Source organism: Bubalus bubalis, chromosome 6 (genome assembly GCF_019923935.1).
Source record: "Bubalus bubalis isolate 160015118507 breed Murrah chromosome 6, NDDB_SH_1, whole genome shotgun sequence".
NCBI classification, from domain to species: domain Eukaryota; kingdom Metazoa; phylum Chordata; class Mammalia; order Artiodactyla; family Bovidae; genus Bubalus; species Bubalus bubalis.
The window spans coordinates 120,149,772-120,286,239 of NC_059162.1; the positions used below are offsets into that span (position 1 = coordinate 120,149,772).

The window sequence follows — 136,468 nt, forward strand, 5'->3', positions numbered from 1 at the left end:
CCAACTCCCGGAGTTCACTCAGACTCAACGTCCATCGAGTCAGTGATGCTATCCAGCCATCTCATCCTCTGTCGTCCCCTTCTCCTGCCCCCAATCCCTCCCAGCATCAGAGTCTTTTCCAATGAGTCAACTCTTTGCATGAGGTGGCCGAAGTACTGGAGTTTCAGCTTTAGCATCATTCCTTCCAAAGAAATCCCAGGGCTGATCTCCTTCAGAATGGACTGGTTGGATCTCCTTGCAGTCCAAGGGACTCTCAAGAGTCTTCTCCAACACGACAGTTCAAAAGCATCAATTCTTCGGCGCTCAGCGTTCTTCACAGTCCAACTCTCCCATCCATACATGACCACAGGAAAAACCATAGCCTTGACTAGAAGAACCTTTGTTGGCAAAGTAACGTCTCTGCTTTTGACTATGGTATCTAGGGTGGTCATAACTTTCCTTCCAAGGAGTAAGCGTCTTTTAATTTCATGGCTGCAGTCACCATCTGCAGTGATTTTGGAGCCCAGAAAAATAAAGTCTGACACTGTTTCCACTGTTTCCCCATCTATTTCCCATGAAGTGGTGGGACCAGATGCCATGATCTTCGTTCTCTGAATGTTGAGCTTTAAGCCAACTTTTTCACTCTCCACTTTCGCTTTCATCAAGAGGCTTTTTAGTTCGTCTTCACTTTCTGCCATAAGGGTGGTGTCATCTGCATATCTGAGGTTATTGATATTTCTCCCGGCAATCTTGATTCCAGCTTGTGTTTCTTCCAGTCCAGCGTGTCTCATGATATACTCTGATAGATTCCGTTATTCCCAATTATTGGCTTTCGTCCTTCATGTTGAGCTTGTAAAGTAACCGGAGCCGACTTTCAGGAAGAAAGCTGATGTGCAGGTCACCACCCGCCTCTTCCAGTCCCCAGTCTGAGAACTGCAGTTGCACAATTATGGCTGCTTTTTCAGCCTGGATTCTGGAATGAACACAGCCAAGCTACACCAGTGCCGCTGACAGGGAGCACCAGCTAGAAATAAACAATTTTGAGCCGAGTCCACCGCGACTTTGGGGTCTTTTGTTACTGCAGTACAATCTGCAAAAGGTCGCTGATAGGCTAAGAGCACAATATTATTGCCTTAGATTAACTTGTTCTGAAACTTACATCTTGCCTTCAAAAGGATGATGGGCTTAGACACCCTCCTGAGGTTGGACAGCTTTATACCACATCAGCAGGATGAACTCACCAGGCTGACAGGCAGGAACACCGGCAGTACCTCAGCTTGTGAGAGCTCAGCCTTCCTGGTCACCCATGGAAATGGGGGCAGCCTGGCTGGTCTGCCCCTGCATGCTGGGGAGCCGTGGATGCCCTTTTAATAGCAGGAAATACTAGCAAACGTACAGTGAAATTTCTTACTTAGCTAAAAGAAGCAGCACTCAGTGGCTGAACACCCACCAACAGCTGGAATGCCAGCTTCACGGGCCTAAACCATTGGGATGTCTAGTTATCTCATGTAACACAGAGTCCAGAGTTAGGCAGCCAAGAACGCTTTCTGCTGCTAGTGATCTCGGATGCTGGGTGGGCAACTCAGCAGCTCCCTCAGCTCGCCCCTCAGCCACAGGGTGACTGCGGCACCGCCACGCATCCGGTCGTGGCCTCGTGCCCCTCACAGGAGTGAGAGAGCCTCGGCATCTGTGTGTCCAGCTCCTCTGCCCTGCTTCACTGACAGTTAAGTCTCGTGGCAGATTTTTAGCACGGTCTTCCCTGAGCAGTGCGAGTCCACCAGGGAGGCCTGACGGGTGGGCAGAGCGCATCTGCTTTGTGCAGGAGATCCTGGCTAGGGTGCTGGGCCTGCATGTGCATGGAGGCGGGTGAAGGGAAGTTGGTAATTGCTGAAACTGGCCCATGGGCACATGGAGTCTGTTAGGTTCTCTCTGCTTTTGTGGGTTTGAGACGTTCCATTAAGTAGAGGCCAGTACTCTTGCCTGGAAAAATTCCATGGACGGAGGAGCCTGGTGGGCCGCAGTCCATGGGGTCGCTAAGAGTGGGACACGACTGAGCGACTTCACTTTCACTTTTCACTTTCATGCACTGGAGAAGGACATGGCAACCCACTCCAGTGTTCTTGCCTGGAGAATCCCAGGGACGGGGGAGCCTGGTGGGCTGCCGTCTCTGGGGTCGCACAGAGTTGGACACGACTGAAAAGACTTCGCAGCAGCAGCAGCAGCAGAGGCCCTAGAGCCCTGACTGTGCCTGTTGCTTGGTGATGCGCCTTCCATCCCAGGAATCGCTCAGTCTTTACTGCTATCCATCAAAACCTCTCCCTGTCTCAGCTGGGTTGCAAGAACAAAATGCCACAAACTGGGTAGCTTAAACAGCACATTTTCCTCACAGTTCTGGAGGTCCAAGTTCAAGGTGTCAAGAGGGCTGATGTCTCCCTCTGGGTTGCATGCGGATGACCATTCTCACTGGGTCCTCACACAGCCTGCCGCTGCACAAATGTGGACAGGTCTGGTTTGTCTTCCTCAATTATCGCTCAAACACAGTCACACTGCAGGTTCAGGGATTCAGCCTGTGAATTCTGAGGGGGGATATTCAGTCTGCAGCACTCACGTACTTGCAGAAGAACGAGATGTGCTGGGCACACCACTGCCCTGTGGGACGCCACCTCCCAGCCTTGCCCGCATGTAGACATGGCCTGGTGGCTAAGTTCCTGCCCGGGAGCCGTGAGCAGCCGTGGTTGTCTCCTTCACACGGCAGACTGTGCCTCTGCCTCGCCCCCAGTCCTGTCTTCACGTTTCCAGTCTTCACTGGGGAGACAATGGCAAGGCCCTTTGGGGGCAGATGCCACACTGGGAGGAGTCCAGGTCTCCGAGTGACCCCGTGGAACATGGCTGCCCGCCTCCTGGACTGTTCCAGAAGAAGTAAAGTTCCATCTTCTCTGCGCTACTGAGTTTGGGTGGTTTTCTCTGCTAGAGTAGCTTAGCCTTACCCTCAAGCACCGGCTCTCAGCTGGGGGACATTCTGACCATCACGACTTGGGGTGCAGGTCTGACAGCATCAAGTGTGAGAGGCCCGGGGTGCTGCTGCTCGCCCTCGACAAGCACAGGAGAGCACCTCTGCCACCCCCCCGCCCCCAGCACAGGCCTACTGGGCTGAATGTCAGTAGTCCTAAGTGTGAAATCTGTTATCAAAGATTTATCCAGAGCACATAGAAATAAAAAGCAGGGATGAAAAATGCTGCCTGCCATATCAGTCAACAAAGGATGTGGCAACCGTCAAGCCAGCAGCAGCTGCAGCTGCCCCTGAGAAGCAGGATCCTGGCCCCAGAGAATTAAGGCGCACACCAGAGGAGTGAGTCCAAGGAGCCCACGCTTGCATCTTCCCATACCGAGAAAAGCGTTAAATCGACTCGCGATGTCTGGTTAATCAATAGTACTCTTTTGATGTTTTGACTACGTGGTTTTTGCTCAAAAACTCTCATATACCCTGGTTCCTTCCTTGCCTCCTCGAAGCAGTCTCTCAGTCCTCCAGATGAAACTTAATTCTTAATGTTTAGGTTGTGCAGTTTTTTTCTTCAGTCGACAATAGAGAATCACCGCTCATCTTTGCAGTTTCTAAAATGGTCTTTGGGCTTCCCTGGTGGCTTAGTGGTAAAGAATCTGCCTGCCAGTGCAGAAGATGTGGGTTTAAATTCCTGGGTTGGGAGGATCCCCTGGAGAATGAAATGGCAGCCCACTCCAGTATCCTTGCCTGGGAAATCTCACGGGCAGAGGAGCCTGGCGGGCTATAGTCCGTGGGGTCGCAAAGGAGTCAGACATGACTTAGCGACTAAACAGCAAAATGGTCTGTGTAAGAGAATTCATCAAGTCTTCTTATGTGAATGAAAGAAGACAGATTGTTTGTGTCTTTGGTATGTGAAGGCTACTACCCTTTGTTTCTCCACAGATGACGGTGAAGAACGTACCGTGAGAGAATGACTACAAACAGCCAACAAACTGTGAAAATCTGCTTAGCCGCACTTAAAGTCAGAGACACAAACACCGAGGTTCCCCCCCCCCCATATCATGTTAAGCAAAGATAACACAGCCTGGTGAAATCTAGGGCTCACTGTGCTAGACACATTCTCAGTTGAGTGTCAGTCTAACTGTCCCCTCGGCCAGTGCGTTTAGAAATACCAGCACTTACAACATGCCCTCTGAGCCAGCAACACAATTTCTGAGCATTAATCTTAAAGAACTAATAAGACGATGTGCTGATTAATACCACCACAACAGTGCTGCTCCTCCCATTGAGAGGTCCCCTCCCCTGGAGTCTGGGTTGGCCCCAGGGACTCACTTGACCAACAGAATGTGGTGAGGTGTTGTCTTGGGATGACCCAGGTGAGGTCACAGAGTCGGGCAGCTTCCACCAGGGCCTCTCAGAACTCTGTAGAAGCTCTGGGCTGGACAGGCCGCACCCTAGGTGCTCTGGTGCAGGTACCAGTTGAATGCCACCTTCTAGCCGCTCTGGAGATCTCTATCATATTGCACAGAACAAAACAATAATCCAACTGAGCCTTGCTGGGACGCCTGACTATAAAAGTTGTGAGCTCCAATAAAATGTTTCTTTTAGACGACTAAGTTTACAGGTATATTATGTAGCAGTAGATAACCAGGACAGATACAAACAACTGTATGAAAAATATTCACCAGAACATTTATGGTAATGAGAAACAGGAAACCATCAAAACAGTGTTCCTCTGTAAGGCGCCTGTTAAAGTAGGTATAGTGACCCAATGAAACATGGCTAGTAACCAGGATGACATCAAACTGAGTAAGACGTGAGATGGCTGGATGGCATCGCCGACTCAGCGCACATGAGTCTGGGTGGACTCCGGGAGTTGGTGACAGACAGGGAGGCCTGGCGCGCTGCGGTTCACGGGGTCGCAAAGAGTCAGACACAACTGAGCGACTTCAGGCCAGAATTTGCGAAGCATATTAAGTTAAAAATGTAAATGGTAGAAAAGTGGATAGTATGACTCACCAGTTAAGAAACCCAACAGCTCAATTTTAAAAACTGGGCAGAAAATCTGAACAGACGCCTCACCAGAGACATACAGGTGGCAATATGCATGTGAAAAGGTTCCCAACACCGCATGTCATTGTTCAGTCGCTAAATCATGTCCAACTCTCTGTGACCCCATGGACTGCAGCACACCAGGCTTTCCAGAATTGGAAATAAAAGGAGATACCGCTGCACGTCTTTTTCATGGCCCAAAACCAAAACACTAGTGACACAAAATGCTGGCGAAGATGTGCAGCCACAGGAACTCTCATCCATTGCTGGTAGGAATACAAAGTGGTACAGCCCTTTGTGGAAGACCGTTTGGCAGTTTCTTACAAGGCTAAACATTACAGTCTGATCCAGCAATTACAGTTCTTGGTATTTATCCAAAGGAATTGAAGTGTGTGGACCCAAAAACCTGAACATGGTTATAGGAGCTTTATTCCTAATTGGAAGTAAGATTCCCACCTGCTGTGGAACAACAAAGACTGCTTCCTGCAAGTACTGAGCCCAAGAGACACAACTAGAGTCTGTGCACCACAAGGAAAGATCCCACATGATGCAATGAAGATTCCAAGTACTGCAATACTTGACGCAGTCAAATGAATACTTTTTTTTTTTAATGGAAGAAGCTGTCGGGTCACGAAAAGGAATGGAGGAAACTTAAAATGCATGTTACTAGGTGAAAGAAGCCAATCTGAAAGGGCTACACATTCTACGATTTCAACTATATGACATTCTGAGAAAGGCAGAGCTAGAGACAGTGAAAGGATTAGTGTTTGCCAGGGGTCCCCCAGTAGGGAGAACGGAGAAGCAGCTGATTCTTAGGGCAGAGCAACTATTACATTTGACACTGTAATGGGTGCCACGTAACATAAATGTCCAACACAGAATGAAGCCTAATGTAAACCACGGACTTCTTTTTGTCGTTGTTTAGTCGCTAAGTTGCGTCCGACTCCTTCGTGACCCTATGTAGTGTAGCCGGCCAGGCTCCTCTGTCCATGGGACGTCCCATGGCAAGAATACTGGAGTGGGTTGCCATTTCCTTTTCCAGGGGATCTTCTCGACCCAGGGATCGAGGCGGAGTCTTCTGCATTTGCAGGTGGGTTCTTTACCAGAGCTAGCAGGGAAACCTTAATAATAATGTATCAATACTGTTTCATCAATTGTAATAAATGTGCCCCAGCCATGGAAAATGTTCATAAGGAAAACTGTGTATGCGTGGAAGGGGTGTATAAGAACTCTTGTATTTTCCTGTCAATTTTTCTGAGACCCAAAAACTGCTCTAAAAATAAACTCTATTAATAAAAACACTTATCTACTCGAAACAATAAAATAGGGGTGGTGTGCAACAGTGCACGGGAGCGTGCGTGTGAATTTTCACACCAAGCATTAAATGGAGCGGGGATGGTTGCACAGACACTGGTATCACTTGGATCGAAGGGTGAGCAAGACGGTCGCAGGCCCGCGCCTCCGGGAGTGGGGAAGCTGTACATTTCCCTACAGCCTGAGTTTGTATAATGCAGGTAAAGCTGGCAAACAGTGAACTCGTTCCCCCTTTTACATGTCCGCCTGGGGTTTAGAACGCCGGCCCCCGCCAGGCAGCCCGGGGAATCGCAGGCTCCGGGCCCGCGGGCCCCGGAAGTCGCCCCTCCAGGCGCTAGGCGCGCTCCCGGGCCCTCGGCCGAGCACCCGGCCCGCCCGCCCGCCAGGGCCGCCCAGCCCGCCCAGCCCCCGCGCGAGGTCGCGCGCGGCCCGGCCGGAAGCCGAGGCGGGGGCCCCGCCCGGCCGGCGCCCAATCAGCGCGCGCGGCTCATTAATAGTGACTAGACGGCCCCGCCCCCGGCCCTCGCGGCGCCACCGCCCGCGCAGACCCGGAGCGCGGCCGCGGACGAAGATGGCGACCGCCATGTACTTGGAGCACTACCTGGACAGTAAGCGCCCCGCGCACCGCCCCGGCCCGCCGCCCGCGCCCCGCCGCCCCTGCCGCGCTTCCCCGAGCGCCGGGCTCCGCGCGCGGGCCCCGGGGCACGCGGGGGCGGCGGGGCGGCCGGGTGGCGGCGGGGGCGGCGGGGGCGCGCGGGGCGGGCGGGGCGGCGAGGGAGGGGCGCGGGGCGGGCGGCGCGGGGCACCGCCGGCACTGCCGCGCCAATTCCAGGTGCGTCACGGCGGGGCGGGGCCGGCGCCGCGGGGCGGGGCCCGGGCGGCCCGGCCCTGCCTTGCCGACGGCCACGCCCACCTGCCTGCAGGCCCCGCCCTCCCCGCCCTTGAACCCGGCCTCCTGTGCGGGGCCCCGCCCCTTATCGGCTGGGCTCCGCTCACTTCCCTGTCGGGCCCGCCCCCTCTGGCCAGGCCCCGCCCCTCCGAGCCCTGCCCGCCTTGGGGGCGGGACTGGCCCACCAATGGTTGAGTCCCAATCGCCTGGGACTCTGGGTCGGGTTTGGGGGCCCCAGGGCCTCGGGGTTCTGGGTTCTGTGCCTGCTTGTGCTGTGATCTAGCTTGTGCCTCACTTCCAGACCTCAGTTCGTGCATCTGCAAGGCATGCAGGCGCAGAGGGTCACTGAGGGTACCGGTCCGTGCCCAGGGACTGGGGGCGCTACTTACTGGCCTGGGTTAAGGGGTTCAAGGCAGGGGTCATCGTCGTGGCCAGATGTCCCGACGCGTTGCACATGTTGTCCTCTCTGGAGAACTCCTGAGCAGGTGGCTTTTTTCCTCCACATTTCACAGAGCATGTGATGCTGCCTGCGGAAGCCACGGTAGCTTGTTACGGTCTCTTGCTTGAGAGCGGCGATCCCACGTTGGAGTCCTTCGTTCTGACTCCAGTCTGGCCTCCGCTGGGGCATGGCCTGTGGAGGGGGGAGCTGGTGGATGTTGGGCCCCATGGCTCTAGAGCACTGTGCTGTACTGGGGATTTTCACAGCCCCCAGACTCCCACGTGAGGTTGTTGAGAGTAGGGATTGAACCTCTGCTCTGGAGAAGACTGTGGTGATCCACAGGGATCACCCAGTCCTGGCCCAGCCTGAACACAGGTCCTGGGTGGGAGAGCACCCAGGTTCCCGGGGGGGGGGGGGCGGGGGGGCCCTGCGGCTTACCCTCCTCTTTCCTGGTGCTTTCTGGTGGGTCCCACGAGGAGAGTCCAATGAATATGATTCCTGGCCTTTGCGGGGCACCCGTGTGAAGGCTTGGGGACAGAAACCCCTGCTCACTCCCTAAGCACCTGCTGTGGACCAGGAATTTTCCTGGGACACGCCATCAGATGGGGCAGGTGGAGTTTTTAAGCGTTCACTGGAGTTTAAAGGTCATGAAGGAGCCTGGCACATCTGAGAGTGCAGGGGTACTGCTGCTGTACGAAGCCTGGGGGGGTCCCACAGAGAGGCTCTGAGGGGTCCGCTTGCTGTCTGCTGAGCCGGGGAGCCCTGGGGCTTAAGCAGCAACTTTGTTTGATGAGAGGGGCCCATCCTGGCTGCAGGAAGGGGGCGGGCTTGGCCTGGACCAGGAGCCTGGCAGTGGGGATAGCAGACCAGTGTGGTGCAGGGTTCTCACTGTGCTGTCCCTCCTGGTCTGTTTGATTTTAAATAACCTCTCGTAAAATGGGAAACTCAGTCCTTCTGTGGTACTGGCCCCATTTCAGGTGCTCAGTCGCCCCGTGTGGCCAGTGCCTCTGTGTTGGGCAGCTCCATCTTTGTATCACGTTCCCCCACGCAGCCCCGGTTGGCACTTTCCGGTGCCCCAAGTTCAGAGTCAAGTTGGAGAAGCACCCCGGGGTTTGGGCTTATTTGCTGGGACGGGGTGTCTGCAAGGGAGGAGTGGCCTGGGGTCTGGGGTGGGAAGGTCGCGTGGGCGCCCTCTGTCCTCTGTTTGACACTGACTTCTTGAGTTTCTGACCGGCGCTCAAGCACGTCAGCCTGTACCAGGGTGTGTTCAGTGTTCAGAGCACGTCCCTGGAAAAAGATACCCTGATTCGTCTTGTTTCCGAACCCTAAGAAACAGAAGCTGGAGTGGGCTTATCCCTTGTAGCCTTGAGGTGTGGAGCTTGGAAGGTGAGTTTTTGTCCTGCTGTGTCTGTATTTCAGGTATCGAGAACCTTCCCTGTGAGCTTCAGAGGAACTTCCAGCTGATGCGAGAGCTGGACCAGAGGACGGAAGGTGGGTGCAGCCAGGGTGGGGAGAGCAGCTCCCCAAGGCAGGGCCCTGGGGGTGGTGCTGCGGGCGTGGGGTCATGTCTCAGAGAGAGTGCTGGGTCTGTGCAATCAGGCGGAGTCCCTGGTGCTCCTACGTTTCTTCGTTATAACCCTCGTCCACTCCTTGCAGTTAAAGTGTGTGTTACCTTCTCTTTAAGAGACTTTCTCTTTTCACGCTCTGTGTGTATAGTTTATACAGCGCTCTTGGATCTTTTGGTATGTAACTCCGTATTTCTAAGCAGCTCATTTTTGCTGCATTTCTTACTTTATTTCCTTTTGGTTTTAGACTTTAGCTGTTCAATTATTACAGAAAGTGAAGATTGACGTCTCTGGTTGCGCCCAGCCAGCTCATGTGCGCACAGCTCCTTCCCACCATGTCCTGGGTGTTGTGGGCCAGGCTTCACATTGTACTGATGCTGTGTGCGTCAGGGCCGCTGTGTTGGTAGCGGACCATCTGCTGTGCGCATGTGCCCTGTCTGACCTGACTTTCTCTTGGCGTCCCTCCCTGCTCTGCTGCTCGGCTTGTCTCCCACATTCCCGGTGCGCTGCGCCAGGCACCTGCCAGGCCTCTGTGTGCCCCACACGGGGCCGCCGCAGCTCACCGGCGGGTCTTGCCCCAGGCCTTGCCTCAGGCCTTCTTCCATTTGCTGCTCCTCCGTGCGGAGCCCTGTTTGCTAGGTTGCTAAGCGTGCTGTGTCTTGATTTGCCCCTTTGTTTCAGGGGAGCCTTTTCTCTGGGAGCTTCTGGGAAAAGGGTAGAGAGGAAGGTGAATAATGTTGCGTGTCTGAAACTACAGCAGCGAGTACTTGGCTGGGTATAGAATCCCAGATTGACAGGCATTTCCCCCAGAGCGCAGCAGGTGCTTCTGCGTCGTCTCCCAGCTTCCGCGTGGCTACTGAGACGGCCACTGTCGTTTGCATTCCTGATGCTTTGAAGATGTGATCTTTATTTCCACTTTTCTCTTTATCTGTGAGGTTTTACATTTGATGATGTGCTTGGGCATGGACACTTTTTTCACACATCCTGTTGGGCACATACTTTGTGAGATTGGAATAACTGGTTTTTGACTGAGGTACAGCCTTTTGACTAGTGAATACAGAGACTTCTTTTATTGTGAGATAGACCACTTACATTCAGAAATAAGCGTTCATTTCAGCTCAGTCACTCAATCATGTTAAGACTCTTTGCGACCCCATGGACTGCAGCACGCCAGGCCTCCCTGTCCATCACCAACTGCCGGAATTTACTCAGACTCATGCCCATCAAGTCGGTGATGCCATCCAACCATCTCATCCTCTGTCATCCCCTTCTACTCCCACCTTCAATCTTTCGCAGCATCAGGGACTTTTCCAATGAGTCAGCTCTTCACATCAGGTGGCCAAAGTACTGGAGTTTCAGCTTCAACATCAGTCCTTCCAATGAACACTCAGGACTGATCTCCTTTAGGGTGGACTTGTTGGATCTCCTTGCAGTCCAAGGGACTCTCAAGAGTCTTCTCCAACACCACAGTTCAGAAGCATCAGTTCTTCTGTGCTCAGCTTTCTTTATAGTCCAACTCTCACATCCATACATGACCACAGAAAAAACCATAGCCTTGACTAGACGGACCTTTGTTGGCGAAGTAGTATCTCTGCTCTTTAACATGCTGTCTAGGTTGGTCATAACTTTCCTTCCAAGGAGTAAGCGTCTTTTAATTTCATGGCTGCAGTCACCATCCACAATGATTTTGCAGCCCCAAAAAATAAAGTCTGCCACTGTTTCTCCATCTATTTGCCATGAAGTGATGGGACCAGACACCATGATGTTAGTTTTCTGAATGTTGAACTTTAAGCCAACCTCTTCAGTCTCCTCTTTCACTTTCATCAAGAGGCTCTTTAGTTCTTCTTCACTTTCTGCCATAAGGGTGGTGTCATCTGCATATCTGAGGTTATTGATATTTCTCCCGGCAATCTTGATTCCAGCTTGTGCTTCATCCAGCCCAGCGTTTCTCATGATGTACTCTGCATATAAGTTAAATAAGCAGGGTGATAATATACAGCCTTGATGTACTCCTTTTCCTATTTGGAACCAGTCTGTTGTTCCAAGTCCAGTTCTAACTGTTGTTTCCTGACCTGCATATAGGTTTCTCAAGAGGCAGATCAGGTGGTCTGGTATTCCCATCTCTTTCAGAATTTTCCACAGTTTATTGTGATCCACACAGTCAAAGACTTTGGCATAGTCAGTAAAGCAGAAATAGGTGTTTTTCTGGAACTCTCTTGCTTTTTCCATGATCCAGCAGATGTTGGCAATTTGATCTCTGGTTCCTCTGTCTTTTCCAAATCCAGCTTGAACATCTGGAAGTTCATGGTTCACATATTGCTGAAGCCTGGCTTGGAGAATTCTGAGCATTACTTTACTAGTATGTGAGATGAGTGCAATTGTGCGGTAGTTTGAGCATTCTTTGGCATTGCCTTTCTTTGGGATTGGAATGAAAATGGACTTTTCCAGTCCTGTGGCCACTGCTGAGTTTTCCACATTTGCTGGCATATTGAGTGCAGCAGTTTAATGGCATCTTAGGATTTGAAATAGCTCAACTGGAATTCCATCACCTCCACTAGCTTTGTTTGTAGTGGTGCTTCCTACGGCCCACTTGACTTCACATTCCAGGATGTGTGGCTCTAGGTGAGTGATCACAGCATCATGATTATCTGGGTTGTGAAGATCTTTTTTGTACAGTTCTTCTGTGTATTCTTGCCATCTCTTAATATCTTCTGCTTCTATTAGATCCATACCATTTTTGTCCTTTATTGAGCCCATCTTTACCCTTTATTGAGCCCATCATTGCATGAAGTGTTCCCTTGGTATCTCTAATTTTCTTGAAGAGATCTCTAGTCTTTCCCATCCTGTTGTTTTCCTCTATTTCTTTGCATTGATCTCTGAGGAAGGCTTTCTTATCTCTCCTTGCCTTTCAAAGGAACTCTGCATTCAAATCTTTCCTTTTCTCCTTTATTTTTTGCTTCTCTTCTTTTCACAGCTATTTGTAAGGCCTCCTCAGACAGCCATTTTGCTTTTTTGCATTTCTTTTCCATGGGGATGGTCTTGTTTCCTGTCTGCTGTACAATGTCACAAACCTCAGTCCATAGTTCATCAGGCACTCTGTCTATCAGATCTAGGCCCTTAAATCTATTTCTCACTTCCACTGTATAATCATAAGGGATTTGATTTAGGTCATACCTGAATGGTCTAGTGGTTTTCCCCACTTTCTTCAATTTAAGTCTGAATTTTGCAGTAAGGAGTTCATGATCTGAACTGCAGTCAGCTCCCGGTCTTGTTTTTGCTGACTATACAGAGCTTCTCCATCTTTGGCGGCAAAGAATATAATTAGTCTGATTTTGGTGTTGACCATCTGGTGATGTCCATGTGTAGAGCCTTCTCTTGTGTTGTTGGAAGAGGGTGTTTGCTATGACCAGTGCGTTCTCTTGGCAAAACTCTATTAGCCTTTGCCCTGCTTCATTTCGTATTCCAAAGCCAAATTTGCCTGTTACTCCAGGTGTTTCTTGACTTTCAACTTTTGCATTCCAGTCCCCTGTAATGAAAAGGACATCTTTTTTGGGTGTTAGTTCTAGGAGGTCTTGTAGGTCTTCATAGAATCGTTCAACTTCAGCTTCTTCAGTGTTACTGGTTGGGGCATAGACTTGGATTATCATGATATTGAATGGTTTGCCTTGGAAATGAACAGAGATCATTCTGTCGTTTTTGAGATTGCATCCAAGTACTGCATTTCGGACTCTTTTGTTGACTATGATGGCTACTCCATTTCTTCTAAGGGATTCTTGCCCGCAGTAGTAGATATAATGGTCATCTGAGTTAAATTCACCCATTCCAGTCCATTTTATTTCGCTGATTCCTAGAATGTCGATACTCACTCTTGCCATCTCCTGGTTGACCACTTCCAATTTGCCTTGATTCATGGACCTAACATTCCAGGTTCCTGTGCAATATTACTCTTTACAGCATCGGACCATGCTTCCATCACCAGTCACATCCACAACTGGGTGTTATTTTTGCCTTGGCTCCATCCCTTCATTCTTTCTGGAGTTATTTTCCCACTGATCTCCAGCAGCATATTGGGCACCTACCGACCTGGGGAGTTCATCTTTCAGTGTCCTATCTTTTTGCCTTTTCCTGTTCATGGGGTTCTCAAGGCAAGAATACTGAAGTGGTTTAAACATTTATAAATTGCTTAGCAAATAATACCCAGAGACCCTTTCCCCAGATGGAGAAATAGAGCCCCTGGTGCCCACGGCCTGTGAGACTCCTGAGCAGGCCCTCTTCCCCTGAGGAGTGCACCCTGAGTTATCACCTGCAAGGATGGTCTCTACACTGAAGCATTAACGTGTGCGTCTGTCTCCACCCTTAACGACCATGGAATCATCACATTGTGTGTGTTTTCCTGCTTTTCGTGCCTTTCTTGGTTGGTGGGATTGGCCGGTGTCTTTTTACTGCTGGGCAGCGCTGAGAGTCGGGCACGACTGAGCACCTTCACTTTCACTTTTCACTTGTATGCATTGGAGAAGGAAATGGCATCCCACTCCAGTATTCTTGTCTGGAGAGTCCCAGGGACAGAGGAGCCTGGTGGGCTGCCATCTATGGGGTTGCACAGAGTCGGACACAACTGAAGCTACTTAGCAGCAGCAGCAGCGCTCTGTTCTGTGAATGGACTGCAGCTTATTAATCTGTTTTATCCTAGATTGGACGTTTGAGTTGTTTCCTGTTATCTGTAGTTATGGCCGTTTTCCCGTGTGTATCCTGGCCTCCAAATCTTTAGGGTATGTCCCTGACAGTAGCATGCTCACAGGTGAGGTGAGCACATCATTTATTCAAACAGGGACTCTTGAGAGCCCAGGGAGGCACAGTGAGCCCTTCCTGGGTAGCAGGATACACTGGGTTGTCCTGGGCACCCTGCCCTGGTCGGGGTGTCTGCCCGTGGCCCTGATCCACAGTGTCTGGGAAGGCTGTTCCCCTTGCCACCACAGGTGGCCAGTTCGAGCCAACCACTTCTTTGCTGGAACTTGTCATCGTCAGGCTTTATTGGTTGCCGGTCTGGTGAGCTTGTCCTGGATCACACGCGGGAAATAGCTCTTCAACCGTTTCTCTCTCAGACAAGAAAGCTGAGATTGACATCCTGGCTGCAGAGTACATCTCCACCGTGAAGACTCTTTCCTCCGACCAGCGAGTGGAGCACCTGCAGAAGATCCAGAGCGCCTACAACAAGTGCAAGGAGTACAGTGACGACAAGGTGCAGCTGGCCATGCAGACCTACGAGATGGTGAGTGCGGGCTGCCCCAGGCACACGCCGCGCCCCACGCGGCGGGGAACACTGCCCAGAGCGGCAGGGCAGGCAGAGGCCAGGCTGGGGCGGAGCGATGTGGCTCGCGAAGGCGCGCCGTGGAGGGGCCTCCTCCCGGGAGCGTTGGTGTAGTCTCGTGCTCTGCGACCTTTCGGCTGGTTCAGTTACGTGTGTGTGTGTATTTTTTTGCTGTTTGTTTTTATCAGCTTTAGGTGAGACCCCAGGGCTTGCTCTGGCGACCTCCCTCTCAGGTCTGCCTCACTTGAGGCTCATGAAGTGGCACACATGGGGTTCTGTCTGAGGTGCCCCATCCTCACCTCCCAATAGAAAGAAATAGTGATTTATTAAAGCCCAAATTCGGTTGTGTTTGAGAAAGAAGCCTCTCGAAGGAGAGCTTAATGCTTATGTTTGGGGTTTTGATGCTCTAAAGCAGTAAGTCCTTTGAGTAAGCAGCCTGTCTTCCTGAGAGTTAGGTGCGATCAGCATCCTTAAGGTACTCCTGTTTTCTCTCTGATGTGTAATGAAGCTGAGGACTCTGGTTCACTCTGACGGGGCCGTGTGGTTCCCGCTTGGGAAGCTGCCACAGGGGGCGATGGGTGGCCGTCACTGCCAGCAGGCTCTTTTCTTGTGATGACCCTGCAGCTGCTCAGCAGGAGTGTCCCCTCCCTTGTTATCCTGTGTGGTCACGGGTGACGGGTGATGTCCCACCTCTTTCTCCTTCCTTCCAGCTCCATCCTGAACCTAGAACTTAAGTCGTTTTCTCCTTAAGGACCTGTGCACGCTTCACATTTTACGTTAAGATTCGGTATCTAGTGTCCTCAGCCCTTACTCCACGTCTCACAGCTGTTTCTCATCCCTTCAAGGTTTTCTCCCCAGTAGGCTTTATTCTTGGAGAAGGCAATGGTACCCCACTCCAGTACTCTTGCCTGGAAAATCCCAGGGACAGGGGAGATGCAGTTCATGGTGGGCTGCAGTTCATGAGGTCTCATAGAGTCGGACACAACTGAAGCGACTTAGCAGCAGCAGGCTTTATTCTGTTGATGGGTCATATGTGGGGAAAAAAGACCTTTGCATCAACTAGGAAATAGTGGGCCTTGTTCTAGCAGAGCTTCGTTAATTCAGGACTCAGCCTAGGGCAGACAGCAGTCTCTGGCTGACGCTGGGAACGTTTGTGATTCCCAGGGCGTTTCGCCCTGAGAGCCACGCGGATTGTGAGTGTCCTTCCATGCAGGTGGACAAGCACATCCGGAGGCTGGATGCAGACCTGGCTCGCTTTGAGGCGGACCTGAAGGACAAGCTGGAGGGCAGCGACTTCGAGAGCACTGGAGGACGGGGGCTAAAAAGCAAGTCTTAATTTTTCTTCATTTTGTTACTATTAACCGTGGAGTTTTGAAGAATTTTGTCTGATAAGTATGTTAGGGATATCACGGTAAATACTTTATATGGGTAAACCTTGTCCTGCCTCAGGAATTCTGTGAACAAAGTTGGGGTCTTTCTTGTTTCAGAAGGTCGAGGTCAGAAAGAAAAGAGGGGCTCCAGGGGTCGCGGCAGGAGGACCTCAGAAGATGACACCCCAAAGAAGAAGAAGCATAAAGGAGGGTGAGAGGTGCTTTTTTTTCTTTTTCCCCAGAGAACGTTGGTGTTTGCTGAGGATGACACCACCAGTCACTGCTGAGGCTGCAGACGTGCTCACCTGAGCAGGTGTGCTGTGGCCCCTCCCCCCTCACCTGAGCAGGTGTGCTGTGGCCCCTCCCCCCTCACCTGAGCAGGTGTGCTGTGGCCCCTCACCTGAGCAGGTGTGCTGTGGCCCCTCCCCCCTCACCTGAGCAGGTGTGCTGTGGCCCCTCCCCCCTCACCTGAGCAGCTGTGCTGTGGCCCCTCCCCCTCACCTGAGCAGGTGTGCTGTGGCCCCTCCCCCCTCACCTGAGCAGGTGTGCTGTGGCCCCTCCCCCCTCACCTGAGCAGGTGTGCTGTGGCCCCTCCCCCCTCACCTGAGCAGGTGTGCTGTGGCCCCTCCCCCCTCACCTGAGCAGGTGTGCTGTGGCCCCTCCCCCCTCACCTGAGCAGGTGTGCTGTGGCCCCTCCCCCCTCACCTGAGCAGGTGTGCTGTGGCCCCTCCCCCCTCACCTGGGTCAGGTGTGCTGACCTGATATCCTTCTGAATCCGAGGTTCCACATCCAAGGGTCACATAATACTGTAGCATGTATTTACTGAAAAAAATCTACACGTAGGTGGAATCACACAGTTCAAACCCATGTTGTTCAAGGATCAGCTGTTAATTTCACATATTGTGATTTTTGTTCTAGAACATGATTTAACTCTTTTTTTTTTTACAGATTTTAGTTCTGTTTTGAAACGTCTCCATACATGAATGTCTTAGTTACGCTTCTTCCGTAACATGTATCTAAAGCCCTTCTTTGTTCATCTAAACACCTGGTCTGCTGTGCATTTGATGCTTTTTGCACACGCTCCTCCTGGTTGGTGGTGTTTAGCCTCTTACGTCGTGTCTGACTCTCTGCAACCCTGTGGACTCTGCCCACCAGGCTTTTCTGTCCATGGGATTTCCCAGGCAAGAACGTGCCGACTAGGGATCAAACCCGTGTCTGCTGCATTGGCAGGTGGCTTCTTTACCGCTGACCCAGCAGAAAAGCCCTCCTGGTGACCACTCCTGTGTTCTTGGTCCCTTGGGGCACACGGTTTTCTCCTCATCTGACCTTGCGGGCGTACGCAGGTCGTGGAGAGGGCAGCGCCTGCGCTTCCCAGAGGGCTCGCCCTCGTGCGGTGTAGGTGGACGGAGCTGGGTGGGGGCTGGTGGGAAGGTGGTGAGGCAGGGAAGCCACAGCGCCTGTCTGCCGCCTGCAGGCGAGGCTCTCTTGCTGCTGCTCCCTGGGTTGGTCACGGGGCCTGGGAAGCTGGCTGGTTGGAGTCCAGGGGCTGGGCTCTGCAGCCTCTGCGTGGCAGGGTTCGGTAGATGGACCATGGGTGTGGCTGTGGGCAGGTCCTGCAGTGTCGGAGTGGTCCTGTGGGCAGCGAGGCCTCCGCTGCACCCAGCAGGTGCTGCCTGCCCCCGCCCTCCACAGCCCTCACGTGTCTGTACCCATGACGTGGTGGTGTGCGGGCTTGCCTTCCCCCGTGGTGGCAGGGCTTCCTGCTCCTTCCTGCTCAGGAACTGGGATCAGGCGGGCATCCTCTTGTGTCCCTTTGTCTCCACGAGTCCCCTTGGAGGGACGAGACTCCGGCTCCCGAGTGCAGGGGCGCCTCCCCGGGGGGCACGTGCCTGGCTGCGCAGAGCCTGGGTGAGCCCCGTGGTCCCAGCACCCTGAGGGCCCTCAGCATTCCCTCGGCCGCTGTCCGTATCACAGCGGGTGAACTGGGGCCATTGGGGGCGACATGGCCGGAGCCCTCGGTGAGGAGGCTGGGCCCAGTGGCCCTCCTGAACCGCATCGTCCCCGTGGCCGCCTGGCCGAGCACAGGACCCCGCAGGCCAAGAGAGAGCCCCCTGGCCAGCGGGCCTGTCTGCGGCTGGGCTTGAAGCAGTTGGAAAGCCCTGGGTCGAGCTACGTCTCTCGGATGTTTACGGAGAGGAAGTCTCTTCTCAGAGATGGATACAGAGTCCTCACAGAGGAGGCCTCAGAGCATCCCTGCGGGCGTGGGCCATGTTGGGGCCAGGGTGCAGCTGACTGGGGCGTGGTGCCCGAGGAAGGGGCGAGCAGTCAGTCCCTCGGGGACCTGGATCCCTTCCGTTTACCCGGTTGGTGCATTCACGTCGCCTGGTCGGCTGCTGCCTCTTAGCTTTCCCTTTGCTGGTTCCTCGTGTGATGCTCTGTCTCTTTAGCAGATGAATATCTGAGCACGCCTGTAGTTTTTATCTGGGGGTAGGGGAGGGAGGGTTTTGCTTCTGTACTGATGGGAAAGTTCTGTTTCACTCACTGAGCCCATGGGGTTTTTTAGAAGGCTGAAACCCACGAGAGTCGATTCCCCCCGAGCCCCTTCCCTCCCCGCAGCTGCGGTGCCATGGGCAGCGGTCTTGGGGGTGGCCTGGGTGCTGTGGGGGCCTGGGAGTGGTGCGGGCAGCCCTGGTCTGGCTGGGCTGCTCGGGGGGCCCGGGGGCAGCCGCCGGGTGCAGGGTGGTGGGCTGCTTCCTGGGGCCAGCAGGTGTAGTGGCCCCGAGGATGGGGTGGCTCTGGTGCTGCTTGGTTCCCGAGGGGCAGAGCCCAGGGGAGGCTGGGGGCAAGGACGCCTGCGGTTCTGGGCTGAAGGTGCCGGTGGAGTCGGCGGCGGGCGGAGCGGCGGCGCTGCACGGACACCGGGATCCGGGTGGGCGGGGGCGCTCTCAGGTATCGCAGGGGTGGTGGTGCCGGGTGGTGGTGCCGCCGGCCTTAGGGCAGGGCTGGGGCTGGAGCAGGCCTGCTCGGTGGGGGACTGCTCTGCACACGTGGTGAACGCCTGCCCCACACCGGCCCGCGCCACTTGGCCGCGCCCTCGATGGGCGCCCTTGGGGCCAGTTTGTCCCCAGCCCCCGCCTGTCGCCCCGCAGGTCGGAGTTCACCGACACCATCCTGTCCGTGCACCCCTCCGACGTGCTGGACATGCCCGTGGACCCGAACGAGCCCACCTACTGCCTCTGCCATCAGGTGTCCTACGGGGAGATGATCGGCTGCGACAACCCGGACGTGAGCGCGGGCCGGGCTGGGCGGCGGGCGGGTGGCACTGACTGCCTCCTCTGGACTAGAGTGTGGGCTGCGGGGCGGGTGGGCAGCGGGCGGGCGGCACTGACCGCCTGCTCCCTCTCCTTGCAGTGCCCCATCGAGTGGTTTCACTTTGCCTGTGTGGACCTGACCACGAAGCCCAAAGGAAAATGGTCAGTATGGCGCCGGCCTTGCTTGTGGGCTGGGCGGGGGGCCTGCTGGCCGCGCCCGTCCTGGCGCCCGGGGCTGAGCTGCCCGCCTTACCCAGGTTGTGGCTGTCATCGCCCCTGTGTGACTGCGACCTCGAGTCACGTGGGTTTGAACCACTTCCACGGAGCTGTTTCTCAGTGGTAAACACCGCAGTACCGCGAGCTCCCTGGTGGGCGGAACCCGCGGATGCGGGACCGGGTGTGAGGAGCCGTGGGTGGGGACGGCTGCTGGCGCCCTGACCCCACCTTGTGCGAGGTGGCCTCCCTCCCACAGCAGCCGCTCTGGCTCTCGAGGGAGGCAGAGATGACTGTAAGTCTAGACGAGGCATGAAGGACTCTCCCTGGGGAAGCTCTGATGGCAGCTGAGGGCCAGGCTCGGGCTGGGCGCCCCTGGAGCCGAGGCCTCCGTCCTGGGGGAGGTGTGGGCGGCCGCAGCTCTGCTGTGTGTGAGAGCCTGGTCCTGCTGGCTGTGCCGAGCACAGGCCTGGGGATGATGCCCTCCGTGCTTCCACCGTGTGTGCACACGGAGCGTGGGCCACTCGAGGGACGTCCGCGTCGTCTGCCTGCAGTGGACGGCCGGGCAGGGGGTATGGGCGCATCTCAGAGCCACGCGTGGTGTCCACCCGGCCGGGCCCTGGCAGGCAGAGCCGGTGGAACCTGGCGGCCCGGAGCAGGCTCAGTGTGGGATGGGGTGGGGTCATGTGCTGAGCCCTTTGGGAAGAAGGGGTGTGTGGGCTGGCTCTGGGGCAGGAGGCAGGCAGGGCGACTTGGGTTTGATTTTGGACGTGGTGGGTTTGAGTTGTTTGCAGGACTTTGCTGGTAGGTGCTAGAAGATTGTTCCCTACTGTGTGGGCGCGGTTCAGGGAGCAGGACACGCTGGGCGGATGTGGGATGGGGTCCGGGTGGGGGCGGGGGTAGGGGTGGGGCCGGGGCACACCCACCAGGCGCTTGACCCTTGGCCTCCCTGTCAGAGGGGGCAGAGTACAGGCTGCTTCCCACCTGGTCTGCGTCCTGAGTTTGCATCTGAGCCTGTGCTCTGCGACCCTCGGTGCAGCGAGGCTTCTGGCCTCCAACCCCGGGGTGGGCGGGCTGCGCTCAGGCCCTGGACCAAGTGCTGGGAGCCGGGGTTTGGGAGGCCGCATTGTAGGTGCTTCAGCTGTTCCCCAGGAGGGGCCTCGGGAAGCTGTGTGCACAGGGTCATGGGGCCAGTGAGCCCCCTGGGGCAGGGCGGGGGTCTGCGCCTGCCTGGTGGGGCTGCCTGGCACCTCCAGCGTGCCCCCTCGAGTGCTCGCTTCCTGTGTGGTCCCAGTCCTCGCACAGGGAGCGCTGGTGAGCTTGGGCGACAGGAGTGCTTGTGTGTGCACGCCGCTGCGCTCGCTGACTCGGGTCTTCCCTGGCCTCAGCACAGACGTCGGGCAGACCTTCCCCCACGGCAGGGTTGCGCCATCTGCATCTGGGTCTCCGTGCCGGCACCGTGGCCACAGCGTCCCGCTGTCCCGGGAGACCGGGAGGTGGGGCCTGGCCTCCTGCCTTCCGGGGCCCCTGACGGCACCTTTCTCGTCACAGGTTCTGTCCCCGCTGTGTTCAAGAGAGGAGGAAGAAGAAGTAAGGCCGGGGAGGACACTGGACAAGACGAGCGAGTTAACATGTTCCCTCGTTCATGTTGCAATATTTTACGTTTATTTTAAAACTACCTTGTTTCCAACGATATTTAATAACTCAACGGCCAGTTGTCATTCTGGATGTTTCCTTGAACAGACGAGAAGCCACCTGAGCCCTGTTGCACAGAGAAGCAATCTTAGGGGACTTGCCACAGTGACTCCGATCTCGTGACTTTCATACAGACCCCAGGCCCTGAGCGCGGTGGTCACCCTGGTGCCCCCGGGACTCCGTGGGGTGCATGGCTGGTGTGCTGCCGTTGCGTCGCATTTGGAGCCATGAGCCCTGGCGTCTGGCTGGCTTCCTGGGGCGGCTCGCCAAGGCCCCGGTGCCACCGCGGGCATCTCTGAGCCTTGCCGGGAGCCCAGGGTGCGCCCGGAAGCGCCAGCTCTCCCCGGGGCTTCTGCCTCGCTGTGCACTGCCTTTGCGTTTGAACTGCCTGTTCCCTCCATGAGGGGTTTTCTTTCTGGAGTAAACAAGTGTCCACTAGCAAACGGGCTGTGGGTGCCGTGACCAGTACGGATAAGAGACGGTCCAGCGGAAGGGCCGATGGCCCGTTTCTCCGGGAATTCTGACTCTGTGCTGTGAAGATGAGTTATCGTGGTAGCGTGAAGACAGTGGTCTGTGTGAGTATGAAGTGAGCCCAGGCTGCCGGGAGCTGACCTGAGGCCTGCTGACTTGCACAGCAGGTCAGCCGCTTAGACTGAGCGGTGACGATTATGTGCCGTGATTCTGAGCCTCCCGTGCCGCAGGAGCAGTTCTGCATGAAGTGAGGAAGCCCGCGTGTCTCTCCTCCCCAATCAGCACATGGTCTTGGACCCGCCGTGCTGGTCGCAGCGTGGGTGGTCCAGGCGTGGACGCTCTGCGTGGCTTCTGCAGGCACCCTCTCCCCTGAGGCCGTCCAGGCGTGTGTTTGGAAGGCAGCGGGCATGGCGGCTCTGCCTCAGGCCCGGGGTCTGCGACAGACTGGAGGCCCAGCTTCCCGGCCTGGACAAAGCGTGTCCTGTCTGTGAGGAGGGCCATCGACAGGAACCCACCTGCTTCCCCCTGACGGCCGCCCGTCCTGTGCTCTTCCGAGAGAGGGGACAGTGAGCAGGAGCCGCAGAGGCTGTGTCCTGTGGGGCCACTGCCCACAGGGCAGCTACCATCCGGCAGGCGACCGGGGCCACCCTGGGTCTGCATCCGAGCGCCCTGCGTCTGACCCAGTCCTTGCCAGAGGGAGCTGGGAGGCGGCGGGCAGTCTGTGCAGCGTGTGGCCCCTGGGGCTCCCGTGGGCCGGTGCAGGGTCTGGCCACGGCTGCCCCTCGGCCCCGGGCTCGTCCCGGCCACGCGGCGTTCCTGAGGAAGGGCCCGCTGGCACCCTCAGCCTCTGCCTCGGCCGGAAACCCTGGGGGAGTTGGTGTTTAGTAACTTAGGTTTTTGTTAGCATGGATTTTAAAGATTAAGGGGAGTAAATTGTGGAAAAGTTTTTTTTTTCACTCCTTTACCAGTTTTTGTGGAGAAGATAGGTAAGTACAGTACCCTTGTGGTGATTCCTCATAAGCTCATTTCATCTTCGACCCATTCACACCACTGTTCCCACGGGACGGGGGATTTGTGGATGCAGGTGGACGGCGGTCCTGAGCCTCAGCGGGGTGCCCGCCGCCCCGGCCGTTCCCCAGGAGGGTGACTGACTTCCCTGCCGGCAGCTTTCGTTTAAAGTTGGCTGGTGTCGCCCTGCTTGTCACCGCGTAACGTGCCATCTGTGCACCTTTTTGGGAAAGTTTCTGTGCTTATATGTTTCCAGTGTTTACTTTTGCTGGTTACAGTAATATCACTGAAATAACATGCACGTAGCTTTGGAGAAAATGGAAAACACGAGCAGAAGAGAGAGGGTCCCTGGAACGTTTTTGGGCCCCGGCTGAATGCCTCCTGACCGTGCCGCCGCCCGCAAGGCGGAAGATGCTGCGGAGGCCCTGTGGTTGGGAGCGTCCCGGCCCGCGCTGCTCGCCCCTCGCCTGCCGCCCCCGTCAGGATGAGACGCTCGCTGGTCTCGGGCGCTGGCGCCGGGGGCGGGCAGGCACCGCCACAGCATCCCTGAGCCCGTGAGGGCGCGGGCCCCCAGGGTCCTCGGGGTCTGCTTGTGAGGGGAGAGGCTTCTTGTGCAGAGAAGCGGCGCCGTCCGTTTCCAGTCCTGCTCGTGTCCGTCAGCAGTGGTTGAAACATCCGCTCGTTTTCCCGCAGGAGAGCACGCGCTGCGTAGTAGGAGCAGGTGGTAAGCCGCGCCCCCGCCTCTGCGGCGGAGCTCGAGGGGCTCACGGCTGGCACACAAGGCCTGTGACTGTCCCTGCCACGGGCTGGGCCCCTGAGCAGGCGGACACGATCCTGGTGCTGGCAGGGCCACCTGAGCCGGGCGGCCCCCATCTGCCCCAAGGCGGCAGCCTCCTGGACGCAGCCCCTGGGCAGTTGCGGGGGCGCGTGGGACACTGGCCGGCCGCCTGTCAGTCCTGCCTCCTGACCCGTCGCCGGCAGCCCTCGGCCAGGACTGCTTTGAGCAGTAACACTGTCCAAGGAGCAGCTTCCCCGTGTGGCCGCAGCCAGGGACTGCCCTGTGCGGGGCTGGGACACTTGGCATTTCAGGCTTTCCTCAGCTTTTTGTGAACAGTGTGGTTGGTCTTCATTACCTGTGATGAGAGGAATTTTAAAGTGGGAAGTCTAAGAAAAGCGTTCTCATTCAGGAGAGAGTTCTGTGAAGTTTCCTCCCCGCTAGTATGTATCTGTGGTGTTCATCTTACCACATCTCATCCAAAAAGATGATGCAGCTTTAACCTGAATGTTACATTGTGTTTTCAAGGAATTATTATTGATGTTCTCTTTGTAAAAGAAAAAAATATTGTAAATCTTTTTATTAAATAATGTAAAGATGTATATCTGTATTTTTGGATCATGTTATAGATGATGGATATATTGTTTAACGAATAAAGTATTTTTTGGAACAAACATTTGAGAACGCATTGTTTCTGGAAATAAGACTTCAGTGTCCTGTGGAGAGCTGGGACCGGATGCCGTGTGGACTCTTGAAGGGGGCATGCAGTGGGCAGAGTGGGTGAGTCCTGCTGGGGCCCGGGTGGGATCCTGGGCCTCAGCTGTCTCATGGCATCAGAAGGCGGTCCCAAGCTCATGAGAAAGACGTGTTCTTAGTGAGGGCACTGGGGGTCGCTTCCTAGGGGCATAAGGCGTCTCCTCTGAAACAGAATCTTCGCCTTCTAGACCTGCTTGGGTGCCAGGGCCCTGTGGGAACTAAACCTCTCTGAGGACATTTCCTTGGCGAGTGCTAACAGTCTGCGTCCAGAAAGCCAGCTCCGTCACCACGGTGAAAGCGTGGCTGGGCACCCATTTCCAGATGACGCCCCGTTCCCAGACCTGGGTCCTTGCTGGAAGGGAGGCTGTGGCTCTGGAGGAGGCCTGTGACCTGCCTCTGCCCGCACTGTCCCCCACGTGCCCCAGGGCTGCCTGCCTGGGAGGAGGAGGAGGCCGGGTGCTTTGCTGCGGGGTTGGGGAGCTCAGGTGCATTGCTGCAGGTTCCTAGGGGCCAGGATGCCACTGGTCTGTGGTCAGAGTGAGGCCTGTGGCGATCGGGTGATATGGTGACATTGGTCTGGATGGCTGCCCAGGCCCCTCTGGTTACCTTCCCAGTGTCTATGTCATTCAAATAAATGGACTTGACCACTGGCAGGATGGCCACGCCGACCTGTGGAGTGAGGACTGTCACGGTAGGAAGGGCCAGGGGGAAGTCTCTCAAGTGTTCTCTCCCTTCCGGGGCTTAACCCAAAGGCAGGGTGCGTCCTAGCGTGCCCCCACTGACTCACTGTGAAGAGGCAGGTCCTAGGGAAGAAGGTTTACTAGAGGTGGTGAGACCCCCGCTGCAGCTGCTGTTCCTGATAAGGCATCCTTACCGGAGCAGAACACACGCTCTTGGCAGGCGGCAGGTGGCTGGTTGTTGATCCAGTCCTAGCTTGTACTCTCTGCCAATCTGCAGGGACCACCTGGATCTCTGTTCTACTTGGCAGAACCTGCAGCACGCCTTCCCAACCCGGCCTTGGGCCATGTACACACTCTGTCATGCCCTCGGCCAGGGGTCATCATCTTAGTGTCCCACAGAACGTCCCTCCTGTCTGCCGCACCGAGGACTCGAGCTGGTGAGCTGGACGTGTCCTGGAGCCGCCTCGGTAGGACATGGGGGCCAGAGGGTGGGAAGAGAACTCTGCTCTGGGTACCACTGACCATGTCAGCCAGCAAAGGGTGGAGGGAAACCACTGTGAGTACTGGAACCATTTAATGGAGGATATCCAATGGCTTTTCGCTTCTCTTCTTTTCACAGCTATTTGTAAGGCCTCCCCAGACAGCCATTTTGCTTTTTTGCATTTCTTTTCCACGGGGATGGTCTTGATCCCTGTCTCCTGTACAATGTCATGAACCTCAGTCCATAGTTAGTTCATCAGGCACTCTATCTATCAGATCTAGGCCCTTAAATCTATTTCTCACTTCCACTGTATAATCATAAGGGATTTGATTTAGGTCATACCTGAATGGTCTAGTGGTTTTCCCTACTTTCTTCAATTTAAGTCTGAATTTGGCAATAATGAGTTCATGATCTGAGCCATAGTCAGCTCCTGGTCTTGTTTCTTCTGACTGTATAGAGCTTCTCCATCTTTGGCTGCAAAGAATATAATCAATCTGATTTCGGTGTTGACCATCTGGTGATGTCCATGTGTAGAGTCTTCTCTTGTGTTGTTGGAAGAGGGTGTTTGTTATGACCAGTGCATTTTCTTGGCAAAACTCTATTAGTCTTTGCCCTGCTTCATTCCTTATTCCAAGGCCAAATTTGCCTGTTACTCCAGGTGTTTCTTGACTTTCTACTTTTGCATTCCAGTCCCCTGTAATGAAAAGGACATCATTTTTGGGTGTTAGTTCTAAAAGGTCTTGTAGATCTTCATAGAACCGTTCAGCTTCTTCAGCGTTACTGGTTGGGGCATAGACTTGGATTACTGTGATATTGAATGGTTTGCCTTGGAAATGAACAGAGATCATTCTGTCATTTTTGAGATTGCATCCAAGTACTGCATTTCGGACTCTTTTGTTGACCATGGTGGCTACTCCATTTCTTCTGAGGGATTCCTGCCTGCAGTAGTAGATATAATGGTCATCTGAGTTAAATTCACCCATTCCAGTCCATTTTAGTTTGCTGATTCCTAGAATGTCGACATTCACTCTTGCCATTTGTTTGACCACTTCTAATTTGCCTTGATTCATGGACCTGACATTCCAGGTTCCTATGCAATATTGCTCTTTACAGCATCGGACCTTGCTTCTGTCACCAGTCACATCCACAGCTGGGTATTCTTTTTGCTTTGGCTCCAACCCTTCATTCTTTCTGGAGTTATTTCTCCACTGATCTCCAGTAGCATATTGGGCACCTACTGACCTGGGGAGTTCCTCTTTTAGTATCCTATCATTTTGCCTTTTCATACTGTTCATGGGGTTCTCAAGGCAAGAATACTGAAGTGGTTTGCCATTCCCTTCTCCAGTGGACCACATTCTGTCAGAAGAGAAGCAAAAAGCAAAGGAGAAAAGGAAAGATATAAGCATCTGAATGCAGAGTTCCAAAGAATAGCAAGAAGAGATAAGAAAGCCTTCCTCAGCGATCAATGCAAAGAAATAGAGGAAAACAACAGAATGGGAAAGACTAGAGATCTCTTCAAGAAAATTAGAGATACCAATGGAACATTTCATGCAAAGATGGGCTCGATAAAGGACAGAAATGGTATGGACCTAACAGAAGCAGAAGATATTAAGAAGAGATGGCAAGAATACACAGAAGAACTGTACAAAAAAATCTTCATGACCCAGATAATCACGGTGGTGTGATCACTGACCTAGAGCCAGACATCCTGGAATATGAAGTCAAGTCGGCCTTAGAAAGCATCACTACGAACAAAGCTAGTGGAGGTGATAGAATTCCAGTTGAGCTATTTCAAATCCTGAAAGATGATGCTGTGAAAGTGCTGCACTCAATATGCCAGCAAATGTGGAAAAATCAGCAGTGGCCACAGGACTGGAAAAGGTGTTTTCATTCCAACCCCAAAGAAAGGCAATGCCAAAGAATTCTCAAACTACCGCACAATTGAACTCATCTCACATGCTAGTAAAGTAATGCTCAAAATTCTCCAAGCCAGGCTTCCGCAATATGTGAACCGTGAACTTCCTGATGTTCAAGCTGGATTTAGAAAAGGCAGAGGAACCAGAGATCAAATTGCCAACATCCGCTGGATCATGGAAAAAGCAAGAGAGTACCAGAAAAACATCTATTTCTGCTTTATTGACTATGCTAAAGCCTTTGACTGTGTGGATCACAATAAACTAGAAAATTCTGAAAGAGATGGGAATACCAGACCACCTGGTTCTGCCTCTTGAGAAATTTGTATGCAGGTCAGGAAGCAACAGTTAGAACTGGACTTGGAACAACAGACTGGTTCCAAATAAGAAAAGGAGTACGTCAAGGCTGTATATTGTCACCCTGCTTATTTAACTTATATGCCAAGTACATCATGAGAAATGCTGGGCTGGAAGAAGCACAAGCTGGAATCAAGATTGCCAGGAGAAATATCAATAACCTCAGATATGCAGATGACACCACCCTTATGGCAGAAAGTGAAGAGGAACTAAAAAGCCTCTTGATGAAAGTGAAGGTGGAGAGTGAAAAAGTTGGCTTAAAGCTCAACATTCAGAAAACGAAGATCATGGCATCTGGTCCCATCACTTCATGGGAAATAGATGGGGAAACAGTGGAAATAGTGTCAGACTTTATTTTTTTGGGCTCCAAAATCACTGCTGATGGTGACTGCAGCCATGAAATTAAAAGACGCTTACTCCTTGAAAGGAAAGTTATGACCAACCTGGATAGCATATTGAAAAGCAGAAACATTACTTTACCAACAAAGGTCCGTCTAGTCAAGGCTATGGTTTTTCCTGTGGTCATGTATGGATGTGAGAGTTGGACCGTGAAGAAGGCTGAACACCGAAGAATTGATGCTTTTGCACTGTGGTGTTGGAGAAGATTCTTGAGAGTCCCTTGGACTGCAAGGAGATCCAACCAGTCCATTCTGAAGGAGATCAGCCCTGGGATTTCTTTGGAAGGAATGATGCTAAAGCTGAAACTGCAGTACTTTGGCCACCTCATGCGAAGAGTTGACTCATTGGAAAAGACTCTGATGCTGGGAGGGATTGGGGGCAAGAGGAGAAGGGGACGACAGAGGATGAGATGGCTGGATGGCATCACTGACTTGATGGACGTGAGTCTGAGTGAACTCCGGGAGTTGGTGATGGACAGGGAGGCCTGGCGTGCTGTGATTCATGGAGTCGCAAAGAGTTGGACACGACTGAGCGACTGAACTGACTGATCCAATGGCTGAAGAAGCAAAAAGGGACATTGAGGTAGCAATAGTTGGAGGAAGCAAATTGAGTCTGTGGATTTTGACAGCTTGGAGGAGGCGTGCTGACTGGGATTCAGAGGAGGAGGAGGCTGGCTGGCTGCATGGCCACCTTTGGTACCTCAGCCCCAGGAGCCCTGGGAAGAGGAGCCCCACGGAGCTGGGGCTCAGATGTCTGCGGAGACCTGCTGCTCAGTCTCGGCAGGCACCCCCGGGGAGGGGGGGGCGGCTGGGAGCTGGCTGATTGGTGGCTGGGGCGGGGAACACCTGTCAGGCCGGGAGCCCCCCCAGCCTGATGCCCCGGATGGCAGAGCCCAACGGGCCCACAGAGCAGATACCCTGGAGCCGTGGGTGGCAAACTGGCACCGGGCGGGCACAAACTGGAGGGGCTGGAGGAGGCCGCAGTCCCGAGAGGCGGACTCTGTGTCCCCCGGGGCGTGGAGGCCGGGCGGGTCAGGGCCTTCCTGAAGTGGGATCGCCACTGGGCCCAGATCCTAGGCCCACTCACTTGAGTCACTGGGGTTCTCAAGTGCTTCGGGGCGCCCTCGGGCTCTGCCTGCAGTGCATTCCTGACCCGCAGAGATGTCTGCCCTTCTGCCAGAATCGGGGCCAGGGGACCGGGGCTCTGGGTGCCAGCGTTCCCCGAAGCTGAGAGAGTGAGTCACGGTCCTCTGGGGACCCCTTAGGAGGACAGAATTACGCTCTGGGGTCAGGCGGGATGTACACGTGGGCCAGTCCACGTGGGAGGGGTGGGAGGGTGTGCAGGGACCACGCTAGACGGTGCCAACGCGACTCAAGGCCAGCTGTCCTCGCGGGGGAAGCTGGATGAAGCCGGACATCAAGGGGAAAGGGGCGGGGCTGTTGATGGGCGGAGTCGGGCAGAGGGCGGGGCAGTGGAGGTAGACGGAGCCAACAACAGGGGCGGGGCCTGGGTGGGCGGGGGGGGGGGGTCCCCGAGGGCTTCGGGCGCAAGCGCAGTCCCGCCCGCCCCGCCCACTTTCCGCGGCGGCGCGAAGCCTGCGGCGGGGACGCGGACGTGAGTGCGTGCGCGCGGCCGCTCGGGGTCTTGGCGGAGGGGCTGAGGGCCGCGGGCTGGGGGCGGCGGAGGCGCGCGGTCGCGGGCGGGGCCCTCGGATCCCACCGCCCGGGCCTATCCGGTCACGCGGTCGCGCAGGCTGCGCGCCCCGGGCCCTCCGGACGAGCCTGGGTGACTCTTCATGCCCGGGGCGCCGGCGCTTGGTCGTCGCCCCCTGGCTGGGGCGGCCGTTCCTGGTCCCCTGTGGCCCTCGGTGGTCCCCTAACGGCCGTGACCCCAGGCGCCCGGCCCCCGGCGGGAGTCCGGCCCCGAGCTCGCTGCTTACCTGCCCTGCGCAGCCCTGAACAGGCGGGGTTGGCCTCCGCGCCTCCTTTAAGCCTCACCCCCACTGGTGCAGCGCCTCCAGGCACCCAGGGGCTCTGATCGTGTCCTCAAGGTCACTTGGAGGTGTGACCCCGCCGAGGGCGCTCGAGCCGCCCAGGTGGTCTGAGCGCCAGGTGAGCTGGAAGCAACCAGAACACCGGTGCGCCACCCCGCTCCCCTCCCCGGGGGTTGCCTGGCGAGTTGCGCACTCCCGGGATCCCAGGACGGGGGCCCAGAGGAGCTTCCCTCTGTCCCCCGCTTTTTGTGAACTTGTAGCATATCCACAAACATAAGATTTATTATTTTAACCACTTGTTCCCTGGTGGCTCTGTCGTAAAGAATCCACCTGTACATTCAGGAGACGCTGGTTCACTCCCGGGGTCAGGAAGATTCCAGGGGGAAGGAAATGGCAACCCTCTCAAGTGTTCTTGCCTGGGCAATCCTAGGGACAGAGGAGCCTGGCTGGCTACAGTCATGGGGTCGCAGGGTCGGCGCCATTGAGAGATTAAACCACGTGTGTGTGTGTGTGTGTGTGTGTGTGTGTGTGTGTGTGTGCGCGCGCGCGCGCGTGCGCGTCCGACTCTGCGACCCCAGTCCATGAGCTATATAGCCTACCGGGCTCTTCTGTCCATGGAATTCTCCAGGCAAGAATACTGGAGCCAGTTGCCATTTCCTTCTCCAAAGGGTCTTCCTGACCCAGGGATTGAACCCACGTTTTTTGCATCTCCTGCATTTGCAGGTGGGCTCTTTACTAGCTGAGCCACCAGGGGAATGGCATCTGTCCCTCATAGCACCTTAACTGCTTGTTCCTTGTGAAGGAAGAGGGGCTGAGAGGGAGACGTGGTTGTTGCAGATGTTAAAGCTAACACGGGTGGGGGTGGGGGTGGCCTCCGCCAGGGGTGTGCGTCTTGTGACTTTTCAGGGTTACTCCTGCCGGGGGCTGTGCTGCGTCAGCTGAAGGCCTCGTGTCCCTTGTGCCCACCTAGCCCGCTTCTTCCGGGTGGTCCAAACCTCACTCTGCCACCGCAGCTGTGGAAGCCACTGTGGCCTGGGGCCCTGCTGAGCTGTCTCCCCACCTTGCAGGTGCTCCCTTTGTATCAGCTCCGTGCTGTTCCAGAGTCATAGGTCCGACCACTTACTTTGTAGGGCAGGAGTGATGATGCCCCATCTGGTGCCCCGGTGGCCTGCGTGGCTCTTATGTTGGCGGGCAGCCTGCATTCAGGGAGCCTCCGTGAGACAGAGGATGTGGCCAGGGCCGTCCAGGATCCCTGGGCTGGGCGGCCCGCGATGGGCCTGGGGCACCAGCCCCCTGGTTCCACGAGGCAGCTGCTCGGCCTCCTCCCGCGCTCCTGAGGTGACGCTGACCCCGGACCGCTACCCTGTGCGGCGGCTGCCCTTCTCTGTGGTGTCTGAGGACGACCTGGCCGCCCTGGAGCGAGTCGTCCCTGGCAGGGTCATCACAGACCCGGAGGAGCTTGAGCCTCCCAACGTGGACTGGCTGAGGACAGTCCGAGGTGAGTGAGGGTCTGTTCACAGTTCATGCTTGGGGTGGGCAGGGTTGAGGAACAGCCTGGGATTCCATGTGGCCAGTGGTGAGCACTGGGTGCAGGAGCTCTGGGCAGCGTCACAGACGCTTTTCTGATGCAGGACATCTGCAAATTAAGATAAAACAGCTGACCGCCCCCCTGCCCCCCCAGCTGCTCTGAGGGGTGTGTGTGTGTGTTAACTACTACTCACTTCCTCGCAAGGCATCAGTTCAGTTCAGTTCAGTCGTGTCTGACTCTTTGTGACCCCATGGACTGCAGCACACCTGCCTCTCTGTCCATCACCAGCTCCAAGTTTACTCAGACTTATGTTCGTTGAGTCGGTGATGCCATCCAACCATCTCATCCTCTGTCGTCCCCTTCTCTTCCCGCCTTCAATCTTTCCCAGCATCAGGGTCGTTTCTAATGAGTCAGTTCTTCGCATCAGGTGGCCAGAGTATCGGAGTTTCAGCTTCAGCATCAGTCCTTCCAATGAATATTCAGGACTGATCTCCTTTAGGATGGACTGGTGGATCTCCTTGCAGTTCAAGGGACTGTCAAGAGTCTTCTCCAACACCACAGTTCAAAAGCATCAATTCTTTGGTGCTCAGCTTTCTTTATAGTTCAACTTTCATATCTGTACATGACCACTGGAAAAACCATAGCCTTGACTAGACGGACCTTTGTTGGCAAAGTAATATTTGCTTTTTAATATGCTGTCTAGGTTGGTCATAGCTTTTCTCACAAGAAGCAAACGTCATTTAATTTCATGGCTGCAGCCCAACGCCTGGACTAATATATAACAAGGAACCGCAAACTGGGCTCAATCAACTCCTCTCTGTTCTCAGGTGTGGGTAGGGCTCCCTCTAGTGGAGGGTCCCTCCTGCCTCTTCCAGCTCCTGGGGCTCCAGGTGATCTTGGCTTGTGACAACATTTTCCAGTCTTTGTCCCTCCTCACACAGCCTCTCCCTGTGTTTCCCTCTCTGTTCTCTTATGAGGTCACCTGTCCTTGGATTGGGGTACCACCCTCATCAGGATGATCTCAAGTTTAGGTCCTTAACTACATCTGTAAGGAGCCTTTCTCCAAGGAAGGTCACGTTCGTGGGTTCTGCAGGGTGGGGTGTGTACACGTCTTTTGGGGGGCCTGTTGTCCCCTCTGCAGCTCGCTTGGGCAGGATGTGGGCCCTGCAAGATGGCCTGGCTGCCCACACTCCCCACAGCAGCTTGGAGATTCTCCTTCTGGACCCAGCTTGCCTTCCTGATAGCAGGTTTCCTAAGGCCCTGTGTTGTCTTCCCTGGTGCTCAGATGGTAAAGAATCTGCCTGCAATGCAGGAAACCCAGGTTCGATCCCTGGGTCAGGAAGATCCCCTGGAGAAGGGAATGGCAACCTACTCCAGTATTCTTACTTGGAAAAGCCCATCATGGACAGAGGAGCCTGGCGGGCTACAGTCCATGGGGTCACAAAGAGTCGGACACAACTGAGCGGCTAAGACTTTCAGTTTTGTGTTGTCTCTTGAAGTGATTTCAGAGATAACATGACCTACTTAGTTACAAAAACCAACAGTGTTTTTGCTGCATGTTAAGAAGATATGCAAGAGAGTTCCATAAAAACATCTATTTCTGCTTTATTGACTATGCCAAAGCCTTTGACTGTGTGGATCACAATAAACTAGAAAATTCTGAAGGAGATGGGAATACCAGACCACCTGACCTGCCTCTTGAGAAACCTGTATGCAGGTCAGGAAGCAACAGTTAGAACTGGACATGGAACAACAGACTGGTTCCAAATAGGAAAAGGAGTACATCAAGGCTGTATATTGTCACCCTGCTTATTTAACTTATATGCCGAGTACACCATGAGAAACACTGGGCTGGAAGAAGCACAAGCTGGAACCAAGATTGCCAGGAGAAATATCAATAACCTCAGACATGCAGATGATACCACCCTTATGGCAGAAAGTGAAGAGGAACTCAAAAGCTTCTTGATGAAAGTGCAAGTGGAGAGTAAAAAATTGGCTTAAAGCTCAACATTCAGAAAACGAAGATCATGGCATCTGGTCCCATCACTTCATGGGAAATAGATGGGGAAACAGTGGAAACAGTGTCAGACTTTATTTTTTTGGGCTCCAAAATCACTGCTGATGGTGACTGCAGCCATGAAATTAAAAGACGCTTACTCCTTGAAAGGAAAGTTATGACCAACCTAGAAAGCATATTCAAAAGCAGAGACATTACTTTGCCAACAAAGGTCCGTCTAATCAAAGCTGTGGTTTTTCCAGTGGTCAAGTATGGATGTGAGAGTTGGACTGTGAAGAAAGCTGAGCGCCAAAGAATTGATGCTTTTGAACTGTGGTGTTGGAGAAGACTCTTGAGAGTCCCTTGGCCTGCAAAGAGATCCAACCAGTCCATTCTGAAGGAGATCAGTCCTGGGTATTCTTTGGAAGGAATGATGCTACCTCATGCAAAGAGTTGACTCATTGGAAAAGACTCTGATGCTGGGAGGGATTGGGGACAGGAGGAGAAGGGGACGACAGAGGATGAGATGGCTGGATGGCATCACTGACTCGATGGACGTGAGTCTGAGTGAACTTCGGGAGTTGGTGATGGACAGGGAGGCCTGGTGTGCTGCGATTCATGGGGTTGCAAAGAGTTGGACATGACTGAGCAACTGAACTGAACTGAACTGAAGAAGATATGGAAGACAAGCTGTTTACAACACGATGACATGTTTAAGCCTGAAATGCCAGACACGCTGTGTGTCCAGGTCCTCAGGCTGGGCCTGGAGCCAGCACAGTCCAGACTGAAGGTGAGCCCTGGAGGGTGTGCTGGGCTCTTGGCTCAGACACGGTGGGGGCCGTGCTGGTGGTAGGAAAGTTGAGTGAGGCTCCGGATCAGAGTGCAGCATCAGGAGCAAGTGGAATTGGGGTGTTGGCGCAGATAACTGGCCGGTCCTGACCTGTGGGGAGGGTGGAGGCAGTGGACGCCCTTCTACTGGGCATCTCTACCAGGGTGCCCTTGAGGAAGGTGCCCAGGCCTGCCCTGCCCTCAGAGGCAGCCCCACCGCGCCCTCAGGGGCAGCCCTGCCCCGCCTAGAGCCCCCTGCCGAGTGCAGGGCAACGTGGTGTCTCTGATACCGAGACAGGAGGGAGGTCCCTGAGGAATGTGGGGGCCCACAGTCCCATGGGCAATGTGGATGCTGGGCACAGCTTGTTCTGCGGGCCACTTGGCTCGAAGAGGTGACTTGAGTCCTGGAGCAGAAAGTCTCCATGGCCTGACCAGCAGGCTCCTGCCAAGGGCGGGGCAGGAGGTGTCAGCTCTGCAAGGTCCCGTGAAAGCAGACCCGAGGCCGTGTGTGTTGACCCCGAGGTGTGTGCGCTGACCCCAAGGCGGTGTGCGCTGACCCTGAATGGTGGGTGCTGACCCCAAGGTGCTGTGCGCTGACCCCGAGTGGTGTGCGCTGACCTCCAGGCAGTGTGCGCTGACCTCCAGGCAGTGTGCGCTGGCCCCGAGGCGGTGTGGGCTGACCCCGAGTGGTGTGTGCTGACCTTGAGATCTCTGGACATGGACTTGACTGGGGGACCAAGAGCCAGGAGCACTGCTGTGTTTGTGTGTGGGATGAGGGTGCCTGGATGAGGCCCTGGGGTGAGGAGGGTGCCTCCCGTTCCTCAAGCCCAGAGGCGCCTTGAGTGAGAGAGGGGGCTGCAGGGGAAGCAGAGCAGAGGCAGGAAGGCTCAGCAGCGGTGGGGGCAGCTGTTCCAGGGACAGTGGGCAGACGGCTGACAGAGAGGACAGGGGGCAGACAGCCTCCGGGAGGGCCTGCAGGGGGAGGGTCCACTGAAGTTAGGCCCTTGGAGCCCTGGGGATGCTCCTGGCAGGTGGCGGGCAGGATGAGGAGGGCTGGATCAAGGGTGGCCCGCCTGTGAGCACAGCAGGGTGTTCAGAGGGGGAGGGAGGCTGCAGTGGGGGGTGGGGTGGGGGGTGATGGTGGTGGTGGTACCCCAACCCTGTGCGGCTGGCCCTTCTGCCTGTCCCCTTGCCACCCTCTCCAGGCTGGACGTTCCTTCCCTCCCGTCCTGGGAGCTTCCCCAGAGTTGGCCTCTGATGACTTCTGCTCTGGGCTTTGCTCTCTTTGTAGCCTCCCCTTATTAACACATTGGACCATTTTCTTATCCTTTTCCCCATTAGAAAGGTAACTCCATGGGGCGGGAGAACTTTGTTTTTCTCTCTGTGCCTGTGCCTGGGCACACGGTGGGAGCTCAGATGCTGAGAAACACGAGTGAATGAAACCGAGAGGAGCCTCGCGGGCGACCAGGGTCCCTGGACTGTGCTGTCCTGAAGGGCCTGGAGGCCTGACAGCCAACCGCCTGGCAGACACAGTTCATTTGATGAAAAGCAAGTGGGAAATGGCTTTCATAATAAGAAAATAAGCTAGAGACTACAGCCCAATCTCAGAGCACCGTAAAAGTCAGTGATGCACAGCCTCCTGTCCTCCTGCAGCCTCTTAGCTGCTTAAAGCACTTTCCGCAAAACTGAGAGTGTAGAGAGAAACTTGATTGTCTTCTAGGCAGTGGTCAGGAATGCCGACAGATAAGGCCGTGACTGGGCATCAAATAACTTGTGATAACCAAGGACTGAGAGCGCACAGCCTGCGCTGCTGTGGACAGATGGCCAAGATGATAAACACACGAGGTGGGGAAGGCCCCTTCCTGGAGCAGGAGGTGGGTTCATGAGTGCGGGTGAATGGGTGCATTTGGAAGTTTCCGCCCAGAGGACAGACTCGGGTGAGGATGACCCACAGACGCTGAAGCTCATGGGTGTCGTCGGCTCGCAGGGCGCCAGATGTTCACGTGGCCTCAGGTGTCCCCACACGACACAGGTTCCTTCCCGGGGAAACCCAGTCACTTGCAGTGGAGAGGACTCCAGGCCCCTGCCGCTGAGGTCCCCGGGCCCAGCTCCAGCCCACGGGCTGCCCCGGGCGGGCCCTCCTCCTCAGGGAATCGGACTCTAGGCCTGGAGGCTGGCGGGCGAGCTTCCCCGGGAGGCGGGACACCCCTCCTGGGTGACCGTGGCTTCTGTCCCACAGGTTCCAGCAAGGTGCTGCTGAGGCCGCGGACGACCCAGGAGGTGGCACACATCCTCAGGTAGGCGCCCTGCCCGCCCCACTCCCTCGTCACCAGCGCGGGACAGAGAGCAAGAGGACCCCGCGGCCACGCAGGCGGGCCCGGGAGGGCAGGGCGACGGGAGGGAGGGCCGAGCAGGGGACGGCGGGGCCGAGCATGCTGAGCGGAGCCGCGGCCTCCAGGGGGCGCCGGGCAGCCTCGATGCCCAGGGCAGCGGTGGGCACAGGCCTTTTCTTGAAAAACGCTTGCTTTGAGGTTTTCAATCCCTGCACGCTCGTGTTTACTATAGAAAAATTGGAAAACATAGAAAGCCATAAAGAAGAAAAAATTGCAAAAGCAAAATTTCCCTCTCCAAGTGTAACCGCTGATGACATTTTGGTTTGTCAGCTCAGCGCTTTCCTGCATGTGTGTGGGTTGTTAAGCATCATCACATTATACCTCCCGCGTCACAGTCTTTCCCTTCCACGTGGCAATGCCCGCGGTCTGATTCCTATTCCACGCCACTGTCGATGCGTGGAAGGTGAGTGCCTGAGAGTGCCCTGTCCCCGCTGCCCTGTGGAGGTGTATGCAGGGCCCCAGGACACCTGGCGCTGCTCCGTTTGAGCTTTGGCTGGAGGCTGGCTGCCTGGCAGGTGGCTCACGTGACACAGGTGGGCAGCCTGCCCCTCGGGGTGGGCGCCCCAGCGTGCAGATCCTGACCCATCAGGGCCCGGTCTCTTCAGGTCCTTGCTCGGTAGGAGGCTGGCTGGGGATGAGGTGCTGCTGGCGACTCTGACCTGGCTCTGAAGGGCAATGGGCAGGGGAGGGGTGGGCAGCCCAGGATAAAGGGGAGCAGAGACGTGGGGTCGGGGCAGGAGGGGCCCTGAGTGCCCAGGGCTGCAGCTGTCGAGGTGAACAGGCAGGGCGGCAGTGGGTGCTCTGTCTGCGCTCAGAGGAGCAGCCTTGGGGTGGCCCTGGCCTCGTCCGTGACCTGGGAAGGCCATGGCCGCCTGCTCCCCCTGCGGTTTGTGGGGTCACTTGCCCTTCAGACTCCCGTCGTGTGTGGGGACGGAGGGGGCACCCCCTCGAGGCTGTGGCAGGAAGTGGCCTGGCTCAGTGGCGGGAGAGGCTGGGGTCTCACGGCCCTGATGGCGTCCCCCCAGGGTGCTGGCGTGGGAGTCGGAGAGGGCCCTGACCCTGGTCCTTGGTGTGTCCCAGGTACTGTCACGAGCGGAACCTGGCTGTGAACCCACAGGGGGGCAACACAGGCATGGTGGGCGGCAGCACACCGGTCTTCGACGAGATCATCCTGTCCACCGCCCTCATGAACCAGGTCCTCAGCTTTCATGATGTGTCGGGTAAGGCCGGCTGCCCCCGGGACTTCCCTCTTGGCCGCCAGGCTGGGCTGGGGTGAGGGGGGCCCGGGCCCGGGGTGGGGGGACGAGCAGCCACCCCTCTGCCTTAGCCAGTCGCCCAGGCCCCTTGGCCCTTGGGGTGCCTTACACCTGGATGTGAGCTGTTCTGTGGCCCCTCCCGGCCACACCGACCCTTCCCGAGGCCTGCGGGGCGTATACGGGGCTCCACGGTTGTGAAGCTCCAGGCCCCGCAGCTGTGTAGGTGCCTCTCGGGCAGGACCCCTGGGCCGAGCATGCTCTCTGTCCAGGGCGCCTGGACACTGGGGGGCTGGGCAGAGCCCCAGGCTCCACCCACTTGATGCCAGCAGCATCTCCAACCCAGATTGTCTCCAGACTTGTCACGTGTCCCCTGGGGCAGAATCCCACCTGCAGTTGAGGGCCCTAGCCTTGTAGGAACCCCTCTTCACCGCTCCCTTGAGTGAGCCTGTGTGTGTGAGCCCTGTTCCCCCGATGTGGCCTCACTGGCCTTTCCTCTTTTCTCATAAAAGCATTTTCTGGGGGAGGGATGGGGCACACCCGTTTTCCTCCTCGCCCTGGTTTCTGGGCGGACGGATGCCCCTCCTGGGCTTTTTGGCCTGCTGGGCCCCCTGGGCTGAGCCTGAGGGCCCCTACGGGGGCTCTGCTTGCTCGGCAGGGGTCCTGGTCTGCCAGGCGGGGTGTGTTTTGGAGGCCCTGAGCCAGTACGTGGAGGAGCGGGGCTTCGTCATGCCTTTGGACCTCGGGGCGAAGGGCAGCTGCCACATCGGGGGGAATGTGGCCACCAACGCAGGCGGCCTGCGGTTCCTGCGATATGGCTCCCTGCGGGGGACGGTCCTGGGCCTGGAAGTGGTGAGCTGGGGACACTTGCTGCCGGGCGCTGGCCCTGCTTCCGGGGACCTGGCTGCACCTGCTCCCGTTCCTGGGTTGGTCCTAGGGGGCTGTCCTTTCCCAGTGGTCGGCATGCAAGGTCTCTGGTGAGACCCCCTGGCTCAGGGGTCAGGTGCACCCTTGCTGCCATGCACGGGCACCCGGGGTGCTGCAGGGCCAGCTCTGGTGCCACCCTCTTGGGCCTCAGGTGGGCAAGGAGGCCACCTCGGGGTGCGGCCTGATCTCCACTGGGCCCCACCTGGGCCGTGGGGGTTACACGCAGCACCCCGCTCTCCAGCTTCCCACGAGGCGATAACGCACCTCCTGCCCCCACAAAAGGCTGCTGTGGGAGCTGTGGCCCTGAACAGGTTCCCGGACTGTGGCATTCCACCTGCCGGCTTTCCGGAGGCTCGTGCCCGGAGGAGCCTGGTCAGGCCTCCATCTCGGCTCCAGGGGTTCTCTAAAGCCCGGACCCTATGTTTACCCAAGGAGGGGCCACTTCTGTCTGATGAATCGCACGGTTCCTGTGGCTTTGTTCTCTGGCTGCGGGTTGTTTTTATTGCAAGTCTCTTGCAGGCTTTTGCGAGTTGTTTCACTAAGCTTTTGACTAAATTCACCGAACAAGAGTCAAACGGGATTAGAGAGCTTGACTGAGGTGCCTGTGGATGAGGAGTGCAGGGATGGGGGCACTGGTGCACTGCCCTTCCCTGCCTTCCTGCGCCCCGGGTGCTCCCTGCTCCACCCAGGTGCTCCGCGCTCCACCTGAGGTGCTCTGTGCTCCGCCTGGGTGCTCCCTGCTCCACCCAGGTGCTCCATGCTCCACCCTGGGTGCTGCCTGCTCCACCCAACGTGCTCTGTGCTCCGCCTGGGTGCTCCCTGCTCCAGCCAGGTGCTCTATGTTCCACCCTGGGTGCCTGGCTCCACCCCGGGTGCTCCCTGCTCTACCTGAGGTGCTCTGTGCTCTGCTCAGGTGCTCCCTGCTCTACCCGAGGTGCTCCCCGCTCCATCTGGGTGTTCCCCACTCAATCCAAAGTGCTCCCTGCTCCACCCAAGGTGCTCCCTGCTCCATCCCGGGTGCTCCCCACTCCACCCTGGGTGCTCCCTCATCCCCGTCCTCTGCCCCAGGGCTCGCTCTCAGGGTGCACAGGGTGGGTTGGCCTCCCCAGGGCAGCGTGGGGCCAGTGCTGATGCTGTCTCTAGGTGCTGGCCGACGGAACCGTCCTGAACTGCCTCACGTCTCTGCGGAAGGACAACACGGGCTATGACCTGAAGCAGCTCTTCATTGGGTCGGAGGGCACCCTGGGGGTCATCACGGCCGTGTCCGTTCTGTGTCCGCCCAAGCCCAGCGCCGTGAACGTGGCCTTCCTCGGTAGGCGCCCTCTGCCAGCCTCTGGGGGAGTCTTGGGTGGCACTGCCTGCAGCCCCGCGGGCCGCCCCTCCCGCTCCTCCCGCCTGTCCCTCTCCCCACGGCCCGGGGCCTGGCCTTGGTGCCAAGGTGGAGTCTGGGCCGGGCACGCTTTATTCTGTGAAAGGACTGGGGCTTCCTGTGTCTCATCCACCCGGTGTTTGTTATTCTTAAATAACAGCTTATGCTGTAGGGTAAAGACCAAAAGGAAGTAAAACCAAAAGAAGATAAATCAGGAGAGCCGGGTTTGATCCCTGGGTTGGGACGATCCGCTGGAGGAGGGCATGGCAACCCACTCCAGTGTTCTTGCCTGGAGGATCCCAGGGACAGAGGAGCCTGGCGGGCTGCGGTCCCTGGGGTCACACAGCGTTGGATGTGTGTGACTTTCAGTGAAAGACACTGAATGACTTTCATTCCCTTTCACTCACTCATGCCATAAGGTTCGCAGGGAAGCAGTGTTTGGTGCCAGGTCCAGGGCTGCGTCTGTTCATCTCGGGGCCGTTAGTCCACCTGGTGGGGCCAGTGGCTCACCACTGTCTCTGCAAGTGCGTCGGGGTCCCCTCCAGCAGCACAGCTTCTCAACTCCCCTGCCCCGGGGTCCCCCCTCCAGTGGCGCGGCTTCTCGACTCACCTGCCCCGGGGCCCCCCCCTCCAGCGGCACGGCTTCTCGACTCCCCTGCCCCGGGGCCCCCCCCTCCAGCGGCACGGCTTCTCGACTCCCCTGCCCCGGGGCCCCCCCCTCCAGCGGCACGGCTTCTCGACTCCCCTGCCCCGGGGCCCCCCCCTCCAGCGGCACGGCTTCTCGACTCCCCTGCCCCGGGGCCCCCCCATCCAGCGGCATGGCTTCTCAACTCCCCTGCCCCGGGGCCCCCCCTCCAGCCGCGTGGCTTCTCGACTCCCCTGCCCCGGGGCCCCCCCACTCCAGCTGTCCGGCTGACTCCCCTGCCCCAGGGTCCCCCGCCTCCAGCCGCGTGGCTTCTCGACTCCCCTGGCCCGGGCACCCCCCTCCAGCCGCCCGGCTGACTCCCCTGCCCCGAGGCCCGCGTGCGTGCTCCCTGTGCCCCTCCTCCCCTGCCGCCATCCACCGGCGCCAGGCTCTGGGCCCTGCAGCCTTGTCGTCCTGATTCCGTCCGTCTTTCCCTTCCGTCGTGCTGGTCATCACTGTAATTCCACGTTTGCCCTCCTGCGTCGGGCTTTCCCGGCCCCGCGCTGTGAACACATCCTGGTTGCTCCGTCACGGACGCCTGGGGCTGTGAGTCCCTGTTGAGTCCATGTGAGTCCATGTGAGTCTGTCTGGAACGTCTCCCTCCTCCCCTTTCCCGGAAGGCGGCCCCGGTGTCTGGTCTCCCATCGTGTGGGAGCGGCGCTCCTCACGGCTCCATGGTCAGCGGTGGCAGGTTGGCGTCCCCTGCAGCCGCCATGAGGGGGTGTTTCTCTTTCTTTGGCCAATGTAGAGATTTTCTCTTTTCCTTTGGTCTTTTATGGGTTCGGTGTGTCTCCTGTGAGAGTGCGTTTCTTTTTCTTTCTGGAACTTCCTAAACCCCCCACTTCCGGAAGCTTCCCTCCACCCCGTCCTCAGCAGCTGCCCAGCCCTCTCTCCCCCCAGCACGGTGGTCAGACGCACGAGAGGACCTTTCAGGTGGTCGGTCTCCACGTGTCATAACCGTGTGGGTTTCCCTCCAGTCCGGCTCTGTGTTGTGTTCTGGAAGCTTTCCTCCGATTTGTCTCCAGTTCGCTCAGCTCTCTTTGCTGGGGTTCACAGGCCACCCCCAGCTGCTCCTTGGCCCCACAGAGTGGGTCCCACCCCCTGACCCTCCTCCCTGCCCTCTCCAGGACCCCTCAATGCCTCCTCATCCCTGCCGGGAAGGGCCGAGTGCACCCCTGTGCCCACCAGGTCTTCTTGGCCTGCCCTGCCTGCCTGCACACTGATGTCCCATGCTCCGCCTCGGGTGCCTGGCAGCCAGCCCCGGGTGCTGGGGCACCGTGGAGAGCTGGGGGCCGGGAAATGTGCCCTGAATGGCTTGTGGGGCCCGGGGTGTCATAGAGACAAGGCTGAGTTGCTTCCCGAGGGGCCGGTTTCTGGCTGCGTGTTTGTGACTTTCCAAGTGGCAGTTGGCCGGGCAGGTTGGTTTTGCTGCTTGAAGGGCGGCTCAGGTGGCCTGTGGCGAGGCCCCGTGCCTGCATGCCAGTCTGCCTGTCCTCTCACCATGCCCGTTGCAGGCTGTCCGGGCTTTGCTGAAGTTCTACAGACCTTCCGCACCTGCAGGGTGATGCTGGGCGAGATCCTGTCTGCGTTCGAGTTCATGGACGCTGAGTGCATGAAGCTGGTCAGGCTCCACCTCGGTCTCTCCTGCCCCGTGCAAGGTACTGTCCCTGCCTGCCTGCGGGCAGCGCCCGCCTCACCTTTTGCACCGTTTGGCGTGTGGGCTGATGGAAGGTGCCAGGCCTCCAGCCCGTCCGTGGAGTGGAGGTGGCAGGGAGCGCGGCGGTTCCGGCGTCCCCGTCGCTGTTGAGGACAGGGTTCTCCCTGAGGCCCCTTCCCCTGCAGAGCTGGGTCAGATGCTGGCAGTTGTGCTGGAGTCCCGGGGTCTCTGGAACAGCCAGACGCAGTCAGGACCCTCCGCCGGCTCCTCAGCTGGGAGAGTGTCCCCCTACAACGTGCCAGCCCCCAGAGCTCAGCCAGCTCGTTCCGACTGAGCCGACGAGCTCGTCACGCCTGGTTCTTGGGTCCTCACGCTGTGTGCGTCTGTGTGAACCCGCACAGCTGCAGGTGCTGGCGCCCTCGCTCCTGAGACTGACCACAGGAAGTGGGCCTGGTCTCCCCCCAGGCTGCCCCCACGGAGCCGCAGCCCTCGGCAAGGGCACCGATTTTCCCCTTTCTGGAGGCTGCAAGTCCAGGACCAGGGCTCCACGGGGGCTGGGTGCTGGTGAGGGCCCCACGTGGTATCTTCTCTGTGTGTGAGGGTCTGGAAAAGTGGAGGGTCCCTTGGGGTGGGGGTGGGGAGGTCCCTGGGTGGGTGGGGAGTCTCTAATGGGATGGAGGGCCCCTGGGGGGTGTGGAGGGTCCCTGGAGGTGTTGACAGCCCCTGGGGGGTATGAAGGGCCCCTGGGGGGGCGTGGAGGGTCCCTGGATGGACAGAGGGCCCCAGGGGCCATGGAGGGTCCCTGAGGGTATTGGGGGTCCCTGGGGGTATTGAGGGTCCCTGAGGGTGTTGAGGGCCCCAGGAGGCGTGGAGGGCCTGGGGGGCGTGGAGGGTCCCTGGGGGTGTTGAGAGCCCCTGGATGCACAGAGGGCCCCCGGGGAGTCATCGACCACGGCAGGCACCACACCTCCGCTCACCCTGCGGTTTGATGAGAGGAGCCCCGTCCTCCACTGCACGATCCTGGCCCCAGCATTCCGGCTCTGCCGTGTCTCCGGGGGGCACTGTCTCTCTTACAGTGAAGGACCTGTCTTTTAGCCACAGTAGCTGGTGGCTGCTCTGTGGGTGACCCCAGTGCATCGGGAGGTGCTGGAGCCCCCTGGCCCCGGCCGTCCCACCCCGGCTTTCCCCTGACCGCCGCCCCCTGTTCACCCTGCCTCTGCTCTTCCAGAAAGCCCCTTCTACGTCCTCATTGAGACGGCGGGCTCTGGGCCGGGGCACGATGCCGAAAAGCTGGGCTGCTTCCTGGAGCAGGTGCTGGATTCGGGGCTGGTGACCGATGGGACCCTGGGCAGTGACGAGAGGAGGATCAAGGTGGGTGATGCCCCCCCCACCGCTAAAGTGAGAGGGGCTGCAGCTGGGGACCCGCCTGCCAGCTGCCTCACTAGAACACACTTGGTGTCAGGGCCTGTGGACGGGGGGCGGCTGGGCAGAGCATGGAGGGCTCCCTGGGAGGGGCTTCACCAGAGGGTGAGGAGGGTGGGCCTGGCATGGAGGAGGCCGCTGTCACCGTGCAGGCCTGGGAGCTGGGTAGCCACGGTCACCATCCAGGGGCCTGGGGCCTTAGGGGCTGCTACCCATCCTGTTCCCACCTGGCCCTCTGGTCTGGGTTCCCGGGAGGCCCTCACCTCCTGACCCGGGATTTCGGTCCTGCTCCCTGTCCACCACCTTCCTGTCAGCCACTCTGTCCACTCCTTCCTGTGAGGCTGGGCTTGCTGGGCTGAGTCCTGCGGGGATGAGGGGATGGGGGCTGAGTCCCGGGGGGATGGGGCCTGTGTCCTGGGGGGGATGGGGGCTGAGACCTGGGCTGTGTCCTCTCCCCATCAGGCCCAGTGCTGGGGCTTGCCTCCCACGCTTCCCTTGTTCCCCCCTAAACGCACCCTGTCAGTTGCCTGGGAATGAGGAATCGTTGGGCCTCGGGCCTGAGAGCCAGGCCCTGCCAGCTCCGGGCACACGGCCCGCGTCTTCTGATGGAGGGCCCAGCTCCAGCGGCCCTGGCTCCGTCTGGGTGCACCGAGCTCCAGGCTGCTGTGCGGGGCGGGCAGGGCCAGAGCGGGGCTCCTGGGCCGTCTGCCGGGGAAGGGGTCCCAGCCAGGGGTCACGCTGCCTGCCTCAGTGCCCTGTTCTCAAGCATTGGCGTCCGGGGGCCTGGCGGTGACATGGGGTGGGGGTTGGGGGTGCTTGAGCCTGGGTGGGTTGGGGAGCAGCGTTAGCTATGCAGGTGCACAGAGGTGTTGCAGACGGAACGTTCTAGAGAGGCTGGGTTTGGAGCTGTGGGCAAGGTGGGCGGATAAGGGGCCCGCAGCTCTGTGGCCGCGCCGGGATGTGAGGGCTTGAGGAGGCCGCACGGGGCAGGCGGGGCTGCCGGGCTCAGGCCAGGCATGTGGCCAGGCCCCAGGTACGGGAGGAGCATCAGGCCAGGATGATGGTCAGGGAGCCCAGGCGCGGGGATGGCACGACCCACAGTGCTGAGTGAGTGGGGAAACGTACACGCCTGCTGGGTGTCCCGTGCTGGCGAGGAACTGCTCCTTACTCAGGGGTGATTATTGCACTGTGGGCTTGTTTAAAAAGAAATGAAGAAAAGGATGTTTTCCCTTACCCAGAAAGCTGCCTCGCCTCGAGGTTTCCTGCGATGTGGAGGGGGGGCGTGGAGGATGGGGGGGACCAGACGGGACAAGCCCAGGGACGCCCTCCCGGGCCGTCTGTGACAGGACAGGACGTCGTGGGGTGCTGGGAAGGGTGCGCAACCGTTCTGAGGTCCCCGCCTGTGTCCCCAAGCTCCCCCCGCCCGGCCAGTCCCGGGGTCACAGGGTCAGCGCTGATTGTCTCCAAGGGGCCCTGGGTGTCTGCCCTCAGGGGCCCGCCTGGCTGCATGTGGGGCCCCCGTCCAGTGTGGGTTCTCAGACGGAAGCCGCGCCCTTGTCACGGCGTGGGACGTTTTTGTCACCTGGGGGTTTCCTCCTGACCCGGGGGTCATCCTGCAGCTCTGTCTGCTCTGGGTAACAGTGCCCGTCCCCCCTCCAGATGCTGTGGGCGCTCAGGGAGAGGATCACCGAGGCCCTGAGCCGTGACGGCTACGTGTACAAGTACGACCTCTCGCTGCCTCTGGACCGGCTCTACGACCTCGTGGGCGACCTGCGTGCCCGGCTCGGCCCAAGCGCCAAGCACGTGGTGGGCTACGGCCACCTGGGTGAGCACAGCCCGCGGGGTGGGGGGCATGCCTGGGGCGTCCCGGGAAGGTCTGCCCAGGAAGGCCCGCCCTGGGAGCGCGGGCTCGGGGCTTGGCTGGGGCGGGGGGCCGGCCTGATCACGGGGATCTCGTGTTTGAGGATGAGCTCTGACCCTGCCCTCCCTCCAGATGAAAGGGTCTTAAAACAGTTCCCGTCATTATTGTGTGCAGAAGAGTCACACTTATAAGTTATTGATTCACACGAAGGAGCAATTGCATCCTCCTCGATTTTCAGCAGCCTTTGGGACCGGGTGTCTCAAAGCCCCGTTGTTCACAGGTGTGAGGGTGACCTCTGCCTGGGGCCTCCGCTGTCCTTTCCGTAAGGTGGGCTCAGTTCCGCCTCCCGGGACCGTGTGGGGGGCCCTGAATGCGTCACGTGGTGGAATTCCACTCTGGAAATTGAGCGCGATTGCTGATTTGCTGAATGCTCTTTTTGCGTCTGCTCGGGTGCCGGGCTCCGGTTTCCCGTTGACCCCTGGGGCTCACATCTCTGACCTGGGGGCAAGTGGGTCTGTGTGTCCGGGTCAGCCCAGCGTGGCCGAGACCCTTCTGTGTCTTGTCTGACCCCGTTTACTGACCCTGCGGAGGAGCTCCTCCGTCCCGCCCTGTCTGGTTCCCTTTGTCTGTGCAGGCTGGAGGTTGGTCTCAGAGTCATAAAGCGACCTGGGGGTCATCTCTAGAAGCATCTGCCAGGTTGGAATTACCTCCTCTTTGAACGTTTAGTAGCTTGCAGGTGAAGGTACTTGGGCCTGAAGTTTTTGTGGGTGATTTTTTTTGAGGAGATTGACTACAAAGCACTTTCTTTCATAACTACAGGACTCTCCCAGCTTACCTGTCCTTCAGAATTGACTTTGTTCATTTTTTTTCTGGCCTTTTGTCTGTCTCTTCTAAGATCCTGAGTGTCCTGGCATTGTGTTGTTCTTATTATCCTTTGTGCCGTGGCCAGCACTTGCGGAGGGGGACTGTCTAAGTCCGGATTTGGATTGTTTCTTATCTCTGTACAACCTGAAGGTTGTGAGTTCAGTTTTATTTGGGACTGTACCGAGAGCTCTAGGCAGGGAGTGGGCTCTCGGACGGTGCAGAGGAGGGGAGGGGGCAGGAGAGCAGCCAGGATACGTCAGAGCGTCGTGCTGGGGCCAGAAAAGCCCGTGTAGTCAAACATCACAGTGTTGCTGCTCCTCACAAAGCCGGGCGTGCCAAGGCGGTGACCTCAGTGCTTTCTGTGCGTGGGAGACGCAGGTGTCTGGGCTGGAGATCATTCGTTCTACGTGGCTCTCACCGGTCCCAGGCCAGCGTGCGTCCTGGTTTCCGCGCAGGGTGGTGGGCGCAGGGGCTGACGGCCGGGCCCTCGTAACTGGAAGAGAGGGGACGGCCCTGTCCACACCTCTGTCTCTCTTGTTCAGGTGTTTATCGATTTTGCAGTCTCTTCAGAGAGTCAGCACTGGGCCTTGCTGGTCTTTTCCGTTGTGGGTTTTCTGTTTGGTGCTTTTCTTGCTATTTCTTCTCCACCTTCCGGCATCACCACTGCTTTTCTAACTTTATAATGAAACACGTAGCTCATTGATTTTCAGCCTTTCTGCTCTTCAGTGTGTTTAAATTTCCCTCCATGTCAGCACACAGGTGGTGTTTGCTGGTTTTAAAAAGTACCTGTTTCTTGCCTCCTCAGACTTGGCAGCATCCAGGAGCGCCTGCAGGACTCACGAGGGCCAGACCCGGCTCCAGGCCCTTGTGTCCTGTGACCGAGGCGCTGGCCCTGCATGCCCGGTACTTCAGCCCGCTCTGGGCGTCTGCTCCCCTGGGCACTCGATGCCACCCCTCTACAGAGGAGTGGGTCGGGGACGGCCGGGTGCCTCCCTCTGTCCCGTCTCTGCCACTGCCCGGGTGCTTCCCGTGTCTGAGGGCACTCTCGTCATCTTTCAGTTCTGAATGCTTTCTGATTTCCCTCATCATTGCTTCTTTGACCCGCAAGGTGGGCAGAACTGTGTATTTTAACTTCTAAACATGCGGGACTTTTCCATCCACTTGAAGGCTGTGGGCTTGCTGTTGGCCATGCGGTGGACAGAGGACTGAGTGGAGCACGCCGCTGGTGGAAGTGTGGTCCCTGCCTGGGGCGCCGCCAGTCTCCCTAGCTGTTTGCCAGGTGCTGGGAGCAGACCCTCCGGATCCAGTCTGCCCTCTGCGCTGCTGGCGGCCGGAGTCCGCCTAACTGTCAGCTGCCGAGTGAGCCCCCCACCCTGAAGTAAGGGTGGGCCCCCTTCTCCTGGTGCCTCGGCTGCTTCTGAAGGTGGAGCCTGGGCTGTCAGTTCGACGCCTAGAGCTCGGCCTCTGTGCACCAGTGCCAGACTGAATCTAAGAGGCAGAGTTTGGGGCGAAGTAATAAAAAATAGATGTATTGCTCTGCCAGGCAGGGGTGACACGGGCCTCCTGCCCCCAGACTGTGTCCCAGGCTGGGAGGGTCTGCTGAGGAGTTTATGGGGACGGTGCAGGGAGGGTTGATGATTGATAAGGACCAGGGTGTGAGCAGGGCCTGCACTCCCCTAGCTGGTGGATGATAAGGAGCAGGGTGTGAGCCGGGCCTGCATTCCTTTAGCCTGGCCTCAGGTGTCTCCTGAGCGTCTCCAGATTAGCAAACTGGGATCCTCTGTGGAAGGAAGACCCTGACAGCTTCCACTTAAAGGGGCGCTTAGTTCTGTAAAGCTCAAAGTTACTGTCATATGTGTCCCTTGAGGTGCAGCTGAAACCACGTACCTCAGATTGGGACGTGAACCCATGTGGTGGGGGCAGGGACTCGAACCCAGCCAAAATCCATGGTCTTTTCTTTCTTGTTTTTTTAAATTTTTTTCATGTGTGCTATGTGACTTTTGGGTTTCCCCATTGGCTCAGCGGTAAAGAGTCCCCCTGCAGTGCAGGAGCGGCAGGAGCCACAGGTTCCATCCCTGGGTTGGGAAGATCCCCTGGAGGATGGCCTGGTAACCCACTCCAGTATTCTCGCCTGGAGAATCCCAGGGACAGAGGAGCGAGCTAAATATAGTCCATGGAGTCGCAAAGAGTCGGACATGAGTGAGCAGCTAAGCATGCAACATGCGTGTGATGTTTAAAAGCTATTGATTTACTCTGGGCTGTGCTAGGTCTTCACTGCCGTGTGGGCTTTCGCCAGGTGTGGGGAGTGGGCTTCTCACTGCAGTGGCTTTTCTTGTTGCCGAGCACAACTCCAAGGGCGCCTCTAGAGCATACGGGCTCAGGAGCTGCGGTCCTTAGTTGCCCTGCGGTGTGTGGAATCCTCTGGGACCGGGGATCAAGCCCACGTCCCCTGCGTTTGCAGGCAGAGTCTTAATCGCTGGACCGCTGGGAAGTCTACCCATGGTCTTTTAACTAAGATCGCACACCTGGTCTCAGGACTTAATGACGCTCAGGTTCTTGATGCCTCGTTGCAGAAAGGATTCAGTGAGAGACAAAACGGTCGGTAAGAAGCGGGTTCATTTAGAGACGGACACACTGCAGTGTGGGCCACCTCAGAAGGGGAGAGCCCGCATCTGTGGGGCAGCCAGTGTGTATTAGGTGAGCAATTTCATAAGCTAACGAGTGGGAGGATTATTCCAGCTGTTTTGGGGGAGAGGCAGAGGTTTCCAGGAATTGGATCACGGCTGACTTCTTGGTCTCTGTGGGTTGCCCTTGGACCTGTCATGCTGGTGGACGAGTGCTGATGTGTTACGATGACGTGTACTGAGGCCCAAGGTCTAGTGGAGGCTGACTCGTAGTTATCTTGGGCCCATCTGACTCTGATCGTTCCAGGCCATCTCATTGTTTTAAAGGTCGTGCCCGTGCCCTGCCCCTGCCGCTCTATTGTTCTTGCCTGCTCCTCCCTGTCTCTGCACCCCTCCCCTCCCTGGTTAGCAACTGTTCCAGCCTTCCCTTTGGAGCTCAGGGAAGGTCATGGAGGCTGAACGGAGAGACCCCACAAGGTCCTGCTCAGTTTCAGGTAGTTCGACTTGTAGGGCATTTTAGCAAAGAACAGTACCTCTTTGGAGACAGCATGGATGAAGGAAGAGGACGGACGTGCGGGGGCAAATTGTGGGAAGGTTTATAAACACGCAGGAAACTGGTGGACAAGAGTCTCATGTAGGCCAAGCCTGGCGCTGTCCCGGGTGGCGACCCTGCCCTTGCCTCGGGCACCTTTACACGCTCTCGTCCTGCTTCCAGGTGGATGGAGGGCAGGGGGCTATTCTGTGTCTCTTTCTTCTCAGTTGCCTTCAGCTCAAAATAATCCTTATGCCAAAGTGGCCTGTTTTGAGGTGGCATGTTTTGCTGCCCTTCATTTACAGAGATTTTACAGTGACCTGGATTGGTCTCACTTTGGGCCTTCTATTTGTCCCCCATTTCTTCTATTTTTTTTTACTCTGATTTGTTAACCTTCTTTGCTAACAAAGGTCTATTTAATCAAAGCTATGGTTTTTCCAGTAGTCATGTATGGATGTGAGAGTTGAACTATAAAGAAAGCTGAGCGCCAAAGAATTGATGCTTTTGAACTGTGGTCTTGGAGAAGACTCTTACAAGTCCCCTTGGACTGCAAGGAGATCCAACCAGTCCATCCTAAAGGAGATCAGTCCTGGGTGTTCTTTGGAAGGAATGATGCTAAAGCTGAAACTCCAGTACTTTGGACACCTCATGCAAAGAGTTGACTCATTGGAAAAGACTATGATGCTGGGAAAGACTGAGGGCAGGAGGAGAAGGGGACGACAGAGGATGACATGGTTGGATGGCATCACTGACTCGATGGACATGAGTTTGAGTGAACTCCGGGAGTTGGTGAAGGACAGGGAGGCCTGGAGTGCTGCAGTCCATGGGGTTGCAAAGAGTTGGATACGACTGAATGACTGAACTGAACTGAACTGAATTACCTTCTTTTGGTTGGTGTTTTATCTCATAGAGTTTGTTTCCATTTACTGACAGGACATTATGCCCATCTGGTCCTTCAGCAGGGTGGTGGCGCTGTTGTTGCTTGGTTGTGTCCGACTCTTTGTGACCCTCTGGACTGTAGCATGCCAGACTTCTCTGTCCTCCACTGTTTTCTGGAGTTTGCTTAAATGTGTTTAAGCCGCGTCAGGCATCACCGACAGAACGGAGGCACGGCCCCAACCCCCTGTCTTTGTCCCACAGGCACGGACCCGGGATGAAGGAGTTAGCCTTGTGATTCTGACTTGTTTTTTCCTCTCTTCGGCTGAGTTGACTGAAAAGGAATACTAAGGTGCTTATTGTTCTTGAGAGGAGCATGAGAAGGCACAAAGCCTTCTGCAGCTGTGCTCAGAAAATAATTCATAAAGCTAGTCATTGACATTTGTTCAAGGACTTTTACAAAAGAGTGTTCCAGGATGAGCACATAGGCCGCAGCTTGAGGCCATGGGAGGGATTGCTATCTGAAGCCTATTTGTGAGGAGAATGTTTATGGTAAAGGAATTTACTGAATTTAGGGCTTAGAAATAATTACAATAGTTAGAAGTTAAAGATTTAAGGAATGTTGTAATGTTAGCATATTTTACTATAGCTTATAGAGGTTAGGAATTTTAGAGATACTATAGCTAGAAGCCTTTTTAAGAGATAGTGAGCTCAGGATGTTAGGGGCAAACAAGATTTACAAAGATAAGAAATAAACTAAGGAATGTAGTATGAGTTACAATGTAATCACAAGTTAACTATAGGACACATTAGAGGAGGTAGATAATAGATGGTAAAGCTGATTCCTAGAGAATCGCTGAAGCAGGAACTCTGTTTGAAGGGCAACAATGATTTATGGAGATAATAAATCTGGGTGAGGGGGAACTGAAAATGTCAAACCTCTGATCTAATGCTTTTGTAAAAGTATGAAAGAGAATCTTAAACTTGAAATAAACAGGCAGTCCAAGAAAACTGAGAAGCTGTCTCGTTTCTCACCAACACCGCTCACCCCTTCAGGTTGAATCCCTGGCTGCTGGAGCTGGACTCCAGCACAAATTCATGTGTTTGAGTTGGTGATGCTATCTAACCACCTCATCCTCTGTCGCCCCCTCTCCTCCTGCCCTCAGTCTTTCCCAGCATCATAGTCTTTTCCAATGAGTCAACTCTTCGCATCAGGTGGCCAAAGTACTGGAGTTTCAGCTTCAGCATCAGTCCTTCCAATGAATATTCAGGACTGATTTCCTTTAGGATGGACTGGTTGGATCTCCTCGCAGTCCCAGGGACTCGTAAGAGTCTTTTCCAGCAGCACAGTTTGAAAGCATCAGCTCTTCAGCGCTCAGTTTTCTTGATGGTGCAGCTCTGCCGTGTGTACATGAGACTGGGAAAACCAGAGCTGTGACTGCAGGGACGTTTGCCAGCAAAGTGATCTCTGATCCCATACACTGTCTATATGTGTCATCACTTCCTTCCAAGGAGCAAGCGTCTTTTAATTTCATGGCTGCAGTCACCATCTGCAGTGATTTTGGAGCCCCCCAAAATAAAATCTGTCACTGTTTCCACTTTTTCCCCTCTATTGGCCATGAAGTGATGGAACCGGATGCCATGATCTTATTGAGTTTCAAGCCACTTTTTCAGTCTCCTCTTGGACCCTCATCAAGAGGCTCTTTAGTTCCTCTTCACTTTCTGCCATCAGAATGGTATCATCTATATATCTGAGGTTGTTGATATTTCTTCTGGCAAAGTTATCAGGGTGGTCCTACCTTAAAAGAGCTGGAGATGAATCAGTATCATGACCCTCTTCCCAAGCAGTGTGGCGACCTTTGTGTCAGCCTGGCTGGGCTGCGTGCCCAGATGCTTGGTCAGACGTCAGCCTGGATATTGTTGTCAAGATAGTTTTAAGATGAGGTTAGCATTTATCCACAGACCTTGAGTAAAGCAGGTCACCCTCCCATGTGGGAGGGTCTCGCCTGATCAGCTGAAGGCCTGGGCCACAGGACACGGACATCCCCAACGGAAGAGGCCTTTGGACCGGAGCTGCAGCCTCAGCTCGTCTCTGGGTGTCCACCTGCTGGTCGGCCCTGCGGATGCTGGGCTAACCACGTCCCCACAGTCATCTGGGCCAGTTCCTTACAGTCAGCTCTCTGTCCCCCACCCCTGGACACCACTGCTCCCCTGAGACCCTGGCCGGTCGTCGGAGCAGGGAGCCTGGGGCCCTGCCCCTTGGGTGCCGTCACCCGCTCCAGGTCGCTGTGTCTAGAGCGTGCCACGGTGCCGTGGCATCCCAGCCCTGGTGGCGGTGCTGTTGTTACTGCCGTGTGAGCCCATGTCTGACCAGACTCACCCACACTGTGGGCCCGTCTGTGGCCTGGTGTCACAGCCCTGCCTTTGGAGCGTCCTGTAGTCTGGGAGGGCAGGTGGCCGCATGCCATGGGTTTTATGAGCCTGCTCTTCAGTGGCTTCTCCGCAGTGAGCTCTGAGACTCTGGTCTGACAGCCCCGTTCTCTGCAGCGTGCAGGCGTCGCTGACTGCTGTTGGCAGGTGGCTGGAGGCCAGCGGTGCTCCACGGAGAGAAGTGCGCTCCTTGATCTGTCCTTGGTCCTGAGGTTCCTTGGCTTTTCTCAGCGTTGTCTGGGTGGGTCAGTGTCTGTCAGCTGGAGTCCGTGGGCTCTGCTTTCGGACACCGCTCCCCCACTGTCCCTGTGGATACTGTCTCCCCGCCCCCCGAGCATCCCCCGCGGGCTCACGGCACGGCCCGTCTCTCCCATCCATGGGCCCAGATCTCTACGTGCTTGTCTGCTTTCCATTCCGCTACATCTCTCTCTCCTCGTTGACATTTCAGTGACCATCTTTTTCATTTCTAGAAGATTGAACTGGATATTTAAAAGCTTTCTCTGGTCTGTGTTTTATATTTTTTTGCTCATATTTTTTTAAACACATGAACCATTTATTTTCTCTTTTTGGAAATCACTGGATCACAGGTCTTCGTGGGTCTTGGTCATCATGGTTTCCCTTCTGTGTGTTTGTAATTTTTGTCTTAGGCTTTGTGTGGTGTGTGTGTGTCTTAGGCTTTTATCTGTGGGGATTATTGGAGGCTGAGTTGGAGGTAATTTGCTTGCACAAGGAGTGGGGAGGGCCCTGGGGCCGTGTGGATCCCCCAGGCCCCTGCAGGGGGTGTAGATGAGTATCACAGGAGCCCAGCTTCTCTCTCTGCAGTGCTTCCCTTGTTTTCAGAGCCTTCACCCCGGGTGTGCTGTGGGAACCACGTTTGGTGGGAGAGGGGTCCCTGGTTTGCTCCCTACGTTTGACAGACGTGCATGGAGGAGGGGGCATAAGAAGTCCCAGGTCATAGGGTCAGTGGTCCAAGGTCACTGGGTCAGAGGCTGCAGGTCACCCGGTCAGAGGCCTCCTGGGTGCTGGGGGACCTGGCCTCAGTGGTCCAGCTGGGCTCATGCAGGTTGGGCGGATGTTTGTCCGTCTCAGGCGGGGGCCCTCGGGGAGGGTGGTCTGTGCGGGTGGGGTGGGGGGCTGCGGAGAACTCGGAGACAAACGTGTGTTCGGCCAGGGGCGCTGCGACCCCCGGAGGAGGGGAGTGACCACTCCCGGGTCAGCGGCCAGTGGTGTGAAGGGCGGCGGGGTGGGGCTGGGGGATCTTGGGAGTGGGGGCCTCCGGCAGGAGAGGGCCTCAAGGGGCAGAGGAGGCCCTGCTGACCTGCGCATCCCTGCCCCTCCAGGGGACGGGAACCTGCACCTCAACGTGACGGCCGAGACCTTCAGTGCGTCCCTGCTGGGTGCCCTGGAGCCCTACGTGTATGAGTGGACGGCGGGGCAGCGGGGCAGTGTCAGCGCTGAGCACGGCCTGGGCTTCAAGAAGAAGGATGTCCTCGGCTACAGCAAGCCCCCTGAGGCACTGCAGCTCATGAGGCAGCTCAAGGCCCTCCTGGACCCCAAGGGCATCCTGAACCCCTACAAGACGCTGCCCACCCACGCCTGATGGCCCTCTGCAGCCAGACTGGGGGCCTCCATCCGGTTTTGGTGTTGCCCATGGGGTGGGCCTGCAGAGCCTGCAGCAGGCTGGATGACTGGCTGCTTGGTCCAGGGGGCTGGAGCTGGCCCCGTGAAGCCCAGGGCATGTGGCTCTCTTGGCAGGAGTGTTCTGGAGCCCTGCTGTTCTATTGGGTGGACAGAGAGCTGTCCGTCCACTATGCCTGCCCGCTGGACAGACACTCCATCCCTCTTCAGGTCCTGGACAGGCTGGGTGGGCACATGGTTCTGCCCACTCAGGGTCAACCAGGTCACCCCTGCTTGCCTGTGGCCTGTGGGATCCTGCCTTGTGGGGTACATCCCTGAGAGGGCAGTCGTCCCACTGGCCACCCCACTCGGTACAAGCCTCTGAGGGGCCCCGGGCAGAGGGGATGAACTCCACATGGGTAATGGGGCACTGAGGTGGGTCCATTTGCACTCTGACCAGCAGAGATGAGACATTGGGCACTTTCTGGATGACAGCTGGTTCCCTTTGAGCCAGAGGAACAGGCGTGCCCACCCTGGGTATGTCGCTTCCCTGTTTGCTAGAAGGCCCAGCGGTTCAGAGGCCAGCCACTCGTTTCTCGCACTTGCTGTGATGTGTCCATGGAGATGTCTTTCCGGTTCTGCTCTGACCACAAAAGTCAGTAGTGCCGGGTGAGAAGCCCCACCAGCCACAGGCATCCTGTCACCCCGAGCGGGTGCTCCCCTGGGGCAGCTGTTGGGGCTTGGAGACGGTCTGAGAGGCTGCACTTGCCTTCTTTCTGGTGCCGTGAGCTTCCAATAAAAGTGTAATTAACCAGCGTCCTCTCCTCCCTTTTGTTCCTAGGAAAGTGGCCTCACAAGCTGGGTGAAGGGCCTGTGTACTGCGTTCTTGAGCGCTGGAAATTCAGGGCCCTGGGGCCTGACCACCTGTGTGTGGGGGCATCCCTGCGCTGGCCGCTGGCCCCACGCCATATCCCCCGTCCCCCACTGTGTGACTGGGAGGCCCGCCTCATCGGGCCCCTGAGGTGTGGCCTCTCGTGGCTTCCTAACGTTGCCAGAGGTGGTCAGGTCCTGTGTGCAGTGTGCAGTGGGGGCCGTTGTGGTGCAGAGAGACCTCCCGTAAGAAGTGTTAGGACTCAGCAAGTTTATTTTAGAGAATTAAAGTAAAATGCATGAATTATTAGAAGGCTTAACACTTGGAGGCATTTTCTGCTACAGTAGCAGTGGGGCTTTGAGAAGGTGGCTTAGTGACTGGGCTGGGAGGGAGCAAATGGCTTAGTGACTGGGCTGGGAGGGAGCAAATGGCAGGGGAAACCTCTGCTTCCTTGCAGAACAAAGCTGGCCCGCCCGAATGTCAAAAAGTGAAGCGGCCACCACTGGCCCTGCAGTTTGCCACTGGGACTCATCCTGCAGTGTTGACCTGTGTACACACACACGGCACACGAGCGCACGCAACGCACAAGCACGCACACGGCTCATGGGCACACATGGCGATGGGCCATGCCCCCAGGCCAGGCACGGAGCGCTGTGTGCAGCTGGGGTCAGTCAGCGGCTGGTCACTGGCCGTGCGCCTGTTGAGGAGGAAGCGAGTGTGGCCCTTGAGGCCCTTGGGGAGAGGAGGGGACAGAGGGCAGCTCACTGCTGCTTCCAAGAAAGGACACGGACCCTTGGACGCCAGTTCCAACAGAACCTTCCTGCGTGGAGACCGTGGCGGGGACTCACTTTGCAGAGGGTCTGGAGGTGGGGTCCGGTGTGGGAGAGATGTCATTGTCTATACTTCGAGAGGCTTTGCCTTCTTTTTCTGCTGGGAGCAGGTGCAGTCGTATCAAACCTGGGTGTCCCAGGCACAGGCTGACTCGGGTCCCGCAGCTCCACTGGGCTGGATGGCTGAGTCAGCCCTGGGCTACAGCCTGCCCTCAGCTGGCTCCGAAGGGGCTACGAGCCTGGCCCCCAGTGCCACGGCTGGCTGGAGGCCCCCTGCTTGGCCAGGGCCCCCTGGCTGTGGAAGGGGTGCATCCTTGGGGAGATGGGTGTTCTCCTTGGGGGGGGTCTTGGCTCAGCAGGACTTCAGGGCACAGGCCAGGGGCCCGTGTCCAGGCCCCATGCTGGCCCGGGAGGGTGTCAGGTCACCTGTGAGAGCCTTCCTGGACTGGGGACTCTGGGCCATCCGGGGGCTCTGGGGCCTTCCTGCCTTGCTGGCCCTGGTGGTGGGCTCCGTCCCCTTCCCGCCATCCCGGGCTCGGCACATGGTCCTGTGGGGCTGCCTGAGTGCCTTGTGGCTGGTCTCTGGTTCCAAGTCTCCGAGGCCTGTGGGTGGCCCCTGCAGCTTGGCCTCTGAGTCTGGAAGCCGGGCTGCAGGCTGGTGTTTCCCACCTGTTTCAGGGTTGGGATGGTGGGTGGGGGGAGCGGGCGGCTGACCCCCCCAGCGAAGGAGGTGGCAGAGGCTGCAGGCTCGCATCAGGCGTTTCCTGCTGGGGCAACCCTGAGAGCAGAGGTGACCCCTAGGGTGAGGAGCAGTGACCTTGAGGGTGGGGTGACCCTGAGGATGGGGGGGTGACCCTGAGGGTGGGGGGCATGATGAAGGTGGGGGTGACCCCAAAAGTGGGGGGTATGATGAAAGTGGGGTGTGATCCCAAGGGTGGGGGGCATGATGAAAGTGAGGTGTGATCCCGAGGGTGGAAGGCATGATGAATGTGGGGGTGACCCTGAGGGTGGGGGGCATGATGAAGGTGGGGGTGGCCCTGAGGGTGGGGGTGTGACCCCGAGGGTGGGGAGCATAATGAAGGTGGGGGTGACCCCGAGGGTGGGGAGCATGATGAAGGTGGGGGTGACCCCGAGGGTGGGGGTGGCAAGGGTGGGGGTCTTGCTCCTGGGCTCACAGCTGCTGGGGTGGGGGCTGCCGTCCTCTCTGCCCACCCCCCACCGGCTGGTGACAGTTCACGTCTGTCTCTGAGCCCCCGACTCCTCTGTGCTTTGGAGTGTCTCAGTGGACAGTGTCTTGGAGTCAGTGAAACAAGAGTGGGGGGGTGCCAGGCAGGCCGGACTGCAAGAGACCCTCCTTCCAGACCAGACGGGAGCCCTGTGTCTGGAGCAGGGAGCAGGAGAGACCCCCAACACCTATGATTTCCCTGGGATAATCCCCTGAGGTTCCTGGGAGGGGTTGAGAGCATATTGTGTTTGGATTAGAAAAAGCTGATTTTCACCTTAAAACATCTAAGTTGCAACCTGAGAAGAGGTTATGTAAGAGAAGGGCCCACTAGAGGGGCCTGGGGTGTTGAGGAAGGGGCTGCGGGTGGCCCCCGGGTGGGAGGAAGCTGCAGGCGGGGTGAGAACTGCTGGAGAGCCTGGGGGTGCAAGAACGTCCCATTGCTCAGCCCCTGGGATGGGGTGTGCCTGGGCGGGAGGCACCCTGCCCAGGCCTGCAGTGGGGCAGAGTCCCCATCCTGTAAGCTGGACTTGAGTTCTGGAGCCCAGAGGCTTGGGGGGAGACTGGTGGCCTCGTGGCCCTGCAGGTGGGCGACCTGAATATGTCCATCAGGACGCTGACCCCAGAAGGGTGCAGGTGGCCCTAACCCCTGACCTCACTCACGCTAGATGCTGGCCCCAGCCTGCGCCCCCCACCTGTCTCTTCCCTGACCTCCGCCAAGACCAGGGGTGGCGGCCCCACCAGCCCCACTGCTGCCTGGCCCACTGCCGGGGTCCAGCCCAGGTGGATCCAGGGAATTTGAAGCGGGGACGGCGTTGGTGAACTGGATACAATAGCTTTAATTAAATATTAATTAGAGATATAAAGAGTAATAGAATAAGGATAGCTCAGCAGGAAAATTCAGTGGAGAAAAGAGGCTAAATAACTTGGTTTACATGGAAAGCTAATAAAATTCCAAGGCAAGGAATTTACGTCACCTACGTAGGCCACAGATGTCCTCCTGTTCTCCCGAAGGAGAGTAGACGCTAAGGCCTCCCTGGTCAGATCTTAGAAGCCCAGGCATAATTAGTAGGCTTGATGAGCCTCCACGCTCCAGATGGGAATTCAGCCAGAAGGTGAGAGAAAGAACGACATGGGGAGACCAAGCTTCAGTGAACAAGGCCCACACTTTATTTTCCAAAGTAGTTTTTATACCTTAAGTTGTGCATAGAGGATAATGGGGGAAGGTCAGCAGTCCTTGATCCTAATAGAAGCCAGGTTTTCTTCCTGCAAACTTACCATATGCAAAAGTTTAGGTGATTTACTTCATCTTCTGGCCAGGGGGCCTGTTAACATTTTATGACCCTTTCTTCAGAAAACTTATTTTTCTCTAAAGGTGATGATTCTAAAGTCAGGCACCACCTTCCAAAAGCATTAGATAAAGTTGCATTCCTATACGGCAAAGGTGTGGTGGACTATAACAAGAAAAGAATTAACTCAGGGGTCCAAGGTTACAAACATTAAAGCTACTACTTACATTCCTATACACCAATTATATTAATCAATATACTCCTAGGGACACAGTAGGTAAGGGATATGGAAACTTAGCAGCAAACATTGGCCCAACAAGTGAAAAACCCTTCACCGATACAATTTCTAATCAATCTTTTAACTGCTCAAAGTAATCTGTATTTAGACAGTTAAGAACATCTCATGCCTCTCACAGTTGGGAGGCTGTGAACAATCACATGTGGCTGGAAGGACCTGTTCAGGCAGGCTAGGGGACTTCCAAAGGAGTTTGTAGGTTGAAACACTCTTGTCATGCCCAGGAACTTTATTAACTGGAGCTGTAAGTTAACTCTTTTTCAGAGAGAGATAGTGGGGGACAGCCCTCCGTAAAGTCAGAGGTGTAGGTGAGAGCACAAAGCAGTAAAGTAGGCAGACTCTGGTTTTGGGGGTAGGTGCTCGAGAATTTCCAGGGGGACTCCTGAGGCTCGATCCTGCCTTTGCGTATGCCGAGCCTCCTTCCTCATGACCTTTTCCACAGGCGGAGTTCCTCACGCTGGCTCCTGGCATCCCACGGCCTGCTGTCCTAGGCTCCAGGCACCTCAGACCCCGCGGGCCAAGAGGATGGGCTGAGTTTCTTCCCGTTCACCAGCGGTGGGGACATCGCCCCTTCTGGGACAGTCACCCTGGTGAATGCACTCGGGACGGCCCTTGCTGACTCCTGCTCCTCCAGAGAGCCTCGGCCCTCCTCGCTGCGGGCCGGTCCATCCTGGCAGGCTTCCAGAGTGGCTCCTGCAGGGGCGTGTGAGAAAGCGGCTGTGGGCATCCCTGGCAGGCCTGTCTCCCCGGGGCCTCTTCCCCCCTCCTCTCCCCCGAGGTGGTCCGGGTGTTCCATGGGGCAGCCGCCGTGGTCAGCCGTGTCCCTTTGTTTCTGGGTAGGGTGAGCAGCAGCCGGCTCCACAGCCCAGGCGTCGGGGCAGTGAGGGAGCGGGGTGGGTGGTCCCAGGGTGGCCGGCTGGCAGCTGCCGGTTCCTCCGCGGGCCCTGGACTCAGAGCCGGAGGGCGGGGCAGGGGTGAGGGGGCCGCCCTGCATGTGACCCACTCCCAGGGTTCACCAGCCCAAGCCCAGAGGGGCTGCCAGCGGTCAGCTGCCCGGCCCTGGGCTGGCGAGGGGGGTGCATCCGTGGTCTCTTGATGGGAGGCCCCCTTCTGCCGGCCCCTGGCCCCCGTTTAGGGCGGAGCTGCGCTCTCAGGCTGCCCTCCCCCCTGGTCCCCGGCGCCGCCCATCCCGCAGGCCCTGTGCCTGCCGCCCAGCGAGAGTGCGGGCAGCCCTGGTGGGCAGAGCCCCATGGGGTTAAACTGCCCCTCGCAGGAGGGAAGAGGACCCCGGGGCCGGGGCACAGCCTCAGCCCTCAGCCCAGAGACAACCACTGGCCCTCGGGCGCAGCTCTGCCGGCCGCGCCACCGCACCTGCTCCCACACTTTGCTGGAATCTTCTTGGAGTCCCATCGACCCCTGGGACCCTGCAGGGGTGAGCAGGAGCTCCCAGACCCTGGCCTCACAGGGGCTTCTGCCGTGACTCCCGAGCCCCGGCAGCCCCTGCCTGTGTCCCCAGCCCCCCTGGGCTCTATGTCCCGTTCTGGGTGCCAGCCCAGATCTGAGCTGGGGCCACAACGATGGCCCCTGGGCCGCCCACCTTGACCCGCTCCTCTTATTCTGATCTGGGTGCTGGGACCCCAGCTGGGGTGCAAGGCAGCCTCCCCTCCTGCCCCCCGGTCTATGGGTATAGGGGCAGGAGAGGGAGTGGGTGGGGAGAGAGTGTTGCCCTGAAAGGTGGGGCCGGCCTGAGCCTTCAGGCGAGGAATGCGGAGGCTGCTGGCGTTTGAGCGGGAGACGCCCCGCCAGCAGCACCGTGGACGCGGGAGGAGGTGAGTAGGACAGAGGGGGCCTCCGGGGCCGCTGGACGCTCCAGGTGATGAGGGCTGTGGCCGCTGGGCCAAGGCCTCTGACGCCGGCAAGGCCAGGCTGTGGGGACCCAGGGTGGCACGACTGTCCCCCATCCAGGCCCTGCAGAGTGGGCACTGGGGCCTGGGCAGCAGCTCTGTCTGCGGGGTGGCCTCCAGTTCCGCCCGCAGGGTCTCTGGCACAGGGCAGACGGCATGCAGAGATGCCCGCCTCTGCAGGGGCCCCTGTGGCCCCTGAACCAGAGCTCCCAAGTCCACAGGGCAGCCCAGGGCTGTGCTACCCGGGGACCCCCGTCCTGCCCTGGAGGTCAGAGACAGGCAGTCTCAGGAGACCGAGAGCCCAGTCACGGGCGGGAGGTTCACAGGGCCTAAGATGGGCTCCTGATGACGGGAGGCCAGGAAGGGGGACACGGGGCTCCTAGCCGTCCTCTGGGACCCTGACCCTGAGGGGCTGTGATGGGGGCGGGGCACTCAGTGAAGGCCTGGGGGGAGTCCGCAGAAGCTGCGAGCGGGCGGATCGGGGTGATGGAGGGTCTCTCTGGCACAGACAGGCCACTCCCCACCCGTCGCTGTGGGGGCTCGGTTTGCTCTGGAGAAAGGAGGCCCAAGTCCCCACTGCCCTGCAAGGCAAGCACCCAGCCCCCAGCCCCCAGTTCCCCAGTCCCCAGCCCCCAAGGTCATCACCCACCCCCAGTCCCCCAGGGCTGTCCACCCATCCCCCATCCCCCAGCCCTCCCCCCACAGCAGCAGGGTCAGGCTTGTGTGTGGCAGTGTCCTCTCCCTGCCCCATCCAGCTCCCCATCCAGGCTACTCGCGGGCATCTCCCCTCCGGGAGGCCCCTCCTGCTCTGACCCTCCTCGCGGCTCCTGATGGCTGACCCCTGAGACGCCCTGATTTTGGCCAGGCCCGCAGTCCACTCCTCCTCTCTGCTGCCGGCCGTGCCGGCAGGACCTGCTGGGGGCCCCTGCCTTTGACAGCAGATGCTGACCACTGTGGCTCTGGGGTCCAGCAGCCTCGCCGTGAACTGGGGGTACAGCCGTTGACCCTGCCTGGCGCCTGGCCCCCTCACCTGGAGCCAACCCCCCAGGACCATCGGTGTCCCCGCAGGTGGGGCCCCAGTGGACTCTCAGGGTCTCTGCTCAGCAGCCTGTCCCCCAGGTCCATCACTGAGCGTCTGGGGTAGGTTTGGAGGAGAGCAAACAGTTGTAGCAACAACAAAGCCTGAGGCCCAGGCGGGTAGGAGAGTGAGGGGTCTGCCCTGAGACCTCCTCACGTGTGGCCCTTAGCGTTCCCCACCCTTGGCCAGAGATGGGGCTCCTCACCCCGGGGGTGCTCAGGGAGGTTTCTCGTTCCCCTGGAGCCACGTGCCGCCTTGCTGCAGGAGGAATGGGCCTCTGAAGTTGGAGCTGGTGATGGCTGTTTACCTGCCCAGCCCTGACCCAGAGGAGCCGGACAGACAGCTGCCTTTTGGCCCAGCGAGGGCCCTGAGAAAGTCAAGGAGCCCCGCAGGCCTGTGCCATGGGGAAGACCAGCCACCCAGCAAACCTGGGCCTCCTGTGCCAGGAGGGCACTGCCCCAGGGCCCCGGGGAAAGAGGGTGGCTGCAGGCGGATGATGCCCCGCCTCCCGACCTTGGGCTGGGCTGTGTGGCTCCGTTGGCAGCGAGGTATGAGGGGCGGCGGTCTGTCAGGTGAGACAAGCCCATACCTGACCCCGTGAGTCCTGGCAGCCGTGCCCTGGAGCCTTCAGGTGGTTTGTCTGGGTGCTGCAGGTGGGGCTCACCAGTGAGGTCGGGGCTGGGAGCACAGTGCTTCCGTCTCTTTTCATCCCCCACTCCCCCCACAGGTACGAGGTACATGGTGCGGGCCCCAGCTCCCCCAAGGAAGGCCCTCCTGGAACCCCGGCTGGGCAGGGAGCAGGGCCCCAGCCTTCTCGCCACCCTTCCAGCTGAGCATCTCTTTTCCTCAGGTGCAGGCTCCCTGAACTCTGTCCCCACCCCCCAAGCCCTGCTGCGTCCGAGGCACATAGGAGAGAAAGTGAGTGTGCCGCCGAGGCCTCTCCAGCAGCTCGCCGGAAAGGCCTGGGAGGGTTCTGAGTGCACGTCTGCACGTCTGCCCTTCTGCCCATCCACCACGATGGGTTAGACCAGGCTGGGGAAGGGCCTGTGGACAGGCAGCCCCAAAGTGCCTGGCCACTGTGGCACCCCCGGCACCCACGTGGCCAAAGACCCCGGGCTGGCTGGGGCTGGGGTGCTTCACGGCAGAGTGAGGAATTTTGTCTTTCCTTATGGACCTAACATTTGGTTAAAATGCTGCAAGTATTTCTCTCGGTCTGCTGTCTTTGAATTGTATTTATTTATTTTCAAAAGAAAGAAGTGTACTTACATGGAGTAAAATCTACTAAATTTAAAATTTTCTACCGCAATGTCCTCTTTTGAAAGTTCTTTTCCAGCCCAAGGTGTAGATAACAGCTGAGTTTCCTCCCGGGGTGAAGCTTTTGAGGAGGAGGAGGAAAAGGAGAAAAGCTGCTGACTTTGGCTCCTGCTTTCTTCCTTGTCCTCAGAGCCACCCACTGACCCTCAGCAAGATCTGCATCTTGCCCCGAGTTCTGGACCCAGAGGCCTTGTCACTGCCCACAGCTCCCTGCAGGCCCCCTGGGCTGACCTACCCCGCACCGGGGCAGGGTGAGCGGGCGCAGGCTCACGGGCATGTGCCAGGTGCCGGCCGGCTCCGGGCTGACCTACCCCGCACCGGGGCAGGGTGAGCGGGCGCAGGCTCACGGGCATGTGCCAGGTGCCGGCCGCCTCCGGGCTGACCTACCCCGCACCGGGGCAGGGTGAGCGGGCACAGGCTCATGGGCATGTGCCAGGTGCCAGCTGCCTCCGGGAAGGCCCGGACTCGGGTGCGGGTGCAGAGGGCACGGCCCCACCCTGGGCTGGCAGGTGTGCTCCTCCAGTTCCTGCTCTGCCCAGTGTCACGCTCCACCGGTGCCTGTGCCCTGTGCCTGCCCGCTCAAGTGGGGCAAGGACCAGGCCAGATCGCCACCTGCCAGCATGCAGTCCTCTCTGGGGGGCTTGCAGAGGTAAGCGGGGGCTGTGCCACCACAGGGGCCAAATTCCTTCTTCAGTCCTGGGGGCCTGAGCGCCTGATGGACCAAGTCCTCCTGGGGCATCGCCCTGGACCGGGCATTCGCTCTGAGTTCACCCTCATGGGCTTCATTTCAGGCAGTGGGGAGCCCCCCTCTCCTGTCTGGGCAGCCTTGTCCCGGGCCTGGTGGGCAGTTCGGGCAAGAGGGATGAGGGCAGAGGAGACAGGGATCTGGTGTCTGGGCTGGAGGCCTGGGTGGGCGGCTGCTGAGGGTCGGGCTCTGCTGGCCTCAGTCCTGTGGTCACCTTCTGGGGGGCTGGCCGTGTCCCCCACCCAGCTCCGGCACTTCAGTCCAATCACCCGCCTGTGCAGGTTAGGGTGCTGGCTGGGCCCTGAGCCCTAGAGCCCGCCCGTGTGGCGGAGGTCAGGAGGGGAGGGGCGTGGCGTCTGCAAGCGCCCCCGTCCTCTCCTGGCCCGTGGGGGGTGCTGTGCCTCTGCCACCGTTCCCCGAAGGTGGGGGGACATGACCCACCTCTTCCCGGGGCTTCCCTGGAGGGCCGGCTGGGGGGTGTTGCTCCGCTATCTGGGGTCCAGCCCAGGTCCTGCGGGCTGTGCCAGCTCTGGCGGAAGGGTGGGTCCTGTGGGGCTTCTGGGACACATGGCCCGGCCGGCCGCTGTGCGTGTCCCAGGCTTGCGGGTGCAGCGCAGACCTCGGGGAGAAGGGCAGTGTGCGGGCTCACACTCGGTGGCCCTGAAGGCCCAGAACCTCGGGGCAGTTTTCTCTGACTTGTGGGAATGCCTGGGGCCCATGTTGCTAGGTCAGCGTCCTGGGCCTGTGGGCAGACAGGCCGGCTGCCGCCCAGGATAGGGCACTGGCAGGCTCAGGCTTGCAGCACGTCTGGGCACCACGGGAACCGAGGGGACGAGTGTGGGCTGGGGGCATCCAGGGGTCCACAGGGAGGAGGGGTGGGTGTGGGCCAGGGGTGCCCAGGGGTCCACAGGGAGGAGGGGATGGGCATGGGCCGGGGGCACCCAGGGGTCCATGGGGACAGCGGGGACGGCCATGGGCTGGGAGTGCCCAGGGCTCCACGGGGAGGAGGGGACGGGCATGGGCTGGGGAGCCCAGGGGTCCTCAGGGAGGAGGGGATGGGCATGGGCCGGGGGTGCCCAGTGGCTTGTTTGGCTAGGCAGGCTGCCTGGAGCAGAGACCAGACCTCTTCTGCTGGACAGGGTGAGGGGTCTGGGTGAGGCTGCTGGCCTGAGGTGCTGGGGCATCAATCTCCCTGACTGTATGGGAGCTATTGGATGGTCCCTCAACTCCACGCCTTGGCTTCAGGTCTTTGGAAACTTGTGATTCTGGTTATTTGAGGTCAGCTTCTTGGGACAAAAATCTCCTGGGGTGCTGAGACCAGGGAGTGGCTGTGGGATCCATGTGATTGCAGGGGGCTGTGTGAACCCATAGAAGGTTGTGACCTCATGGGGGCTCTGTGACCCCATGAGGGCTGTGTGACCCATAGAAGGCTGTGACCCCGTGGGGGCTGTGTGACCCCATGGGGACAGTGTGACCCCGTAGAAGGCTGTGACCCTGTGGGGGCAGTGTGACCTCACAGGGGCAGTGTGACCCCATGGGGGCTGTGTGACCCCATGGGGACAGTGTGACCCCGTAGAAGGCTGTGGCCCTGTGGGGGCAGTGTGACCTCACAGGGGCAGTGTGACCCCATGGGGGCTGTGTGACCCCGTGGGGGCTGTGTGACCTCGTGGGGGCTGTGTGACCCTGTGGGGGCTGTGTGACCCCAGGGGGACAGTGTGACCCCCTGTAGGGGCTGTGTGACCCCATGTGGGGGCTGTGTGACCCTGTGGGGGCTGTGTGATCTGTGGGGGGCTGTGTGATCTGTGGGGAGCTGTGTGATCTGTGGGGGGCTGTGTGATCTGTGGGGGGCTGTGTGACCCTGTGGGGGCTGTGTGATCTGTGGGGGGCTGTGTGATCTGTGGGGAGCTGTGTGATCTGTGGGGAGCTGTGTGATCTGTGGGGGGCTGTGTGGACCCTGTGGGGGCTGTGTGATCTGTGGAGGGCTGTGTGATCTGTGGAGGGGCTGTGTGATCTGTGGGGGACTGTGTGGACCCTGTGGGGGGCTGTGTGACTCTCCCGGCCTCAGGCCAGCTCTTAGGGTGGATAAAGAGTACACGCGGGAGTGCAGGCGGGGAGGGGACAGGGCAGGGCGTCTGGCAACATTCTGCTGGTGCACAGCTGCGGTGGCCACGTGTGGGCTGGATGGGGGCCGGAAAGAGTCCAGAGGGGGGCCAGCCAGGATGCTTGCAGTCTGCTTTTTAGTGGACAAGGGGACGCTTTGGCCTGAGCGTGAGGTGACGGAGGCAGGATGGCAACTGAATGATGAGGAAGAGTAGACCTGTTTCCATGGTGACTGGGCAGAAGAGTGGACCTGTTTCCATGGTGACCTGGGGGAAGACAGCATGCAGCATCACTGTCTGGGACACACTTGAATCTCTGTGTGCTGTGTCTGTCTGAAACACGTCTCCCTGCAGCCACACTGCCTCCCACATGCTCAGATACTGTCTAGTCTGCTCTAGTCTGCGTTTATTCTTTGCCCGTCTGTATCAGGTGGCACAGTGGTAAAGAATCCGCCTCCAGTGCAGGGGGGGTCAAGAAACCTGGGTTTGATCCCTGGGTTGGGAAGATCCCCTGGAGGAGGAAATGGCAACCCACTCCAGTGTTCTTGCCTGGGAAATCCCACGGACAGAGGAGCCTGGTGGGCAACCATCCATGGGGTCACAAAGAGAGTCGGACACAACTGTATCTACACTATTCTATTCTGTGCCTGTGCTTTTCTTCCTGTTCTATTTGGTCCTATTTCACACTATTCTCTAAGAGTGCTGGCTGCAACCTCCAGCTCTCAGAGTGTGATCCACTGAACTGACTTCAGGGCAAATGTGGTGCCACCTGGATGGGAGGAAACACCCCCGGGTTGTAGAGCACGAAGCAGTCCCCTTTGGGGGAAAAACTCAGAGGGCCCCGTTGGGGTCGGGTGGGGACATAGGCCACCCTGGGCTCTCCTCATATCAGCAGTCTGGTAAGCAGCCCCCAGAGACCTGGCTGCACCAGGCCATGCTGACCTATCTCTCGGCTCAGTGTCCCCCCTGGCAACGCCCCGCCCCACCAGGGCCTGCGCCCAGCTGGACGGCTGCAGGGCTGGAAGGCCCTGGCTGCCTCTTGCTCCCGGGCCTCGGCTGCGGCATCTCGGTTCCCCTCCTGGAAAGTGGCACCGCAGCTTCCAGGGGGTTGCCATCTCAGGACAGTGTTGAGGGAGTAGAAGCGGAAGTTGCAAGGTTCTTCCTGCCAGCCTCAGATCCCAGCCAAAGAAAGGCCCCATCACTCCCGATTCAGTGGGCGGTGACAGGTGGGGACTGGGTGGGGGGCAGGCGTCTCGGCCACGTGCCGAGGTCCAGCCCCGGCTGATCCAGGGAGTTCGAAGGGGAGACGGCATCGGCGATTACACTGGCTTTATTTAAATAGTCATCAAAGATATAAAGAGTAATAGAATGAGGATAGCTCAGTAGGAAAATTCAGTGGAGAAAAGAGGCTGAGTAGCTTGGTTTACACGGAAAATCAATACAACCTGTGACATCAGGTTAGCTCTGACCACGGAGGCCGCAGGCGCCCTCTCGAATAGCGGAAGGTGCCCCACTTTAGGCACCTTCTCGAGTGGGTCTTAGAAGCCCAGGCAAATAAATGGTCGCAGAGGACCTCCGTGCTCCAGATGGAGACTCAGCCAGAAATTGAGAAAAAGAATGACATGGGAGACCAAGCTTCGGTGAGCAAGGCCCGCAGCTTTATTTTCAACAGGGGCTTTTATACCCTAAGTTGCACATAGAGGATAATAGGGGGTGTGAAATCATGCAAAGTCAGCAGTCTTTGATCCTTATCAAAACCAGGGTTTCTTTCCTGCAAACTTATCTTATACAAATGGTTTAGGTGATTTACATCATCTTCTGGCCAGAAGGCCTATTAACATTTTATGACTCTTGACAAAGGTTTGTCAACCGTAAGACTTATTTTCTCTAAGAGTAATTATTCTAAGGTTTGGCGCCATCCTCCGGAGGTGTTACATAAAGTTGCATTCCTATAGGGCAAAGGTGCCGTGGGTTTACAACAAAGGAAAGAATTTATTACCTTAAGGGTCTAAAGTTGCTAACACCAAGGCCACTACTTATTTTTTCTACATACCAACTATATTAATTAATACACATTCAAGGATACAATACAGGGGATGTGGAAACTTGGCAGCAAGCATTGGCTCATCAATGAAATCTTTTACTAGTTTTATTCTGACGGTTTCTAACTCTCCGAGAGGCTCTAAGCTATTTGAATATCTTAAGCTTCCCGTGCCTCTCAAGGTTGAGAGACTGTAAATAATCATATGCATAGCTGCAGGAGTCCGGGTAAACTTGTCAGGCCAGTTAGAGAGCTATCTGAGGGGTTTGGATTTAAACACTCCTAATGCTCAGGAACTTTATTAACTGGAGCTGTAAGTTAACTCTTTATCAGAGAGAGCGAGATGGTGGTGGGGGACAGCCTCCAGTAAAGTCAAAGGTGAGAGCACAAAGCAGTAAAGTAGGCAGACTCTGGTTTTTGGGGGTAGATGCTCGAGAATATCCAGGGGGACTCCTGAGGCTCGATCCCGCCGTTGCGTATGCCGGGCCTCCTTCCTCATGACCTTTGCCACAGGCGGAGCTCCTCACGAAGGCTGCTGGCAGCCACGTTTCTTCTCTGTTGCACCCTGCAGGCAGCAACAGAGTGACTTTCTGGACCACGGCCTCACCAACAGATTGACTTGACGACTCACTGGACCACGGCCTCACCACCCTGACCACAGGGTCCCCAGGCCCAAGGAGACCTCCGGCAGCCCTGTGCCCGGCGTCCTGCTGGTGCATCTGGGGGTGGGGGTGGGGACCGGGGCCAGCACCTCCTTGTTCCTCTCAAACAGCCGAGCCAGGGCAGGGGGCAGGGCCTGGTTTCCCGAGGATGCAGCCTTCCTGGCCAAGGGCTTATCTGTGAGGAGGGAGCCCTGAGTAACTGTTCAGTCTTGTCTTTGGCTGCCGCTAATTAAATACTGCCACTGTACCCACCCCCTTGGCTTGGCCCCACACCCAATAGGGCATTTGGGGCTAAACAAGGGCCAGTTGAAGGAATGATGGATGGACAGACCAGTGGTGACCACTGTGGGTGTGTTTACCTGGCCACTTTGGATCCTACACAGGAGCCCTGGATTGGGCCCTGGGATCAGCCAAGGGACAGAAGCACTTATCTTACAAAAGGTTTTCTGCTAGTCATGAGCAGCTGATATCACCATGAAGGGATTTAGTGATTTCTCAAGATGAGGAGATGCAAGGCTTGGGCTCATAAAATCAGTTTCTGAAAATATCTATGTAAAGACCTATTCCACCAGTTTTTCTGGAGCACAGAGTGTTTCATTTCAGGGAGTGTCAAAGGTCAACAGCTGCAGCCATACAGGATTCCATTCCCAAAGACAGATGGCAAATGCCTGGGGCCCTGTCTCCCTGCCGGGCAGGACATCCCTCTTGTTGACAGCCCCAGGAGTGGCTCCCTGAGCACCGGTCCTGCCGAGCGGACTGCCCGGCCCATCCCACACCCACACCCTGCTGACCCCAAGGGTGATGGGACCAGAGGGTGTTCTGCAAAGGAAGAGCCTCTCCTTAGAAATGAGGGATTTCTCTGAAGACATTATTTTTCTTGGGCAGCTGTTGTTGCCACCAAAAACCTTGGATTCTCTGCCCACCGAAGCCAAATAAAAAAATACAGAGACAGAGTTTGGAGGAAATAGAAAGGTGGCTTTAATCCTCAACCGGCAAGGGGAGACAGAACAGAACAGGCTTGTGCCTCGAGGACTGTGCCCTCTTTCATGAGGAGTCAGGGGATCCTATAGATGAGGGCTCGCAGTTGGAGTGGTGGTGAGAGACAAGGACATCAGGATCTTGTATTCTTCTTCCTCCTGCATTGTTTTGGAAGCAGTCATAGGCTGGTGTTGGGTAGTTGGGTCCATTGCCTTTTGTGTACTGTACTGCGGCCTTCTTTCTGAATGCAAAAAAGGAGAAAAACTACAAGAGTTGGTCTGCAGAGAGAGAGAGAGAGAGAGAGTGCCGTAAAAGTGAGCACCAGATATAGGATGTGCTGCTGCTGCTGCTGCTAAGCCGCTTCAGTCGTGTCCGACTCTATGCGACCCCATAGACGGCAGCCCACCAGGCTCCCCCATCCCTGGGATTCTCCAGGCAAGAACACTGGAGTGGGGTGCCATTGCCTTCTCCAATAGGATGTGGTACATAGAGTTAAAAGATAATAGGTGCAGAAATAGCTCATGCAGAGTCAGAGGGTGAAAAGCAAACTTAGTTACCGAGTACAGATTGTTGCTGTTCAGTCGCTCAGTCGTGTCCAACTTTTTGCGACCCCATGGACTGCAGCATGCCAGGCCTCCCTGTCCTTCACCAACTCTCAGAATTTACTCAAACTCATGTCCATTGAGTCGGTGATGCCATCCAGCCATCTCATTCTCTGTTGTCCCCTTCTCCTCCCGCCTTCAATCTTTCCCAGGATCAGGGTCTTCTCCAGCGAGTCAGCTCTTCACACCAGGTGGCCAAAGTATTGGAGCTTCAGCTTCAGCATTAGTCCTTCCAGTGAGTATTCAGGACTGATTTCCTTTAGGATGGACTGGTTGGATCTCCTTGCAGTCCAAGGGACTCTCAAGAGTCTTCTCCAACACCACAGTTCAAAAGCATCAATTCTTTGATGCTCAGCCTTCTTTGTGGTCCAACTCTCACATCCATACACGACTAATGGAAAAACCATAGGTTTGACTATAAGGACCTTTGTTGGTAAAGTAATGAAACTGCTTTTAACATACTGTCTAGGTTTGTCATAGATTTTCTTCCAAGGAACAAAAATCTTTTAATTTCATCACCATCCACAGTGATTTTAGAGCCCAAGAAAATAAAGTCTCTCACTGTGTCCATTGTTTTCCCGGCTGTTTGCCATGAAGTGATGGGACCAGATGCCATGACCTTAGTTCTTTGATTGTTGACTGCAGATTAGGAACGAAGTAAAAACTAGGCATGATCAGCCCTGCTCACTATTCTCTGTATCTTTGTTCTCAGGGAAGGAAAAAAAACCTCATTCCTCTTTTCTCCTTTTCACTGCAATTCTCTGGAGAACTTGTTCCCTTAAGGCCAAAGGGGTTGTTGTAAATGTGACAGCAGAAATTTCCAAAAGTCCTCAGTGTGGCTCCTCTGAAGGGGCCAGCAAACACCCAGTGTTTGGTGAAGGGAGTTTTATGTGTCAGATCAAAGTCAGGCCCGGGGCAGACTGAGGGGAAAAGCCAGGCCCGTTAACATCCCGGGAGGGCCTCATCCAGCAGGGGTTAAACTGTAACTATATGGGGTGATAAAACTCTATGTAAAGTAGATTGCCAGTGGGAACTTGCCATGTGACACAGGGAACCTAAAGCCAGTGCTCCATGATGACCCGGAGGGGTGGGATGGGGAAGGGGGTGGCAGGGAGGTTCACGAGGGAGGGGACGTGTGTATCCCTGTGGCTGATTCATGTTGCTGTATGGCAAAACCAACATTGTAAAGCAATTATCCTCCAATTAAGAAAAAGGAACCAACTGCTCAGGCTCCAGTGACAAGCTGCCTTCCCTGGAGGGTCTCATGAACTCTGCAGATGTGACTCCACTGTGGTGTGGGAAGCCTGTGACCACAGCATGGCCTTCCAGAAATGCACCCCTTTGGGGCTTGGGGAAAGTGTGCAGTGAGCAGACCCTGGGGCCCGGCCCCTGGGCTGCCGCACTGTCTCCCGCTGCATCTGTGGCTGCCCTCCTGGGGCCCACAGGCCGTGACTGCAGGCTGACACGGGCATCCTTTCCCGGCAGCCCTGCCCTGTGTGTGATCATTCTACACTTGGTCCACCATAGTCCTGAGCTTACAGAGACTCAGCCTGTCCACCTGCTGGTTCCTGGGAGTCTCTCTCAGGTGGATCTCAAGTCCTTCATCAGGAGGACTTGAGGGAGTGTTAGGCAGCTGGGGGTTGGAGAAGCTCACATCATGTTTGAAAACCCAGGTATGGTAGCAGATACAAATGGTGGAGCAAGGGACTCCCCTGATGGTCCAGTGGTAAAGAATCCAGCTTCCAAAGCAGGGGACGCGGGTTTGATCCCTGGATGGGGAACTAAGAATCCCATATAGCATGACTAAAGATCTTGTGTGACACAGCTTCTGAGCCGTGCGCTCTGGAGCCCATGTGCCCTGTAACATAAGATCCCACATCCGCAACTAAGACCTGATGAGGCCAGATCAGATCAGTTCAGTTCAGTCGCTCAGTTGTGTCCAACTCTTTGCGACCCCATGAATCGCAGCACGCCAGGCCTCCCTGTCCATCACCAGCGCCCGGAGTTCACTCAGACTCACGTCCATCGAGTCAGTGATGCCATCCAGCCATCTCATCCTCTGTCGTCCCCTTCTCCTCCTGCCCCCAATCCCTCCCAGCATCAGGGTCTTTTCCGATGAGTCAACTCTTCGCATGAGGTGGCCAAAGTACTGGAGTTTCAGCTTTAACATCATTCCTTCCAAAGAAATCCCAGGGCTGATCTCCTTCAGAATGGACTGGTTGGATCTCCTTGCAGTCCAAGGGACTCTCAAGAGTCTTCTCCAACACCACAGTTCAAAAGCGTCAATTCTTCGGCGCTCAGCCTTCTTCACAGTCCAACTCTCACATCCATACATGACCACAGGAAAAACCATAGCCTTGACTAGACGAACCTTTGTTGGCAAAGTAATGTTTCTGCTTTTGAATATGCTATCTAGGTTGGTCATAACTTTCCTTCCAAGGAGTAAGCGTCTTTTAATTTCATGGCTGCAGTCACCGTCTGCAGTGATTTTGGAGCCCAGAAAAATAAAGTCTGACACTGTTTCCACTGTTTCCCCATCTATTTCCCGTGAAGTGATGGGACCAGATGCCATGATCTTCGTTCTCTGAATGTTGAGCTTTAAGCCAACTTTTTCACTCTCCTCTTTCACTTTCATCAAGAGGCTTTTGAGTTCCTCTTCACTTTCTGTCATAAGGGTGGTGTTATCTGCATATCTGAGGTGATTGATATTTCTCCCGGCAAGCTTGATTCCAGCTTGTGTTTCTTCCAGTCCAGCGTTTCTCATGATGTACTCTGCATAGAAGTACATGAGGCCAGATAAGTAAATATAAAAAGGGGTGGGGGAGGGCAGATCATGTGCCACAGTGGCTTGACCTTAGCGCGTGTGTGTGGAGCAGGAAGTGATGGCAGGGGCTCAATCCTCCCAGCCGTGTCCGAGACTAGGCTTGTGTCCGAGATAGGAAGCAGTAGGAAGAGGGTCACTGAGAAGCTGTGATCACTCACCTAGAGCCGGACATCCTAGAATGCAAAGTTAGGAGGGCCTTAGGAAGTATCACTACAAACAAAGCTTGTGGAGGTGATGGAATTCCAGCTGAGCTATTTCAAATCCTAAGAGATGATGCCATTAAACTGCTGCACTCAACATGCCAGCAAATTTGGACAACTCAGCAGTGGCCACAGGACTGGAAAAAGTCAGTTTTCATTCCATTCCCAAAGAAGGGCAATGCCAAAGAATGTTCAAACTACCACACAATTGCACTCATCTCATACGCTAGCAACTAATGCTCAAAATTCTCCAAGCCAGGCTTCAACCATATGTGACCCATGAACTTCCTGATGTTCAAGCTGTATTTGGAAAAGGCAGAGGCACCAGAGATCAATTTGCCAACATCTGTTGGATAATAGAAAAAGCAAGAGAATTCCAGAAAAATGTCTACTTCTGCTTTATTGACTATGTCAAAGCCTTTGACTATGTGAATCACAACACACTGTGGAAAATTCTTCAAGAGATGAGAATACCAGACCACCTTACCCACCTCCAGAGAAAGCTGTTCAAAACTGGGAAAGGAGTGCTTCAAGGCTGTATATTGTCACTGTGTTTATTTAATTTATATGCAGGGTACATCATGCAAAACATTGAACTGGATGAGGCACAAGCTGGAATCAAGATTGTTAGGAGAAATATCAATAACCTCAGATATGCAGATGATACCATTCTAATGGCAGAAAGTGAAGAGGAACTAAACAGCCTCTTGATGAAGGTGAAAGAGGAGAGTGAAAAAGCTGGCTTAAAACTCATATTCAAAAAACTAAGATCATGGCATCTGGTCCCATCACTTCATGGCAAATAGATGGGAAAACAATGGAAACAGTGACAGACTTTATTTTCTTGGGCTCCAAATCCTGTGGAGAGTGGCTGTGCCATAAAATTAAAAGATGCTTGCTCCTTGGAAGAAAATCTATGACAAACCCAGGCACCATATTAAAAAGCACGGACATCACTTTGCCAACAAAAATGTGTATAGTCAAAGCTATGGTTTTTCCAGTAGTCATGTACGGATGTGAAAGTTAGACCATAAAGGAGGCTGAGCACAGAATTCATGCTTTCAACTTGTGCTGCTGGAGAGTCCCTTGGACAGCAAGGAGATAAAACCAGTCCATCCTAAAGGAAATCAGTCCTGAATATCCTGAATATTAGAAGCTGAAGCTCTAATACTTTGGTCACCTGATGAGAAGAGTCTATTGATTAGAAAAGACCCTGATGCTGGGAAAGATTGAGGGCAGGAGGAGAAGGGGATGACAGAGGATGAAATGGTTGGATGGAGTCACCAACGCAACGGATATGAGTTTCAGCAAACTCCGGGAGACAGTGAAGGACAGGGAAGCCTGGCATGCTGCGGTCCATTTCTTCGCAGAGTTGGATATGACCGAGCGACTGAACACCCCCGAAGTGTGGTGTCAGAGTTGGCCATGTGGGTGTGAACTCGGGGAGTTCCCAGCTGTGTCCACTGAGTGGACCCAGCAACTGACAACGTCCCAGAGCAGTGAGCACCCCCAGCCCCCAGGCTGTGGTCCCTAAAGACCATTTCTTTTCTTTGCTTTTTTTTAAGCCCTTTTCTTTCCAATGAGACCCGGGGCATCTTGGCGATGAGGCTGATCACAGGCCAGTGGGCAGGCGTACAGGGCGAGCGGGGCAGTGCTCGTCACACCAGACGGCAGAACGCTAGCATTCGGCTACAAGAGGCATGTACAGTGGCTGAAGGGCTGGATACAAGGCACATTTTTTTTAAACGAAGCTTTTTCTACTCTAGTGATAAGGACCAAGAAATGAAATGTGAATTCGTTTACAATGGCAATAAAAACTAGAGATTGAAATCAACACAGGGTCACAGGACTGAGGTAATGAAAATGACAAGACACTGTTGAGAGCCTGGAGAGAAAACAGCCCCTGGGCGCACGGACCCGGCACTTCCCTGGGGAAGGCGACGCTGGGCCCAGGTCCACCCAGCGCCCCGTCCCGGAGCAGCCCTGGCCCCCCCACCCTCTCCCAGCGAGGGGCTGCTGGTGTCCACGGCTCTGAGCAGTTTCCTCCAATGGACGCAGCCGGCTGGGAGTCCCGTGCGGCAGCCTGTCCGTGGGTGGCCGGCCGCCCGCTGCCCCTGACGGAGGGCATCAGGCGCCCTTCCTGTCCTCGGGTCCCCTCCCTTCCTAGTGCCCGGCAGGCTTCTGCTCCCTGACACCGTTTAGAATTGTCCTGTTATTACTGTATGACGTGCTTCCATGAGGAGTTGAGAACTGAATTCTGAATTAGAAACTCTCTTTGGGGGAAGATGTGAAGCTTCAAGACTATTTGGTGTGGGGTCCGGCCGCCTCCTTGCTCCAGAGCAGAGTGGGGGGTGTGGACCTGCACCCCGCTTGGGGCCAGGGGGCCAGAGGGGTCTCATGGGGCGGCCCTGCAGCCAGTGTGAGTCCACTTCTGAGTTTCCGCCTGGGGGGGCGTCAAGAGGTTCCTGCGAGGCCGGGGTCTGGCCTCCCTGCTGTCGGGCATCACCCGCCCCAATGGAGCAGCTGTGCTCTGCCCTTTCCTCCCGGGCTCCTCCCCTGCGTGCCCCCTGCTCATCACACTCCCCGTCCCTGCAGAGCCCTGTGGAGAGGCCCCAGGCCACTCAGGACGCTCCCTGCCGGCTCTGCTCCCTGTGCCAGGCTCCGAGTGCAGATGCGTCATCTGGCCCCTCTCACCTGGGACTGACCGCCGCACTGAGCGGCCCCTCGTCCCCTCCAGCCCCGTCGGGCCCTCCGCTCCCCCCGGAGGCCTTCCTGGTCCCAGCCTCTGCCGCTCCACATCACTGGAGCCCGAGGAACCAGCTGCCCTGGGGGCACAGGCCGCGTGGAGACGCAGGGCCCAGAGGTCCCAGGAGGGACCTTCTCCTCCTTCGGACGCAGGGACACCTGGAACTCACCCTCCGACCTCGGATCTGCCCGAGGTGGGGCCTCGGAGCCGGCCCTGACACCAGCAAGGGGTGGGTGGTGAGGAGGGTGTCGGGGCAGGGGAAGGGCCATGAGCCTCGGAACTGACCCGGGAAGGGCAGTCGTGAAGCCTCCCGGCACCTGGGGACAGGTGGTCAGCCCGGTCTGTCCTGGGGACGGTGTCTGGCTGGGCGGCTCCTCCCGGGAGTTCAGAGCAAGGCCAAGGGGAGCACACGCAGGCCTGCCTGGGCGCCTTGCTCCCCGGAGGGGTCAGGATGCTGAGCCATCAGCGTCCCTCCCATGCTGGGCTGGTCGGGCCATGTGCCGGGTGTCCTGGGGGCAGGGGCCTCAGCAGAGGCCACAGAACCCCACCTCCCCGACTTGCTCCTGTCTGCAAGAAAGAAAGGTATGGGTGACGTGTAGGGGGTGGTGTTCCAGCCGAGTAAGGGGTCCCGGTGGCCCCCTGCCTGGCAGCACACAGGGGCCTGGCCGCTGGAAAATCAGGGCCAAAGCACCTAGACGCAAACGGGTGCCTGCACTGTCCACACGCTGCCGCGGACACCTGGAAACAGCCCAGGCCCCGGAGGCGGTGGCTTTGCCAACACCCTGCCAAGGCCACAGGAGGCAGGCAGGGCCAGGGCCGTCTGGCTGTGAATTCCATTCAGACGTCTAGGAAGAGCCTGCAGCCGGAGCATCAGGACTAAACAGGGGCCTGACTGGGGGGCTGTTCTTGCTGCAGACTGGGCCCCCTGGATCCAGGGCCACGGACAGGCTGCAGGCGAGAAGCTCACTTGTATTTCAGAGATGTGTCTGCCTCCATGGGCAAACCTAGCTAGGCCCAGGTTGCAGCCCACTGTTTCCACGGATTTACACAAACACAGTTGAGGCTGACAGCCACCACCTTCTCCTTGTGCCCCCAGGACAGAGGCTGTAAACACTAAATGAAGCTTTCTCAGCGCTCCCTTGCTGTTGGGGGAAGGGGGACCATGTGACCGCATTTGGGCCGAGAAGATGGACGAGGAGGTTTGTTAGAGGCTTCTAAAAGGCTTTTGGTTCCTTATTATGGCTGGTCCTGTCCCTTCTACTTTCTTGGTGATGCAAATGTTTATGTGATGTCTGGAGCTTAGCAGCCATATTGTGACCATCAGGCCACGAGCATGGGGAGAGAGACGTCAGTTTTCGCAGTGTGACGGGGCTGAGTCTGCCGGAGCCAGCAGCTTCCCTCCCAAGCCTCTAGGTTGGAGAGGGGAGTCTGCCGTTGTTTTCTGAGTCCTGCAGCTGAGGTTCCAAGTGGCATGGGTTTTTACTGTCGCTGCTGTGCAGTTGCCCAGTTGTGTCTGACTCTTTGTGACCCCGTGGACTGCAGTGCGCCAGGCCTTTTTATGCTGATGTGTGAGTGCATGTCCTGGCCCTGGCAACGCCTTGAGCTCCGGACTCCTTCAGCCACTGCCGGGCACCTCCTCTTGGTGTCTCAGGACGTTTCACACTCAACAGATTTGCTTCCGATCTTGTTCCCACCCCATTGTTTCTCCTCCCTCTGCACCCCATGCAGACTCAAAGCAGGAGGTCTGCGGTGGCGGGTGGGATGTGTGCTTGGCTTCACTCACTCACTCAGCACACATGCGCTGAGCACCGTGCACGTGCCAGCTGCCTTTCCAGAAACCGAGGAGCTTACCCGATGGTGGGCAGACCTGTGCTGTGTGCTTACTTGCTCAGTCCTGTCCAACTCTTAGAGACCCCATGGACTGTAGCCCGCCAGGCTCCTCCGTCCATGGGTATCCTCCAGGCAAGAACACTGGAGTGGGTTGAGGAAATGGCAACTCACTCCAGTATTCTTGCCTGGAGAATTCCATGGACAAAGGAGAGACTATCACCTCCAGGGGATCTTCCCAACCCAGGGATCAAACCCAGGTCTCCCGCAATGTAGGAGGATTCTTGACCATCTCAGCCACCAGAGAAGCCCAGTGGGCAGTACAGACTACAAAGGGACCACTGCAACTGCGATGCCCTCAGGTGGCGGGGGTGAGCTGCGGGGAGGTCAGGAGACCCCCTGCCCACAGCCCGGAGAAGCGGGAGGCTGCCCTCAGGTGGCGGGGGTGAGCTGCGGGGAGGTCAGGAGACCCCTGCCCACAGCCCGGAGAAGCGGGAGGCTGCCCTCAGGTGGCGGGGGTGAGCTGCGGGGAGGTCGGGAGACCCCTGCCCACAGCCCGGAGAAGCGGGAGGCTGCCCTCAGGTGGCGGGGGTGAGCTGCGGGGAGGTCGGGAGACCCCTGCCCACAGCCCGGAGAAGCGGGAGGCTGTCCTCAGGTGGCGGGGGTGAGCTGCGGGGAGGTCAGGAGACCCCCTGCCCACAGCCCGGAGAAGCGGGAGGCGGCTCCTGCAGAAAGACAGTCTGCTGCTGAAGCCTTGTGAGCCCAGAGGTCCTGGGGCTGGGGGTATGAGGAACAGGAGGAAGTGGAATGGCTGGAGGGTAGGGGTGGAGCGGGGGCCTGGGGACTGGCTGGGAAGACTTGCACTTTCCTGAAGGGTTTAGCACAGGAGGCTCTTCAATTATGGGATTTAATCGAGGGTTTGAGCTTGTTGAAAGAAAATGAAAGTGTTAGTCGCCCAGTTGTGTCCAACTCTTTGTGACTCCGTGGACTGTAGCCCGCCAGGCTCCTCTGTCCATGGGCTTCTCCAGGGAACACTGGAGTGGTTTGCCATGCCCTCCTCCAGGGGATCTTCCTGACCTGGGGATCGAACCTTCATTGCAGGCGGATTCTTTACCGTCTGAGCCACCAAGGAAGACTTTGAGCACATTGGATTTTTTAATAAAAGGGTCTTTTGGGCTGCTGGGGCGGAATGAACCACAGGGCAGGGACACAGGAGGGGGTAACTAGGCCACCAGGGTTCGGGAGCAGTACGGATCAGGACAGAAGGTGAGGGGAGGGAAACGGGACCAGAGCAGGTGAAGAAGCCACTGTCCCTGGGGGTGGGCTGGGTTTGGAGGGCAGCGTTGGAGCCAGTCTGGACCTTGGAGGCTGCGATCCCTGTGGACACCCCAGTAGGGGTTCAGGGCTAGCCCAGGCTGGGGTGTAAGTCTGGGGCGGCCTGCAGATGGTGACCAGAGCTGAGACTGGCTGGGCCTCCTCCCCCTTCTCAGTACAAAGTGGCCCTCCAGGTGGTGCAGCGCAGGGAGCCCCTCATGGCTGAGCTGCTGCAGCTTCTTTGTCCAGGGATGGCTGGACAGGGAGCCCCTGCCCATCTCTCCTGATCTGCTCACTGCCTTTCCCTTGTGTGTTCTGGCCCAGGAGCCCTGCCCACACCACCTTCAGCTCCTGCACCTGGGCGGGCCCCCCTGCCCTCATGGGCCCTGGGCTGGAACTCAGGGGTCTCAGTCAGGCCCATCTCTAGGGGGCCCTGCTCAGGGTTGAGGGTCCACAGACATGTTTTCACCTCTGATTGCCCCCCCCAGGGAGTGGATCCCCCTCTTGGCTTCTCCCAGCTTCTGAGTAGTGGGCAGTGCAGGGGGGCCAAGTGGGGGTGGTGTCTGATGACTCAGGCTCATCCTGGGCTTTGCCCCCACCCTAGGGCCCCCATGGGCACAAGTTGTCACATGGATGCCGGGGAGGTGGAGGGGGTAGGGAAGGGGGTGGGCAGCAGAGGCTCCTCCTGGGCCCCGGACTCAGTGCTGAAGGGATCCTCCGCCCACAGGTGCTTCTGGACCGTGCTCCTCCTCCTCGCCCTGGCTATGCTCCTGCTGGCTGGCATCATGCACGTGGACGTCGGGCTGCTCATGCCGTGAGTCCTCCACTGGGTGGCCTGAGGTTTGGGCACTGCCCCCTCCCTGAGCAGTACTGGGACCCCAGCGTGCCCCACTCCGGGTGGCACCCAGCCCTGCCTGTGGCTGTGGTAGGCCACGCCTCCCTTCCAGGCCTCAGCCTCCCCTCTGCAATGGAGGAGGGGCTCTTCCTGTGGTCATCCAGCCCGGGGGCCTCCCAGTATCTCCCATGGGCAGTAAGCTGCCCAGAACTCCAGGCAGGGATACAGGAGGGTTGAATCTGGGCCAGGTTGGGGGTGCCCTGGGCAGAGTTGCTGTGTGCAGAGGGTGACTGGGAGGCAGGGCTGGGGTGGTTAGAACCCCCTAGTGGTCTGGAGTTCAGGACCCCTGCTCCCCTGCTGGTTGGTGGTATGGCCTCTGTGAAGCTCAGGGTCCTCCCGATGGCTACCCAGCCCCAGTGGTTTAGCCTGGCTGGTGGGAGGGCCCTCCAGCCCCGGGCCTGGCTGATCTCCACTGGAGAGGGGGAGTGCTAAAGCTCCTGGGTATCCTTGCCTACCCCCCAGGCCTGGCACTAGCCTCTGGACCCTGTCCCCACCATCCTGGGTCACTCTCACCAGCCCTGTTTTGGGATCTTGTGTTGGGGCAGGGTGGGCACCTGTAGCTCCAGGCTGGTGTCCACAACTGGGTGGGTGCCACCCTGAGATCACAGGAGTGAGCACCAGCGTCCAGTCTTGCCCAGCAGTGAGTCAGCCCATCTCAGCATGAGGGGCCAGCCAAGCACCGCTGGCCATATGGCCTGGGTCACAGGGCAGAGCCATGCTGGGCGCCCTCAGAGTCAGGCAGGAGGTTGGGAAGCAGAGGGGTGCAGGGCCTGCAGTACATGGGGGCAGGTGGTGCAACCACTGGAAGAGCGCAGCCAGGGCGGGGTCTCAGGTGAGGGGCACAGTGACGGGGCTGGGCTGGGGTGTTGCCAGCTCAGGGCGTGTGGGTCAGGGAAGCGTGGACCGGGCAGAGGCTTTGCGGGCCTCCAGGTTCAGGGGTCGCGGGGCTGGGATCTCTCCGGCTGGGCAAGCGCGAGGATTCCCGGCCCACGGAGGTGCGCTCTTCCCCCAGCCAACTCGGGGACCAGGCTGATGGGCCTCCCGTCACCAACGTCATGTTTCTTAAGACGCACAAGACGGCCAGCAGCACGGTGCTCAACATCCTCTTCCGCTTCGCCGAGACGCACAACCTGTCGGCGGCGCTGCCCGCCGGCGGCCGCTTCCACCTCGGTTACCCCTGGCTCTTCTTGGCGCGCTACGTGGAGGGCGCAGAGCAGGGCGGGCCCGGGCGGCGCTTCAACATCATGTGCAATCACCTGAGGTTCAACCCGCCAGAGGTGCGTGGGGCGGGGCTTCCGGGGGCGGGCTCCTGGAGGCGGGTCTCTCGGGGCTGGGCTCCATGGGGGCGGGGCTCTGGGGCGGGGCTTGCGGGGCTCCGGGGGCGGGGCTCCTTGGAGGGCGGGGCTTCCCGGAGGGCAGAGTCTTCCGGGGGCGGGGCCCATGGGGGCGGGGCTCCAGGGGGCGGGGTCCCGGGCGGGGTCCCGGGACTCCCGGGGGCGTTGCTTTCCCAGTCAGCAGCGGGCACCCGGCGTCTGCCGCCTTCTCCCTCTTCTTCGCCTCTTCCTGGGTCCAGACCGACCAGCTCGTCCCTCCGCAGGCCCTTTTCACGTGTTCACAGCTCCTTCTCTGGGTCATTCGGGTCTTAGCTTAGAGGGCATCTCCTCCCCGGGGGTTTCTCTGACCTCCTCCCCAAAGGCTCAGCGGGGGTGACGGCGAAGGGTAATGGGAGCCGGGGCGTGGCCAGGGTCGTTCTGGATGCTGGTGCAGGGTGGCAGGCAGAGGAGCCAGGTGGCCTGGACTGGAGGCAGGAGACTGGGTTTCGGGGGCGGGGGACCGGGGGCAGGCTCAGGTGTGTTGCGTGGTGGGGGCAAGGGAGGAGGCACCACCTGGCCCCGGGACCACGGCCAGAGGAGCCCAGAGGGTCACCAGCCCTTCCCGTTCTGTCTCCCAACAGGTGCAGAAAGTCATGCACAACGACACCTTCTACTTTTCCATCCTCAGAAACCCTGTTTTCCAGCTGGAGTCCTCCTTCGTCTACTACAAGAGCCACGTCCCCGCCTTCAGGAACGTCTCCAGCCTGGATGCCTTCTTGGCCTCGCCGTGGACCTACTACAACCAGAGCTTGGGCCTGAGCAACGCCCACGCCCGGAACAGCATGTGGTTCGACCTGGGTTTCGACAATGACGCGCCGCCCGAGGAGGGCTACGTGCGCGCGCGCCTGCTCGACGTGGAGCAGCGCTTTCAGCTGCTGCTCATTGCCGAGCATTTCGACGAGTCCATGGTGCTGCTCCGGCGCCTGCTGCGCTGGCGGCTGGACGACGTGGTGGCCTTCAGGCTCAACTCGCGCAGCCAGCACAGTGTCACCACCTTGTCGCCCGCAGGCCAGGAGCGCGCCAAGCACTGGTGCGCCCTGGACTGGCGCCTCTACCAGCACTTCAACCGCACCTTCTGGGCCCGGCTGCGCGCAGAGCTGAGCCCGCGGCGTCTGCGCTCCGAGGTGGCTCAGCTGCGCGAGCGGCGGCGCGAGCTGGCCGCCCTGTGTCTGCAGGACAGCGAGCCCAAGAACCAGTCGCAGATCACCGATTTCCGACTGTGCCCCTACCAGTCGGGCAGGGCCGACATCCTGGGCTACAACCTCAGGCCGGGCCTGGACAACCAGACGCTGCAGATGTGTCAGCGGATGGTTATGCCTGAGCTCCAGTACATGGCCCACCTGTACACCCTGCAGTTCCCCGACAAACCCCCCAAGAACATCGCCTTCCTGGGGGCCTAGAGGGATGGCACCGGGGACTCTGGCTGGGCCCTCTCCTGTTGTCTCTGGAAAGCCCTAGGTGCTGTCTCAGGCTCCGAGGGGTCTTCTGGGGGCACCTGGGGTACCCAGGCCCTGCCAGACCACCAGTCCTCAGGGTGAAGACACCAGTGAAGAGACCACCTGTGATCCATCCTCTCGGAGGTGACCTCTCCACTGAGGACCCGAAATATAGGACACCCGCGCACCTGGACTGAGGATGTGAGCCTGCTCATCAGATTCATCAGATAGAAGCGTCTTATGAGGTGGGAAAGTGAGGGATCTTCCATCAGAAGAAAGGAATCTGGAGCTCAGAGTGGCTCTCCTACTTTGCCAGCCATGGGGACATGGCCCTGGTCCCTGAGACACTGTCAGCACCCCACACTCTGGAGGTGGGCTTGGGGACCTGGGTTTGAAAGGGTCTGGAATGCTCAGTTTCCTATCTTTGGCTGTATGAGCCTTATTTTCAACTGAAGAACTAACGGTTTTGGATTGAGAAATGTTACAACTGCTTACAAGGCAAATGATTTAGCCGGAGCACATGTTGAAGGCCTGTGCTGCAGCTCTGAGCTGCAACAAACCGCCCCCAAAAGATGCGTGGAGGAGGAGACCTGCCGGAGAGCTGGGAGGGGACTGCTGTACCCTTGGTTGCCGTGAAGACGGCACTGGATGAAGCCCGAGGAGGGTGGCTTCCAGGCCCCCCTTCTTGTGGTTTGTGTGGAGGGAGTGAGGATGCCTGCCTGGCAGAACATGATCCCTGGCTGCTTGGGGGCCCAGTGGTTAGTGGGGTGCACACACCCAGAACCATGTGCCCTATGCCTGAGAAAAGTGGGCTACCTGGAACACCCAAGAAACAGAGCTGCTTTTTCACACTCAGCTGAGACGCTCAGCCTGGCCTGTCTGTCTGGCTCTGGGGTCCCCTTTCTTCCACGTGGGGCCCTCAGCCCTGAGGACCCCGGCACCTGCTCAGGTGCTCCTGGGTCCAGACATGTCCACACTTTTCAGGGGAATCAGCACTTCAAAGAGAAGGGGAACTCTCACCCTCAGAACAGGCAGCAGCTCACTTGGACACAATTTAATGGAGAGACTTTATGAAGAATGAATTTTCAGTAAGAATATGGGATATACTGCAGCAAATTTGAGAATAAATGACAATATTTAGAAACAGAAAAAAATGAACAGAGTCCATGCAGGATGGACCAGATATCCAGGTCGGCAGGAGACCCCCCCCACCCTCCCCCGCCCCCTGGGAGGTTCCTCCATCCTCCACCCAGAGGAAAATGCAAAGAGGGAAATTGCAAGGGAGAGAGGAGACAGGGAATCAGATCCCAGATGAGCCAACCTGACAGGAGTCCGGGAGGGGTGTATGGGCCATGGATGAGAGTCGATAGCCAAACGAAGAATGGGGAAATGACCCTGATTTAAAGAAAGCCTCGAGCTTCCCTGGTGGTCCAGTGGTAAAACCTGCCAATTTAGGAGATGCAGGTTCGATCCCTGACCCAGGAGGGTCCCACATGCCACAGGACAACTAAACCCGGGCACTACAACTACCGAGCCTGTGCTCTAGAGTGTGGGGGCTGCAACGACAGAGCTTCCGAGCCCCGGCCACTAAAGCCTGCAGGTCCCCACACCTGTGCTCTGCAACCAGCAGAGCCACTGCGATGGGAAACCCGTGCACTGCAATTAGAGAGTAGCTCCTGCGGCAGTGAAGACCCAGCACAGACAAACATAAATAAATAATAAATAAAAATAGACATTAAAAAAGATCCAGTGCAGCCAAAATTAAATAAACTAAAATAAAAATAAAGACTCAAATCCTATCACTGCCCTGAGCCTCAGGTGAATCTGCCAACCGCCAGAGAAAACACAATGCCTGCTCAGCTGATGTGAAGAAGCGAGGGGATCCAGGATGAGCAGGAAGCGTGGAGGCCTCTTTATACCGAGCGAGCGGGCTGTCTCTGCCAGCCGGTGTCAGACCGTCACTGCTGCCCACAGGGCTGGGACCGTGCAAGTGGGCTGTTCTCAGCTGCATGGTAACCAAGAGCGCGAAACTGCCATGGAGATTCAGTGGCGGTTACTCTGGTCTTTGAGGTTGGCAGGAGCGTCAACCAGCACTGTCTTTTTGGAGGGAAAATTGGGGATATTTATCACAAGGTAAAGTGCATGTGGTTCGTAACAGACAACTTTGAAAACAATCTGTCTGCTTGTCTGTCCAGAAGAGTGTTTAACGTGCAGAGTCCGATGCGGCCAATAAAGCTGGAGGCCCGGACTCTGTGGGTCTCCTTTCTGGAGGGGCTCTAGCCGCGTGTTGTTGGAGGTGGGGTTGGTAGGCGGGGCTGTGGCTGACTGGGGTGGGTGTGCAGGGGAAGCTGGGGAGAGAAAGTGGTTTTTCAAGGGCAGCAGGTTCTTATGCAAGATCTCCATGTTTTAAAAAAGCGGGCATCTAATTAAAACATTACAATGCCTGAGAGAGGGACCAGGCTGTGTGTGTGTGTGCGCACGCGTGTGTGTGCGCACGTGCCTGTGTGTGTTTATGTGAGGGGGGGGCCTCCTTTCATGGCCCCCAGGTGCCCTGCCCCGTGGGGCTGCCCGATGGGCATTGCAGAGGCTTGGAGGCCCGTGTCCCTGAGCCTGGGTTCTCTGAGGGAGCTGGTGAGCCATGGCTGGTGGGGCTGGCGGACAGGGACAGAGCTGGGCCCTCCCTTCTAGTTCAGATGGGCTCGAGAGACTCTGGGCCGTGCTAACCCTTTCTTCACACCTGTCTTCCCCTTTCCACTCACCGCAGACCCTTGGGCTTTTATGTGGGCGCCGGCTGCCCGCTGGGGACACCCTGGGGCCCCCGGAGCGGGCAGAGAGATGTGGGCCAGGTCTCAGCCTGCTCTGTGGAGGGGCCCCTCCTCAGGCCGTGGGGGCCCGGCTCTGGTGAGCTGCCGTGGCCGTGGGGGGGAGAAGGCAGCCCAGACGTGGGGCAGGATGGGGGGCTGCAGCCCAGTGAGGGCCAAAGGGCCGGGCACCCTGAGGGCCGGGGGCAGGGGTGAAGGACCACAGAGCACTCACTCGCCTCCTCGTGGGAGGTGTCTCTGGGCTGCCACACCGAGCCCCCCAGGGAGGTCAGCTGTGGCCCCGCACGGCCTTGTTGGAGGAGGAGCACCCAGGGGGAGGCTGGTCAGTCAGCAGAGGGGGGCCCCGGGCGTCCTTGTCCTGACGCGTTCCCTCCCGTGGGCCTTTCGCCCCCCGCCCTGTCTCTGCCCTGCCAAAGCCACACAGCTGGCGGGACGGTTCTGGGCCCTGACGCAGCCCTGGGCCGTGGCCAGCACCCGGCTCCTGGCCACACAGTGGGCTCTGTCTCCCTGGGAGCGGGTCGGAGAGGCAGGCGCTCCTGCGGCCACCCCACAGCTGGTCTGCTGTTCCGGTGAGTCCCTCTCCGCTCACCTATACCCCGGCCCTGGGGCTCGGGACCTGCCCCTCTTTGGGGTGGGGGCGATGGGCTTGTGGACGAGGGTCCCCTCCTCCATGGGACGACTTCCTGAAGGGCCCCTGGGTAGGTTTACAGGATGGGATGGGTGTCGCCTGCGTGTTGGGGCCCAGCAAGCATTGCTGCTCTCATGGCCTGGAGGCGACCCTCCAGCAGGAGGAGTGTCTGTAATTGAGGCCTCGCCCTGGACAGGGCACGGGACACCTGGGTTAGGCCGGAGACCCATCCTGAGGGACAGCCAGGTCTGCCTGTCTTGAGTGCAAAGGGCCTGTGACCTTCTCCTGTGAGTGTGTCATTGCTGGCAGGCCTACAGGACCCGTGTGCTGGCCTGGAGGGTGTGGGCAGGGATCCGGGCTGGCTCGAGCTCCAGGGCGGGGCCCAGGCAGGACTGGCTGCGGGACTGCAGGGCGGGCCCTGCCTGGACACAGTGACCCCCAGGGGCTCCCAGACTGTCTTGGAGGTCGCTTCTCCTCCCCAGGCCTTGTCTCCCGCTCTGTGATGCATCCCCCCTGGGGAGGTCCACGCTGGGGAGGGTGGATGGGTGTTGTCTCCCCTGAACGCTGGGGCGCAGCCATCCTGGTGGAGCCAAACGCCTGGAGCCTGCTGCACTGGCCCAACTGGGCTGGGCCGTGAGCTGGCGGGCCTGCTCCTCTGCCCAGATTGAGGGGCCCCCAAGGCTCTGGGGCTCTGCAGGGACCCAGGGCCTGGCCCGGGCGCGGGGGCCCTGGGTGCCCTGCAGTACCTCCTGCTCTGTGCAGGGGGCGCACTGGCCAGCGGGCCTTTGGACCCTCCATTCCCGCTGCCTGGGCCCGCAGCGGGGGCGGGGCCCGCGCCTCCTGCTTCTGCTGGCATCGGCTCCGCGAGGTCCCCAGGGGAGAGAATGTCCCCTTGTGTCCATGCAGCCTGCGGGGCACGCGGCACCGGCACCTGCTTCCTGCTGGGGCACAATCGCCCTTTGGATGCAGAACGGGGTGGCCCGGGGCTTCCCGGACGCAGGAAGCCGATCCTCTGGCACCGCCCCCAGGCGGGGGGTGGGCGGGCCTGGAGAGAGGCGGGGTCCGCAGGGCTGACTAGGGGCGGGGTCTAGAGGGCTGAGTGAGGCGGAGTCTGCAGGGCTGAGTGGGGGCGGAGTCTGCAGGGCTGATGGGAGAGGGGCCTGCAGGGCTCAGTGGGGGCGGGGTCCTCAGGGCTCAGTGAGGCGGGGCCTGCAGGGCTCAGTGGGGGCGGGGTCTGCAGGGCTCATTGGGGGCGGGGCGGGGCCGGCTGCCCGTGAGCCTCCCAGGGGCAGGCGGTCCTGGGCACAGGTGGAACGGAGTGGAAGTGTGTGTCTGCCTGGGGGACCTCAGGCATGAAAGTGTGTGCGTTCGTCCTGGTCGCCCCATTCTCCATCCCGACTGTATCCTTGGATGCGCCGGCCTCGCTGTGCCGGGACTACCTCGCCTCAGCACCCGGTCTGGTCACCGCTGCGTGTCTGGCCCTCAGGCCTCCACTGCTCAGACACCCCTCGCTCCCGTCGCAGACCCGGGACCCCTCTGTGCTGCGGGGAGGGGAGCGGACTCAGTCCTGTTCCTGGATGCAGCCGGGGCCCCCCAACTCTGTGCAGGAAGCCAGATCCCGTGTGGCCCAGGGCAGCCCACCGGAGGCCCCGCCCTCGCGAGCCGCCTTCAGGTGCATCCTCCTGGGAACGGGGCAGCCCCCGCAAAGGCTGCCCAGGCCACGCTGTCACTCCTGCAGGAGCCTGGCCTGTGGGCGAGCGGGGCTGGGAGACCAGCCAAGGTTTAGGGATTCAGGCTTCGTGGGGCTGGGGGCCCAAGGCAGGGGCCGGTGGGGCCTGGGCTGTGGTCAGACAGCCTTGCGGAAGGGGCCCTCTGCATGGTGGCTGAACCCAGAGATGCTCCCTCCTGTTGGGGGTGGCCAATGCCCGGGGCAGCAGTCTCCCCTGTGCCTCCCCTCTGGGCTTCAGAGGCCCCCCTTTCTTCACCGCACCCCTAGCCTGGCTTCTCCCCTGAGTGTGCTCCCTTTTCTGGGGACCCGTCAAGGAGGGCACGGATCTTCCTCCATCCTTGTGTGGGAGCCGCTGCTCTTCAAGTTCAAAGCCCTGCCCCTGAGAGCAGACCATCAACCCCACCTGATTCCTTTCTGCCTGGAGCGGGCAGGGCAGGGGCGCAGCATGGTGACCTCTCTGGCCTCCTTGGGGTCCCTCTCACTACCCCTGCTAGCCTGTACCGCCCCTGGCTCTCTTGCAGATAAACGTGTGAGCTATTTGGGGTGCCTATTGGTAGGGGCATCTCTGCTGGGCCTCCCGCACCCCCAGCCTTGCTCAGGAGCCTTAGGGGCAGGGTGGTGGGTCCCCTCCCTTGCTGGGGCCTGGAGTGCGGGACCTTCATGTGCAGGAGACCAGCTGGGGCCCCTTCTTGGGCCTGCAGGCTGCCCCTACCTCTCTTGGCCACTCCCCCGCGTCCCCTGGCCTTGCGGAACCCAGTCTGAGAGCAGCAGCGTGGCTATCTTCCTCCAGAAAGCCTCTGCAGGTGTGTGGGGCAGTTGAGTGAGCTTCATGTCCCTCCGCAGCCTCTTCTGCATGTGGTGTCTGCAGGGCTCCTGTGGTCGAGGGACCTCTGTCTGGGGACGCTGAGCCCCTCCGTATCCCAAACCCTGGGGCCTGACTGTCCCCTTAGCAGCCTCCTGCTGGGTGGGTGTGATGGAATCAAGGACGTGGGTGGGCAGGATCCAGGGACTCTGACACCAACCAGCTCCCTCTCCCTGGGTGATGCTGAGGAGAGGAAGACATTTGAGCTGCAGTGTCGTCGGGGAGTGATTGTTCTGGACGGGGGGGGGGGGGGGGGGGGCATGAGGGGCCTGGGACAGGGTGGTCTCTGGGGTGGGCACGGGAAGGTGGGTGGGACACCAGCACCAGCAGAAAACCCTCGCCCATCTGGAGGGACCAGCAGGGAGCCTGGAGGACTGCCTCGCCACTGACCCGCTGATCCAGGGTCCTCGCCCCACCCGCAGAGCATGGGGACCCCGCGTGTCCCCGCGCGGACCGTCCTCTTCCAGCGCGAGCGGACGGGCCTGACCTACCGCGTGCCCGCGCTGCTCTTCGCGCCCCCCGGGCCCACCCTGCTGGCCTTCGCGGAGCAGAGGCTCAGTCCCGACGACGCCCACGCCCACCGTCTGGTGCAGAGGACCGGCACGCTAGCCGGGGGCTCCGTGCGGGTGAGCGCGCTGAGGGGCGGGTTCGGGGACCGCGCGGACGGATGTGAGACGCGGGACTGAGGCCCGGCCCCTTCCCGCAGTGGGGCGCCCCGCGCGTGCTGGGGACGGCGGCCCTGGACGAGCACCGCTCCATGAACCCCTGCCCGGTGCACGATGAGCGCACGGCCACGGTCTTCCTCTTCTTCATCGCCGTGCGTGGCCGCACCCCCGAGGCCGCGCAGATCGCCTCGGGCAGGAACGCCGCGCGCCTCTGCTGCGTGACCAGCCGGGACGCGGGGCGCAGCTGGGGCGGCGCGCGGGACCTCACGGCGGAGGCGGTGGGCAGCGCTGAGCAGGGTAGGTGGGCGCGGCCGGGCCTGCGAAGGGGCGAGGAGCGGGGTGTCTGAGCCGGGAGGGGGCGGAGTGTGCACCTGGGGCTGGTGGGGGGTGTCGGGCTGGAGGACCTGCCTCGCCCAGCTCCCGGCCCCAGCGCCGCCCACGCCACCTGCCCCGCAGTCTGGCCCTGACCCTCAGCCCTGCGGGCTTGTCGCATTCCTGAGCCTCTGCGCCAGCCTGCTGGCCCCAAGCCCCGGACAGTCACTCTTTTACCCCTTCCTCCTCGGCCTCGCCCCGCACCCCGCCCTCCTAGGGTTGCAGCTGGGTATGTTGGCTTGACCCCAGAGCTTTCCTGTCTTCTTGCTGTCGGTTCCCTGAGGGCTGACCACCCATTGCCCTCTAGGGCCACCCTGCCCCTGGCCTGTGGGTGATGACCCAGGGGTCACTCACACTCTGGCAGGAGGGAGCTCTCTGCTGGTGTGGACCCCACCCCAGGGGACTCGATCTCATTGCTAGGAGGGGCCGCCTAGACCTTTCAGCCCTCAGCTGCCCCTCTGCCTGGACACACTGGGTCACCGGGCACCACCAGTGGTCATACATCCATGCTCAGGAACCGGCCACCTGCTGACCCTCTGAGAGCCCAGCCCAGGGCCGCCTAGGCTCGCAGCTCCTGCTGATGACCCGAGAGGCTTGTCCAGCCTGGGGGAGGGGCCCAGAGGAGCAGAGGGTGGGGGCTTGCTCTTGAGCTGTCCCCTAATGAGAGGCCCTGGCCCCCCATCTTCCCCATCCCCCGGGGTGGTGGTGCTGCCTGCCTGCGGCCACAGCTGCCCCCTCCTGGGGTGACCGGGCCCCTCCTTCCTGCAGACTGGGCCACGTTTGCCGTGGGGCCTGGCCATGGCGTGCAGTTGCGCTCTGGCCGCCTGCTGGTGCCGGCCTACACCTACCACGTGGTCCGGCGGGAGTGCTTCGGCCGGATCTGCAGGACCCGCCCCCAGTCCTTCGCCTTCTACAGTGACGACCACGGCCGCACCTGGCAGCGTGGGGGCCTCGTGCCTAGCCTGCGCTCGGGCGAGTGCCAGCTGGCTGCGGTGGACGGCGGGTGGGCTGGTGGCGTCCTCTACTGCAATGCTCGGAGCCCCCTGGGCAGCCGCGTGCAGGCCCTCAGCGTGGATGAGGGCACCTCCTTTCTGCCTGGGGAGCTGGTGCCCGCTCTGGCCGAGACCGCCCGGGGCTGCCAGGGCAGCATCGTGGGCTTCCCGGCCCCACCTGCCAGCGGGTGGAAGGATGAGGGGTGGTCCGCGGGCACCAGCAACCCCCTCCGCCTTCCGCGCCTCTGTCCTGGGGCCAGGGAGGCCCCAGAGGAGAGCACTGGAGACACCCGTGGGGGCGGGGGCCTGGGTGGGATGGAGGGCTGTGGCGACGGCCCCAGGGAGCCTGGTGAGAACGGGGGCTCCTGGGCCTCAGCGCTCCCGGGACCTCCTGCAGCCTTGTCGCAGAGCCCTACGTGGTTGCTGTACTCCCACCCGGTGGGGCGCAGGGCTCGGCTCCACATGGGCATCCGCCTGAGCCGGTCCCCGCTGGACCCCCACAGCTGGACGGAGCCCTGGGTCATCCACCAGGGCCCCAGTGGCTACTCGGACCTGGCATCCATTGGGCCTGCCCCTGGGGGCGTCCCGACCTTCGCCTGTCTGTTCGAGAGTGGGGCCAGGGTCTCCTACGAGGAGATCTCCTTCTGCATGTTTTCCCTGCAGGAGGTTCTGGAGAATGTGAGGCTGGGCGGGGTGCACCCCAGCCCTAGAGACAAGCCTGTGGGGCGCTGCCAGCCCTCCTGACGGGTCCCTGTCTGGGCCCGGCCCTGGTGCCCAGCAGGGGCAGGGCAGGGGACGGGGTGGTGGGCGCTGGAGGCGGGGGTAGAGGTCCAGTGGGCAGGGGGCTGCCCCAAGATGACCCGTGCCAGCCCCTTCCCAAGGCTGACCGTGGCTGGGGGCCTGGGGTGGGAGGGGGCACGGGGACCCTTAGTGGAGCACACAGGGCTCGGTTGTTGGTGCGGCCTTCCTCTTTAACCTTGCTTGGTTCACGACTTTCTGGCTTATGGAAGAGAAATAAAGGGATCCTCCGTGTCTGTCCAGGGCCGTCTCTCCTCAGTTCTTTCTACTTCGAAGCCTGGGGAGGGTCCCCAGGACTCTAGACACCCCTGATCCCATTGCAAAGTCTGCTTGCCTTCGCCAAACTCCCTGGAGCCGGCCAGCTGTGGGGCCAGAGGAGGAAACGCCCCAGAGCTGCCTGCAGGGGCGGGGGGCGGGGGCAGCTGCCTGGAGGGGTGGGGGCGAGGGCGGAGCGGGGGGCAGCTGCCTTCAGGGGCGGGGGAGGGGCGGGGGCAGCTGCCCACCCTGGCTGGGTCCCCGCCCAGCACCTTTCTGTTTGCTGTTCTCTGTAACATCTTCTTTTCTGGTTATAGAAATAAAATACACTCATAGAAAACTTGGGAAAACAAAAAAGTGATGCACACAGATTCCCTTGCTCACCCCACAACTATGATTATCTTTTTGGCATTTCTTTCTTGAAGAAATTCTTTTTGCAAAGCGTGACTTCATTTTAGCTTGCTGTTCACTACCCTCCCCGTCGGCCGCGTTTCGGGCCCCAACGCCCCGTGAGGAGGGCCCTGCAGGGACCTTCTGGGCTGGTCGGTTTCCCTGGTGGCCAGTCACACACGGTGAGCACCTCTGGGGCGTCCTTTACCTCCTTAGGCTGGCTTCTGGGCAGCATGAACGTCTTGCACTCTCTTCCCAGCACTGGGGGTGTCCAGGAGACCTCGAAGCAGCAGAGGGCCCAAGGGTCCCCAGGGAACTCAGGACAGCCAGTCTCTTGGGAGCCAGGAGGCACCACCCCCCCCATTGCTGCCTTCACTGTCAGCGCCCTGCAGGGACCGCCCCCTTTCTGGGGTCACCCCTAGGCTCCAGGCAGTGGTGGGATGGGGGTCTGGGGCCCCTCAGAGCCCTGGGCGTGTGCACCCAGTGACCCCCACCCCCGAGCAGCCTCAGCCCCCTGGAAGGACACCCCTTCTACCTGCTGCTTTGGGGCAGTGGCTTGAGGCCACTTCTGTTTTCAGGTTTAAGCCCCAGAAACCAGCACGGAGGGCAGGTGGGGCTCTCCGGAGGCCCAGAGGTCACAGGTGCGTGTGGCTGGTGTTCTGCATTACCCTCTGCACTGATTCATGCCCCCGGAGCCCCCAGAACCTCAGCTTGTGACTTGTTTGGCAGCAGGGGGTGTGTGTGCAGACGCAGCTAAGATCAGGACTGAGAGGGGGCCAGCAGGAGTGAGCGTCTTCACGGAGGGAGAGGACAGTTGGGGGAGCACCCTCACAGTGGGAGAGGACGGTCCGGGAGCACCCTCACGGGGGGAGGACAATTGGGGGAGCACCTTCACTGGGGGAGAGGACGGTCAGGGGAGCACCCTCGGGGGGGAGAGGATGGTCAGGGGAGCCTCCTCATGGGGGGAGAGGACGGTCGGGGGAGCACCCTCGGGGGAGAGGACGGTTGGGGAGCACCCTCATGGGGGGGAGGATGGTTGGGGGAGCACCCTCGCAGGGGGGAGGATGGTCGGGGAGCACCCTCAGCCGGGAGAGGACGGTCGGGGGAGCCCTGTGTGGATGAGTCCGGGACTGAAGCAGCCCGGTGCACGCGCTTGGATGCCCAGAGCCCCCAGTGGTGGGGGCAGGGGGACCCTCCCTGGAGCCTCAAGAGGGAGCACATCTCTGGGCCACCTGATGGGGGGCTTCTTGCTCCAGAACTGGGGCAACTGACACCTGCTGCTCGTGTGAAACTGCCGCCATCCCGCCAGGGTGCTCTGGGCCAGCCCCGACCATCATGCCTCTGAGTCCCGGCCCAGTGTCCCAGCTGGTCCCACAGGCACACGGCCAGCCTTCTTCTGGGTGAGCCCTCCACCTACGCAGGCCAGCCAGGGCAAGAGGCCTCTCAAGCCGGCAGAGCTGGCCCTACTGACCCGGCCGTCCCAGAGCTGTGGCTCCCTTTGCTGGCCCCGTCCTGGCTCTGTGACGTCCAAGCTGTTGCTGCGGGCCTGGGTTAGGGAATGACGCCCTCGGGCAGGGAGACAGGCCGTGGGGAGCGTCCTTGGGCTCAGGACAGCCGGGCCCCCCCAAAGCTTCCTCTGCACGGAGGCCTGCACTGCCTGAGCCCGGTCTGTCTGGTGCCGGGGGCTCGAGGCCCCTGTTGTCAGGGGCCTTATCTGGGCCGGGCTCGCCCTGCTCTCTGGGCCTGGGTCCCGCTGTTGGCTCGCAGCGGGTCGTGTGGGGCCTTGGCCCTGCTCGCGGATCCAGGTGACTGTCCCGGGTGAGTGCCCCGCTCCCCGTTCCCCAGGGCCCCCAGTCCTCAGGAGTTGCCTCTCTGCTCCCTGCCCGCTTCCCTGCACCCCTAGGCTGCTCTGACCCAGGTCTCTCGGGATGGCCCTGAGCTCTGCTGGCCGCCTCCTTCCTCTACTGGACTTTATGGACCGGCCCCTGGGCCATCCCCAGCTCCGTCATGGCCGTAGTGTGGCCCCCAGGTGGGTCGGGCCTCCCTGGGCTTCTGGTGCAGACTGTCTGTTTTGTCATTTTCTTCCGGTGTTGTTCCTTCCATTTCCCTTCCTGATCTCACTGGACCAGTAGGACCTCCAACCTGAAATAGGCAGAAGCTCCAGCAGACAGGATCCGGGCTCCCCCAGCTGTCAGTGTCCTCACCCCGGAATCTGTGACAAAGGGACCCCGCGACCGAGACTGACGGCCTTGAGATGGGGATTACCCTGGGTTGATGGGCGGGCTGGCTGTTACCCCAGGGCTCTGAGAAGGAGGGTGGGGGTCGGAGGGGCAGCAGGTCTGTGGCGCTGGGTCTGCAGAAGGAGGCTGGCCATGGAGCCGGGGCTGCAGTGGCCCCTGGGACCTGGGAAAAGCCACGAGCAGATTTCCTCCTGGGGCCTCAAGAAGGATGGACGGAGGACGCTCCGTCTCTGCCCAGCGGGGCCCAGAGCTGTGCCGCTGTGGGTTCCTCCCAGCAGCTGCAGGAAACCAGGACAGTCACTGGCTGGGTGCCTGGTTCCGTTGCAGTGCTTCTGGGGCCCAAGGGCCTGAACGCTGCCCTGCTCGCGGACGCGTCTGACTCTCTGCTGTGTGTGTTTCCATCATTTACTGTCTCTGTGCTTCATTCCGGTTAGTTTCTCTTGACTTTTCTTCCAGCTCACTAGTTCTGACTCTGCTGGAAGCTACTGCCTCCTGCCCCTTGGATTGGGCTTCCCTGGTGGCTCAGATGATAATGAATCTGCCTGCCATGCAGGAGACCCAGGTTCGATCACTGGCTTGGGAAGATTCTCTGGAGAAGGGAAAGGCTACCCACTCCTGTATTCTTGCCACGGACAGAGGAGCCTGGCGGGTCGCAGAGTCGGGCCCAGCAGAACGACTAACAGCCTGTGTGTCTGTCTTCTCTCCTCCCTCCCCTCCCCTGTCTGTCTCTGTCTCCTTCTCTGTCTCCTTCTCTCTCCTCTCTCTCTCTCCCTCTGTCTTCCTGGACTCCAGTGCTGTGCTCCTTTTCCGTATGTGCACAGAGGGGAAAGGACAAAAGATCTGCAAGATTTCCTGTGTGTTACATGCTTTGTATGTTCCGTTCCATTTAATAAAATTAACCCCCCTGTGAAGTGGGTATTATTTCCATTTTCCAGATGTGGAAATTGAGGCTCAGCGGCTTGTGATGACCTCACAGGTTGGGGTAGAAACCAGCTTGCCATCCATTTGGTGGTTCCCACATGGTTCTTTTTTGAATGTTTTCCACTGCGTGTGATTAAAGCAATTTCAATGGCTACAAGTGCTTGTTTTAATCTGTCAACTCAGAGTCTCTCCCCACCCCTTTCTGCCCTGAAGATGACGGCGGCCCGCTTCCCTCCTGAGGCTCGCAAAGGAGGGAGTAAACTGGAAGATCACAGAGGTGCTTCTCTTTGCGCCCGACTGGAGCGGTTGCATGTCTGTGGTCCAGTAGCTGACGGCCCTCGCGCGGAGGTGCTGGGCTGGGCCTGTCCCTGCGGTCTGGTGCTGGCGCGGGGCCACTTCCCTCACCCCTAGACCTCCATCCTGCGTCCGTTTCCTGTGGAGCCCAGACAGCAGCACAGACTCACATCCTGGCTTCTGCCTTCTCAGTGCTGGCTCTACAGGTTCAAGAGCAGGGCCGTGCCCTGGGCCAGCCTGTTTCCTGCTGGGCACATGTAGAGGGGGACAATCACATGTTGTTGTGATTATTATTGCTGCTGCAGACAAAGCTGCAGTGCGCCCCGCTGAACGTCTGTCTTTACAAACCGAGACTCTCATTTCTGCAGGATGGGTTCTCAACTGTGGGGGTGATTGAGCAAAAATCTCTGTAGTTTTTTATTTTAATAGATGATAGCAGACTATTTTCTTAAAAGGAGCGGTAGTTCACATGCTGTGCCTGCAAATGAGAAGGCTGCTGTCTGGCACACTCTTTTCCTTGTTCCCATTTGGTGGGCACACAGTGGCCCACCCTGCCCTTCCCAGGCGACCGTGACCTTGCGCTTGCCCTTGTCCCTGCATGGATCCGTGGGGGAAGGGAGCGTATGCCTTCCCTTCCGTCTCCTCTGCAGGCCCCCCTCCACCAAGCCTGGGGGGAGGCGGGAAAGCAGTCTCTGCCAGAGCCCCCAGCCTTTGCATCTTTCTAAACCGAGACCGTCCCCCCTGGACACTAACTCCCCCGCTTCGTCCCCACCTGTTGGCACCTGCCAGTCTGCTTTCGGTCTTTACAGTTTGGCTGCTCTGAGCACTGCAGGTAAGCAGGCTGCAGGTGTCCATCCCCTTCCGTCTGGCCCATGTCACTGAGCACTGTGTCCTCAAGGTCCATCCACAGTTAGCACGGCTCAGAACTTCCTCCCTGTTTTCTCTGTCGTATGGACGGGCCGTACTCTGTTTAATCCCTCGTCAGTCGGGACACCCGGGTGGCTTCCATCCTGTGGCTACTGCGAACAACGCTGCTGTGAATGTGGGTGGACAGAATTTAAAATTAATTTAGGTTTTAAGTGACTAAATAATAGAATTTGGTTTTTGGAATTCGGACTGATATAAAAGCATAAAAACAGAAGACGATCGTGGATTTTGCCACTGTGGGTTGGGGGAACGGTGGTCCAGCTGTACCTAAGGCAGGGACCCCAAAGGGGACCCCCTCCCCCGCCCAGACCACGCCCTCAGGTCGGCCACGCTTTGCCCGAAGGAACAGTAGGAGCTGAGTCTAGGGGAGCTGGGACCCTGGCTGGGTTGAGTTAAGGGACCTGGGGAGGCTGGTGTGTGGCTCCCGTGGCCAGTGGCCGGGCCACCAGGGGCTGGCATGTCCAGGGCAGTCGGGAGGCTGGGGCCACCTGCCTGGATGTGTGATCAGAGCCATCAGGGCCTCTTCCTGCCCGAGGAGCAGGCGGCTGAGAGCCTCCTGATGCTCTGACGACCGGGCCTGAGGTGCGGGGCTGGGGGGGTGACACGTCAGAGGCGGCCTTGACCTGCGGTGGGCACAGTGTGCCCCAGACCACAGTGGGGGGCTCAGGGATTACAGACACGGGCCCCCCGTCAGCAGTGGGGCAGACCATCTGGGTGGAGGTACAGGGCCGCAGGGAGGGTCCCCCCACCTCTGTGTCTGCCTTTAGGAGGGTCCCCACATTCTGAAGCCTCCAAACACGTAGGTACCTCACCCAGACTGCAGGCACTTCCCTCCATCCACGGGGGACCGCAGACCACAGGGGCCTCCCTCCGTCCACATGGGACCGCAGACCGCAGGGGCCTCCCTCAGTCCACACAGGACCGCAGGCGCCTTCGACCACGAGGGCTGAAGGCCCAGGCCCCGCCCCTACGGCAGCCCCGCCTCAGTGGCCTAAGCTGGGTTCCCTTGGAGACCCTCGGCCACAGCCCCACCCTCCGCCAGCAGTCCGGGGAGGGGGGACGGACCTGGGGCTCCTCTGCTGAGGTGTCTGGCGGCCCCTAGAGCCCAACAGACTGGGTCAGGAGGGCGCAGGTGGCGGGGGTTGGTGAGGAGGGGCGGGGGGTGTCCTGCCGGGAGGTCTCCAGCGGGGGACGAGGTGGGGGATGTCCTGCTGGGCAGAGGGGCTCCAGGGTGGGCTCGGCTGGCAGCGCCGGGAGGTCTCCAGCGGGGGGGCGGGGAGCCCCGAGGCCCCCGCCCCCCTCCCCCCACCCCGCGGCTCTGGAGCCGCGCAGACGCTGCTGCAGGGACAGGCCCGATGGGCCGCGTGGGCGGGGGTGGGCGCGGTGCCGGGCGCCGGCGCGAGCGGGGACGGAAAAAGTGAGTGGGGCGCGGGGCCGCATTACGGGAAGGCGGATGCTCAGCGCTGAGCGCCGCTCTCGGTCTCGCTGAGCTGGGCGAGGCTGCCAGGCGCCGGCTCTGCCCGCCCGCGGCCGGGCCACTTCCGGCCCCCTGCTGCCCGCTCTTTTGTCTTTGAAATCTTTCTAGTATCAGTATGAACGCGTGGTCTTTAATCCTGCTCAGAGTGTGTGAATCAGGGAAATGTTCAGTGTTCACTGTGGCGTCTCTGACGCTCTAGCGGCCCCCACGGCTTCTGACGCGGCTCCAGCCTGCTCTGCACCCTGGGCTGGGTACCCCGGCACACGGTGGCCCAGAGCCAGTTCGCCCAGAGTCCAGGCCTGGGGGCCTCTGCCGCCCCACTGTTTGCCCTCAGCACGGTGAACCCCTGGGGCTTCCGTCCCTGTCAGCGCACCCCCTGCCCCTTCTGGTGTCTAGGTTCTTCACCCGCGACACCAGGGCCTCTTCCCGGCATAGTCGCCCGGAGTGTGAGCAAGCTCTCCGCGTTGGCTGGTTCACAGGTGTGGCTGTGACCTGCAGTTTTCTGATTTTGAGTGAAAACCAGCATCCTTTCCCTGTGTGCACATGTGTACATGCGACACGTGGCTGGCGTGTGCGTGTCATTTGCTCCCCTACTTCCCCCCTGTATCTGTGATCTTGCTGTCTCCTGTAACTGGAGTATTAGCCTCCTGCGTGATATTTAAATACTGTCCCCAGTGTACGGGTGAGGATTTTTCTCCCACGCTGCAGGGTTTCCCCCAATTCACACTTGAATTTCCCCATCCTCTCTTCCCGGCACCTTGGGAAGCCATCTCTGCCCTCCCCGTGAGGTTCTGGCTGGTTTTCCTCCTGCGTCCAACGGGGCTGGGACTGATGGAAGCCAGGGCGAGCAAGACCGGTCCCCCTTAAAACTTCCTAAACCACCTGAAAGAGCCCGCAGCTCCCCGTGGGCCCTGTTCCTGGCTTTTCATGTGCTAACGCCACTGCTCTAAGGACCCCGAGTTTCAGATCTGATGACGCTGCTCTTCTTTCACTTTCCTTTCCTGGTTTTCTTGGCTGTTACTCGCCTGTTTGTTTTTCCAAGTGAACCTTACAGTTGCAGAAATGTGGGTTTTACTGGGATCGTGTTAAATTCGGAGGAACTGACGTCTCGGACAGTGCCACGCCTGTGCTCCACGCTGCCCTTGCGGCTTCACGCTGTTCTCGTGAGAGCTACGCCTGGGTGCTGTCGTCGGCGGAATATTCTCTATCACTTTTTCTTCAGAGTGGTTCTTGCTGGGTGTATGAAAGCCGTTTATTTCTGGATGTTAACGTCACAGTTGCCACGGACTAGGTTCTACTGTTGCCGGAGCAGTTTCCCCACAGAACCTGCCGGGTTTTCCAGGCGAAGCTTCCCAGGCAGTGTTCCCGCTGGGGTCCCGGCCCGGTTTCTTTCCCCTGGCCTGGGGCAGTCCAGGGCGGCAGGCACAGGGTGTGGGCTCGAGGGGCCTCTGTGCTCCGGGCCCAGGGTTGGGGTGTCTGTCCTGTTGGTCAGGGGCATCCACCGCCATATGGAGCGGACTGGAGCCTGCTGCTGGCTTCACGCGGGGCCTGTGGGGCTGCAGCGGCACATTCGGCCGGCGGCTTGTGGGGGCGTGCAGGGGGCGCGCTGACGGTATAGGGCCGGGGCAGGGCTCTGGAGGCTGGACGGGGTCCTGGGGGAGGGCTTTCAGCTCCCGTCGGGCCTGGGAGGCCCGTGTGCTCCTGGGTAGCGAGGCAGGGGTGCTGTGTCCTCCACTGTCTGCAGCCCTGCCCAGCCCCTCCCTGCTCCTCCCCCAACAGCGAGCAGGGAAACTCCGGGCCTTTCCTGGAGTGTTCTCACTCTTTAATTACAGTGTAACAGAGTAGGGCAGGGCGTGTGGACCCCTGCATGGGATACATGCCCCCCACCCAGGCCGAGCTGACCCTAGCCACATGGCCGGAGTGCGTGTGCAGGCCTCGGGAGGGGACCTGCCCAGCACCCTGGGGGGAGCCTGGCTGATACCCCTCTGAGTAGCACCGTGAATGGGAATCCAGGAGACATGCAGATGCATGGAGACCCTGCGCCCCCAGGAGAGTTTCAGCGGCGGACTGCAGCTCTGCCAGCTCCCTCCTTTGCCTGTTTCCTGGGCTGCACGAAGGCCTGGTGTGTTTGCAGGCAGAGGGCCCACTGCTGTCCTGGCTCTCTCCGGGCCTGGGGGGGGCCAGAGGCCATGGGGAACCCTGACCTCGTGCACGTCCCCATGCGCCCCTCGAGGGACCCGAGTGCTGGGTCTACCGGCCTGCTCCACGGCACAGTCTCCAGGCCCCAGGCTCCCTTGGGAGGCAGTGGGTGTGTATAAGGGTGGCTCCAGGCAGCTCAGTCCAGGGCTGGGCCCGGGGTCCTGGGCGAGGCTCCCTCCCTTGCCCTTAGGGACAATGATGCTTCCTGCCCCCGGATTGCTGCAAGCCTTGAAACGGGAGCCAGGCAGGGCTGGCAGGCGCTGGCAGGTGCCGGGAGGTCCCCTGTGGGCTGGCCTCAAGCCCTCGGTGGCCCACCCATCTCTCCACCGCATGCCTCTCCAGGGAACGCGGTCAGCCCTGGCTCTGGGCGGAGGGTCTGAAGGACTCTGCCCAGCCTGTGAAGCCAGTCAGAGGGGCCAGGAGCAGTGTCCATCCTCGGTCCTCAGTGGCCAGGGCCCCTGCGGGCTGTCGGCGGACGCCCTGCGGCCTGGGAAGACGATGGTGGCGTACTCTGTCTGCTCCGGCACACAGGGAGCCGCGGGTTCCGGGGTCTTCTCCCGCCACTGGAAGTCCAGCTCCCCGTAGTCCACTGTGACAGCCGGCACAGAGGGGGAGCCCTCCTTCTAGGGGAGAGAGGGAGGGATGGTCATCGGTCTCCGCGCGTGCCTGCGAGTGCACACACACACACCCCTCCTGGAACAGGCAGTGATGCTGGGCGAGGGGCGTGGCTCTGCCCGGTTGACCGGTTGACTGTGGTGGGAAGGGAAGGACACTCACCGGAGGCTGGTCTTGGCTCCTGCGGGCGCAGCCCCCTGCAGAGAAGTACTCGAGTCAGGCAGCCCCAAGGCCCTGCAGTTGTGAGCTGGGGCTTCGGGGGTCCCTGGGCCCCGAGAAAGGTGCCGGATCCTCTGGCCTCCCCACCAGCCCCCAGAGCCCTCTTGGGACCTGAGCTGTCTGAGCCCCAGGGCCCGGCGGGCTCCAGGGCGTCCTGTGCGGCCCAGCCCAGCGGCCCTCCGCCAGCCACCGTGGGGCCCACAGGGTGCACCGTCAGTGGTCCCTGCACGTCCCCTCACACATCTGAGGGAGGGAGGCGCGGTCCCCTGGCGAGACGACACCCACGCGGGCGTGTCACTGTGGCTGTCACCTCGGGTGCCTGGCGGTTAGAAGAGCTCAGTGCCTTGGCTGAGGTCCAGCCCGGGTGACGGCCGTGGTGGGGGCTGCCTTCCCTCCCCCCTTCCCGAGAGCAGGCCCCGGGGAGGGGCAGCACCCAGCAGGCCCAGCAGAGGGGTTTCTGAGGGGATCCCCGGCCCTGGAGGCCCAGTCCAGCCCCTCCCTGATGGGGAACACAGAGGGGATAGGATTGGGGCAGGAGGCGAGGGAGGGGGCAGGGGGCAGAGGCGGGGAGCAGTGCCTTCAGGGACCCGTCACCTCGAGTGGCCCTGAGGAAGACCGCAGCCAGGACCCAGATCAGCGGCAGCAGCAGCAGGACCCCCAGAAGAACGCTTGTGACGCCGATGACCAGGCTCTGCATCTGGCCCTCAGGCCTGGGCTGGGGGCTGGGGGGCTCCGTGGGCGGCTCCAGGACCGCCTCTGCAGGGCCGGAGGACAGGGATCAGAGCTGGGCACCCAGCGGTCCGCTCCTCCAAGTCCTAGGCCCACACACACGGTCTCCAAGCCTGCCCTTGGGCAGGGCTTCCAAGCACAAGGTCACCCTCAGAGGCCTCCCTGCCAGCCCCCTTCCTCAAGGACAGTGGATCTGGGGGCTGCTTCCAGCCGTGGAGGGCGAGGACGGGGGTCACCGCAGTCTTGGGAGTGGGATGCAGGCCCGGCACGGAGCCTGGCGACCCCAAGACCACCCTGCCCTGGCGGCTCCCACCCCAGCCCTGGGGCCTGCCCCGCGCTAGGGTCTCCGGCGCCCACACCTGTCACCACGAGCTCTGCGCTGTGGCTCTCGTTGATCTGCGTCCGGGGTGGCAGGTAGATGGCCCCGCAGAAGTACACGCCGCTGTCATTGCGCTGGGCGGCCACGATGCTCATGTGGAACTCTTGCCCATTGGGCAGCGGCGTGACGCGGAAGCGCCGGTCTCGGCTGGGCTGGCTGCGGTCCTCAGGGAAGGCGGCCAGTTTGTCCATCTGGTTGCTGGGGCTCTTGCGGTACCAGTTGAGGACGAAGCGCTCCGGCTTACTGGAGAAGCTGCAGGTGAAGGTGGCATTCGCTCCCTCGGGCACGACCAGCCGGGCGGGAGAGAAGGTGAGGGCGCTCCAGGGCCTGCTGGAGGCCTCTGTGGGGAGAGCGGGCGTGAGGTGGGCAGGGACAGCCCCCGGCCCCGGCCACTCACCTTCCCTCAGCCCCACCAACGAGGAGGCTCTGCCGCGTGCTTCTGCCCCCGAGCCCTGCTCGCCCCTGGGGACAGGACGCTCGCCCCAAGGACTGGACGCTTGCCCCCGGGGACAGGTCACTTGCCCCCTGGGACAGCGTGCTCGTCCCCGGGGACAGGACGCTCGCCCCGGGGGACAGGATGCTCGGCCCTGGGACAGGACGCTCGCCCCCGGGGCAGGATGCTCACCCCCGGGGACAGGATGCTCGGCCCCGGGGACAGGACGCTTGGCCCCGCAGACAGCGCGCTCGGCCTAGGGACAGCGTGCTCGCCCCCGGGGCAGGACGCTCACCCCCCGCGGACAGCGTGCTCGCCCCCAAGGACAGGTCACTTACCCCCTGGGACAGCGTGCTCGCCCCAGGGACAGCGTGCTTGCCCCGGGACAGGACGGTAGCCCTGGGGGACAGGACACTAACCCTGGGGGACAGGACGCTTGGCCCTGGGGCAGGACGCTCACTCCCTGGGACAGGGTGCTCGCCCCCAGGGACAGGGTGCTCGCCCCCACGGACAGCGCGCTTGCCTCTGGGGACAGGGGGCTCACCCCAGGGACAGCGTGCTCGCCCCCGGGGCAGGACGCTCGCCCGCGCGGACAGCGCGCTCGCCCCCGGGGATAGGTCGCTTGCCGCCTGGGACAGCATGCTCGCCCCAGGGACAGCCTGCTCACCCCACCGACAGCGTGCTCGTCCCCGGGGACAGGACGCTCGCCCCGGGGGACAGGACGCTCGGTCCCGGGACAGGACGCTCACCTCTCACAGACAGCTCCATGGTGGGACTCTGTCCTCTGACTGTACTGACCTGGGGCCTGCTCTGACCTCCAGGCCCTCATTTCTGCCCCCTGCCCCAGGTGGTAAGGGCCTCCACCCTCTCCGTTGCTGAATCCTAGTTGCCAGTCCCTGCAGGTCCGAGCCGCATGGTCCCAGCTCCAGCACCCTGGGTCCTGCCTGCTCTGGGCGGGGGAGGGGGTGGGTAACCGCTGGGGGCGTCCCGTGGACGGGGACAAGCTCCATCTCAGGACAGGGTCATTGTTGGAACCCCCACCTCACGGCGGGCACTGCTGACCAGGCGGGGAGCGAGAGACCCTCTGTATGTACTGCCACAGCTCGGGGACTGGTGCTCAGAGGCCAGCGGGGCCGTCGCTCATCTGAGGGTGGGTCTGAGCTCTGCCTGCCTGCCCCCAACCAGGCCTGCCACGGCCTGCCAGGGCCCACCGGGGGCCGCCCCACCACGTTCAGGGACCTGCTCGCTGACACACACACACATGCACGTTCCCACACGCCCGCGTGGGTGTACACGCCCTCACAGGCTCACACCCACCCGCTGGCTGGGTGGGGGGATGACACCCCTCCTAGGAGATGTCCGTCGCACCCCCCTTGGAGTCGAGGCCGACGTGGTGCCCCCTTCGCAAGGAGGCGCCGTGTGGCTGGAGGGTGCAGGGTGGCTCCTGATTTGCACATGGGACCCTGAGAACCATGGCCTGGAGCGGCAGGCCTGAGGCTGCCGGGTCTGGCCCCAGCTCTCGGTCTGCAGACAGCCGCCCCAGCACCCCTCCCCCACAATGCTCCTCCGGGCCTGGGGTCTCCCAGCCCCTGTGGAGGGCGGCTCCTGGCTCCTGTGGAGGACCGCCCACCCCGCCCCGCTGCTTTACGTACAAGCTGAGCACAGATTCCGTCAAAGCCGTGCGGCAGCGGTGCTGGTGCACCAGCTGAGAACACTGGCTCTGGTCCCGCTGGCCCAGCCCAGCCCTGCTCTGCCCATGGTCCCTGGTCGGTGCTCCCTGACTCCCACTTGCGGCGAGCCTGAGTCTGGGGCTTCACAGACACCCTAGACTGGCCCTCCCAGACTGTGCCCCCACCCGCCACACCCACGCCACCTCTTGTCCCACCTGCCGAGGCCTTGAGTGAGCCCGCTCCTGCGTGGCACCCCCAGCACCCCCTGCTCTGAACCCCTGCGTGGACATTTGCTGGCGGGCCGCATGTCTGGGGAGAGGGGCCTGCCCGCCTTCAGGTCAGGTCCTCAGCAGTCCCCCCAGCCGGAATCGATGACCATCTGTGACCTTTTGTGGGGCCTCATGGAGTTGGAACTGGATGAGCTGGACCCTGGGCTGCCAGCCTTGTTTCTACACAGCTGCCCTCGGCCTGCTCAGGCCCTGGGACGGCAGGTCCCTGCTGGTGGCCGACAAGGCCCTGCTCCGTCTGGACCCTGCGAACCTCCGCTGCCTCTCAGCCCCTCCTCCAGCACAGCGCTGCCTCCTCCCAGATGCCCACCCCACCCCTACCGGGCTGGGCCACAGTCAAGGGTGGTGCCTGCGGGGCAGTGATCGTGGGCGGCCCGTCCCCTCTGGGTGCTCAGGACCCAGCTCCGACGGGGCACTCGCCTCCCAGGGCCTTCGCTGTCAGGGGCCCCGGGGGCCGGGCTGGGATGTGGGGTCACAGAGTGGACCCTCATGGGGTACCCGGCTGCCCCCAGAGGGAGAAAAATGGGCTCCTCCGAGCAAGAGTCCAGAAAAGGCGCAGAGCAGACGGAGGACGGGGCGGGAGCCCGGGGCGGCGGACAGCTGGGGGCCCTGGGTCCTGCGATGCCCGTGTCCCTGTTCAGCCTTGGTGTGGGAGGCGGTGCCGAGCTTCTTCCCGAGTCCGGGGCGGGGCCTCACTTTATCTCTGCGGTAGGAACGCCTATGAAGTCGGCTCTTATCATTTATGAATTGAACGTTTAAATGTTGGCTATTTCTGTAACAATAGAATGTCAACGAGGGGCCCCAGGCCTTTTTTTCTCTTTGAGAAGAGGGTTGAGGAGAAAGCTGAGCCCCAGCAGGGTCAGCGGGGGAGAGAGCCTGGGGGAGGACTGGGTGTGATGGGCTGTGAGCCTTGAGGAGGGCTCAGCGTGCCCTCAGAGACCGCATCTCACAGCTGCTGTCTGATGCTTGATGTGGGCAACGCCCACCTGCGCTGCTGAAAGCACTGCTCATGGGTTGGGGGGTCCCTGCCTTGGGTCTCCAGTTCATCCCAAAGGGAAAGGTGCACCTTCCTCTCCTTTGCAGTGGACCCGGAGGGAATGACCCCCTTGTGGGGTCCCCAACAGGTGCCCCAAGAAGGGCCAGCATGTCTGTGACCTCCTACAAGTGAATGACACTCACGCCCTACCTGGGTCCTTCAGAAATGCCCGTACCTGCAGCACAACCCAAGATAGGTGTGCGGGGCTGCGTCAGACCAAAGAGCGCCCGCTCAGCAAAGGACACCATCAAAATCAGACCAAAGAGCACCCGCTCAGCAAAGGACACCATCAAAATCAGACCAAAGAGCACCCGCTCAGCAAAGGACACTGTCAAAATCAGACCAAAGTGCGCCCGCTCAGCAAAGGACACCATCAAAAGCTGAAGAGGCAGCCGAGCAAACGGGAGAACGTACTTGCAAATCATACATCTGATAAGGGGTTAATACCCAGAGCATATAAAAAATTCTGAAAACAATAGCAAAAAGCCAAACAATCTGATTAAAAAATGGGCAGAGGACCTGAGGAGACATTTTCCCCAAGAAGATGTGCAGGTGGGCCACAGGGACATGGAAAGGCGCTCAGCATCAGTGATGAGCAGGAATCGGGAATGCACACAGAAACCACAGCGAGCCGGTCCCTCGCACATGCCGAACGGCTGTCATCGAAAAGACTAGAGATAACAAGTGGCGAAGAGGATGTGGAGAAAACTGGAAACTGGTGCGAGGTATGAAGGTTCCTTAAAAACTAAAAATAGAACTACCACATGATCCACCAGTTTCACTCGGTTTTCATGTGAAGGAAACCGAAGCACTCACTTGGAAGATACACACACCTCCATGTTCATAGCAGCATCGTTTACAACAGCCAAGATATGGACACAAGCCGAGTGCCCATGGACAGAGGAACGGATAAAGAAGATATGGTCCATTTATACAGTGGAATACTGCTGCTGCTGCTGCTAAGTCGCTTCAGTCGTGTCCGACTCTGTGCGACCCCATAGACGGCAGCCTACCAGGCTCCCCTGTCACTGGGATTCTCAAGGCAAGAACACTGGAGTGGGTTACTCAGCCACAAGAAAGGATGAAATCTTGTCACTTGCGACAACATGGATGGAGCTGGAGAATATTATACTTAGTGAAGTAAGCTGCACAGAGAAAGACAAATGCTGTTTGATTTTACTTATGTGTGGAATCTAAAAACAAAGAAACAAACAAAAAAAACCCAAAACAAAGCAAGATAAAAATCGAGCTCGTGGGTACGAAGAACAGACTGAAATTTGCCAGAGGCGCGTGCTCAGTCGCTTCAGGCATGTCTGACTCCGTGCGCCCCACGGACTGTAGCCCGCCAGGCTCCTCTGTCCGTGGGATTTCCCAGGCAGGAATACTGGAGTGGGTTGCCATTTCCTCCTCCAGAGGATTTTCCCCACCCAGGGATGGAACCAGCGTCTGCTGTGTCTCCTGCGTTGGTAGGTGGGTCTTTTACCATCGAGCCACCAGGGACGACCATTGCCAGAGGTTGAGGTGGGGGAATGGGTGAAGGCGGTCAAAATGTACAAACTTCCAGGTATAAATAAGTCCTTGGGGTGTGATCTGCAGCATGGGGGCTAGGGTTAATCATACTGTACTGCATATTTGAGAGTACCTAGGAGAGTAGATCTTGAAAGTCCTCCTTACAAGAGAAAACTGGTACCTGTATATGGTGATGATATTAGCCAGACCCACTCTGATGATCGTTTTGGAATATATACAAGTGTGAAATCATTACATGGTATACCTGAAATGAATATGATGAGGCATGCCAATTATACCTCAAAACATCCTAATTCTAAGGATTTCCATATCGGAAATGAAATAGAGATTTGATTACAAAAAGAAGAGAAGAATGCTGGGCCCAACAAAGCCAGGGAGAGGGACACCTGCTGAGGTCCGAGGAGGTGGGGTCCTTGACTCAACTCATCCGGGAAGGGGCCAGGCAGAGGGCAGGCTCGCGACGCAGGGGCGTCTGAACGGTGGGCCTGCAGCGGGGCCTCTGCCCTGGGCCTTAGGGGGCTCTGTGACTGCTGTGTGTGGACCGAGAGGGCTGTGGGCTGTGCGGCCCCAGACCCAGGCGTTCAGCAGCCCCCAGAATGTGGCCCTACGGGAAACGGGGTCTTTGCTGGCAGGATCGGGTGAGATGAGGGGTTGGTCTGTGGCCCTTAACGCACCGTTCCTGTGTCCTTCATGGGGAAAAGACATGGACAGACCTGCACACACAGCACGCCGTGTGACACAGAGCAGAGCTGGGGTGATGTGTCCACAGGTCCAGAGACACCCAGGATCTCTACCGCTGCCCGGGGCTGGGAGGGGCCTCGGGCAGAGAGAACCCTGAGACCCTGAGGACCCTCTGACTTCCCACCTCCAGAGCCACCAGCCCACAGGCTTCTGAGGTCCACGTGGCCAGCCTGGGGTGGGGGGCACCACGGCAGCCCCAGCACACTGACCCAGGGTCGCTGGTTGGCCACTGGGTGCAGGGTGTTCACTGCTGTGTTTCTGTACTTTTTTGTATCTTTCAAATACTTTTCAAGATTGTAAGTTGAAAAAAATAAAGAATCTGACTTAGAAAAAGTATGTCATAGGCAGAGCCTGACAGTTCTTACAAGACGGAATTCTCATGACACTGTACAGTGGCATTTTATCCCCAAGCTGCGGTGGAAAGATTTCCGCTCAGAGCAGTTAAGGGAGCTGTCCCAAGCTCCCCAGTGCCAACCCCTTTAACGTTCTGATCCTTCCTTTCTTTAGGAAGGGACCCTGGAGGGGAGCAGGTCATGGGAGGCAAGTCACCGCCACCCGAGCCTCGGCCCTTCTTCCCGGGCGACATGCACCCAGTCTCCACCCCTCCCCACGCCATGCCTGGACCCCCAGGGCTCCCCATGGGGCACCTTGTGACCACAGACTCCTGGACCACTGACCACAGCCTTGAGTTTTGCTCTGTGCACGGTGAGCAAGTCCAGGGGAGGAAGGGGAGTAGGGAGGTCCGGCTGTCCCACTCTGTTGGCCAGGCCCAGGCCTGGCACAGACGCCTGAAGGGCTCTGGGCACTGGAGTCCAGGACAGGTGGCCAGGGGGTCAGGGCTGCCCCCCCTCCCCGTGGCCCTTCCAAGGTCCTGGCCCCCGGAGCCCAATGAGGTCCAGAGGAAAGGCCCTAGGGCCGACTGGGAGCCCCCTTCCCTGGTGTTCCCCTCCGGCAGGACTTGGCACGGCGGCTGAGGGCAAGGGGAGCCAGGAGGGGCGCCTCCCTGACCATGAGGCTCTGGCCGTGGGCCTGCAGGGCCTCCCGGGGAACAGCCTGTACAGGACGCTGGGGCCAGGCCCCTTCTGGAAGCCCTGCAGACGCTCCTGGCCCTGTGCCCCAGGGCGCCTGTCACAGACCCAGTGGGGCACGGCCCGGGCTCACGAGGGGATGGGGGCTGAATGGGTGTTACTGGAGCCGGGGCCCCGCTGACATAATTGCAGAATCACCGTCAGGCCGTCCAGCCTGTGCCCTCAAGGAAACGGCCAGTCCGTTTTCCCGCAGGAAAACACAGGTGGGCCCGGGGTCTGGGCTCTGGCAGGCCGGCGCTGTCATCCTACAGGGAGGGCGCGAGCCTGCCCGTCGCTCAGGCCTCCCAGCAAAAGCGGGGCCCTCCTGCCTGCTCCCCAGAGGGACGGGGCCCACCCCTCGGCGAGGACAGGGCCCACCCCGGGCAAGGACGGCAGGTGAGCAGTCGGAGCCCAGAGAGGGCCCTTCACCTGTTCAAGGCCATCTAGCGCCCTGCCGGGGGCTGTGCTGGGCCTCGGAGGCCCGGTCCCACTGGCCGGAGACTGCGAAGGGGAGGCTCGGCCTTGACCCCGCGCCACCCAGCCCCGGCCCACCTACCTAGGAGCCATCCTGGCCAGCAGCCCAGCTGCAGCACAGCCCAGACGAGTGGCCACAGCGCCCGCGGGGTCCCCATGCCCAGGGCGCCCGCCCGCCGGCATGCCGCTCACAGCCTCCACTGCCGCAGGAGAGGAGAGGAAGCTGTCCCGGGCGGGCGGAGGGCCCCGCCCCCAGCCCACCCCCTCTTCCTGGTGGGAGAGACACACTGCACCGAGACAGACAGAGGGGGAGAGGAGCGAGACACGGGCCGGAGGAGGAGGAGGTGGGTCTGCCCCCCTGGCCCGGGGAGGCTCTCGGCTCCTTCTGTGTTGCTGCCCCTTCCTGAAGCCAGGAGCCCCCTGGGCGGGGGGAGGGTCTTCTGTCCCCCCTCCCCCGGCCAGCCCTGCCCTCTCTGGGCCCAGGTCCCAGCGCCACTGTGCTTGAACCATGGCCTGCCGGAGCCCGCTCTGCTGGGGGCAGCGAGTGCTGGGTGGGCCCCTGCCTTGCCAGACCTCCCTCATGGCGGTGGGCAACCTCCCCGATGGCGGTGGGCGGTGAGGCTCCGGGCTCTTTCCTCCAGGCCCTCCTGCGACCCACGCCTCCCGTCCTACCCAGGGCGCTGGGCCTCTCCCCATGCCCTCGGTGGTCCCTCTGGCCTTGCGTGGATGGGGGGCTTCCGGGGGCTGGCTCTCAGGAGGACCCTGGCAGTGGCGGGGGGGGGGGGCAGCCTCACTTCCACCTCTTTCCTCCTGCAGAAGCTTCCCGAGCCCATCGGTGCTGGGGGTGGTCCTGGGGTTTCCAGGAGCCCGGCCTGGCCGCCCAGCCCCGACGTTTGTTAAGTCACTGGGTCATTCACCACATTTCGCTCTAAGCATTTTGTTCTAATGAATGGAAAACAGGAAAAACGAAACTGCTGATATTAGCCGTGCGGTGCGTAGGTCTCGTCAGCTAAGATGACAGAGACAGAAACTGCCTGACAGCTGGCGCTCAGCCCTGGCTCTGACACTGGGGTTTGCTGTGAAGGGAAAACATTAAAGAAAACTGAAACGGTGGAAAAAGAGCATCAAAGACACTATCTCCGGCAAAGCAAGGCACTGGGTGGAGGAGGCTCCGTGGTGAACAGGGGGCCACTCCCAGGTGCCAGCCCCCGAGGAGGCCGCAGGGGCAGCGTGGAGGGCGGGAGGGGTCCCTGCTGACCCTGGACCTGGGAGGCACGTGGGCGCTCACAGAGGCCCGAGGCTCTGTGTGTGGGGCGCTGTGTCCCCTGAGGACCAGGCTGCTGTGGGGTGTGTGGGGAGCACTCTGTCCCCTGAGGACTGGGCTGCAGTGGGCTGTGCGGAGAGCACTTTGTCCCCTGAGGACCAGGCTGCAGTGGGCTGTGCGGAGAGCACTTTGTCCCCTGAGGACCAGGCTGCAGTGGGCTGTGCGGAGAGCACTTTGTCCCCTGAGGACCAGGCTGCAGTGGGGTGTGCAAGGAGTGGGGTGCTGTCAGACCCTGGGGCCTCCTCACTACCCTCGCCTCCATTCCACCTGTGAGAGCCCGGATGGTGCCTCCTTCCCTCTCGCCCCACTTCCCTTCCTCCCCCTCTCCTGGTGGTCCTTCCCTCCCAGCCTCTTGACCCCCACTCTCACTGATGCCCCAGGGTGGTGGGCTGGGCAGGTGGCCCAGACTCGGCAGGCTGAAAGGGGCCCTTGACTGCAGGAGGGTTGGGGTGGGAGGGGACTGAGGGATGAAGGGGACACAGACACTGGAGGCAGAGAGAGGGTACCTGGAGCCTGGGGAGGGCAAGACCAGCAGGACAACTGGGCCAGAGCCTGAGGAGGGGCCCTGGGAAATGAGGGAAGGGGCAGGAATCCCAGGGCCTCTGGGTGCCGTCCCCACAGGCCAGCTCCCGCTGCGTATCAACAAGCTGTCCCCACACACACCCCATCCAAACACACCCAGTCCCCCACCATTTCCCCCATCGTCCACCTGTAGGGCTCCCCGCACCGTCCCATCCCCAACAGCGTCCCCCGACACACCATCCCCACAGACTGTCCCCCCACACAGCATCCCCCCACAGCGTCCCCACACACAGCGTCCCCACAGACTGTCCCCCCACACACCGTCCCCACACAGCATCCCCCCACGCAGCGTCCCCCACACACTGTTCCCACACACTGTCCCCACACACACCCTCCCCACACAGCGTCCCCCCACGCAGCGTTCCCACACACAGCTTCCCCCCTCGCAGCGTCCCCCCACACACCATCCCCACACACACCATCCCCACACACACCGTCCCCACACACACCGTCCCCACACACATACCGTCCCCACACACACCGTCCCCACACACAGCATCCCCACACATACCGTCCCCACACACACCGTCCCCCCCCACACACCGTCCTCCCACAGACCGTCCCCACACACACCGTCCCCCCACACACACCGTCCCCCCACAGACCGTCCCCCCACACACCGTCCCCCCACAGACCATCCCCCCACACACCGTCCCCCCACACACGGCCCCTCACACAGCCTGCCCCCGTCCCCACCCTTCGCTGGGACAGGTCAGGCTCCCTGGGTGGAGGGAGGGACGGTCAGGCCCCATCTGCCCCTCCCTGCATCCTGCCGGCTGGGCTGTCCTCTGGGCCCTGTGACCTGGTCTCACCCCTTCAGGTTTGGGACATTTCAGTCGGGCTCACCACGGGGCTGACCGTCTGACCCCACGTGTGAGCCTCTCACAAGCCCAGGCGTGGGGCTGGGACCGTCAGGCCACACGGGGCCCCCAGTGCAGCGGGGCCTCCGGGGAGGCGGTCACTGCGGAGTGCTCCAGGCGTGATGGTGGCAGGGCCAGCGTCCCGCACAGCTGCCGCTGGCACACGGGGCTGCCGTGGCTGCGGCCCACCGAGGGGTGCGGCGTGTGTGTTTGGTGCTGCACAGCGTGCCCGTGACGGCCTGCCTCCTACCCCTGAGGTGCCGCCAGCTCTCATCCCTGGGTCCCCTGGGCCCCCTGCGCCTCTGAGGCCCCTCCCAGCTCCCTGACCTCTCACCCTGCACCCAAGCGTCCACCCTCCAGCGCCTGCCGTGCCTCTACAAGGTACACGGTGGGGCGGACCCTGCGGCAGGACACCATGCACAGTGGTCCACGTGCCCACGTGTCCCCGCTGAGCTCCTCACTGTGCCCCGTGGCAGTGGGCACACTTGGCTCTTCTCTGCTGAGGCCCACCTGGGCGGATCCAGCTGGGGGTTCGGCAGGGAGGAGCCGGCAGGCAGGGCCTACTGAGCAGCCCTGGTCCCCGCAGCCTCTGGTGCCGTGGGGTGTGTGCTGCGTTGGCAGGTCTGTCTGGCTGCTGGCTGCTTCCTGCTGGACCAACCACAGAAGCCCAGGGGCCAGCAGTGAAGGAAGCGAAAGGGCCTGCAGGGTTCTCAGCTAGGTGGGCACTGGGCTCCCATCTTTCGGCCTTGAGAGGGGACCTAGGTTTTCCAAGGTGCGCCTGGCCTGGCTGAGGTGACGCTGGAGGAGGACAGGGGTGGAGAGAAAGTGGGGAAGAGGGGATCCCCGAGCTCCTGAGAGGCCGCTGGCGTTGGAGGGATGTTTCCATCGGGGGGGAAGCACAGGAAGCGGGGGGTCACCCGAAACTGCTTCTGAGGGGCCAGAGGATGGTGATGTCAGCGACCCCTGACCCACACTTGGAGGGGGAAATGATGCCCCAAACCGGGAGGGTGGTGAGTTCACAGCCAGTCTGAGGTTGGAACAGGAAATGGTTAATAGTGTTTGCAAATAAAAACTTTCTGCTCTATCTTGTTTTTGAAGCATTTCCCAGAAGTTAAAAAAGAATACCGAATTTATCTGCCCAATTTAAGAATCAAATTAAAATGAAGATGAAATATTTTCATCATTTATTAGGCACAAGAGTAAAGACAGCTGGCTGTTTGCTCATGCGGTGGGGCCCCCTCATTTCTGAAATTGCCAGAATGCTGTTAGGAGTTTAAATGCAGATTTATATTTAAAATTTCCCAGAACGTGTATTTGTGTGTATGTGTTCCTGTTTTTGTACGTGTGTGGGCATGCACGTGTTCACAGGCAGGCATGTGTGTGATGTGTGTTTGCATGTGTACAAGTGTTCACATGAATGTGCTTTGTGTGTGGTGTGTTTATGTGCAGGCTTGTGCTCATATGTGGCTCAGGATGTGCAGGTGTGTGTGGTGTGTTTGAATGTATGTGTGCAGAGTACAGGTATGTGTGTGTTGCGTGTTTATGGGTATGTTTGTGCAGTGCTCACATGCGTGTGTGTGCCTGTGTGTACACCTCTGGCCTCTCTCACTGGCCAGTGAAAGGTTGTTGTTGAATCACGCGAATACACCAGGATTCTTGGCTCCCGGAGGAGAAGAATTCAATCCGGGGCCAGAGACAAGGCTTGATTGCTCAGAGCTTTTGTGTAATAAAGTTTTATTAAAGTATAAAGGAGATAGAGAAAGCTTCTGACATAGGCATCAGAAGGGGGCAGAAAGAGTACCCGCTTGCTAGTGTTAACAATGAAGTTATATAAGCCAAAGAAGGTCTGGAGGTTGTAAAGACTTCATCAGACCCACTCCCATAATTTACATCTTAAGGTAACACTGTCCTCAGGCAAGATACATCCTTGTAAAGACCAGGTCTACTCCCATAATTAACATTTTAAGATAACAAAAGGAGACCCACTCCCATAATTTACATCTTAAGGTAACACTGTCCTCAGGCAAGATACATCCTTGTAAAGACCAGGTCTACTCCCATAATTAACATTTTAAGATAACAAAAGGTTGAATCCAAAGACTGTCCTTTCTTCCTCCTTGAGAATTCCAGACCCCTCTCTCCTTGGGGACCCCTAGACTCCCTATCAACTTGCCTAGGAACTGACTCTCTCACCAGTTGCCCAGGCTGCTGAGGGGCAGCCCGCCAGGTTCTGGAGGCAGACCGGCCAGGGCGGACGAGGAGGCGCCACTCCCTGGACGGGCCGACCTTGCCTCCGAGGGCCAGGGTGCTGTCAGAGGTGCCCTGCCCGCCGCCCCGGGTCCCTTGTCCTTCTCCTCTGCTGCTCGATGTGCTGGCTCCGGTGGGGTCTGGGGGAGGTGCCAGCCCCTCGCTTGGCAGCAGCTGGGCTGGATGCTGAGACTTGGACGTTGGGAAACACCGTAGGGATGGAACAGCTGGACAGGGCTGTGGCGCCTGCTGCCGGCCTGGACCCCGCCTGCCGCCTGTGGCCCCGTGTGTGCAGCCTGACCGTGTGCTGGGCTCGGGCCCTTGGGTGGGCTGTAGGGCCCAGCATTCAGGGCTGCACCCCTCTGAGAGTCTGAGACAGACTCTGCCCCCAGCTCTCTTCTTGGTTGTCTGTCTGTCCTAACTTGTCTGCTGCCCACGCCCAAGGTTGGTGGAGCAAAGCATCAGCTGGGTGGCCTCGGGCGGACCCTGTAACCCCCGACCCTGAGCTGGTGGCCAGGTCTGTCGCCTCCCTGCTGGGCTGTCTTGCCGCCTCCACTCCCACCCCTGCCCAAATCGGGCTGTTATCTGGCCCAGGGTCGGGGTGGGGGCTTCCGGGACCCAGCCAGGTCCAGGTGGGGGCAGATGGGGGCTCACCTGGACTGCAGGAGGTCTACGTCCTTACGCTCCACCGGAGGGCCCCGCGTGGGGGCTGCCCCCGCGCCCTGGCTGGGGGGCGAGTGTAGCTGAGGAGGAGGCCAGAGCGTGTCCACCAGGAGAGTGGCCCTTGCTGCTTTCCCTGGGGGGTGGTCGTGTGGAAACGGGACCTGGTTTCTTGGCGCTTCTCTCCATCCCCATCCGAGCTGGTCTGGAGTCATCAGTGCCTCAGGGAGGCTGGTCCTAGGGCAGAGGGCGGAGGGCGGAGGGCGGAGGGCGGAGGGCGTGGCTGCTGACCTTGCTGTGGGAGCCTGTCCTTCAGCGGAAGGGCCTCTCCGACCCTTCCTCCAGGCTGGACTCACACAGACCCCGGCTCCAGAACACGCCTCCCGTGCGGAGTGGTGCTGCTTCTGCCTCGCCTCTCGTTTCTCTGCCAAGTGGAGGAGGTGTTTATGGCTGATGGATCTGTTAGCAGACCCTGTAAGCAGCTTTCGTGGGGGGCTGGGCTCGTGGGTTTGGGGGGCAGATAAATGGGCAGCCAGATAAAGGGGTGTGAAGGCTGACCTCTCCACCTTCTGCACCTCTGGGATAGGCTGAGGGGGTCCTGAGTGAAAGGTCGGAGGTGACTGGCTCCTTGCATCACCACCCAAAGGTTATTTTCTGGGACAGGATGGTGAGTCATGATTGCTAGACTCTCCCCCAGAGTCAGAGACAGCTGGCGGTCTCTGGAGAGGAGGGGCCTGTGGGTGGCCTGGGGTGGTCTGGTCTTGGCAGCGTGAGGGGCCCACGCCCAGCACAGGGCAGGCACAGCCGGGGCCACTGTGCCTGGAGGGGCCACCGGGAGGGGGAGAGCTTGTGCACAGCACAGCCCAGACTGACCAGCAAAACGCAGGATCTTAGAATTGCAATGATTGGCTGGGTGATAACCAAAAATTTCCCAGGAAAAGCTGCCCTAAGGTAACTGATAGAGTTTTGCCAAGAAAATGCACTGGTCATAACAAACACCCTCTTCCAACAACACAAGAGAAGACTCTATACATGGACATCACCAGATGGTCAACACCGAAATCAGATTGATTATATTTTTTGCAGCCAAAGATGGATAAGCTCTATACAGTCAGCAAAAACAAGACTAGGAGCTGACTGTGGCTCAGACCATGAACTCCTTATTGCCAAATTCAGACTTAAATTGAAGAAAGTAGGGAAAACCACTAGACCATTCAGGTATGACCTAAATCAAATCCCTTATGATTATACAGTGGAAGTGAGAAATAGATTTAAGGGCCTAGATTTGATAGATAGAGTACCTGATGAACTATGGAATGAGGTTCGTGACATTGTACAGGAGACAGGGATCAAGACCATTCCCATAGAAAAGAAATGCAAAAAAGCAAAATGGCTGTCTGGGGAGGCCTTACAAATAGCTGTGAAAAGAAGAGAAGCGAAAAGCAAAGGAGAAAAGGAAAGATATAAACATCTGAATGCAGAGTCCCAAAGAATAGCAAGAAAAGATAAGAAAGCCTTCTTCAGCGATCAATGCAAAGAAATAGAGGAAAACAACAGAATGGGAAAGACTAGGGATCTCTTCAAGAAAATCAGAGATACCAAAGGAACATTTCATGCATAGATGAGCTCGATAAAGGACAGAAATGGTATGGACCTAAGAGAAGCAGAAGATATTAAGAAGAGATGGCAAAGATACACAGAAGAACTGTACAAAAAAGATCTTCAGGACCCAGATAATCACGATGGTGTGATCGCTGACCTAGAGCCAGACATCCTAGACTGTGAAGTCAAGTGGGCCTTAGAAAGCATCACTACAAACAAAGCTAGTGGAGGTGATGGAATTCCAGTTGAGCTATTCCAAATCCTGAAAGATGATGCTGTGAAAGTGCTGCACTCAATATGCCAGCACATTTGGAAAACTCAGCAGTGGCCACAGGACTGGAAAAGGTCAGTTTTCATTCCAATCTGAAAGAAAGGCAATGCCAAAGAATGCTCAAACTACTGCACAATTGCACTTATCTCACACGCTAGTAAAGTAATGCTCAAAATTCTCCAAGCCAGGCTTCAGCAATATGTGAACTGTGAACTTCCTGATGTTCAAGTTGGTTTTAGAAAAGGCAGAGGAACCAGAGATCAAATTGCCAACATCCGCTGGATCATCAAAAAAGCAAGAGAGTTCCAGAAAAACATCTATTTCTGCTTTATTGACTGTGCCAAAGCCTTTGACTGTGTGGATCACAATAAACTGGAAAATTCTGAAAGAGATGGGAATACCAGAACACCTGATCTGCCTCTTGAGAAATTTGTATGCAGGTCAGGAAACAACAGTTAGAACCGGACATGGAACAACAGACTGGTTCCAAATAGGAAAAGGAGTTCGTCAAGGCTGTATATTGTCACCCTGTTTATTTAACTTAATATGCAGAGTACATCATGAGAAACGGTGGACTGGAAGAAACACAGGCTGGAATCAAGATTGCTGGGAGAAATACCAATCACCTCAGATATGCAGATGACACCACCCTTATGGCAGAAAGTGAAGAGGAACTCAAAAGCCTCTTGATGAAAGTGAAAGAGAAAAAAAAAAAAAAAAAAGAAAGTGAAAGAGGAGAGTGAAAAAGTTGGCTTAAAGCTCAACATTCAGAAAACGAAGATCATGGCATCTGGTCCCATCACTTCATGGGAAATAGATGGGGAAACAGTGGAAACAGTGTCAGACTTTATTTTTCTGGGCTCCAAAATCACTGCAGATGGTGACTGCAGCCATGAAATTAAAAGACACTTACTCCTTGGAAGGAAAGTTATGACCAACCTAGATAGCATATTCAAAAGCAGAGACATTACTTTGCCAACAAAGGTCCATCTAGTCAAGGCTATGGTTTTTCCTGTGGTCATGTATGGATGTGAGAGTTGGACTGTGAAGAAGGCTGAGCGCCGAAGAATTGATGTTTTTGAACTGTGGTGTTGGAGAAGACTCTTGAGAGTCCCTTGGACTGCAAGGAGATCCAACCAGTCCATTCTGAAGGAGATCAGCCCTGGGATTTCTTTGGAAGGAATGATGCTAAAGCTGAAACCGCAGTACTTTGGCCACCTCACGCAAAGAGTTGACTCATTGGAAAAGACTCTGATGCTGGGAGGGATTGGGGGCAGGAGGAGAAGGGGACGACAGAGGATGAGATGGCTGGATGGCATCACTGACTCGATGGACGTGAGTCTGAGTGAACTCCGGGAGTTGGTGATGGACAGGGAGGCTTTGCGTGCTGCGATTCATGGGGTCGCAAAGAGTCGGACACGACTGAGTGACTGATCTGATGTGATCTGAAGGTAACATATACAGATGACACCACCCTAATGGCAGAGATCGAAGAGGAACTCAAGAGCCTCTTGATGAGGGTGAAAGAAGAGAGTGAAGAAGCTGGCTTAAAACTCAATATTCAAAAAACTAAGATCATGGCATCCATTCCCATCACTTCACGGCAAATAGATGGGGAAAAAGTGGAAACAGTGACAGATTTTGTTTTCTTGGGCTTCAAAATCACTGTGGACGGTGACTGCAGGCACGAAATTAAAAGATGCTTTCTCCTTGGAAGAAAAGCTACGACAAACCTAAAGCCCGTATTAAAAAGCAGACATATCACTTTGCAGACAAATGTCCATATAATTAAAGCTATGGTTTTTCGAGTAGTCTTGTATGGATGTGAGAGTTGGACTATAAAGAAAGCTGAGCACTGAAGAATTGATGCTTTTTAACTATGGTATTGGAGAAGCCACTCGAGAGTCCCTTGGACAGCAAGGAGATCCAACCAGTCCATCTTAAAGGACATCAGTCCTGAGTGTTCATTGGAAGGGCTGATGCTGAAGCTGAAGCCCCAACACTTTGGTCACCTGATGCAAAGAACCAACTCATTAGCAAAGCCCCTGAAGCTGGGAAAGATTGAAGGCAGGAGAAGGGGACGGGAGAGGATCAAATGGTTGGATGGCATCACCAACTTGATGGACATGAGTTTGAGCAAGCTCTGGGAGATCGTGAAGGACAGGGAAGGCTGGAGTGCTGCAGTCCATGGGGTCACAAAGAGTTGGACATGACTTAGTCACTGAACGACAACAAAGATAACAGTGACTGCTAGAAGTTCATTTCTCTCTTAAAGAAGAAATCCAGGGTTACGTGACCCTGAAGTGGTATCAGGACTCCAGCTGCCGTCAAGGATCCAGGGTCTCTCCTTGCTTCTTCCTCAGCAGTGGCTTCTGTCTGCAAGGTCACCTTGTCGTCTAAGTGGCTGCAGGAGTGCCAGCCATCATGGCATCATCTCTGCTTTGGTGAGCAGAGAAGGTGAAAGTGGAACGGGGAAGTAGGACTCTCCCTGGTTACCTGGTCCAGTATTATGGAACCTTCCCTGAGGCACCTCCCAATACTTTCCTGCTCTATCTCACTCTCACACTTAGCTGCAAAGCAGACAGAGGTCACCCAATTGAAAGAGACTTTGTTGAGAAACAAGCCACTTGACAGGGTCAGCCGTGGGCCGGACACAGACGAGGGAGAACAATGGGAAGCAACTGCTCTGCACGCGGGGTAGAGGCTGAGTTGCGGGCGGGAGGCCCCGTGGAGCTGAGCGGGCCTCACGCAGAGCACTCCCCGGTCAAAGGGCACATCAGGTTTGCCCCCGTGGAGCTGAGCGGGCCTCACGCAGAGCACTCCCCGGTCAAAGGGCACATCAGGTTTGCACGCTGGAATTTCTGGGTGGCTCAGGGCATTGACAGGCTGCAGAAATGGCCAGTCCATGAGGCCCGCTCCCAGCAGAGGGGGCGCGGCGACTCCGGAGCCTGGAGACAGCTGTCAGGCAGGTGACGTGGCCCTTGGGGCGGGGCGGCACAGAGCAGGTGGCCTGTCTGTGTGGACAGGCCCAGGGCGGGGAGGGGGGCCAGCGGCCCAGGCGCGGAGCCCAGGACCACATTCTGGGAGGGGCCTGTGGAGGAGGCCAGCTCTGTGCCAGGAGCTGCCACAGCCTGGGGAAGTGTCTCTTCCCGTTGCCTGTGGGCGTTGGGGGCTCACTGGCCGCTGAGCATGGGCCCTCCCAGCCGACGACCCTGTCTCCCTCGCTTGGCCAGAGCCTTTTCATCTTGTCAACACGAGCCCCTGTGTCAGGGCCTTGGGCCTGCAGAGGAGGCTGCTCCCTTCGCTTTCTGGGTGCAGGCCCCTCCCCACCCTGCCTGACCAGGGGTGGTTCTGTCCTTGAGCCTGGCCACCTGTTGCACCGTCACCAAGCCCTGACCTGCTGTGGTGAGGTCTGCACACAGGACAGGGACACAGCTCACGGGCCGTGGGCTCCTCTTCCAGGAGGCTCCCTGGTGTCCCCGATGGGCTGCCCCGGCGGGAAAGGGTGGGCTCTGGGGGCTGGCGGCACGCGGACACTTATGGGGGCCTGGCGCCTTCAGTGCTGAGCTAAGAGCTTAGAGGCATTTGTGAAGCTGTGCATTGACTGTGTTTAAGGTATTTTAACACAAAGGTGATTTTCTAGCAAATAAAGAGTTCGGAGAAAAGTAATGGGAAAATTCACAACGATACGTGTTCAGTAAAGTTCCTCACAGCTTTGCCCGTGACAGCAGACTTGGCATCGAGTTCAGGGATTAAGGCCGGGTAGGCAGACTGCACCCCAGCTGCGGGCCGGGCGACGCCAGACGTTCAGAAGCATGGGTCCCTCGGCGTGCTGGGGGAGAGGAGCAGGCCCGCGGGTGAGGTGCTCCACGCGATTCCCTGCAGGCACCGGAGATGTGTGGACGTCGGCCCCACAGCGGGGACGACAGGCGACCTTTATCATCGTTTGTGTTGTCCTGTTTATGTACCTGTTTCCAATTTTTCCTAAAACAAAAATCCACTGCTTGCGTAATAAAAAATACTCAAAGGGATCAGAAAAAGAGTCCCATTGCTCATTTCTCTGAGACAAACCCGGTTGCCATGGAGACCGGGTGGTTGTCAAGGCAGCGATTGGCCAGTGCTGGAGGCGGGTGGGTGCTCGCCTGGAGCCCAGGCCGGTGTAGCCCTCAGGCCGCACTGCGGACCCGAACAGCATGGACGGGGCGGACGTGTGGGCCAAGACTTGGGCACAGCTGATGGCCCAGACGGAGCCCCAGGACACCTGGGAGCTGGCCCCCCAGGAGAACCGGGCCTCAGGGCCCTTGCACAGCAGCGCTTTCCAGTACCGGCTTCGGGGGCTCTCGAGGTGCGGCTGGGGGCCTCCTGTGGCGTCCCAGGAGCTGGGGTGGGGGGTGAGGTTGCCTCGCCACCAGCCAGTGCTGGATGTGGCCTGGGCCTTGGGAGGCAGGAGCGGGCGTGTGTCTGCCTGGCCTTGTCACCCAATAGGTGGGTGGGCGGGCCGGGAGCTCCCCGTCCCTTCTGGGCAGTGGGGGAGTTGGGGGAGCTGTGTGTCCGTTACCTGCAGCGTAGGCGAGCCGAGTCCCTGCCTGCTGGGCACCTCCAGGCCAGTCCGGGGGCCAGCCCAGGGGCGGCTGGCGGGAGGGGGGATGGCCGCCCGCCTGTGGCAGACTTTGTTCACCGCAGCATCTCCTCGTTTCCATGGCAGCGCTAACAGCTGGAGAAGGGTGGGTCTCTGTCCTGCCCTGCAGAGGGCCTGAGCGGATGGACTCTCATGGAGGGCTTGGGCCCAAGAAGGAGGAGGCAGTCCTGGCCCAGGCTGTGGCCGAGCAGGGGCCACGTCGGGAGCCCCGGGGACTGTGGGTCCCCACGTGAGCCGTGCCCTCCCAGCGTCAGACAAGCAGCCACAGGCGACCAGCCGAGGGTCTCCCAGGGGCCAGCTGGGAGGGCACCGGCGGGAGAGGGGGCTGTGTGGACCCCGTGGGCAGCTGTCCTTTGACACGGATGCCCCCGCTCCCCCGTGTCTGAAGCGCTGGGAGTCAGGAGTGCGGTGAGAGGCTGGCTTTCCCAGGTGTCAGGAAGTGACAGCATCGGAGGCTCCTTCCCACCCGTGACTGTCCCGGGAGGAGCCGCTGCTCACGGGCTGGACGAGCACCCTGAGCACTGGCTGGTGTCTGCTTTTCACAGGCACAGACGCGCCGGCTGCTGGGATGGTCACTAGTGCGGACCCACGTCTCCACGTCCAGCCATGACGCGCCGCTTAATTAACAAATAAAGGAGGAAGTTCAGTCCCAAGGACACCATGTGTGTCCAGGTGCTCCCCAGCCATGCGTGGCAGGAGGCTGCAGGTGGGGGTGTGGGGGGTGGAAAGCCCACCATCAGGGGAAGGTCTGGTGGATAGGTCCGAGGGTTACTCGGTTGGAGAGACGGGGAAACAGGGCCTTGGCCCCCGGAGCAGCACCACTGCACGTGAGGGGTGGACATGCAGTCCTGGTGCGCCGGCCCAGGGCCACAGGGCCACCCAGCCTCCCAGCCACCCCCCATGCCCAGCTCTCCCTGCACCCCTCATGGCCCCTCTCCTGGGGACGGGCTCCCCAGGCCCTTTCTGCAGCCCCCTGCCCTATGCCCTGGGCACCACAGATGGCTCTCCCTCCCGCGGGGGCCCTGGTGGTGTCTCCTAGGGGCGCTGAGACCCACGTCGCCGGGACAGAGCGGCAGCAGATGTAGCGCTGAGCCCAGAGGGGCCCAGGCAGCGCACTTGGCCACCCGGGGCGTGCTGGGGCCAAAGGATGAAAGGCGTCTGCTTGGGCTCCTCAGGCTGGGAGGCCGCGGGGGCGCACACACGTGGGGGGTACGCACGGGCTGGGGCCTCGAGGGCGCGCACGGGCTGTGGGGCCTCGGGAGCGCGCACGGGCTGTGGGGTCTCAGGGGCGCACACGAGCTGTGGGGCCTCGGGGGCGCGCAGGGCAGGCTCCGGCCGAGCCCTCGCCCACCGGCCTCTCTCCTCCGCAGGCTCCAGTGCAGTCGCTGCCAGTGGGGCTGGGCCTCGGCCCACGTGCACGTGCTCTTCCACCTGTGGAGGGATGAGGCAGGCCGGCGCGGGCTGGTCAAGATGCGGGTCTGGGGCCAGCGGTGCCGGCTGTGCCCGCCCGGCGGGCCGAGTGCCGCGTCAGCCTGCTGAACGTGCGGCTCTTCCTGGGCAAGCTGGTGCGCTTCATCGAGCACAAGTGCTACGCGGAGGGTACCGGCTCCGACCAGGGCCCCGAGGTCTGCTTCGGCGAACGCTGTGAGGCCTGCGACCTGGGGGTCTGCTTCTTCCAGCAGCCGCCTGACCCCGCCTGGGGGCCCGAGGGCAGGAGCTCCGGCAGCATCAAGGGCAGGTTCACCCTGTACTCCAGCGGCGACGAGGCTGCCCCCGCCGCCAGCAGGCAGCTGCGCACGCTGGGCCGCGGGCTGCTGGTCGACCGCCCGCGGGGCTGCACCCCCGACGCCATCGCCGTTCCCTTGTACACGGCCGACTTCATCAGGAGCCCCATCGCCGAGGGCAGGGACTTCTGCGGCCAGGCCGAGGAGGTCATCACCATCCCCTTCTCCCTCGGGCGCAGGGCCCAGGGGCTGGCGGGTGAGTCCGCTGGCGGGCAGCACATCATCGGCAGGGGCTCCCTCTACCTGCCCGCCAACTCCAAGGCCACGTCCAAGGGTAGACGCTTCCCGGTGAACATCAAAGCCCCCGTCTTCCACGGCAAGGGGCTCCTGCTCAGTGGTGTGAAGGCAACCACCGGCTTCATCTACAAAGGGCTCGGCTGTGTCTCTGAACCCGACGAGGACGGGGATGAGGGCGAGGGCGAGGGCGAGGGTGCCGACTGGGGCGCCCCGTCCAGCAGCACCAGGCTTGTCCCGGTTGGAGGCAGCCCACGGCCCATGACCTACATCGTCGGCCTCATGGACAGCGGGGAGGGCTCGGTCACCTTTCCCTCCTCCTTGACCGACGTGCTCCTGGAAGATGCCGACGCGTTCGACCTGGTGTACGGCTCCCTCACCTTCCCTTTCATGTTCGCCTACGAGGGCAGAGCGGCGGCCTCCTCTGCCGGTGGCCCCGAAGGCAAAGGGCAGGTGGCTGGCGGCGGCGGCCCTCCTGTCGAGGGCCGTGAGCGCCTCCTGGGGACCGACGTGGGCGGCTGGGTGCCCCTGGGCGAGGGCTCCGTCACCGTCCCCTTCTCTGTCTTCAGCATCATCCAAAGCAAGAGCTCCGGGCGCAAGGCCAGGGGCCCTCAAGGCGACGGCCTGGCGCCCCAGGGCTCGTCCAAGAAGCGGAAGCAGCCAGGACCCTGGGTGTCCAGGTTCCGCCCCCCGCCCCCCGGGGACGAAGGCTTCTGCTGGGCCGAGGGCTTCTGCTTCGACCCTTACGAAGAGGTCTGGATTTGGGTCTCTCTGGCCGTCTGCGTCCTCTGGATAATGTACCTGTGCAAGTTCAGCCCCGACCGCTCCCCGTGGGTATGAAGGGCGGTGCCTCCCGTTGCTCCCCTGGGGCCCCCCTCCAGGGGGGCTGCCCGGGCGCCTGGTGAGCAGAGACCCCTGCCCCCGGCCGCCCTGGCAGCACTGCTTCCATGTTCCATCTCCGCGGTGAGTCCTGGTGTCATGGAAACTCACGCCATGGCCACCCCCCGAGCTGACCGCGTGTGTCCCAGGCACTCTGTACGTGTGTTACACTTCAATAAAATAAGAGTTAAGAGGCAGCAGCCACATAGTCTCCCACTGAGCTGAGGGTGCGCAGGGGAGGGTGGTGGGGCACAGGGGCCAGCTGACCCCTGGGGTCCTGGTCCCCCAGTGACCCTTTCCTGTGGTGCCATTAGATCTCTGGACGTGATGCTCGGGCCGGTTCAGCACAAGCTGCGGAGGGTGGGAGACCAACACCACCTCCTCGGGAAGATGAAAGCCCCTCTGGGTGTGGTTGGAGACCCCCCCTCCCCAGGGCCCCAGGAGCTGAGGAGGCACCTTCCCCGAGGGAGGGGCAGAGGACCACCCAGCATTTTACCAGATTTTGTTCATGGTTCCTGGAACATTTTTATCCACAGCGCTTTTCAAGAAGCGCCATCTGCTTGAGGTTCCCTGTGTCTACACCCTGGATTCCCATCTTCATGGCCCAGAATCCAGTTCTAAGGGGCAGGGGTGTTGGACCATGTGGGTCCCAGGCATCAGGGGATGACCGCAGGCAGCTGGGCGGGGTCACCCTGTCCCTCCCCTCACACAGACTGGCCCCACGGCCCTGGGGTCTGAGACTTGGGTCCCCGGTCCGATGGGAGGTTTGGGAAGGCTTGCCCCGTGGGGAGGGGTAGGTGGCCAGACTCTTTGCTGCAGGGCCCTCTGTCCACAGGGCCAGGGCGGATCTGGGAGATTAGACCTCAGGCTGACTCCAGGTGAGGAAGAAGGATGGAGAGGGGTCCCCACAGAGGGGCTGCCTGGACGGAGGGACGGGGGTGGGCTTTGACGTCAGCATCCTGCCCAACGGAACCCCACGTGACACCAGGGCGCAGAAGGCTCTGGGCCACGAGGCTTGACACTCATACAGCCGAGCAGAGCCGGCCAGAGCACTGCGGCCAGGCTCCCCCTTTTCTGATACACTAACCACTGGATCAGGATACAACTCCAGAGTTCTGTCTACAGTGGGTGAGACCTCACGCCTAGGGCTGGATCCACCCTCCCACCCTCACAGTTCTGTCTACACCGGGTGAGACCTCACTCCTAGGGCAGGACCCGCCCTCCCATCCTCAGGGTCTGTCTATACCGGGTGAGACCTCACTCCTAGGGCAGGGCCCGCCCTTCCACCCTGAGTGTTCTGTCTACACCATGTGAGACCTCACTCTTAGGGCAGTACCCGCCCTGCCACTCTGGGTGTTATGTCTACACTGGGTGAGATCTCACTCCTAGGATATGACCCGCCCTCCCACCCTGAGTATTCTGTCTACACTGGTGAGACCCCTCTCCTAGGGCAGGATGCACCGCCCCCCTACCTGGGAAGCAGCTGTTGGGGGGCTGTGGTGCCCATAGCGGTACCCTCTGTCTTCAGACCTGTGGTCTCCCCTGGGGCAGCCCCCACTGAAGTGCTGGTCACCGCATGATTTCCAGCTTCTAGATAAATAGAAATTGTTTCTGAGATGCAAAGCTGTCCCTGGATGGCTCAGACCGACCAGACAGGGCCGCAGTAGAGAACTTCAGGGCCGGCCACCGTCCCTGCGGACTCAACGAGCTTCCCTCTGGGCACCTGACTTAGAGGCTTGAGGCCCAGTCACCCTTGGTCCTGAGGGTCTGCGGCCGCTGCCTCTGGACCACCCCCTCCAGGGCAGGGGGCTCACACTGGCGCCCGTTTTCTGGGGTCTCCCGATGGTCATCCAGGCCCCCAGGCCAGTAGTGACCTGCCCACCCCGACACCGCTGGCCCACGCTGTCCCCACGGTCCTGGGCCTGCTGGACCCACAGTGACGAGTGTGGCCCCCCTTCCCCCGCCCTGCGGCCGCACGGGGACCTCCGCTCTGTCCTTCCCGCGGCTGCCGCCCCGGGGGGTGCAGAGAAGGGGGTGTGGTCCCCTTACAGCCCCTGGGCCTTCAGCGCCTCTCGCCCTGGGAACCGGCCAAGAGGGGTGTCCCCTCGGGTGTGACCGCTCAGGAGGACCGGAGCCGAGAGCGCGGGGACCCCAGGGCCCTCCAGCGGGGTTGGGGGGACGCAGCATCACGGAAGGCGGGGACCCAGCCCGCGCCGAGGTCCTCCGCATCCGCGGGCTCTCTGCAGCGCTACGGCCCCTCCCCAAGCCCGGCCGCCCCACCCCCGCCTTCTGCCCCCAGCGCCAGCCCCTCCCCCAGCGCTGGGCCCTCCCCCCAGGTCGGCTGCCCCCCAAGCCCGGCCGCCGCGCGGTCCTGTGCGCCCTCGTGTGGCCACTGGTGGGAAGCGCAGCCCTGTGATGCCGGGAAGGTACTTTGTTCAGTCGTGTCTGACTCTGCGATCCCATGGACTGCAGCATGCCAGGCCTCTCTGTCCATCGTCAACTCCCGGAGTCCACCCAAACCCATGTCCCTTGAGTCGGTGATGCCATCCAACCATCTCATCTTCTGTCGTTCCCTTCTCCTCCTGTCCTCAATCTTTCCCAGCATCAGGGTCTTTTCCAATCAGTCAGTTCTTCGCAACAGGTGGCCAAAGTATTGGAGCTTCAGCTTCAACATCAGTCCTTCCAATGAATATTCAGGGTTGATTTCCTATAGGATGGACTGGTTAGATCTCCTTACAGTCCAAGGAACTCTCAAGAGTCCTCTCCAACACCACAGTTCAAAAGCATCCATTCTTTGGGGCTCAACTTTCTTTATAGTCCAACTCTCACATCCATACATGACAACTGGAAAAATCATAGCCTTGACAAGATGGACCTTTGTTGGCAAAGTAATGTGTCTGGTTTTTAGTATGCTGTCTAGGCTGGTCATAGCTTTTTTCCAAGGAGCAAGTGTCTTTTAATTTCATGGCTGCAGTCACCATCTGCAGTGATTTTGGAGCCCAGAAAAATAGTCTGTCACTGTTTCCACCCCCACCCCCTTCTATTTCCCATGAATGATGGGACCGGATGACATCATCTTAGTTTTTTGAATGTTGAGTTTTAAGCCAGCTTTTTCATTCTCTTCTTTCAACCTCATCAAGGTGAGTTCCACTATTCCTCTTTACTTTCTGCCATAAAGGTGGTTTCATCTGCATAACTGAGGTTATTCATATTTCTCCAGGCAATCTTGATTCCAGCTTGTGCTTCATCCAGCTTGGAATTTCGCATGATGTACTCTGCATATACATTAAATAAGCAGAGTGACAATATACAGCCTTTATGTACTCCTTTTTCTATTTTGAAGCAGTGTGTTGTTCTATATCCGATTCTAACTATTGCTTTGTGACCCACACACAGGTTTCTCAGGAGGCAGGTAAGATGGTCTGGTATTCCCATCTCTTTAAGACTTTTTTCACAGTTTGCTGTGATCCACAGTGAAAGGCTTTAGTGTAGTCAATGACGCAGAAATAGATCTTTTTCTGGAATTCCCTTGCTTTCTCTATGATCCAGTGGATGTTGGCAATATGATCTCTGGTTCCTCTGCCTTTTCTAAACCCAGCTTGTACATCTCGAAGTTCTTGGTTCACATGCTGCTGAAGCCTGGATTGAAGGATTTTGAGCATTACCTTGCTGGCGTGTGAAATGAGTGCAATTGTAAGGTCGCTTGAACATTCTTTGGGATTGACCTCCTTTGGGAATGTGATGAAAACTGACCTTTTCCAGTCCTGTGGCCACTGCTGAGTTTTCCAAATGTGCTGGCATATTGAGTGCAGCATTTTAACAGCATCAACGTTTAGGATTTGGAGTAACTCGGCTGGAATTCCAGCAGGCACTGCTGGTACTTACCTGCTCACTGTTCAGTCAGCAGCTTCCTTAAAACCCAGCACACTCCACCCATTGTCGGTACTACCAGCATTAATTTTCATGAATAATGTTGTATTTTAGTTACATCTGACTCTTGTGACCCTGTGGATTGAAACCTGCAGGCTCCTCTGTTCATGGGATTCTCTCGGCAAGAATACTGGAGTGGGTTGCCGTTTCCTCCTCCAGGGGATCTTCCCGACCCAGGGATTGAACCTGCGTCTCCTGCCTGGCAGGGGGATTTTTTACCACTCAACAAAGAGGTAAGCCCTCATGAATAATTAAATTTCAGTTAATTATTTAATAATTCATTCAGAATTCACTCCACTACTCTTGCCTGGAAAATCCCATGGACGGAGGAGCCTGGTAGGCTGCAGTCCATGGGGTTGCTGAGGGTCGGGCACGACTGAGCGACTTCCCTTTCACTTTTCACTTTCATGCACTGGAGAAGGAAATGGCAACCCACTCCAGTGTTCTTGCCTGGAGAATCCCAGGGACGGGGGAGCCTGGTGGGCTGCCATCTATGGGGTCGCACAGAGTCGGACACGACTGAAGCGACTTAGCAGCAGCAGGGAGAGGTCACAGGACACAGCAAGGGGCACACAAAGCCCTCCTCTCCTCAGGCTGTGTGGGCAGGTTCGGAGGGCCACACCCAGGCAGGGGGCTTGACCCGGCCAACCCTGGTTAGCTGGTGACCAGGAGTGTCTGTGCCCCTCCCGAGGACGGGGTTGGGTGGAGAGTGTGGGAGATCCTCCCATAGATGAGGGCTGGGGAGGGTGATCTGGGAGATCTCCTGTCTCAGGACCTGCCCTGCAGATACCTGGTGGGTGTCTGGGCCCCACTGGCCACTGGAAGATTAGAGGACAGACTTTGTGTCTGGGCCCCACCCCCTTAGTGGGTGCAGAGCAGCTGCATGAGCTCGCCCTCCTCAGGAGAGCCTTCCTTCCTGGGCCGATGGGCCACGAGGACCCTGACTCGCTTCACGTGTGCGGACCTGGATGTGCAAACTCACTAACGTGTGACAGGATGCACAGCTCTGTCTCAAAAACTATGTGCGTGAGCTTTGACTTCTAACATCGGAACCGTCCTCAGAGCTTCCGGAAGGTCTGTCTCTGGGGTTATAATCCCGAGCTTGGCTAGAATGACGTTTTCTCTTTCTTTCTTGGATTAACTATGGATTAATTTTCATCGACAGTTAGGAACACGTCTGTTTCATCGTCCACATGTTCTCATCAGCCAGGCAGTCTGGCACTGCTTTCTAGAAAGTCTAACAGCTCTGGTCAAAACTGAGCTGGTGAGCGTGGGGTCCCCTGCCACGTGGCCTTGAGTGGACTGGGCGGGACAGATGGCCTTTCCCAGGAAATAAGAGAAATTTTCTAGCCCCTGAGGGCTGGGCTTGCTCCCGGGGCCCTCACAAGAACCACACGCTCAGTGCATGCGATTTGAACCGCTCCGTCCCTTTTCACTACAAAAGTAACATGAATGACCCTAACTCCCAGGAACGAGGGCTCAGAACCGCTTCCGCTGTGCACTCCCAGGCGCCGCTGGGGCATCTGCTGTTTTTATCATCAGTCTCTTCTCTGGGTTATCATGCAGTATGCTTACCTCTAGGTAAAACAAAATGGGATTTGGGGCGTAGTCTTGGAGATATTGGGGGTGCAGTTCCAGACACTGCAATAAAGTGGATCACATGAATTTTTTGGTTTGCTAGTGCAAATAAAAAGTGTGTGTACACCATAGTGTTGTCTAGTAAGTGTGCAATAACATTGTGTCTAAAAAAATGTACATACCTTAATTAAAAAGCCCTTTTTTGCTAAAAAATGCTAACCAGCGTCTGAGCCTGGTGGAGGGTCTGGCCTTGATGTTGCTGGCTGCCGACTGATCAGGGTGGTGCTTGCTGAAGCCTGGGGTTTTAGAACCGGACGGCAGTCAGCATTGCCTCCCTGACTGACTTCTCCTTTCACCAATGCTTCCTCTGTAGAAAGAGAAACCGTTGTAACCGTTGACCCGCAGGAGAACTTCTTCCATGATTGAAGTCCATCCTCTCCAATCCCTGCTGGTCTGTCTGCAGAGCACAGGCACAGTAGATTTTCCGTAATCCTTGAGCCCCTAGGATTTCCAGGTGGCAAATGAGCACCGGCTTCAACTTCACGTCATGAGCTGTATTAGCCCCTAACGAGAGTTCGCCTGTCCTTTGAAGGCTGAAGCCAGGCCTCGTCTTCTCCTCACTGTGAGAGTCCTAGATGGTGTCTTCCTCCAGTGGAAGGCTATTGCCGCCACATTAAAAATCTGTCGTTCACGTGCCGCCCTCCCGAGGTCTCAGCTGGAGCTTCCGGAGAACGGAGAACACGCTGCAGTCCCTACGGCTGCGCTCGCTGCTTGCCTTTCCCTTCTCTGTCATGGGGACGCTTCTTTCCTTCCACCTCGTGAACCAGCTTCTGCTGCTTCACACTTCCCTCCTGCAGCTTCCTCGCGTCTCTCAGCTCTCGCAGACTCGAGGAGAGCTGGGGCCTTCTCGAGATTAGGCTTTGGTCAAGGGTGCTGCCATCCAGGAGGGTGCAAAGACTTGGCGACTGAGCAGCAACAGAGGGAACGCTGTGGCTGGTCCGACCTGTCCAGACCGCCGCACCTTCCTCTAGACACTCACCTGCTTGTGCAGCAGCGCTTTCGGTTGCCTCTGTGCTCATAGCCCGGCCACCCCTCTGGTGCAGGATGCCTCATTCTCACCATGTCTCGGGTTTCCACATGCCTTCCTTACTGAGCCTCTCCGTGTCCAAGTTCTGATGTGAAGTGGAGAATTGTGACGCCCTTTCAGTCGAGCACGTGGAGGTTTTTAGGGCTGGTGATTGGCCTGGTTTCAATACTGTTTGGTCTCAGGGGAAAGGGAAGCCCAGGGAGGGGGAGAGAGGTGGGGATGGCTGGGTCGGGGAGTTAGAGCATACGCAAAGTTTGTGGACTGAGGTCGCCTCTGATACGGATGCAGTTTGTAAGTGAATTATGTTACTATTATAAACAATTAAAATAGTGATAGCGAAGATCATGGTCCCAGACCACCATGACCAGTATAACAAGGATGAAGCAGGTACACTCGCAAGAATGACCGAAATGCGACGCACACAGTGAGCCCACGCTGTTGGTGAATGGCCCCGACAGACTTGCTGGGTGCAGGGTCCCCGCAACCCTCACTCTGTAAAAACCGCAACAGCTGTGAAGCACAGAAAGTGAGCTCTGCCAGTTACTCTCGAGAGGACACGTCTGTTCACCAAGTAGCCGAGTCCGCCTGCCTGGTCTCCTGGGGTTTTTCACTGCCATCCCAGCACGAGCCCCACCTGGAGCCCCGGTTGGCTGCAGGGGACATAGAGGAGGAGGGTATGTGTGTCCTTCAAGCCCAAGTAAACCAGGAGCGAGACCCCCGAGATGCTTACTCTAGGAGAGGAGGAGAGCAGGGAGCACACGGAGGGAAGCCGGCGCCAGGGACCCCCTGGCGCCGCCACAGCCCCGGTACTTCAGCGCCTCCTCCCTTTCTCCTCCTGTGCCCACCTTGGGCGACGCTCCAGGGAGCAGACCACCCTCTCGAGGGTCCCCCGGGACTCAAGGACGTGTGAGCCCTGGGGAGACTGTGCACGTGGCCCGCGGGACCCGGGGCGGCTCTGCTGGGCCAGGTCCCTCTTCTTGCCAGGTGTGTAGGGTGGGAGCTCCCTCCACATAGGGACATGGGGACCTGACGTTCCTGGGGCTCTGCCTGCCCTCAGGCCCCCTGTGGGGGTTGGTGGGGGGCTTGGGGCCTGTACACCGCACATCTGGCTGCTGCGGCTCCGTCCCCTGACCTCAGTGGAGGGTCCACTGGCGCTGCCCGCCCTCTGGGGTCCAGGTGGGCAGACTGCCAACCTAGCCTGAGGCCACAGCTGAGCCCTTCTGCCCTGGAGGGGTCTTGGGGGCCTGGGGCAGGAGCTGGAGCTGGAGAGGGGGGCAGGTGGCAGGCGGGGAGACCCTGTGATCTCTGCGCTGTGGCCACAGTCCCCAGAGGCGCCCTGGCCCCCCCACTCCCAGGGCGTCGCCTGCAGGGGCCCCGGCACCCCTGGCCCCGCCCTTGCCGGCCGCAGGCCCCTGCTCGGGGTAGGAGGGCGGGGGCGGGGAGAGCCGCGGCCGAGCCCCTGGGGGTCAGGAGCAGACGCAGCTGCTGCCCCCGCGGGGTGGACTCGGGGAGGGCCACCAGGGGGCGGCCTCGGCCTGTGTTGAGCCGCCGGGGCGGGGCTCGGCTACGCCCCTCCCCTCAGTGTGTCCCTGGGCCGGGGGTGTGGGCTGCTCCGCTCGGGGCGCGGGCCGGGCCCACTCCTGAGAGGCTGGGGTCTCTGACTGCCGGGCCCTCGGCTGCCCCGGGCGCACCTGACGGGGGTCGGGGGTCGGCGGGGAGACTGGGCAGCGACTGGCGGCCGCAGGCCCCGCCCCCACCGGCTCCAGCTCCTGGCTTTGGACCTGGGCTCCCGCCCCCCAGCCCCGCAGGAATCACTCACGGCGGCTGCCACAACTTCCCGGGTTTGGGCAGTGCCAGGCTCTTTATTTCTGCTAATTTTCCTTTAGTTTTTGAAAGCAGTCTCGTCCAACCAAAACAGGGCGCCGCTTAACCACCGGAAGCCGCTGCACTGTCTTGATTGCGCGGCCCGGGGGCATTGGACCCCTCGCCTTGTCATTTATCTCTGTTGGCCTTCTGGCTGTTCCTCGCCGGGTGATTCTGTAGGCAGTTGTTCACGGCGTGTCTTAAGCCTCTGTCAGTTGCCGTCTCACAAAGGTCAGAGCCTCGCGGCAGCGTGACTCCCAGTGTGTGTCCCGTCTATGAGCTCGGCAACACGAGGCAGCTCCCAGGCCGTCCCGGAAGCAGATGCTGGGAGGAGTTTGGGGGGCTCGGGGGAGGGGAGGCTCAGGATTTGTTGGGGACATACCAGGAGAGGGCTCGAGACAGCAGAGTTGGGCAGGAGAGGGGCCCTGGGGCTGCCTCGGAAAGGCACCTCTCGCTCCAGAGCCACGGGCTCGTCTCTGCCTGCGGGCTCACTCCCCTCCGCCTCGGGGCGCCTTGTTGGACAAGCCCCTCAGTGTTTTTTTCCAAGTGGTACCCGGGGCTTAGGCGTTCTCTTCCTTTATTCTGCCTTCTGTTCCATGGTGGGATGATTCCAATTCCTCTCCCTTCTGGCTCTCTTGCCTTTATCTGAAGTTAAGCCCATCAGTGAAGTTTTTATTTCAGACCTTGTGCTGTTTCCGTGGTGACCTTCCTTGTGTCTGGCTCTGCTGGGGCCTTTGGAGGTTGCCTCCGTCCACTGTCTTCTTGGGGGCGTAGAGGGGTAAGGCCCCTCCCGTCAGGATGAGGCTCTGCTAACGGAACCCGGGGAGGCATGAGACAGCCTTGGTGGGCACCCTGCGACAGCGCCTGAGGCCTCAGGATGACCTGGGCCGGCTCTGGGGGCCTCGCCAGCGATGCCCTGCTCGTTTAGGCATCATTCTGCGAGCGTCTTTCAAAGCTGCTGCCGTGAGAAGCCCAGCCTGCACACATTGGCTGGGAGGGATTGGAGAAGACATGGCTGCTGGTGAGGGACTTGGGGGGGGCCGGGCTGAAGCCTTAGTGCAGGGGGGCCTCAGCGCAGGGGGGCCTCAGCACAGGGGGCCTCAGTGCAGGGGGAGCCTTAGTGCAGAGCTGGGCCTGGGGCAAATTGCAGTGCTGGATTCACACACGCTGGCGTTGGCCGACTAGATCCTCTGAGGGTGATGAACCCACGTGGGCCTGAGAAGCAGAGTCAGCCCCTCCCATGGGGTCTGTGAAGGCCTGTTCATCCCATGACGGCCGGAGGTTCTGACCCAGGCTGCTGTCCCTCATCCTGGCCACTCTGTTCTCTGCCTTCTTGTCCACAGACGGTGCTGCACCGAGTGGGGCTCCTTTGCTAGAGGCCCCTGAGTCCCCGCCATGTAGCACCCCGGTTCCCCCACCCTAGTCGAAACTAAACTGAGAGAGTCCTGGGGGGGAGGGCAGGGCTTTGTTCTGGGTTCCGTGAGCAGGGAGGTGGGCTATGTCTTTACACAGACATCCCCACACCTGGTGTTCGGAGTCTCAGCCCTGTTTGATCAAGTTCCAGCCTCTCTGCTCTTCCCTGTCTCTGGTCCTCAGGTCCCCCGTGAAGGGCTCTGTTGCATCTCTTGGCAGGTGGGGGGCAGACAGGCCCTCGAGACAGGGGAGGAGGGGTCTGTGTAGGTGGAGAGGGGTCCCTGTGCTCATGCTGCGGGAGGGGGCTGGGCTGAACTCGAGGGGTGGGTGCGGGGGGCTTGCCCGCCTGCCTGAGGGTCTCTGGCCCATTGTATCCTCTCCCGTTTGCGTGTAGGAATAATCACTGTTGTTTATAGATTTTATGAAGTGAAGTGAAAGTTGCTCAGTCGTGTCTGACTCTTTGCAACCCCATGGACTAGTCCATGGAATTCTCCAGGCCAGAATACTGGAGTGGGTAGTCTCTCCCTTCTCCAGGGAATCTTCCCGACCCAGGAATGAAACCCAGGTCTCCCTCATTGCAGGCGGATTCTTTACCAGCTGAGCCACCAGGAAAGCCCAGGGGTTTTCTGAGACGTGCTTCTAATCGATTGCCCATGAAGGGTGAAGTGTGTGTGACACAGGCCTTGCCACCACTGATGTGCCCGCAGCCCTGTGGCCTCCAGGGAGGGGTGTCCAGGAGCTGAATCAGACCGGTGCTGCCTCCCCTGTGTCCTGGGAAGGCATGCGAACCTGCAGGCGGCCCCACAGCCCTGCTCAGCCGCCCTCGGTGACTGTCCAGGTGGGCGATCCCACCCCGCCCACCCTCCTGGCCTCGCGCCCGGACCTACCCTGCTCCTTGTGGCCTCCGCAGCCACATTCAGGAAATTCTCTCCAGTCATTTGCACGCTGTGTTCTGACGGGTCTCCCCACCTGAGGCTACAGAGGGTATGGCCAGCTGGTACAGCTGTTTCTGTAACAATCAGCACATACTTAGAGACTTTAAACAGCTCAGATGAACTTCCTTCCAGCTCTTGAGTGGGTCTCCAGCTGAAATTGAGGTGTCCTCAGGGCCGTTTCCAGATTCCAGGGGCCATGAACCCTTTGCTGTGGTCTGTCTGGTCTGTTTCCAACTCTCATCTTCTCTGACTCTGGCCTTGCCGCGTCTGAGAGGGGGTTAACAGTCAGGTAGGAAGGCCAGAGGTCCCAAGCAGCAGGAGGAAATAAACTGCAAGGGGAAGACTTCTTTCTTTCCCTCCTCTATACAGAATTAAAGAAGGCTTCTTTTAATTCTGTGTTGTCATGACAACAGTTGATTCTGCCTGAACTTAGCCTTGAGCTGCTAATGCCTC

General features: G+C 58.9%; 6 protein-coding genes across 10 annotated transcripts; 5 read left to right on the forward strand and 1 right to left on the reverse strand.

Annotated features, from left to right (window-relative positions):
* The first annotated feature begins 6,810 nt into the window (after positions 1–6,810).
* Positions 6,811–24,064, forward strand: ING5 (inhibitor of growth family member 5). Its single transcript, XM_025289336.3, has 8 exons — positions 6,811–6,954; positions 9,094–9,165; positions 14,342–14,508; positions 15,761–15,872; positions 16,035–16,128; positions 19,067–19,202; positions 19,329–19,390; positions 20,993–24,064. The coding sequence occupies exons 1-8, from the start codon at positions 6,918–6,920 to the stop codon at positions 21,033–21,035; spliced, it is 723 nt and encodes a 240-aa protein (XP_025145121.1). The 5' UTR covers positions 6,811–6,917; the 3' UTR covers positions 21,036–24,064.
* Positions 24,065–29,513: 5,449 nt separating this feature from the next.
* D2HGDH (D-2-hydroxyglutarate dehydrogenase) lies at positions 29,514–55,647 on the forward strand. 3 transcript variants are annotated; one of them, XM_025289338.3, is made up of 10 exons: positions 29,514–29,594; positions 31,100–31,467; positions 36,561–36,618; positions 37,795–37,934; positions 38,626–38,819; positions 40,038–40,206; positions 42,463–42,606; positions 43,834–43,976; positions 45,687–45,852; positions 54,555–55,647. In XM_025289338.3, exons 2-10 carry the CDS (start codon positions 31,110–31,112, stop codon positions 54,812–54,814), a joined length of 1,632 nt encoding a protein of 543 aa, XP_025145123.2. In that variant the 5' UTR covers positions 29,514–29,594; positions 31,100–31,109; the 3' UTR covers positions 54,815–55,647. The 3 variants fall into 3 exon arrangements, with proteins under 3 accessions (XP_025145123.2, XP_025145122.2, XP_006077174.2); XM_025289337.3 differs by having other exon boundaries at positions 29,514–29,590; XM_006077112.4 differs by lacking the exon at positions 29,514–29,594 and adding an exon at positions 29,601–30,087.
* Positions 55,648–64,182: 8,535 nt separating this feature from the next.
* Positions 64,183–85,646, forward strand: GAL3ST2 (galactose-3-O-sulfotransferase 2). Its single transcript, XM_006077111.4, has 4 exons — positions 64,183–64,283; positions 80,400–80,486; positions 81,580–81,844; positions 82,522–85,646. The coding sequence occupies exons 1-4, from the start codon at positions 64,255–64,257 to the stop codon at positions 83,338–83,340; spliced, it is 1,200 nt and encodes a 399-aa protein (XP_006077173.4). The 5' UTR covers positions 64,183–64,254; the 3' UTR covers positions 83,341–85,646.
* Positions 85,647–86,579: 933 nt separating this feature from the next.
* NEU4 (neuraminidase 4) lies at positions 86,580–92,484 on the forward strand. 2 transcript variants are annotated; one of them, XM_025289339.3, is made up of 5 exons: positions 86,660–86,767; positions 89,224–89,358; positions 89,840–90,043; positions 90,124–90,379; positions 91,223–92,484. In XM_025289339.3, the coding sequence occupies exons 3-5, from the start codon at positions 89,843–89,845 to the stop codon at positions 92,188–92,190; spliced, it is 1,425 nt and encodes a 474-aa protein (XP_025145124.3). In that variant the 5' UTR covers positions 86,660–86,767; positions 89,224–89,358; positions 89,840–89,842; the 3' UTR covers positions 92,191–92,484. The 2 variants fall into 2 exon arrangements, with proteins under 2 accessions (XP_006077171.3, XP_025145124.3); XM_006077109.4 differs by lacking the exon at positions 89,224–89,358 and having other exon boundaries at positions 86,580–86,767.
* Positions 92,485–100,553: 8,069 nt separating this feature from the next.
* On the reverse strand, positions 100,554–110,789 carry PDCD1 (programmed cell death 1). 2 transcript variants are annotated; one of them, XM_025287340.3, is made up of 5 exons: positions 110,210–110,789; positions 102,870–103,229; positions 102,376–102,537; positions 101,725–101,759; positions 100,554–101,567 (listed from the first exon to the last, which is right to left on the reverse strand). In XM_025287340.3, the coding sequence occupies exons 1-5, from the start codon at positions 110,283–110,285 to the stop codon at positions 101,355–101,357; spliced, it is 846 nt and encodes a 281-aa protein (XP_025143125.1). In that variant the 5' UTR covers positions 110,286–110,789; the 3' UTR covers positions 100,554–101,354.
* Positions 110,790–121,801: 11,012 nt separating this feature from the next.
* RTP5 (receptor transporter protein 5 (putative)) lies at positions 121,802–125,413 on the forward strand. Its single transcript, XM_025289365.3, is given in 4 exon segments — positions 121,802–122,018; positions 122,422–122,529; positions 123,311–123,827; positions 123,830–125,413. Coding segments are annotated over 4 exon segments (2,118 nt in total). The 5' UTR covers positions 121,802–121,866; the 3' UTR covers positions 125,171–125,413.
* The last annotated feature ends 11,055 nt before the right edge of the window (positions 125,414–136,468 follow it).

Bases quoted from the DNA above. Each gene is read 5' to 3' on its own strand.
- PDCD1 (XM_025287340.3), bottom strand. From the start codon at position 110,285: ATGGGGACCCCGCGGGCGCTGTGGCCACTCGTCTGGGCTGTGCTGCAG. The intron at 103,230-110,209 runs GTAGGTGGGCCG...CTCTCCCCACAG, and splicing joins CTGGCCAGGATGGCTCCTAG to AGGCCTCCAGCAGGCCCTGG. The intron at 102,538-102,869 runs GTGTGGGCGCCG...CCGGCCCTGCAG, and splicing joins CGCAGAGCTCGTGGTGACAG to AGGCGGTCCTGGAGCCGCCC.
- ING5 (XM_025289336.3), top strand. From the start codon at position 6,918: ATGGCGACCGCCATGTACTTGGAGCACTACCTGGACA. The intron at 9,166-14,341 runs GTGGGTGCAGCC...TTTCTCTCTCAG, and splicing joins GCTGGACCAGAGGACGGAAG to ACAAGAAAGCTGAGATTGAC. The intron at 19,391-20,992 runs GTCAGTATGGCG...TTCTCGTCACAG, and splicing joins ACGAAGCCCAAAGGAAAATG to GTTCTGTCCCCGCTGTGTTC.
- GAL3ST2 (XM_006077111.4), top strand. From the start codon at position 64,255: ATGCAGTCCTCTCTGGGGGGCTTGCAGAG. The intron at 64,284-80,399 runs GTAAGCGGGGGC...CTCCGCCCACAG, and splicing joins TCTCTGGGGGGCTTGCAGAG to GTGCTTCTGGACCGTGCTCC. The intron at 81,845-82,521 runs GTGCGTGGGGCG...GTCTCCCAACAG, and splicing joins TGAGGTTCAACCCGCCAGAG to GTGCAGAAAGTCATGCACAA.
- NEU4 (XM_006077109.4), top strand. From the start codon at position 89,843: ATGGGGACCCCGCGTGTCCCCGCGCGGACCGTCCTCTTCCAGCGCGAG. The intron at 90,044-90,123 runs GTGAGCGCGCTG...CCCTTCCCGCAG, and splicing joins TAGCCGGGGGCTCCGTGCGG to TGGGGCGCCCCGCGCGTGCT. The intron at 90,380-91,222 runs GTAGGTGGGCGC...TCCTTCCTGCAG, and splicing joins GGTGGGCAGCGCTGAGCAGG to ACTGGGCCACGTTTGCCGTG.
- D2HGDH (XM_025289338.3), top strand. From the start codon at position 31,110: ATGATGCCCCATCTGGTGCCCCGGTGGCCTGCGTGGCTCTTATGTTGG. The intron at 40,207-42,462 runs GTAGGCGCCCTC...TGCCCGTTGCAG, and splicing joins CGTGAACGTGGCCTTCCTCG to GCTGTCCGGGCTTTGCTGAA. The intron at 42,607-43,833 runs GTACTGTCCCTG...CTGCTCTTCCAG, and splicing joins TCTCTCCTGCCCCGTGCAAG to AAAGCCCCTTCTACGTCCTC.